We start from the raw sequence: 137,164 nt of genomic DNA on the forward strand, positions 1-137,164 counted from the left end.
CTACTTTATGATATGCATCAGTCTACAGATTGGCCAGTTGTCATTTATTGTGACAACATGAGTAGTATACACTTGGTAAATAACCCAATCTATCATGCTAGAACAAAGCACATTGAGGTGCATTATCACTATGTGCAGGCGAAGGTTCTAGTAGGTTTTATTGATCTAGTTTATGTCAACACAAAGGATCAAGTAGCTAACATATTCATGAAGGCATTGGGTGCACAGAAGCTATGCTAGTTCAGAGACCTGCTTGGTTGCAGCAATTGGGATTGAGCTCGAGGGGGAGTGTTGAGATATCGAGCTCCACTCGTGATATGCTAGGGTGACTGTTGTGCATTTATGTCATCAACTTGTTAGCTGCAGATGCGATTGGTACACCACCCATGAATAATAGCTAGATGACAGCTATCTTTATGTACTCTAGTTAGTGGCTCAATTAGTATGCCACCTTAGTTAGCTGAGTTTGGTTTGAGACCCACATATAGGGTTCACCTATTCTTTTGTACTTAGAGTTCTTTTGTCTTTCACAACTAAGAAGAGGAAAACTATTTTTAGCCTCCACCTTTGTGTATATTTCCCCATTGTATATGTGAGAAAGCTGCAAGTGAGACTCCTTCCTTCTCTCCCACTCTCTTCATAGACACAAGTCAGGCACACTGACCACCACCAATTGGTCGTGCCAAATATTTTATTATGGCTGGCAGAACCCCAGGTCACGAACTAGGCTAATTACTTATGTAATCAGATGAGGGAGACCTCAAAACACATGAAGAGGTCATCGGCAACCCGATGTTGTACATGCCAATTCTCTACCATATGCTGTAGCATCATCCGCCTATTGGCTATGGGTTGGCCGAAAAATTAGCCACAGGACTGGTACCAACATAGCAAGAAGAAGCCAAGTTCAAGCCAAAGTGAGCAAGAACAGAGCCCAACACCACTCTGGCTAGTCATCCCATGCCATTGGACCCAAGTCAGTTGCTCGCACAATATGAGGATCACCAGGTGCAGGCATTCCTATGCTATCAACTACGCCTCGAGCAATCGGATCCTTAGGACAAGGGAAAAGGTGTACAGCAAGAGCCCATCTTGGTGGACAACCTCCCAGGTGATGAGATAGTCACAATTGGCCTCCATCCAGAAGCCCAAGCTCTCCTGGCAACCCTCGCTATGCCCTAAGTCTCGGCCTCAGCAATGGCCCATCCTCATGAGACCACCTCCTCTATCACCAGCACCTCCTCCTCTCCATGGGCTAGCCTCACAGAGGCCCTACAATTTTGTAGCATGCCCCATTATCAGGCACAAGTGGCTATAGCCACATGATAGTAGAGCAGCTCTCCCGTGCTGACCAGATGGAGCATAATTTATTCAAAGGAATGGCACAACTCCCACAAGTGGCACGCACAATTCTCTAGAGCTGGCAAGAACAAGCCTCACAACTCTCAGCGACACTCCTCCAGGCACATCTCTTTGCACGCAACAGCCACACCCTGATGGTCGCCGCCCAAGCCACAGGGCAAATGGCCCTAGAGTAGAGGAGTACCAAACAAAAGTTGTAGAGCTAGAGCTGGCAATCACCAAGCTCAAGGATGAGCTCGCCACGAGCAAATCCTTGGTCCAAATGCTCATGGACCAGGCCGACAAAGCAAAGTCCGACCTCCGAACGGCAATAGAGCAAAAGGTGCAAGAAGAGGCACAGCACGCATGGAATCAGAAGGGATATGAATGCCAGATCTAGACATTGCAGGATCTCTTGGCACAGGAATGGGAAATGATGGTGTCTATGCAAGAGTAGAACGAGCAGCAACGTACCCCCTGCCACCCAGAAGACTCAGTGTTGGAAGACCATGAGTAGCAAGAATTTCGGATGTACATGGAGGTCTCTACATAATTATCCACATACACAATCGCCCCACGCACTATCCCCCAAACATTCCAAATGCACTTCGATGCACTCCATGCACAAAATCTTATTTTCCACCTCAATCTCATAGCCCCACTCCCTCCTAATGCCCTCCAAACCATCCTCCACTATAATCCCAATCACTGCTGCCCCATTCTCACCATGTCCTTTTTCTCATTAGATCTTTAACCATCTATCCTCTCTCTCCTTCACCCCTCTTACCTCCAAACTCTCGCCACCCATCCCATTTTGTTTAGTTTCCAAGCATGGTGCCATGTCATCTCATGGAGTCCACAAGTTATCCCGTGGACGATGAAGTGATGCAATTAGCAAAGCTCGAGGAGCTCAATCCATGGGTCTGCACCTCAGATAGTCTGCAAGCTGACATTAATTAGATCTAGCTCTATGGTTGAGCCTCTGTAATACAAATGCAAGGGCATCTCGTGGCTTACCAATCCATTGCCTACGATCCCCTCGGCATTATATCCTCTTTAACTGGGTGCTGCAAGCTCTCCACTGAGCAATTTTGAAACAATACATGTAGCATATCCCAAGGAAGTAGTCGAGGAGGAAGTCCAAGAAGCCATTACATTATTTAATTCTATTGCCCCCCTACTGAAATTCCACCACCACCTCCCTTGGATCTCGCCCAGCAACCCACCCACTAGCAAGCCACACAACCTACCCCACCCCCCCTTCCTCATGCCAATCTGCTCGAATATTCTTCCAACACCTCTAACAGCACCATCACATAGCACACGACCTCCTCGACCATCTCATCTATTGCTCCGATCGACCTCCCAAAAGAGGCCCTCAACATGCTACTTAAGGTAGCCAATTTTGTCCCAACACCTGCCAATACAACGCTTACAGAGAAAACGGAATGCCAATGGAAGATGATGAGGTTCCTCAAGCTCCTCCCTCCTCCAGGCCCAAAAATGTATAGTCGTGACCCGACCTGTAGTCATTCCAAGAACTACTGGATGGTGCACTCATGCACCATTGGAAGCAGCAACTCGAAGGCTCCCACCTCCAGCTCTACAAAATCTTGGAGGTGCACCCACTCATGCAATTCATCACCTAGTTCTTCAATGACTGGAGACATGCCCATCCAAAATGCACAAGAGGAGGTTACCACCTCATCCGTGATGCTCTAGTTCCCTTGCCCAATGCCGACGTCGGTCAACAGCCTTGTTGGCACATCCCCTTCCTCAAAAAGGAGCAATTTTGGTTGTACTACCGCAATGCCCATGTCGATCGCTGGATCTACCCTTGTACATGCCAAGGGAATGACAATGGACTTGAGCTGAATTCCACCAGCTCTAGCAATGGGACCCTAACATGTTGTACAATTTCCCTAAGTACAACCTCTCGAAGAGATGACTCAGCAGGGATTTTTCTTTCACCCCCAATCATTCAACGACACGTACGGCTTGGTACCCAATACAGCTATCATTGCAGTGGTCCACTTCAACCACCTCCTCCTACTACTCCTCTGCAATCTCCTCTTAGTACTTTTTGCATTAGCTCTACATTGTGTGGTTCTCTACCTTCAACCCTACTGCAATGGAGGAGCAAGAAAGTTTCAATTACATGGATGATAGGAATAGACACCTACTTTAAGAAAGTGGAATTGCACAACAATAAGCTTTTGCTCAGTCAATATGCCTTTTGCCTCCATCCTATAAGTTTATCTCTCTTAAAGTTGTTATTCAAGTGGGTTAGGAGTACATGGAGGTAACAACCCCTTATGAGTGGGACATTGATCGACCATAAGCACTATATGTTGGACTCTACACTTTCTAAAAAGTACATTATGGAACATTCTAGTGCTTTGATGTACATTTCAAATAGTGAAGAGGATCCAAGTGATGGCAAGATTGATGAGGCCACGGGAGACAAAGTTTCAATTACATGGATGATAGGAACAGACACCTACTTTAAGAAAGTGGAATTGCACAACGATAAGCTTTTGCTCAATCTATATGCCTTTTGCCTCCATCCTATAAGGTTATGTCTCTTAAAGTTGTTATTCAAGTGGGTTAGGAGTACATGGAGGTAACAACCCCTTATGAGTGGGACATTGATCGACCATAAGCACTATATGTTAGACTCTACACTTTCTAAAAAGTACATTATGGAACATTCTAGTGCTTTGATGTACATTCCAGATAGTGAAGAGGATCCAAGTGATGGCAAGATTGATGAGGCCATGGGAGACACTAGGCATGGGTGACTTGCATATGTCAACTACACTTGTATTCTCAAATCCATCCTCATAGAATATTGAATAGGTTGTTAATTTAGATTTGAGTGAGGAAGAAAAAGAGAATAAGACATCACAGTCTATCTTAACATGGATTTTGGAGAACCAAAGATGCTCTCGACTGAAGAATATGATACAAAATTCAAAGGATATTAGACATGTGAAAGAGATACCACAGCTATATGATGGTGATATTGAATTTGAACTACCTCCAACCTTTGATGGAACTAAGAGAATGGAGAGAACGGAGCAAAGATTTGATGGCCATATTTGGACAAGTCCGCATAAAACTAACCTGTCAATAGATTGCACAATGCGGCTTAGTTACTATTTGGGCTCACTAATCTGCCACATAATTACATGTCCTTATTTTGTGACCAAAAAAAAGTCTAATGTTTCCTTCTTTCATGGCTACTTGGATAATCAAGTGAGCAAGGGATTACTTTGCAAAGATGGGAGAAGTGGCATTACATGTCACTATCGTGAAAAGAGAGTTTTTTGCAATGAACCTTGTTGCTACAAGGTTTACTACATTTTACTTGCAGACTCAGGAATGACCATAATGATGGTGCACATTGGTCATCATTTGCATGAGGTTCAATCGGGAACAACTAGGGCTGAAATTGAAAGAATAAGAAAAATGGTTGCAACAACATTGAGAGTGGATAGAAACAATGATCCAAGAAGAGTTCAAATGATTGTTGTGAGACAATTGTGGCCAAAAGGATGTGGAGATGGGCGAGACAGAGCTTTCTAATATATTGGAGGAGATGATACCTCTTGTGCAAAATCAGAGGTGTGTTGCTTAATTTAACATTATTTAAAAATTGATGTCTATTACTTTTGCTATGTGTTAACTTGTTCACTGCTTTTAGGTTCGAAACAATAGTTGCTATTGAAAAGAGATTAAATGCCTTTGTTACTAGTGATGGATTTGATCATATATTGAAACTAAAACTGAAGTGCCTTTTTTCTTTCTTCCATGGAAGCCACTTTTCAAATCACAGCTGATCTGATTGGAGGAAGACCAAATTCAAAGTTAGTATACGGTACAGGTCATTGAGGAACGGAGAAGGGCATGGGTGAACCGTATTATCAAATTTAAGATTTTTAAGGTGGCTGATCTAGTGTTGGTGTATAACTCCAAGTTAGGCAGGTTTCCAAGCAATCTAAACCTGTGATATCAGGGATCATACTGTATTGTAGAAGATCTAAAACAAGGAACATTTTGGAACGAACTCGCATGGCAACATATTCCCAACACCACTGAATGGATTTTGCATGAAGCCTTTTATAGGTTTAAGGAACTGATGACCCAGTTGGATGATCTGGAGTCAATTTCTAATCAGGGCCGAGGGCCGAATCTTGTAATCTCACTACCCACAACTTATCACAAGACAATTAGTCCAAAAGAATGCTTTACCTATAAGCCAATCTCATAGATTCATGTTCTAGCTCTAATGATTTGTTGTAACTAGCTTTACAAGCATTCTTTTGTGTAAATAAGTTTGTGAATAAGAAAGGCCTTGCCTTCATCTTAATATTCTAAATGTACGGGTGAGTTAGGCACCTCCAAAGGTACAAAGGCTCCAACTGCACAAGGCAACACTATTTGCTACCCACCATGCAAGATAGAAGTCTAAGTCTTAATGCATTCAAACATGATCAAAATAAAATCCAAGCACCTGAATACTAGTCATAGAAAGGCAACGAGTGTAAGAATGACTTAAGTAAACAAGGCCTTGTCACCACCACACAAAATCCCATATTACATCTTAAGAATCCATATAAACGCTAACCACACTACTTAGATGCTATATAAATGGCTATTAAATAGAAAGCATTCAAAGTAATGTAGCTATCTATGTGTTCTTATGTATTTTTAAGCACGAAAGTTTGCCTTAGTGATTTTCCAAGAGAGAGGCTACAACGTTCCCAAAAGGATAGTCAAAGCAACAATAGATGATCATAGATCTCCTTGTTGCTGGCTCCATGTCTCTCTTACATTGCCTTCCCTGCCCATTCCCTTTGGTTTTGCTCCTTCCAACTTTGATCTCACCTATCCTCTCCTTCCTTTTACAACTCTATTCATCCATATGTATTCATATACATATCTATACATGCACATATATATATATATATATATATATATATATATCAAGAATGTTTTTATCGAAGCTATGCTTATATATTAATATAAAATCTTGGCGAAAGTTTTCAAGCTCATTTTTTTAGTTTCATAATATTGGTAGAATGTAGTACTTTTTTATATTTTTCCTTTTGAATTTTGAAGGAATAATATCTATCCTTCATATAGTAGTGGCTAGCCGCTAGGCACCATGGCGGCTCCCTTTGCCATGGACGGCACCAAACACTCACAACAGGTCAACCATAATGTTGAATTTTCTTACACACTTCCCCGGTCAAAAGAATTGATGTCCTCATCAATTATAGGGGAAGCACTGACATAGACTATACACAAAAGCCTAGCCACTCGAGAGAACCTAGGAGTGGTTGGGATTACCAAGACTACCCCCCGTAGATCACATTGCCTCTCTCTAGCAGGTTGCGATACTCTAAAGATCCTTTCTAGCAAGCTACACCTCGTTTGGCGCGAGCTCGGGCTTGTATTGTGTAGCTCGTTTTGCTAGGCTTCCAAGTTTTGGGAGCTACGTTGCAATTCATACTATCCACAAGTGCCACCTATTCTTTGTGTACTTGTGATCAAGCTTTTCGCATAGCATTAAAGCTCCATCGGATACAACAACCTCAATTATGTTACATGATGGGGTTCCCAAACTCAAATTGGTGGTAGAGAGTCTAGAGTCTCTCCGAGAGGAGATTTACCTTGAGACTCTAGACGAGGGAGAGCTCTGCCAGAGGATTGAGGTGTTTGGATTACTAGATTGATGTAGACATGGGCCACCTAGCACGTGGTCACCCTAGATGATAGATGTGTGTCCCCCCCACCCCGGACTTATAAGGGTAGCAAAGGGAGACCTACTTGGGTGTAGCCTTCAGAGGTGAAGTGAACTAAGATGGGGAGGAAGAAGTCGAGTAAGAAGGCCACAAAGGACCAAAGGTGGCATGCCAGGTTGCTTTTTATTCCTTGGGGGAGCAGTCGCAGTGTGTCCCCTCCTTAGGAAGTCCCCAACTTTGGAGGATGAGACTCTCTTTGACCTGCCTATGGATCCCTTGGATAGTGGCACACACCACTCAGGCTTCCTCATAGCAGGAGCAAGCCATAAGAGAGCCAGTCCACACTCCTCCCCATTGAATATCCCCTTCTCTTCACAACATGCTCTAACTGAACCCATTCCTCCCCCTTTGTTCACCCCTCTTGAGACAACTATTCTCATGACTCCCCTCTCCCCCGTCTCTCACCCCCCCGCCTCCCGGCTTCCTCTGCAATAGTCCCACTTTCTTCTTCATCTTCAAGTCCCCCTTTGATGGAGCCTCAGCCCCCGAGCAAGGGTAGTAGGTGGCTTCTTCCTCTTAGTTACAGTTGAGCGCTCATCCAACACATGATGTAGCTACCGAGGAGCAATCAAAGGCTAATGCCTTTTTCTCTCGACTACATGACCCAACCCCCCCAAAGTAGCCCTTACTGAGGGAGAGCTTGTTTATTGGAACCAACCTTGGCATTTTATTACCATGTGTCTTTGTGAAACGTTGTCTAGTTAAAATATTAACTTCTTAGTGGCAATGTGAAATTGTAAGTACATTCATTTCTATCATTGATGTCTACCTTGTGCATCCTTGTTTGTGGCCCTTTTTAAGAAGTTAAATTTTCAAGTCCATGTTGTAGAGAAACAACCACGATACAGAATGTCTTACTACCTTCCACGCTTGTAGCATTTTACTTTTCTCAACTTCAAAGGACTAGGTACATCAAGAATGGAAGATTCTAGACTAGAAACTAAGTCCAAGATTATGCCTATGATTTCTTTTCTTGGGCTCAAAAGACTAGCTACATTAAGAATGGAAGAGCCATGCAATGGGGTACAAATTCTATTTTGTACTTAATGTTGTGGAAATAGCATCTTGGGATGAGACCACATTCAATTATGGTATGGGAGTGTCTTCTAATAGCCTTTCTTACTCAAATTGGTTTGTGGTGATGGCACCTTTATTGGGTAATGACAATATTTGATGATGTTTGTTATGCTTGGCATGACTACAATATTTATTAAAGGGTTCTTGATAATGATATGCAAGGTGTGTATATTTATCCATTGATGTTGAGCTAGTGCAATACTTGCCAATGCAAGATCAAAGTGTGTATGTCCTACTCTACTTCTCTAAGGTCCTAAACTCAGATGCAGTTGACATGTACACCTTACAATATATATACTAAGCCTCTTAATTTGTCTTTGTAGCTCTCTTCCATGCTATACAACAATCCCTTTATTGGGTATGACAATATTTGATCATGTTTGTTTTGCTTGGCATGACTACAATATTTATAAAAGGGTTCTTGATAATGATATGCAAGGTGTGTATGCTTATCCATTGATGTTGAGCTTGTACAATACTTGCCAATGCAAGATCAAAGTGTGTATGTCCTACTCTACTTCTCTAAGGTCCTAACTCAAATGCAATTGACATGTACGCCATACAATATATGTACTAAGCCTCTTAATTTGTCTTTGTAGCTCTCTTCCCTGCTATACAACAATCCCTTAGAATCAGCTAGCGAGCCAAATCTTTATGGCCTTTCGAACATTTTCAATGCATAGATCTAATCTAACTTTCAAGTTGTGAGTTTTTGAGTCTTCAAGCAACTATATGCTATCAAGTTCTATCTCTAAGAAAATGTTTTGTCTTAAGTAATAATCTTTTCGACAGCCCAAGTATTTCAGAATAATCACAACCATGATACCTTTTGATATCTAAGTTCTTTGTGAACCTTCCTCTATACAGATGCTAGCCGACTGCTAGAATGAAAATTTGGATTTGCAAAAGCAACCAAAACATTGGGCACAAGCCTATCTAGGAACAAAGATTTAATAGGCAAGAAAGAAAGAAAGAAAGAAGTTTATTAAAGTCTTCGGAAGACCAATGGGTCTATGAGACTGTGAAAATCATGATACAAGCAGCTGTGGTAGCGGAGCTACTAAACGAGCATCCATACCAATGCAAAATGCAAAAATGCAGAATAACAATACTAAGTCATAAGTGCAACATAGTCATGTCCATGGTCGACTATATATCAATCTCAACATCGTAATCAATATCATCATCATCATCGACAGTAGCAAGATATCAGAATGGATGGGGTAGTGGAGGCATGAAGTCGACAATAGAGTGTTGTTAGCCACTCAGAGGTGTGGTCCTGGCACGTCTCGTCGTCGTAGCTCTGCGTCTGACCAAGGCTACTGTGAACCCCGTCAATCGGGCTCCGACTCTAAAGGAGGAGGGGATGTCCCTGAGTGTGATCTGTGTGTCGACCCGCTGTCTGAGCTGTCGAGTCACTGGCTCCGAGTCACGATCATGTCGAGGCCTCGTCTCATGGGAGTCCATGTGATCTAGCTGAAAGAACTCCATGATAGAGCTGTGAGAGGGATCAGTCGAGGAAGAAGTATGCTCCTATCTCCGTGCTCAAAGTATCCTCTTACGGTGTCTAAGTGCCTCATGAATGAAACCTGCAAAACACCGCTGGTCTGGGTAGGAGAGGAAACAGGCCAAAATCCCGTACCTATCCCTGAAGAGGCAATGGAAACGTCCTCGGATCTCATAGTACACAGGACACTTGAAGATGAAATGCTCCTCTGTCTCAACCTCCTGCATGTCACACAGTGTGCATATGCACCTCTCCTTGGGTAGTCGCTCTGCCCTCTCTCGATGTGGGGTCTATGTGAAGAGACCCAGAACTGCCCAACAGAGATCCTCAGCGAGTGGGGTAGGTGAATCTGTGTGTATCTTCGTGGGTCAATGAAATCCTCCGCTGTGATATGTAAGAAGTAATTTCTATAAAAGCTAAGCTTCACTAGGAGTTCACTCAGTCCCAACCAAGTCTGAAATGTGTGTAGCTATAGTAGATCCTCACAGAAAACCTGGTTGACCTCGTGTAATAAGAGGGGAGAAAACGGAGCATCCATATTATACTCGAAGGAAGGTAGTCTATCCATGTGGAGCCCCAATCGCTCAAACCATCTCTTTGTACGTGCATACCAGCACCTCTAGTCTCCTCCTACTGCAAGTGCCATAGAAGAGGATAGAGCTATCCATGGTAGCCTACTACGCCACAAGGTATAATCCCCATATTCCCTAACTCGATACAGATATGTGATGACCTGAAATGCAACATCTAGTTATAAAGAAGGTGACCCAAACTCAGCCTGAATGATCTGGTGAGGAACGGATGACTTACCACGAATCATCCATGATAACATGAGAACCTGTAGCCGCTCCACATGGACCCACTCTATATCCGACAAGTCTGACCCCCAACAAAGACTGTCGTACATCCCCGCTGAACGAACCAAGGAGTCAAAAAGCAACCCCTTGATGCATGGATCCTGAAAGTACGAGTGGAAGCACTGTCTCTCTAGAATGACCAATGAAGCGTACCCTCTACTCAAGCGTGCCTGCATCGCGGATCTCATAGTGAGACTGGATTCGAAGAAGATAATCCTAACAAGGACTGCCGTACATCCCCGCTGGACGAACCAAAGAGTCAAAAAGCAACCCCTTGGTGCGTGGATCCTGAAAGTGCGAGCGCAAGCACTGCCTCTCTAGTCTGGCCAATGAAGCGTACCCTCTACTCAAGCGTGCCTGCATCGCGGGTCTCATAATGAAGCTGGATTCGAAGAAAACCCCAAGATAAGTGTATGATGAAACTATCTCAACTGCTGACCCCGCAAATATAAACTGCTCCTAGCGCATGATGACTCGAGATGTATTGAAGATCATGACCTTGGTTTTACCCAGGTTAACCTTCAAATCATAAGACTCACAAAAGGACTGTAGTGCGTCTAGGTGTCTCTGAAGCCCCTCTGTTAAGGAAGACAAGAGAGCCACGTTATCTGCGTAGAGCAAAATCTAAATCAACGTGCCTGCAAGAGAGCAACCTACACCCCCTGTGTCTGCATCATTGTCTCAAGCGCGTCAATATAGAGACCAAACAAGATAGGCGACGGAACACCCTTGTTTGACCCCAATGGTGCTCATGATCTCGTATGTCTACTTGGATCATGTCCGAACTCTGCCAAAAACTCTCGTAAAGTGCCATGACAGCCCAAATGATCTCCTGGTCATAACCCAAGTCCTGTAAGAGAGCAAAATCTAAATCAACGTGCCTGCAAGAGAGCAACCTACACCCCCTCTGTCTGCATCACTGTCTTAAACTCGTCAATATAAAGACCAACCAAGGTAGGCGACAAAGAACACCCTTGTTTGATTCCGATGGTGCTCATGATCTCGTATGTCTACCTAGATCATGTCCGAACTTTGCCAAAAACTCTCGTAAAGTGCCATGACAGCCCAAATGATCTCCTGGTCATAACCCAAGTCCTGTAGGCGCCGTATGAGACGAGCTCTCGAGATTGTGTCAAATGCCTTTCGAAAATCCACAAAGCAACAATAAACCCTCTGTTTTTGTAACCTCGTCTCCTCGATGATACATCTGAGCGTGAGGATATGATCCATGGTTCCATGATCTCGCCAGAATCCAACCTGTCCTGCTGCTGTAAGTCCTCGACACTCTGCAAGTCTGCTAACATCGAAGTCAGGTACCGATGCATAAATCTTAAATATGACGTGTCCAATCATAATGGTCCTGTAGTTCTCCGAGCTCATGGGATCCCCTGCCTTGTCGATGGGTGAGATAGTGTTAATGGTCCAAGTGTGTGAAAATCCCAAACAAACCGCTTCATTAAAAAGCTTTACTAAGATCGAGACTAAGAGGTTAATCCCGTATGCAATAAACTCAATGCATAGCCCCTCATGATTCTTCGCTCGATCATTATGAAGTTTCATTACAGCATCCTTTACCTCTCCTTTAGTGAAAAGGATGCAGGATGTGAAACGAGGCATGTGTGAGGTTAGGAACTTGCTGATTTGGGATGTCAATGTGCGTGCATAATCAAACCAAATCTGAGTGTCAGTGACGGAGGGGACCGTCCTAGAAATCTCTACCAGAAGTCCTTAGAGTTGTTACTAAACAAAATCTTCAGGAGCTCCTCCTTGTTCTGACGAACGAAGCCTAGTTTCTTCCTCCGTACCAGTCTACGATATTCACGTAGCGTATCTGGTGTACTCGAAAGGCTTGCTGCAGTTTCCTTGTTAAGTATTTGTTTCAACTTTGTACTATTGAGGCGAGTGGACAGTTGGCAAGTCCGTTACCACAATGTCATCCGTCTTTTTGTAGACAACAAAATTTCCTCTATAATGCTTCAATAAATAACATGGAGAGTATTATGAGGTCTCTTGTTAACGAAAGGTGGCATCGCTTGCTTCTAAGAAATTTGGAATGGAGCATAAAAACAAGCAACTTTACATGCATTGAATTCACCAATATCCAAAAGCCTCTTCCCTATCCGTCACTACTATGATCGTCCTTGCAGGATATATTTTCTTACACTTTTATGAATCTAACAAACTAATCTACTATACAAAACATGATCGCTAGAAACTAGTAACTTTCATAATACATCATCTACATGAGTACTCTCACCTATGACTGAACAAACATATTGTTACAAGATAACATCATTGGGTAATATGTCTCCTAAGATATCCACAAATCACGAACAAGCTGCATAGTAGTGCCAACATCCATTTATTTACTTCCTCACTACAACCATGTTCTTTTGGATGAAAAGCTTATGTAGTCCCCAAATTATCAAACAAGACGCTCAAAACATTGGTCAAGAACATGTTGCAAAATAAAACAATTTCACTTGGATATCCCACAAAAGGTAGTTTAGTTCTAAGCAAATGAAAAAACAATCAAGAAGCTAAAGCTCAAGTTTATACGCAATGATAAAACAATTTCACTGGGATATCCCACAAAAGGCAGTTTAGTTCTAGGCAAATGAAAAAACAATCAAGCTAAAGCTCAAGTTTATATGCGATGACTCAAGACTTCCCTTATGAAACTTAAATACATATATCTAGATTATCAAGTAACAAATAAGGCGTGAGTTGTCGGTCTCGCTTTAAAGACATCTACTGTAGATCAAGAAACCTTGCTCAAACGCATCACAACAAAGCGCAACTAAATAGTACAGGTTTCACCCAAACAATCATCTCCATTACGTATTAGAAGTAGCTATGAACATATATACCTTTGTAAGACTAGAATAAGTCCAATCATACAAATTTAGATTTTTTGTTGTAGAAGTAGCTATGAACATAAGATTGAATTCGCTAGCCAAAAGACTTAAAAGATACTAGATTGTTTAATGACCTAACTCTAAAATCCTAATAAAATGAAAGATTTCAAGGTCCATATAAATGGCAGGTGCCAACTTATACATGCCCGATGCGTGTTAGTTGCGAGGCACTTGAAAATTAAGCTACAGGATCCCAAATTGCAGAGCAAATTGCAACCCTTTGATCCAGATAAATACACCGATTTATAGTCTAGGCTTTACCTCTCCATAAATGGCGTAATATTCAATCTTGAATTTCTCGAACCTAATCCAATTTTTCTCAAACATTGTGGACCTTGCAAGCACATTCAAATACTAGATCAACCATTACAGTAATATATCAAAGAATAGCAACAAGACTGACTCAATTGTATATAATTTCTACAACAATATAGTTTGTATGAAGGAATACGTTTTACCCCTGCATCAAATCTCCACCCCTGTATCTTTGCTTAAGCCCAGCTTGATGATATTATACACTCGTACTAGATTAAAGCTTCTAGATTCACAGGACCTGCTAGAAGTCCAAACAAAAGTGTAGCTACTTTTGGCACTGTGCACAATCTGCACAACCAACAGCTGTCTACATTAAGTAGAAATGCACGTTAACAGCCTGCCTGTCAAGAAAATTCTATTCATTAACACAATTTACTCTTACACTTTCCGATATAGACGACTGCCGAGCTCAAGTACACAAGTACTTGAGAGAACTCAACAAAGAATTTTGTACGAGGGTCTGCCCCCAACCTGTGTCAATTGAAAGCTGAGTAGTTCTGCTTTTTAGCAAGGAATTTAGAGGTTGTGTGAGCACCTTGCCTCATCTATAGTTAACAGGTTGCCTCCATTGAAAACATTTTGAAGCAGTTCTCAGACATCAGAGGGGTCCCTGTACAACGTGTTTAACCATCAAACTCGTCTCTTAAAAACTTATCTTCTGGGTAATATACAGCAATTACTGTGTTGCCCCCAAATTTCCTTCCATTCAGAAGAGATTTCGCCTTTGCTGCCTCCGTCACATCACTGTACTCCAGGAAAACCTAAGTTGTTCAAAGAAGCATAAACCATCCTTCAATTAAGTTTGAACTTTGTATATATCCAAAACACCTTACGGTCAACCATAATGATCCCCCATAGCATCAAATCTTATAAAACATCCTACATAAAGTGTGATATCTAACCATTGAAAATCAGATTATTATATTACACACCTTCCCAAGTCCAGGGACATCCTCTTGACCTGCTTTTGGTCGAGGAATTACAAGTTTGCTAAGTTTGCCTGCAATAATGCCTTCTGTTAGAAACAATAACTTGAAGACAGAACTGGAATAGATGAAACTCCTGACTCTCACCGTATTTGCCACATTCATCTTTCATATCATCATATATTTCCTCGAACAATTCGTCTTCCTTCAGCTCATCTGGCGTCACCACCTGTACAACAAATTTATGAGTGCGCACATCTACCACCCACGGCCGATAAACTATGCAAACAAGTAATTTTCCAAGCAATTTCAATTTCAATTCAAAACACAGCGAGAATTCGTGCCCTCCAAAATAAAAGATGGTACAAAGAAGAAGACAATGGATCCAGATAACAGGGAGTCCATTTGTCAGACGAGTATCAAGATCCTATTGAATGGATTAGATGTCACAGGCGCAAAAAATGCCAAAGGAGTCCAATGTGTCGGTCAATAATAAACAAAGTACCTCCTCAGAATAAATAACATTAAGGAATGGAGCAAGGGAAATATCCACGGTCAGACGCACTTGTAAGCCCGTCAATTCTTGAGACGGGGCTGCACGCTGACATATCCTAAAGAGAAAGATGGACTGAAGATTTGAACTGTGCTCTAACCTTGTGACTTTCTGTTCAAACCATTTGACCTACTGTATGGAAACTTGAAATTGATGTATCGCAAGCTGGATATTTTAAAAAGCTTGATGCTGCATGGATATGATCACAATTTTGACCCCGTCTTGTCCACCCCGAAACACAAGTTTAGCCACATGATGACATACAAAGTTATACACACATCTGTCTCATAGGCCAACACATCATCCTCGCGGGGTGGAGATTCTGATATCCATCATCCATCAAGCATTGCTAGCCTCATAGCAAGTTGGAAAGAGGTTAATAAGAAGCCTCAGGATATCATAAGAAGATGCAAGGCATACAACCATAATCAGATTCATGGACTGCTAAACCTCAGTCAGATTCTCAGCCTGGTTGATATGTTCTATGATAAAGCCAGAAAACATGCATGAACAATGTCAATGTATAGGCCCCAGCTCGGTACGTCTTGTTTTAGTTGGCATAATCCTTCTTTCATCATAGAAATGCATTGTGAGCCTAGAAATCCTTGTGGAAATGCATTTTCTTACAGATGTGATGAGCAATATCTGAACACAAACCTGAGTCAAACAAACAACCTTTGTCGGCACTTCAAGAGCTGCACCTGTCATGCCAGACATAATCCCCGGCATGAATCCTGTTGAGAGGCCTGACATCAAACCTGGAAAACCACCAAGAGCCACTCCACTATTTGCTTGCAAGGCGAGCTTCTGACGTCACGCATTGGAAAAAGCAATCAATGAGAGTGGAAACTGTGAAAAGAAAACCATGATAGGAGAACTCATGGAGTAGAAAAACTTCAGTAAAGAGAGTCTGTTTTACAACTGTAAAGATGTCCTAGCCAACCTGCATAGTAATTTGTTGCTGGGCTTCTGCAAGGACATTTGCCTGATCTGGTTTTGGCTGGCCACTGTGTCAAAACTTGATTTAGTAATGCATTAGAACTGGTTCTCAAAATGAAAGCCTACTGGAAATCAAAACCCATGTGGACAGTAGTGTCTATTCATACCTTGCCGTTGCCCTACGAACTGTTAACGTCTTATCACCCATTTTCAGACCATTCAATGCCGCACATGCCACATCAGTTACAGCAGAATCCTGACACATTGAAAGAATAGGACACAACTTACTACCTCAGAACGTGTGTTTCCTAAATAAAGACAGTAGGTCAGTTTAAATTAGCAGGCTATTCAATCCTGCTACTGATAAGTTTGTTTAAAGCACCTGATAGACACAAAAACCATAGCCTTTTGAGTTGCCCGTTTCTTGATCTTTCACTAGGTCGAATCCACGGAGTGGCCTGCACAGTGACGACGACATATAAGTAAACATGGAAATCATTAACTTTACATCCAACTTGAAAAGGCATCCCTGAGAGTGAAATAGCATTAAGCCAATGCTCATTCAGGCTCTACAAATGCGATATAGATGCCAGTACATGCTAAAGGCGAAACAATATATTGGCCCAAACCAGAAAGATCATTATTAGCTTGGAGATAGACGCACCAGTAGTTTGACATTGACAATTTGCACGGTCTGAAAATATTTTTGAAAGTTTATCATGTTCTTCTCTCCAAATTTTAAAGTGTCAATTGCAATCTTATTATAAAAATCAAATAGGGGAGAAAAAAAGTTAACATCTGAGAGAGAAAAACAAAGAGAAAAGAGGGAGAAAGAAAGAAAGTTCATTAACATCTACAAGACCAAAGGGTCTATAACACTGAAAAGACACCAGATACAATGAAACTTAAGGGTGACATCAAATGGGCACCCCTACCCAAGGCTGGTGCTTGTGACGAGAAATAAAGTAGTACATCGCCCTTTTGCTGCGAGAGAAACCGAGAATGGGGAAAGCAAACACCAGGGAGCATTCCCTTGTTATAAATCGCTCATCTGGCCCTGAGAGGCCAGACGTGTGTATGTTGTATGCCAGACTAACACGACTGAACGACTGAGGCGAACAATGAGCTCGTCTAACAGTGGCTCAGTATCTGGCGAGGGCTGGCATCGAGAGAGAAAATCAGTGATAGAATGCTATTGTCGCTCGTCCTATCTGTTGGGGTAAAGGCACATTGCCAACCCTTCATTAAAAGATAGGACACCTATGACTGTCTTAAGACAGTCATAGGGTAAACCTAATCCTAATAAAACATAAGTGAGTTTGTGGTGTGGCTCATCATTCTTCACACCCGCACTAGAGTGTCACTCTCTCTCTCACTCTCACTCCCTTGCTCTCTCTTCCACTACTCTCCCCCTCTCAACTGGTATCAGAGCCTACCTTAGCTTCCCTTGCCTACCTAGCCTCCTCTCCCTAGCCTCCTCTCCCTAGCCTATCCTTTCCGTACGGCCGTACGTCGTCCGTACAACCGTACGGACGGATCTGCGCAGGGCAACGAACGGGACGGCGGCGCATTCCGCCTGCAGGGTGACAGCGCGGGCACGGGCTGCAAGGTGAAGGCGCGGGCTGCAGGGCAACCGCGCAGGTGCGGGCTGCAGGGCGACGTCGCGGGCGCGGGCGTCGTCGGGTTGCAGCTGTACAGCAGCTGCTGTATGCAGCATTGCGACGCTGCATCAGGCAGCTGCATAGCTGCTCTGCGCAGCTACTCATACGGCAGCCGTACGGACTGCCGTACAACTGTGTACGGGCGTCTCCTTCACTCACCTGCAGGACTCGTTTGTTTTTGCTGCAAAGACTCGACTTTTTTGGGGGGAAGCGTGCCTGCTACAGGGACAAAGAGTACACAGGTACTCTGCAGGGACAGAAGTACAGCAGGTACTTTGCAGGTACTGAAAAGTACAGCAAACACACATTTTTTGTTGGAAGAGGAATAGTGCTGAAGCACTCTGTTTTGTACATGTACGCGCAGTACATGAAGCATTCCTGATGCATTCCTGAAGCATTTCAACTGTATACTGTGCATTTGTTGAGGTACAGCAGGTACTCTCGTGTCACTCACGCTTGAGGTGACTTGTGCCACAGTGGTGGTGTTTGCGCAGTTACTTGTCTTTCAGGAAGGTCAGATGCTTGTTTTGCAGAAGCTTCTATGCATTTACTGAGTGCAATTCTCAGTTTTGGGTGACCATTTCAAAGGGCTTTTGCCTGGATGTGTTTGCAGTATATGCCTTGAGGCAGTGTGTAGCCAGGGAGCACACATTTGCTTTGTTTCCGCAGTGCATTTGGTGACATTTGTTGCAGGTCACATTCTTTGTACGCACTTTGAAAATCTCAGTTGAGCCACGCTTGGTCAGGGCGCATCGAGTTTACTCGGTCCCTAACTGCCCATCGTTGACAGTGCTCAAAAGATTTTCTTCTTGGTGTTTGTACTTTGTGATTTGTGTTGTTACTGAGTACACAGGGGCAGTCTATGCATTGCACATTGTCAGGTACAACTGTCAGAGAGATTTCATATTGCATGCTACCTCAGTGTTGAGGTGTTCTCCACTTGATTCAGGTGTCAGATCAAGGGGCTTTTGCCCAGACTTTGTTTGATAGCACTTGGGTTACCGACAGAGATCTTCAGATGCATTTTCTCCCCTTGGTCTAAGGGTGATTGCTTGGGATTTATCCCAGTTACTGTTGCAGGTTTTGTGACAGGCTGAAGGGTCATTTACTGTTTTTGGGGTGTTTTGTCAAGTGGTTTCTGCAATTTAACTCAGTGCAATACCTCATCTGAGGTGGGAAAAGTGATCAGTACAGTCAGTACAGCAGTGTTTACAGCAGTGTTGGTGGTTTTGTCAGATGATTATGCACTGTTAAGCACTTGTTGAGCAGCAGCAGCAGTCTGAAATTACTGTTTTTATGCCTCTTTGAGCTCAGAACAGTTTGTCAGAAGGTACAGTATTTGCAGGGTCATTTACTGTTTTGCTGCAGATTTTACTGACAGTAAAAACAGCACCATTGAAAGTGCTTCTGGCTCTTGAATAGAGCAGGTTTTTTCTGAGAAATCAGAATTTTTATTCAGTCTTTTTACTTCCAGGGAGTCAGGTACTTTCCTCATCTGATATGGCATCAGGGGGAGGTGATTCTTCAATTCTGAACATAAAGAAACTGGAAGGAGCACACAACTATGCATTATGGGCAGAACAGTGCTTGAATGTACTTCTGTTAAAGAAGATTGCTAAGCCCATAAGGGTGAAGGGTGTCAAGCCATCTGATATGGCAGCTGATGACTCGGAAGAGCTTGATTTGTCCGCGAGGGCAGCTATCATGCTCACTATTTCAGACACTCTTGTGTTCAATGTACAGGCTGAAAAGACCTCTTATGGTCCATGGCAAAGACTAGAAGAATTGTATGCCCAAAAGAGCTCAGCCAGTAAGGTTTATTGGCTGAAGAAGCTGGTCGATCTTCGCATGAAGGAAGGTACAGCTATGACCTCACACTTGAGTGAGTTCAATGCTATCTTTACACAGCTGATTGCACAGGGGTTGAACCTTGATGAGGAGTTCAAGGCTACTTTCTTGCTGTGTACCCTCCCTGAGAGTTGGGACACTTTCAAGACCACCCTGTCAAACTCAAATGCCACTCTTATTTATGCTGATGTAGAGAGCTCTCTCCTTATGGAGGAGATGAGCAGGAAGAATAATGCGGGCAGCAAGTCTTCAAATGCTTTGCAGGTACAGGACAGAGGAAGGACTCAGCAGAAGGGGAGATCTGCTAGTAAGTCCAAATCCCGCAGTCAGTCCCGTGGCAAAAAGGACATTGAATGCTTTTATTGTGGCAAGAAGGGACATGTGAAGTCGAAGTGCTTCAAGTTCATACGGGATCAGAAAGCCAAGAAGGCTGAAACAAAGGATGCAGGAAATGCAAGCAAAGGCAAAGGCAAGGCCAAGGCAGATGACTTGGATGCAGTGAATGTTGCAGCAGAGGACAGTGACAGTGACATACATGATGTTTTATGCTCTTCTGCTGTAATAGCACATGCTTTGGTTATTGATGGCCATGACATGCACACCTGGCTCTTGGATTCAGGTGCCTCTTTTCATGTTACTCCTCATAGGGAGTGGTTTACTTCCTACACAGGTACTCATGGAGTTGTTCATCTTGGGAACAACTATGCATGTCAAATTGCAGGGATTGGCAGTATACAGATAGTATTTCCTGATGGACAGTCATTTATGCTTGATGGTGTTCGCCATGTGCCGCAAATCAAGAAAAATCTGATTAGCACTGGCTTATTGGATGACAGTGGTTACCACACCACATTTGGGGATTCCAAATGGGTGATTACTGATGGCCAGACTGTAGTGGCTGAGGGTTTTAAGAGTGATACCTTGTACCCTCTTTATGTTTCCAGTGTGGGTAATCATGTTGTTGCCATAACCGAGCTGCCAAAGGTTTCATTGTGGCATAGCCGGTTGGGACACATGTCTGTTAAAGGAATGCAAGAACTGTCACGTTTGGGTTATCTGCCGTCTCTCTTTTTCAGATTTGCCTACTTGTGATCATTGTATTTTTGGCAAGCACTCTGTCACTCCTCATAAGAGGAGAACTCCTCAAAATAGAGCACCACTTGATCTAGTTCACACTGATTTGTGTGAGATGCCACAGCTATCACTAGGGGGTGCAAAATATTTTATTACTTTCATTGATGATGCCACATGTAAGGTGTGGGTCTATTTCTTGAAGCATAAGGGAGATGCCTTAGATGCTTTCAAGAAGTTTGTCGCTCAGGTTGAGAATCGGACAGGTCGTAGGCTGAAATGCCTCAGATCCGATAATGGGGGTGAGTATGTGTCACATGCTTTTGTGCAGTTTTGCCAAGCTAAGGGCATCAAACAGGAACTCACAGCCCCTCATAATGCATCTCAAAATGGTGCAAGTGAGCGGATGAATCGAACTATTCAGGAGAAGGTTCGTGCAAACAGCAGTTCACATTATTAACAGGTCACCAAATAAGGCTTTGGAGTTGAAAGTGCCAGAGGAGGTGTGGTCTGGCAAGCCACCCTCATATAAGCACTTACGTGTATTTGGCTGCGAGTGCTTTGCTCATGTACGCAAAGATCTACGCACCAAACTGGATCCAAAGTCTATCAGATGCATCTTTATGGGTTATGGTGACGAAGGTGAAATGGGGTACAGGTTATGGGATCCCGTTAAACGGAAGATTATACGCAGCAATGATGTCATCTTTAAAGAAGATAGTGTACACAAGGAACCCGTGCAACCTGTGGAATACAGGAGGGTTATTTATGATGATGTAGGACAGCAAAGAATGCCCATTTATATGCAGCAGCAGGCTGCTGCAGATCACCCTGTTCAAGAGGGTATACAGGCTGAAAATCAGCCAGATAATTTTGCCAATGATGCACCACTGGATGTGCCAACAGATGGGGCTGTAGTACAGCAAGATATGGTGGTACAGCCACCCGTCATGCATGAAGAACAGGCTGGACAGCAGCCTAATCCGGAACATTTTGTTAGGAGGAGCACCCGTGCACAACGGCCTCCTGCCAGGTTTGTTCCAGGAGCCAATAATGTGGCTGATTTTATCATGCTGACAGATTGTGGTGAGCCTTCCAGCTTCAAGGAAGCTATGGGAAGAACAGAGAAAAAGAAGTGGGAGAAAGCCATGCAGTCAGAAATGGACTCCCTACTTCAGAATGATACATGGGACTTGGTGCAGTTACCTGCAGGCAGAAAGGTTTTGCCATGCAAGTGGGTTTACAAAGTCAAAGTGGATTCAAATGCTTTACCTCGGTATAAGGCCAGATTGGTTGCCGAGGGATTTAAGCAGGAAAAGGGCATTGACTTGATGAGATCTTTTCCCCTGTAGTCAAGATGACTACTTTGAGAGCAGTGTTAGCTCTTGTTGCTCATGACGACATGGATTTATGTCAGATGGATGTGAAGACAGCTTTTCTTCACGGAGATCTTCATGATGAGATCTATATGAGTCAGCCAGAGGGATATGCTGTTAAAGGGAAAGAACAGCTTGTGTGTAAGCTCAAGAGGAGCTTGTATGGACTCAAGCAGGCGCCAAGGGAATGGTACAAGAAGTTTGATGCCTTCATGCAGTCCCAAGGGTATCATCGGTGTGAGACCGATCATTGCTTGTACACCAAACGGGCAAAGGATGGCAGTTTGATGCTACTCATTCTATATGTGGATGACATGCTTATTGCCAGTAAATCTCAGCATGAGATTAGTGCTTTAAAGAAACAACTGCATAAGTCTTTTGACATGAAAGACTTGGGTGATGCAAATCATATTCTTGGCATGCGTATTACTCGTGACAGGTCCAAGGGACTTTTGTTTCTGTCACAGAAAGAGTATATTGACAAAGTACTGCAGAGGTTTAAAATGGAGGGGGGGAAGTCTATTAGTACCCCGTTGCCTCCACATTTAAAACTCAGCAGTAAGGACAGCCCCAGATCAGATGATGATAAGGCTGAAATGGCCAAGGTTCCGTATGCATCTGCAGTTGGATCTTTGATGTATGCCATGGTTGCCACTCGTCCGGATATTGCTTTTGCGGTGGGAGTCATCAGCAGGTATATGGCAAATCCAGGCAAGCGGCATTGGGAAGCAGTGAAAGGTGTCCTGAGGTATCTCAAAGGTACCAAAGACTTGTGCATATGCTATGGTAGGCAGGATGCATTGGTGCATGGTTTTACAGATTCAGACTATGCAGGGAATGCGGATAACCGGAAGTCTACTACCGGTTATATTTTCACATTTGCAGGAGGTGCTATATCATGGGTGTCTCGGTTGCAGAAATGCGTTGCACTGTCAACCACAGAAGCTGAATATGTTGCAGCCACTGAGGCTTGCAAGGAAGCAATATGGCTTACTCGGCTGGTGGGAGATTTGGGCATTACAGGAGATATGCCAGTTTTGCATTGTGATAGTCAGAGTGCTATCATGTTGGCAAAGAATCCGGTCTTTCATCAGAAGACCAAGCACATAGAAGTGAAATATCATTTCATCAGGGAGGTACTGGAAGACAAGCGACTTGAGCTTGTGAAAGTGCATACTGATGATAATCCTGCAGATTTGCTCACTAAGAGCTTGCCTACAGAGCGGTTTGCACATTGCCGCCACATCATGGGATTAGGATGAGACCATTCTTACTTTATGGTCTTGTATACAGTAACTGTACATTGCTGTAATTTTTTATTCTTTTCTCCCCTTTAGGCACATTGGCCTTTAGGTGGGAGGTTGTTGGGGTAAAGGCACATTGCCAACCCTTCATTAAAAGATAGGACACCTATGACTGTCTTAAGACAGTCATAGGGTAAACCTAATCCTAATAAAACATAAGTGAGTTTGTGGTGTGGCTCATCATTCTTCACACCCGCACTAGAGTGTCACTCTCTCTCTCACTCTCACTCCCTTGCTCTCTCTTCCACTACTGTCCCCCTCTCACTATCTTGGTCCATCTCTCCTCCTCTCTAGTCTTTGTGAAGTGGCCCACTGTCTGACAAGTGCTATCATCACTCCAATGGTCTCTCTGACCAAGTCAAAGAGACAGGAATGTCTGCGGCCCTCAAATGACTGTCCACTGGATCTGGCAAGACGTGTCCTCTAACTCTCTCTTGCATATTATCCCTGGCTCGGACCACCGAAGAAAATTCCACAATCGTGCACTGACTCGGACCAGCCAGTCCCTCATGTGCGTGCGTGTTTGAGCTGATCTCTTTGTCTCTGGGCCTCACGAAAGAAAATGGCCACCCGTCACTGATCTGGATGTACCAAGAACCCTTTGAGTGGGCCAAAACCAATATGGAATATCTATCAGCCAAGATTGTGAACTAATTGCAAATTTATTACGCATTCCAATACCCGCAGTATATTGACCTATCTACTCAACAAACCGGTTAATATTAAAACGATTCTCTCACCCAAATGTGTTATTGAACTAGATAGACTTTGGCTATAGATGATTTTGCGATGGAGAACTACTAAGTCTATAGAAACTATAGACCTTCAATCTCTTTTTTCAACTCTTCTATTTCAGTCCTGTTCATTCTATCAGACGCTCTACACCAATTTTTCTCCGTCTATACTCCACAATGAATATGTCTACTCTCTATTCAGTTCACACATCCATACACCAGTGTTGGCTGAATGGATAGCATTTACTCTTGGTTCTATGTTCACCGTAGAGTCTTGGGATGAGGCGGTAGAAGCCTCACCCTCCTGCTTGGATGCTTTGCCTTTCCCTTTTACAGAATTGGTTTTGGCAATTTTGGCTAATAGAGTAGGACATTTATGCCATGGATGCCCTGGCTTGTGTTTCTTACATCCGAAACATTTACCCTCCTTAATTAGCTTTTTCTTTTCATCATCAGTCACGGAAGAAAATGGTATCCATCCAAGACGTGATCTGTTAACATTTTGTACAATGGCTTTCTCCTTTCCTTTGTTGAAGGGTTTACGAGGATTCAATTTCCTCTCAGCAATCTCAGCCAATTTAGTGAGGTCTTTCAAGGTGGTTGGGTTGAACATTTCAACCTCATACCTCACTTTCGGGGTTAGGGCTGCTAAATACTTCTTCCTTTTATCATCCTCACTCTTCTCAGGTAACTCTAAAGAGAGTTTCCAGAACCCAGCTGTAAATTCAACGTTACTCTCGTTTTCGAATTGCCTCAACCTTTCCCAGCGGAAGGTCAATTCTTCTTCATGCCTCAGAGGCATGAAAGTGGCCTTAATCTGCTCTACAAATTTGGACCATTGAAAATAGGCTCTTTTCCCGTTTGTGATAAGGACCACCACATTAAAGCATCCTTTTGTAGATGCAATGTGGCAAGAGCAAGCTTCTCATGGTCGGTCTTATCTTGATGGGCAAAATATAGCTCAAGATGGCGAATCCAATTGAGGATTTTATCCGCCTCTCTTGCTCCATGATACTTTGGAAACTCCTTTCTCTCTCTTTCTCTCTCTCTCTCGCCCCGCTGACGCCCTCCCCGCCGCCCTCTCCCCCCGCCGACGCCCTCCCCGCTGCCCTCTCCCTCTGCTGCCCTCGACGCCCCCCCCGCTGCCCTCTCGCTGCCCCTCGACGCCCCCCGCTGACGCCTGCAGACGCCCTCCCCGTTGCCCCGCTGACGCCCCCCCCGCTGCCCCGCTGACGCCCTCCCCGCTGCCCTCTCCCCCCGCTGACGCCCTCCCCGCTGCCCTCTCGCTGCCCCTCAACGCCCCCCCGCTGCCCCCCGCGCTGCCCTCGACACCCCCCCCGCTACCCCTCTCGCCCCCCCCGCTGCCCTCGACGCCCCCCCCGCTGCCCCTCTCGCTGCCCTCGCCGCTCAGCCCCCTCCCCCTCGTCGCTCCGCCTCCCCCTCCCTCGTCGCTCGCCCCCTCCCTCGTCGCTCAGTCCCCCCCCCCTCTCGTGTAGCTCTACTCTGCCCCCCTCCCGTAGCTCCGCTCTGCCCCCTCCTCCCGTAGCTCCACTCTACTCCCCCCCCTCCCACAGCCTCTGCACCACCCCCCCCCTCCCGTAGCCTCTGCCCCACACCCTCCCGCAGCCTTCCCGTGGTCTGAGGGCCCTTGTCTGCTGCAAGCCTTGGCTTGCCACTGGCCTTGCGCAGGCCTGCGCACCCCTACAGCAATGCTGCACAAGATCTGCCTCCCCTGGAAATCGTGCACTTGAACAAGTTGAACAAGTCCTACAATGGCCCACAAACCCAAACAGTCTCCGAAGCCAATCGTGGGAGAGATCACAAAGCGCATCTCCAGGAGTGGATTAGCAATTGACAGCCAACCAGCCTTGAAAACATCGGGTGCAATGGACACCAATGCAGTTCTTTCTCCCATAGCCATCATCTCTACTCCAATCACTTTCCCCCCACCACTGTACCACTCAGCCTGCCCCCCACAGGAGAGGGTCACAGTCCCTCACCCCCCACACAGCTTCCTTCTGTCTCCACCACTCTTATGTCCCCCCTTCCCCTCACCCAGCAGCCTTTCTCCACTCCTCTGCCATATACAGCTAGCCTATCGCCCACGCCTCCACAGCCATACGCCATGTCCCAATTCGCACCCCCCCGGGTCCCACCTGAGACGATAGATTACATCTTTGCGGAGCTACATCGACTACGGGATCACACCGTAGCACAAGACCAGCTTATTCAGAGCATGCGCCAGGAGATCACTCACCTCCGTCAGAAGGTTCTCTCTCTCACTGCTACAGTCACAGCGGCCCCGCGCACTACACCAGAGGTAGAGGAGCGGATCGCTACTATCCAGACTGCTATTGCGGAGACTACCAGATGGGTGGACGTTGCGAGACGGGCACCCAAAGCAGCAGTCTCAGCCACCATCGCCGAGCGGGAACAGAGGGCCAGTAAGGCTCTCAACATCCGAGTACGAGGTATCCCCCGCGCAGATTCACTCACCCTCTTAGCGGACGCGACTGCTTTTGTGACCTCTACCCTCGGCCTCGTCGAGCATGGGATCGAGCATGCATGGCGCACAGGACGGGATCCCACGCGCCCACAACCACTCATCATCCGATTCAAGGATACTCAGGCTCGACTTGCAGCACTCAGGCAGCGTGCTACACTACGGGACCACCCTACTATCTTCATGGATGAGGATCTCACACCTATGCAGGTGGAAGAGCGGCGCACCATGCTTCAGCAGCGAGATGTAGCCCGTCAGGAGGGGAAGTGGGCTGTCGTCCGAGATGGCCGCTTGTTAGTTGGCCCCCGCCGCCGAGCCCCACCAGGTACTCCAGACATGGTAGCAGACTCCCCCCCCCAAAATGGGAAAACATGGTCTATGAGACTCAGACTCAGCACACAGTACCCTTGGCATGCACCGTATGGAACTGTAATGGTACCCTCTGGTCTGAACCTGGGAACTTCTCAGAGTCATACACTGGACGCGACATCGCTTTCTATACAGAGACACATGAGAGCCCCGAGCGCCCTCTCCCCTTGGTCAGTGGCTATACCTGGGAGTCAGTATTCCGTGAGGAGACCAGATATACTGGGGGGGTCCGAGGGTCAGGCGGAGTTGCAGTACTCCTTCGCTCAGCGCTCACGAGCTTGACATCCGTGGTTAGACGGGATGCCCATGCACGTTACCTATGGCTCCGATTCCGACGCCCCTCCACACGCGACCTCTTTATTGCAGTCTGCTATTTTCCTCCTGAGACGTCACATTTCGCACGGATGCTTCGCGAGGACACTGGGGTATCCCCCTATCTAGATCTCTACTCAGACATTGTGGAGTTCTCCAGACGCGGAGAGGTCCTCCTAGTTGGGGATTTCAACGCAAGGACAGGTGCACGTCAGACATCACTCCTGGATTTCCACTCAGATCCGGTCCTATTACCTGAGATGGACACAGAGGACTCGGGCTTCCCTCGCTCCTCGGCTGACAGTCGCGCTCCCGTTACTGGGTATGGGCAGGCTCTTTTGGACCTTGGACGTATACATGATCTGGTCATCTACAATGGACTAGATCGGTGGCCTGCCTCCTCTGGTTTCACATGTTTCCCACATGGCGGAGGAGCCAGTGTCGTCGACTATATTCTGGGATCTCCTGCTTTAGCCCCACAGATCACTGACTTCCGCACTGCACCCTTACCCCCAGGAGCCGATCACACTTACCTTTTCTTTCATATACTTGCGTCCCGAGCCCCTCCCAGCCACACCCCGCACTATACTACCTATCATGATATACACTTCGATCATAACCTCTCACCTGATTACTCAACCCACCTAGCCTCCCTCCTCAGACACATAGGCACCATACCCTCTCTAGATCACCGAGCCACCCTTATCACCCACTCCCTTCACAATGCAGCCCGCCACATCTTTCCTTCCACTGCCCGGTCCACCCGCCCTCCACCCGCTGACTCTACCCCTTGCAACAGATGGTATGCTGACGAGTGCAAAGCATTACGCCGCACACTCCGACTCACAACCCAGCGAAATGCTAGGGCCAACCCATGTCTCACCAGGGATTATCGTCGACTAGTCCGTCGCAAGAAGCTAGCCTTCCTGCGCCAGAATGAGGATACGCTACTGAACATTCTGTTTAGTAGCAACTCCAAGGATTTTCGGAGGAAATTCCTAGAACGCTGATCCCCCTCCTCCCTCACGGACACTTTCCTCTAGCACACCTACGCACGCACACTCTATGATATCCCTGATCAGCCCCCCCCGACCTCTCAGCCACCCCCCGCCCCGTTTCTTGTATCCTCTTCACAACCCAGGGAGTCACCCACGCAGCACATAAGCTTCATAATGGTCGAGCTAAGGATCATGAGGGCCTATGCACAGAGTTTGTTGCCTACGGCATCAAAACTCTAGCCCCCATCCTGGCAACGCTGTTCAATGAAGCTGTCTGTCACGGGTTCCCCAGAGCCTGGACCCTGAACACTATCACACCCATCCACAAAGCAGGAGATCCCATGGATCCAGGGAATTACAAGACCATCATGGTTGGACATGTTATGTCCAAGATCTATGCATCAGTGTTAGATGGCGAGGTCAGTGCTCGCGCAGAGATACAGGGGCTCAGGGCATCCGGACAGGCCGGCTTCAAGATGGATCACTCGACTTACGATCACATTTTTACACTTAGAGGAATCATTGAGGAGGCCAGACACAGGAGACAGAGAGTATATTGTTGCTTTGTGGATTTCCGCAAGGCATTCGACACCGTTCCCCGCGCCCGACTCATCAGACGTCTGCAGGAGTTAGGCTACGACTCGGCGATTATCTGGACAGTAGTAGCTCTCTATGAGCGGGTGACGGGGCAGGTCAGGATTGGCACCAGCTGGACCCCAGAGATCACGAGCACTATCGGAGTCAAACAAGGATGTCCCTTGTCACCGACTCTATTTGGCCTCTACATCGACGAGCTCGAGACCACCATCAGGACACTCGGAGGTGCAGGCTGCTCTCTTGCGGGGACTGCCATCCAGATTCTCCTATACGCAGACGATGTAGTACTACTATCCTCTTCTGCTACTGGTCTTCAGCGACACTTGGATGGACTTCAGGCCTTCTGTGATACACATGACTTGAAGGTCAACCTTATGAAAACCAAGGTGATGATCTTCAACACTTCCAGACCCGCTATGCACCGAGAGCAGTTCCTCTTCGCCGGCGACCCTATTGAGATAGTTGACTCCTACACATACTTGGGCGTTGTCTTCTCAGGCCCGATCTTCACGATGCGCCCGGCCATGCAGGCCAGGATCAGCCGGGGATACGCCGCTCTTGCCAGGCTGGAGCGACAGTGCTACCACTCCCACTTCCGGGACCCGCGGACCAAGTCTCTCATTTTTTATTCTTTGGTCCGCCCAGCAGGCATGTATGGTAGCCCTTGGTGGGGAGTCGACCTTTCAGACACAGAGTGGGCTCGAGTTGAGCGCCTGCAGATACTGATGTTTGCTCGGATGATCCGTAGCAAACCATCGGTACCACACCAGATCATTCTAGCAGAGTTCGGCGCCTCACCCCTACAGCTTGATGCGGCTTTTCAGGCTATCACCTACCTCCACAGAGTCAGGGATTTTGGCTCCTCCGCTGACGGTCGCCTCCGCCTACCTTGGTTAGCCCTATCCTCCTCTATGGCCTCATCCGTTGATGGGGACCAGCGATGCTAGTATAGTCGTCTTTCCAGTTATTTCACCCGACTGGGCCTCGACTTAGACAGGTTGCCTCCTTTTCAGTACAGCCTCGACGCTCCACCATCTCCTCTCTCCCCCACTGACCAGGAGGTCAACCGGCTCATTCGGGCGGATCTGCTCCAGCTCCACACCTGGCGGACATGGTTTCTTCACTCCGAGCTTCCTGTGAAGCTCGACTTCTACCGCCGACACTGCCTCCAGATCTCACAGGAGGGCTTCATCACACCTCCGGGTTACACCCAACTTCATCTACCACATGCGCTCCGGATCTCCCTCGGTCAGTTTAGGGTCTCGTCACACCGATTACCGATCGAGAGTGGACGCGCAGAGGGTATCCCACGAGAGGACCGCCTTTGCCCACTTTGCGACTTACAGGAGATCGAGTCGGAGGAGCATTTTGCTTTCAGATGTCCTATCTATTATGCCATTCGAGGCCGATACCACTGCCTCTTCCGCAACGGATTCGGCTCCCTCTCACACATGCTACAATTCCCGGATCAGCGGTGCCTTACCGCTTTCTTACATGAGATGACCCGCCACCGAGATACTTCTCTTCGAGCACGGCGACACAAGCAGCACACACAGCGTGAGGATATCCAACGGCCTATCACTGACTTCTTTCAGCCACAGGATACCTCTTCTCAGTCTAGCCGACGACGCGGACGTGAGCGAGAGCCAGAGTCACGACAGCTGCGTCAGCGGACAGATTCACACATCCAGGTCCATGACATCTCGTCTCTGCTCTCGGCCCGCCCCACTGGGGTTACCGTTGCCCTCATCCACAGGGCCACCCGCCGCCCCCGAGGACCGAGCTCGACTAGGCCGCGTGACGTCAGAGGCCAATCATCTATCGCAAGGTTTTTTCCGACTTTCCATTTGACGGCCCCTCTATGATTGGTCTCTGACAATCACCACCTGCACATGTATACTGTATCTCCCCCCTCTGCCCCACTTTTTTGTGCCCCCCCCTTCTTCTTCTTTGTATCATCTGGAGGTAGACACATATTTTTTGTATCAGGACTAGACACATAGTCCTTCATAACCTCTTTTTTTGTAGAAATGGTTGGTTGGCCCGTTTTGAGACCACCACCGTTATGCTCATTGTATCAGTTATCTTTAGTCTCATAGACCTTCACGGTCTCCCGAAGACTTTAATAAACTTTCTTTCTTTCTTTCTTTCTCGGGGTTGGAATTTAGCTCTCTTTAAGGGGGTACTTAAATTGTCATCCCCAAAATTCAGCACTCTCTTAGTTCCTAATTTTGTCATAATGGACTGTTCAATCATATGGCTAAGCTGAGAAACAAGCTTATCAACGGGAAACTCCTCTCTCCCTCTTGCACTTGGATTATAATTCAAGTGTATGGGATTTTGAGTTGAAGGCGTAAACTCAGCGCCTTGCTCTTGGATGAACTCGTTTCTCCCTTCATTTCTGAAGGAAAACTCCCTATCAAGACTTTCCGGACAGCAAGGTGGAAGGGATCTTCTGCTGTTTGTTAATTACACACATGTTATGAAGTTTGATTCTATAGTGAAACACTTCCACGCGTAATTCCAGGGCTCATCTATCAATCTTCCGCTGCTGCAGGATACCCTCTGTTGGGATTTCATTCTCTAACACAAGGAAGTTGAGGCCTGGGCTGTTTCTGACATGTCTGTACCAGGTTTGCCGCACTGGCTTGAGCCGATAAGGTTAGCATCTAACAAATAAAGCAAGGAAAAGTAGATTATTTTGGGAATCCCAATAAAGATGAATCGAATTTCCAATACTATCTTTAATATGCGTGCGTGCAGGTGTGCCTGTGTGTATACGTGTCTATATATATGTCTATATATATATATACATATATACGGGCATGCGTATGTATACGTTAATATGTGACACTCAAAGTCTGATAAATTATACCTTTGTAAGACTAGAATATATCCAATCATACAAATTTAGAATCTTTGTTGTTCTAAAGTCTGATAAAACCTCATCTTTTCCAAATACCATAGAAACAGTTCAGAATGTGCAGGAAAAGGATGTGCATATATATACAAAGACGTATAGACAGGCCTTCAACATTGGACTCTTAACTCTATTTAAACAATCCAGCCATGGTATATTAGGCATACCCAAAGGATTCTAACAATTCTTTGATCTGCACTTCCGTAAGATAATATGGAAGACCTCCAACAAAAACTCTGTCAGGTCCATCAGCACTTCCAATCGCACTGGCAGAGACAAACAATAAACAAAATGAAAATGAAAAGGCAACAAAAGGCACAAAAATTACTTGCACATAGCAAAATGACTGAATTTAAAGTTTAATAAGACAATAATCACCCAGGCGTGAGCCCCACGGCAGCAAGATTGAGATGAGGGCTTGGTTGACTTGGACCAAGAGTCGCAGCTACAGAAGGATTGTAATCAGTTGGCCGCCGGACTCTCACTGAAACACCCTGTCACAAGGGAAAAAATGGCATGAAAAAAACAAAATATACTAAGAATGCCTGTTGTAAAGTTCAAATTGCATGTTACCTCAAAAATAATGCCATCAAGGGCCATGGCATTGCTTGCTTCTTCGACAGTCCGCATCTCCACAAAAGCAAACTTCTTTTCATGATTGATATACACATTTACCACAGCATCACCTAAGCAGAAGAAGATGGAGTCTGACATAAGTTGGAGATAGCAACGCATATATCCAGTGCATTTATGTGAGACGGTCCCCAAGCCCCCAAGAAAAAGTAGTGAAACTTTATGAGTTGAAGAAAACTCAACCTGGCCCTGCCGTGTTGCCACCTATTGCTGCCATGACTTGGCTGAAGAAAGTGGCTATTGTCTAAACAACAAACATAGTGATTTCAGAAACGAAAAACTCCAAGCCTCCATAGAAGATCAGATAAAATTCAAGAAGACAAACAATCACCATTGCAATCAATAACACACACATCTTCAGATTAAGATGAAAATAACTAAAACTTCAAGAAGACAAACAATCACCATTGCAATCAATAACACACACATCTTCAGATTAAGATGAAAATAACTATGTAGCAAGCAAACTTATTCTTTTATTATATTTGTTTCACAGAGAATGTGTCCTTGTATGATCCTCTATGTTGGCAGAAATCCTCTCATGGGGGGATAATTGGCAGAGGTCCTTCATGAACCTTAAATCTCGAAGGATTGGCATGAGCTTAGACCTGTCAGTTGGCAGAGGGTACTTGGTTCGATTACATTGGTGTAGGCCATCTTCTCCCTGTTCTAGTGATGCCCTATGGGCCCTAGTATGTGCCTTGTAGGCATAGTTATAGGCACTTAGTGTTTTTTGTGCCTTTTATGCCACGTAGGACACTTAGTCCTATGTGACACCTAGGACACTTAGTCCTAGGGTCTAGGTACAAGTACTATGTACTTTTCTTTTCTTAATACACTAGTTGATGTAACACTGAAATCCATCGATTCTTGTACCTTGTACTCGCTCTCTCATTTATCGATCCTACAGTGGTATCAGAGCCAAGGTCTACACTTGTCTTCCAGCTCTCCTCAGCCCCTTGAGCCCTCCATTGCTCATTGGAAGTCTGCTCCTCTGCTGGTCGTCACTGCTCCAGCCTGTTCGAGGCTCTCTAGCTGCTGTCCAAAGCTTCCAAAGTCTTTTCGTCGCCACAAAGTGCCTCAGTGCTGTTTCCAAGCTGAGGCAACTGCTTCTAGGCCCCAGCTGCAGCATTTTCGAGGTCTTCTACAGTACCCGTGGCCATCTATCGCCACTTTTGTACTGCAGATCCAAGCGCCCAGCTCACGTGACCTCTCCAGAGTCATTTGCAAGGGGCGTCCTGCTATCGCGACCTATTCAGAGACCTCCACAAGAGACACCTGCAGCCACGCACTTATTTTGAGGTGCCTGAGGGCAGTTCCAGCTACGCTCCAGCCGTCTTTTGCACTTCTTTTGACAGTTTTCACTGTCAAACCCTAATTTCAAACAGAAAAATTTAGGGCTTTTGACATCTGGACCTTCAACCTGTCAATACAACACTTTGGACAAGGTTGACAACTGAAATCATTCCAAAAATTGAAGTTTTCAGTCAATTTCAGGTTCAAGACTGTCACATTGTCCCGCATCATCACTCAGGTCAACAAAATTTGGGGCTTTTGTGTTGGGAGCTCAATTTCAGCTGGTAACCCTGTTTCTATACCTTGCTGCACATATTTTCAGTCTATTTGCTCTTTCTATTTCATCATCTGAACAAGAAAAGGCACCGTATCGCCTTGAGGCCCATTTCAGCCTGTTAGCTCATAGGTGTTTGGGACAGTAAATCATATTTTTGCAGTTTAAAGCCTTGAGGCTATACTTTGGCCACTTTGTCAGTGCATTTCTATCAGTACTATTTACAATGGCTGGGAATAATCACGACTTATTTGGCATTCTTCGTGAAGATGATAAGTTGGATGGGACCAACTATCCGATGTGGTCTTATCTCATTAAACATATTCTTGTTGCAAGGCATTTTTGGAATATTGTTTCTGGGGTTGATCTGAGGCCAATCAATGCTACAGTGGTTGCCTCTACTGCTGGTCCCTCTGCAGAGGGTACTCCTCCTGATGCCTTATCTTCTAGCACCCCTGTTGCTGCTCCCCCAACTCAAGAACAATCAAGATGGGATGCAAGAGATGCAAATGCACATTCCTGTATTGCTTTATCATGCAAGAGAATCATTATTCCACACATCCGGTCTTGTAGGACAGCAAAGGATGCTTGGGACAAATTGGCTTCTCTTTATCAAATTCGCAATGAGGCACGTGTTGCATATTTAAGAAGGCAATTGCAGGAAGTCGGTATGAATGAAGGTGACTCTATGGATGCATACCTGACAAAGGTCAAGGACCTCATGGAACAACTTGCCAATATTGATGAGGTGGTGCCAAATTCTCGGCTTGTCAGTACCACATTGAATGGACTACCAGATACATATCAAGGGTTTGCTACAACCCTTCGATTAGTGGCCATGGGTAATCCAGACCACTACTCTTTTGATCAGCTAGTCACATTGCTTTTGCATGAAGAGCAAAGTCGAGCTAATAGACAAGCTATTATTCCTGATCATGCATTTGCTTCACAGCAGACAGGAAGAGGCAAGGCTTCCAAGCCTATGGGCAAGCCTAAATGTGCACATAGTAGTGGCAATTCCTCCAATGCATCTAAAAATACAGCAGATAAGTCAAAGAAGCAAAGATGCAACTATTGTCGCAAGCCTGGACATGACATTTCAGAATGCAAGAAGCGCATTGCTTCGGAGAAAAAGAAAGCAGGATTGACAGTTAATGCCTCACATGCAATTGAATCCCACGAGCCAGCAGATGCTTCACATGCACATGCTCTCCAGGATGATTGGCATGGGCTGTCCATTGCTCATTTGATCCCTCCAAAGTTGATGCACTCTTTACTGCTAAGATGCTCAGTCTTGGTATTTTGATAGTGGTGCTTCCAAGCACGTCACATCTTGCAGACAGTTGTTTCATTCCTTAGCTAATGCACCTCGTGGGGGAACTGTCACATGTGCTAATAATGCTTCAAATGCTGTAAAAGGAATTGGAGATCTGCAGCTCAAGTCCATTTCAAGCCATCCTGTCACTTTGACAAATGTTCTTTTTGTGCCTGGAATTGAAGTCAACTTGATTTCAATTTCAGTAATTGCCACTTCAAGTTTCAGAGTGATCTTTGATGGATACAGATGCCTAGTATATGATCTTCGTGATGACAATGCCATAGTTCTCACTGGCACTTTGAAAAAGGCGCTTTATCACCTTGATGATCACTCAGCTGCACTCTATATTGAAGCATTTGCTATTTCAGATTCACAACTTGCTGAAACTCATCTTTGGCATGAAAGAATGGGTCATCTCAATTATAGAGCTCTTGCCAAGCTACATTCACAGGACATGGCAAATGATGTACCTCAAACTCACACAGTTTCCAAACATGTGTGTAGGGTTGCATTGGTTTCCTTTCCAAAAGAATTGTCCAAAACTCTCACAAAGGAAATTGCAGCTAGTACACAGTGATGTCTGTGGCCCAATGAGGACAAATGTCATTGGGGGGTACAAATATTTCATGACTCTCATTGATGACTTCACAAGATATTGCTGGGTATATGCTTTAAAAGCTAAATCTGAAGTGTTCTCATGCTTTCAGAGGTGGCTGAATATGGTATCCAGATGCAAGCTTGTCACCCTCAACACAGATAGGGGGGGGGAGTATATGTCAAAGGAGTTTCATTTTTGTCTTCACGGGGCACTGTTCACTCATGCACTACTCCTTACACTCCTCAGCATAATCCTGTTCCTAAAAGGAAGAACAGGTCCACTATGGAGATGGCCAGATGCATGCTTAAGGCCAAGTCCTTGCCCAATAAATTTTGGTTTGATGCAGTGATGTGTGCCAACTATGTGCTGAATAGATCACCTACAAAGGCATTGAAGACTGTTACACCTTATGAAGCATGGAAAGGCAGGAAGCCTTCACTTTCACACATGAGAGTTTTTGGGTCTCTTGCATATGTTCATGTACCAGGGTCTCTTGCATATGTTCATGTACCATGTCAACTGAGACATAAGCTTGATGACAAGGCAATCAAATGCATATTTATTGGTTACAGCCAGGAGAGCAAAGAGTATAGGTTATACTAACCAAATACTGGGAAGATTATTGTCAGTAGAAATGTAATCTTTGCTGAACATTCGGCTTCTCCTCTTGTGGACTGCAAAGCTAAGCCAGAGGTTGACATGTTTGATGCCTTTGACTCTTGGTTACCTCTGCCTTCCTCAGAAGAGGACTTTGACCAACAAAATGAGCCTCCTGCACGCCCTCCAACAAGCAATGATCAGCCAGTACCCCATGTTGATTTGCAGGTTTCTCTTGGAGCACAAAATGATCCCACTATTCATGATGCAGTGATTGAAGAAAGAGTTGTCAACAGACTGTTGGGGATAAAGGCATAATGTGCTATCCCTTGTATAAGTGGTACTTATAATGCCACATCATCACCTTATCTATTCTTTGTATAAAAGGCAATAAGGGAAGTCACATCGAAGACTTTTGCTTCCCACAAAACGTGTGTTCTCTCTTTTTGCTCTCTCACCTTTCTCCATCTCCCTCTTGCTTCCGCTCCTTGCTCCCATCAATTGGTATCAGAGCCTCCCTACCCACCAGCTTCTCCTGGTTCCCTAGCCTCCCCTCGCACTGTGTGACCTTTCCATCGCAAGAACTCACTTGTTCTTGCTGCCCACGCAGTCCAGCCACTCTCCCTCGCTGCCCCCAGCTGTTTCGTGGAGTTTCATCATGGGAATCACTTCTATTCTCGTGCTCCTAGCTGGAGACATCTTTTGGGTGAGTGTACTTGCTGTTTTTCAGCATTTTTGACTGGTTTTTGGGCTGTAGCAAGCGAAATACAGTGAGAAAGTGGTCAAGGACACTTTCCAGTTGGAGCTTTTGGTATTGCTACACCTCCTACAGCAGGGCGACTTCATTTGGATCACATTTGGTCAGATCTGCGCGCAACAAACTCCAACCAAAGTCAAATAGATGCATCTTTATTGGATATGGTGACAGTGGTGAAATGGGGTATAGATTGTGGGATCCCGTTGGAAGGAAGATTATACGCAGCAATGATGTGATTTTTCATGAGGAAAGCATGCACAGGCAGCCCACTCAAAAATCAAAAAATAGGAAGGTTGTCTTTGAAGAAATCATTGTGAATAGACAGCAAAATATGCCCAATAATATGCAGCAAGGTGCTGCTGCAAATGTCCCTAATGCGCAGGGAATAGAGGCTGAGAATCAGCCCAATCAAATTGCCTTTGATATGCCACAAATAGAGCCACATTTGGGTGATGTAGGACAGCCAGAGGAGGTGGTACAGCCACATAATATGGCTGATATGCAGGCTGAACAGCCAGCCAATCAAGATAATTGGGTAAGAAGATCCACCAGAGTCTCCAAACCTCCTGATAGGTTTGTTCCAGGACAGAACTACGTGGCTGATTTTGTCGTGCTGACAGATTGTGGTGAGCCTTCATGCTATCAGGAAGCAATGAGAAGGCATGATAAGAGAAAGTGGGAGAAGGCCATGCATTCAGCAATGGATTCTCTTATCAAAAATAAAACATGGGATTTGGTGAAACTACCAACTGGAAAGAATGCCTTACCATGCAAATGGGTTTATAAGATCAAGATCACTCCTAATGCTGAGAACAAATACAAGGCAAGATTGGTTGCCAAAGGGTTCAAGCAACAGAAGGGCATTGACTTTGATGAAATTTTTTCTCTTGTGGTAAAAATGACAACATTGAGGGCTGTTTTGGCATTGGTTACACATGAGGATATGGACTTGTGTCAGATGGATGTCAAGACTGCATTTCTCCATGGTGATCTTCATGAGGAGATTTATATGGTACAGCCAGAAGGGTTTGTCAGTGAAGGCAAAGAAAAGTTGGTATGCAAGCTGAAAAAGAGCTTATATGGGTTGAAGTAGGCTCCAAGGGAGTGGTACTTCAAATTCCATACTTTCATGCAATCTTAGGGGTTTAGGAGAAGTGATGTTGATCACTGTCTCTATACCAAGAAAGCAAAGGATGGTAGTCTTATTTTGCTCATCATTTATGTTGATGACATGCTTATTGCAAGCAAATCTCGGTATGAGATCGATGCATTGAAGGGGACTGCATAAGACATTTGATATGAAGGATCTTGGTGATGCAAATCACATTTTAGGGCTGCGCATCATACGAGACAGAAATCAGAAATTGCTCTATTTGTCTCAGAAGGAATACCTTGGCAAGGTTTTGCAACGTTTCAATATGGAGGGAGGAAAAATTCTTGGTACTCCATTGCCTCCATATGTGAAACTCAGTCAGAAAGACAGCCCACAGTCAAATGATGAGAGGGCTGAAATGGCCAAGATTCCTTATGCATCCGCAGTTGGTAGTCTCATGTATGCAATGGTGGCTACACGTCCAGATATTGCCTTTGCAGTGGGAGTTGTCAGTAGATACATGGCAACACCTGGCAAGAAGCATTGGGAAGCCCTGAACGGTATCATGAGATATCTTAAGGGCACAATGCATGTGTGCATTTGCTTTGGGAAGAACTTTAAGGTTGTTAATTCTGAAAACAAGGTATGCCAGCTTAGAAAAGCTCTTTATGGTTTGAAGCAAGCACCCAAGGCATGGTATGCCAAAATTCATGCACACTTACTATCTCTTGGTTTTCAGAATAGCCCCACAGAACCCACTCTTTATGTCCGTGGGAGTGGATCTGATTTTTCAGTGCTGATTTTATATGTGGATGATATTCTCATCACGAGCCCAGATACTCAGCATATTGCAGCTTTCAAGGCTGATTTGCAGCAGGTTTTTGAAATGTCATTTGGGCATTCAGTTTGCTCATGTTGAGGGGGTATCATGATGTCACAGTCCAAGTATATTGGACAGCTCCTTGATCGTTTTCAGTTCGAGGATTGCAAGCCAATCTCTACTCCAGTGGACCCTGGCTTCGAATTTTCAGCTCATGATGGGAGCCCACCATGTGATATCACTCTTTCCCAACAGGCTATTGGATGTCTCATTTACTTATGTCACACCAGACCTGACTTACAGTATGTATGCAGTATCTCAGCTCAGCAGATTCATGCGCATGCCCAGTTCACAACATTGGCAAGCAGTGAAGAGAGTTTTCAAATATCTCAGAGGCACTCAAAATTTAGCTCTCTTCTATGGCAATCAGGGTTCACTTACCATGCATGCTTACATGGATAGTGACTGGGCAGGTTGTTCCGACACCAGAGCGTCACATGCCGACAATTGTTCTTTGCTTGGCAATTCATGTAACTCTTGGCTTAGCAAGAAGCAACCAACAGTTGCCACATCTAGCTGTGAGGCTGAGTACAGGGCAGCCTTCACCGCTACAGTAGAGTGTGTCTGGCTTCGACAGTTACTTACAGATCTTGGTATTCGCCAGACATCCTCTTGGTATTCGCCAGACATCCTCCACTATGGTCTACACTGACAGCGAGAGTACTTTGGCCATTGCACGTAACCCAGTGTTTCATGCGCGTACCAAGCATATTGAAGTTCACTATCATTATGTTCGAGAGCGGTTGTCAACAGGAAACATAGAGTTGTCCTATCTTCCCACAGAGGACAACATAGCAGATATGTTTACAAAGGCGCTTCCTCGTCCCAAGTTCGAAGTCTTCCAACAGGCTTTACACTTGGTTCCCTTTGTTGCATGATCTGACATACCTTGTACATTCATAGGTGGCTATAGTCCTATGTGGCACCTAGGACACTTAGTCCTAGGGTCTAGGTACAAGTACTATGTACTTTTCTTTTCTTAATACACTAGTTGACGTGACGGCTGAAATCCATTGATTCTTGTACCTTGTACTCGCTCTCTCGCTTATCGATCCTACAATAGGAGGAGTGATAGTTAGAAGTGTTATGATCGGCCCATGTATTGGAACGATCATGATTGGCTGGTGGAGGCGTTATCCAATGCATGGCTTACATGTGGCTGTTCTCGAGGCAAGGTGATGCATGGATTGTGCCAGAGGCGGTGCACGGCACCTACAAATCTATGTGACAGCGAAGAGTTCCCTCCTTTTGTCCAGGTCCCAAGAGCTTGTGTGAGCTACTCTTATGAAAGTCGGTCGAGAGGTTCTCTCTCTGGTCTGTAGTAGTTTATAATAGCAGCTGCTCTGAGCGTCTTAGGTTCTAGGGTGTCCTAGCGTTATGATCGGCCCATGTAATTGGAACGCTCGTGATTGGCTGGTGGAGGCGTTATCCAATGCATGGTTTACGTGTGGCAAGTATACATTAAGTTGATAGTGCTCAAAACAGCTCCAAAAAAAGGGGGGGAAGGGGGCAGGCATCTGGAGTTATCTTTCGACTTAAGGAATATTCAAATTGGCCAGAGGAAGTTATTTGTTTACGTGAGGTGAGGTCGAAACGTGTACAGATGTGCACTTGGGCAAGTCAGACAATCATGCAGAATTTTATGGTATATTAAAGAGATAAACTTGTACGTACTTGCTCGTTTGCCAATGGTGGTAATCCACCAACATAAACCCTCCGCGCGTGCCTTGTTGCCTGTGTCAAGTAGTGTCATATCAAGCACAATCAGAAAGTGAGCAAAGTTCTACACTGCATCAATAAAGAGGGAAGACTAATTACCAAAATTCACAAATCCAATGGTAGGTACCTACCTGTTGTGTCATGGATTGCATTGACATGGCTGCAATTCCTCCAAACTGAAGAGACAATAAGAATCAGAATTTCATGAAATCCCTTTAGTACTCGATGCTAAAGGTTTTTGTATGTTTTAATGCACCTACCACAGTCTGTTAACATTGAAGAGACACAAGTCCTAAAAATCATATAAGAACAAGACTCGCAATCTCCCCAGTAAATCATAACCCTGGAATCTGGAAGTAAGACTACTAAACAACCCAGAGATTCAAAACTCATAAGAAGGCCAAACATGTGGCCCGTAATAACAAAGACCGCTAAGTTCATCAGAACTACCAGCAAGATCGTCAACCTCCCAAAAGTTAAACAGACCTGAGACTACAAAGGCATATGTCCACACATCTATTTAGGAGAGTATACCTGGGCCCCAGCAAATGGAAGCATCCCTGGAAAGACTCCAGGAATTGCCTGAGGAAGACCTGCTAGTTGTCCTGCACTTGACAATCAACATTATCAGCTCACACTTTTAAGAAAAAACCTACAGTTAGATTCGCATTTGCACTGCTTCTGATAAGGGGAAGAGCATGGCAGAAGCCCTCAATCTGTGTTTAAGTTTAGACCAGATAGCTGTGCTTTTCCTGTTCTATTCCTGGTGGAAACTGAAAGACTTAAGTTGTATAACTGTACTACAATGATATGAGATTCTAAATTTGCCTTCTATTTTGTCTGATGCATTGATGATTACAATTTGGAATCTCTTGAGATGTTAATAAAGAAAAAGAAAAGGAGGAAGGAAGAAGAAGTTGCAGAGTATATATGATTAAGGATAAACTGACATGTGTTGCTTTTAATCCTCGTTGCAACATGAATCATGGTAGGAACACCGGTGTAGTGGCAGAAAAGGCCAGATGGCTCGTCATGCCTTCCGCACTTACAAAACAAGCAACAACCACAAGAGACGAAAAAACAACCAGACAACCACAAGCAAAGCAACAAATGATCTTCCTCAGTGCCCGTTCTTTAAGCTCAAAAAAGCAATCAGCAAAATCATCTTTGAAAACCCTATCATCTCAATTTACTCAACTAGCTGCCAGGTCAAACTGTGATACCTACATAAGAAGGGTTCACAAACTCAATTTTCTAATCTGGTGAATACCTGGCAATGTGGCACCAGGAATTGTCGCCGTTGGAGGAGCCATATCAAAACCACTTGGCCTTTTTGAGGATCTGCAAAGCCCCAGGTCAGAAAGCCAACCTTACAAACTATGGTGAAAATAATGCATGCAGAAACCTACTGGCATGAAACAACTCAAGAGAGTAGGATACACAAAAACTCACCTTGAAGCTTCAACTGAATTCGCACCTAATCAAGCAGAGTATGATATTTACACTAATCTTGTTGCAATGCTACAAAGCTATTCAGAAAATCATAGATCAATATGACATTCATAGGGCTTCATGATTGAGGGAAGGCATTGGAGGTGACAATCTCAACCTCATATGCTTCTATCCTGTAGCCTGAATGCTGCCCCATGGCGGCCTTTTGTTAGGACTACATATGGCTGTCCTATGTGAACATGTGCTTCAGCTATAACCCCACCAATCTAGGCATTCAACCTCTCTGAACACTCCTGTCTTGGTGGGGCCAGCAGGGGGCGAGGGCAGCAGTGAGGGAGGGGGAGGGCACAGCAGGAGGGACAAGGGGTGATGGGGAGCAAGATGCAGCTCCAAGCTCAATTGTGCTTCCTGCACCCCATTGATTCTTGCAACAAACTTTATTATTCTAGCCAGTTGTGCACACACAGCTGAGCCTGAGTATCTGAGCCTTCGAGACTTCTCTGTAAACCTCAGCAAGAGAGAGGAGATTCTGCAAAGCATTCGCTTATACAGAAGTTCAAAAAGACCTCTGGAGGACAATACATAGAGAAACCCGAGTCTGCTCAGCAAGCTTTTAGCATATTTTTGTTTGACTTACGAAAACGCCATTTCCGTGTTGCTATACTTCTATGCCCAAGAAGTAATTTGGACGCCCCAAACATGTCATTTCAAATTCTTTGCATTGTGTTGTTTTGACCTGCTCTATGAGTGTTATCATTGCCATAAAAACAGGATCATGCACATAGAGAATGATAATATGTATACACCTTCATAAGACTAGAATATATAGAGAATGATACGACGTACTCTTATTGAAGCCCTTTTCATGGAAATGTTCAACAAATTTTGAATACCAAGCATGAGGTGCTTGGTTCAAACCATACAAAGCTTTCCATAGTTTGTAGATCTTTTTCCCCTTGCCCTTAACCTCAAGCCCACATGGTTGGTCCAGGATCCAGCTAGACAATCTCTTTCAGATAACCGGTTTTGACATCCATCTAATAAAAAGGCCAGCCACAATGAGTGGCAAAAGCTACTATCAATCTGGTAGTATTAAATTTGGCTGCAAGCACAAGAGTCTCATCATAGTTAATGCCTTCTTTCTGTGCATATCTGTTAGAGCGAAAAACAATGCGCAGCGAAGCCTAATCTGAAAGGGAAGTTATGTGGCCCAGGAACTCACACAATGGTTTACCAGGAATCCGAAACTTCTTGTGTTTAGATACATGTGCAGCAACTAAGAGGACAATGCACAAGAGAAATGTAGAACAGCAAATATATATTTCCATCCGAGATAAACACAATCCAAAATAGATATGTTCAGTGTGCCACCCTCTACTAGAAGAGTGATGGCTAGATGTGGACTCCTAAAGACACAAAACACTGTTCCACCTCTTTTATGGCACTTCCAAAACACTTGGCCTGCATGCTCCCTGTGAGCTTATGTGGCCCTCGGCCCTCATCATCATGCCCCACAAACGCATCTCCAGTTGATCCTCCCAGATAGCCACAAGTAAGGTAGTGCTTGACCTGCTGCGAAATGCAACCAATGGTGAGGCGCAATCTCCCCTTTTGATCCATCTTCCTTGCTGCCCTAATAGAAAGCCAAGGGTGACAACTCTGTGAGCTCTTTGTCTGCTGCAGTCAGCCACCTTCTTTGCTCCTGAAGGTCCTTAGCTGGCTGTCTGCTGCTCCAATCTGCTCCCAAAATGGATCTACCCTTTCATACGCGCCAAAAGCCTCCTTAAAAATTGCCGACCAAACAGGCCGACCCCTCAGTCCATGGGGTCGACCCTGATCTCCTCCAACCCGACTCAAAGGGTGGGCTGGCTTTGACCAGCCCAACCTGACTTGCCTGGCCACATGGCATTTAGATACTGGCCCAGGCCCTGTACAGCCCTTTTGGGCAGATTCGATGCTTTGCATTTCTAAGGTGATGAGAGATTGGAAGGTGTATGCCTTCGTAGAAGCCAAAGGGGAAAGTCTTGGTGCTTTCTTGGAGGCTTGGAAGTAGGGGGTATCAGATGGTGAAGATGGTGGACTTGTTGAAACCTCAGCGGTGGAGACACGGACACTTACAGCAGGTCAGAGTGTTTTGAAATCAGTGAGGTACTTGTTCGAGAGTTCATTGGGAGCTCATGGTCTAGGTATTTTGGAATTCCACATGGAGTGGACTTGAGTACCGGGATGGTTCTTTTGTGGAGAGATGGACCTGAGCCATGGGTTGAAAGACCAAAAGACGACACCAACTCCGAGTTGATCCATAGGGCTTTGTCAGGGAAGCTGATGGAGTATCTACCTCGACAAGTCAGAATTGGCCCACAACGTGTCGGTGAAAGGGGGTGTTGGAAATTAGATGGTCGCCTCCCCAATTGTGAGCCCCCATATGAAGACCAGGGTAGGTTAGGAACTGACAAAGCTAGGCTGCCACATGGACAGCACATGGGATGCCATGTGGGCAATAAGCTCACAAAGTACAAACAAGAAATAGGGCTGCCACATGGGCAGCACATTCTGAACATATACCTGGCTGCTTGGGCATATAGATCTGCAACAGATTTGGAGATGCAGCAGCGCATGGGAAACTGCCTGGAACAGGTGTGATGGCACATGGCATGGTCTAGAAAATGTTCAGCCTTGGTAGGGCCTGGAACACACCCGGGATGCCTCTGACAGTCTGTGTGGACTCTCTGGAATGAGAAGGCCGTGCGAGATGACCAGAATCATGCTAAGACATGTGGTGCCTGCTATGCCATGCCTGCAGGTGGCTGTACAGAAGGCTGCAGCACGCTGTATGTTCATGGTCAAGTGGTGAAAAGTAAAGGGGCAGGAAGACGACGGTCTGGCAGAGTTTATGGCCAGGCTTGGGCTTGGGAAAATCCCCAACCAAAAATATAAAAATCATTCTTTTCTTTTGGCTTTCTATGCATGGAGGGATTGCAATGAACTAGTGGAGGTCCTCTACTTGCCCTCGTTGCCTCTCTGTTGGCGAGTGTATTCAGCATGGTTTATGGGACTGCAGACAAGCGAGGACCATCCAGAAGGGGATTGCTAAGAGCACTTTTGTTCCTTCTGCCTTCTTCATGACCTGGGACTCACTAGCTAGGCTCTCTCTTTTGGACCTCCGTTATTTTAGGAGAGGCATAACTCTTCTTCGGCCTTTACAGTTCGACATCATCTAGTTCAGTCATGCTTTCTAGATGATATTCGCAACTCTCCTTGCAGGCCTGTTTGGATGACTAGCCAATATTTGGACAGATATTGTATACACCTTGACGCATGCAGGGGTCTTCCTGGGAGGCCTCTACGATGAGGATTGTTTTTCTTAGGGAGTGGAGTGGCTCCCCGTTTTTCTCAAAGTCCTCCACAGAGTTGAGTGGCACTTTCAGCCCGCTCTCTTGCACGAGCACATTTTCTGCCCTCTTGGGGTATTTGACTTCTCATCCTTTGCAAGATGTATTTCTGCCATGAGCTTTGCTCTTCGAGTTTCTTTCGTACTTTATATAAGTCCATTCTGTAGAAAAAAAAGGAAAGATTTCTTCATTCGTTCCCTACAGTCCTGCTCTCCCTTCTCGGGTGGGGATTGGATGGATAGCACTAACTGGATCTTCACCTCAGTGCATCTTACAATTCCTTCCTCGCCTCTTATGGCTGCCATCCTGAAAGCCTAGGGCAGCTTCAGAATTGATCTTTAGAGAATTCTGCTTTCTCTTAAAGAATTTGATAGGCAGCCTATCATGTGGAACGACAGCATACTTGCAAACCTCTTGGTACTTTTGATTACATGCAATGGTCCAGGTGGGAAAGCGGGACCCCGCTTTCTTTGTTGGTTCTTGAAAGGAATACAAAAACCTTTTGGATGATTGTAGCTTTCAGGTGATACGTCACCTCAGAGGAAGTGAAAGAAGAATTGAGCATATCCATGCAGCCCTACCCTTAGATTGGGTTTTCACTTACCATCGCTCTACCTTTATGTAGTACTCCAGCAAGACCTTGTTCCTGAGAATTTTGTTTCTAGGTATGTATTCTATTGACCCAGATTCATCAAATAGGAGCCAACTCTGCGGAATTTTTGCTCCCACATGCCTCTTAAGAAGGGTTACATGGAAAACATCATGAATCTTCGTGGTAGCGGGCAGCTCCAACTTATAGGCTAGATCACCAACCCCTTTGAGAATTCTGTACGGACCATAGAATCGGTGGGCCAGTTTGGTGTTCGTGTCCCCCTTTAATGAAGCATATCTATGTGTATGCAGTCTAAGTTAGACCCACTCTCTCTGATCAACATATTCCTTCCTTCTAGATTGTGCCCTGAGGAGAATATCTTTGGCCAGCTGTAGAATGGCTTGCATTCTGTCCACTTCAGCCTGCGCATGCTGGATTTGGTCTCTAATTGTACTAGGGAATTGGACCTGGCACACTTTATTAAAGCCACCTATACCTCCTCACAAGTGGCCAATGAATTTGAGAAGAACATATTCAGGTTGTGTGGTCTCCCACAGGAGATGATGCAAAGTTTGAGTGGTTTTGGAAGGAGCTCTTCTCACGGATAGGGACAAATTGGCACCTAGCACAGCATACCATCCCCAATCAGATGGCCAAATGGAGAGAGTTAACAAGTGGGTGGAGGAGTATTTGAGGCACTTTTTCTTTGAGACGCAAAAGTCTTGGGATAGAGGCAGAATTTTGCTATAACTCTACAAAGCACACCTCTTTTGGCATGTCTCCATTTGAGGCACTCTATGGACCTGTTAGAAGGTCATTGCCCACCTGTGATCCCCCAATTTGAGGGGACAAGGGGGCAGAAGACCATAGGGGGTAGGGGAAGGAAAAAAGGCAGAACACCTACCTGGCAGGGAACCCGCGCAGCAGCATGTTGATGGCGCGGCATCCAATGCGCCTCTTGGACCAGCATACGGGTGGCATTGGGGACTGCAGCAGCAGCCCATGAGCAGGGCTCATGGGCCCTTATATAGGCCTGGCCCAAGCCGGCCAGATCAGCCAGCAAAGGCCGACCCAGCCTGGTCGGTTGGAGGGCTGGCAGGTCGGTGCATTGGGCAGGGAGCCGACTCCCTGGTTGGCTCGTTTGAGGGGGCCCAGCCCCTCCTATAAAAGGCCCCCATTCCCCCCTCATTCCTCATAACCTGCACAAACAGCCTATCACAAAGCCAAGGGCACAGAGGGAGAGGAAGAGTCTCAGTCATTGACAGCATCTCAGGCTGTTTGTACACGCTCATCCTTGAGCTTTTGTTTGCCCAGTTTTGTGGAGGAATATATCTGAGTTTCTGTCCTATCTCTCTTTCAGTTTATTCTGAGTGTTGTATGAGCTAGTCAGGGAGAGAGGTGTAAGTGATTCTATCCTCTATTTCCAACATGGTATCAGAGCTAGTTTCACAGCTCTAGATCGGAGTACCTCTGCAAGAAGGCGACTCCAATCGACACTCAGGTTTGCTGCATGGTCAAGTTCTCCGGTGTAAATTCAGTTTACTGTTCTTTATTACAGCAAGGATGGAGGACAAAGATTCTATTGTTGCCTCTTCAGCCCCTTCTCTTCCTTCCTCCTCCTCTAGATTCCTCTCATTTACAATCCTGAGCTTCGGAGAGTCAGGGAAGCTAGACAGGTCGAACTACCCAATCTAGAAGATGAAAATCCGAAGCCATCTTGTGGCCCGAAAGTTGTGGAAGCTAACAACGGGGGTGGAGGCAAAACTCGAAGACTTGTTGGACAAAGGGAAGATTCTCATTCCACTAAATGGTGAAGAGATTGAGAATTGGGAAGAGAGAGATGCCCACTCCCTAGCATTAATCATTGGGACCACTGCGGACTCTGTTCTTCCGCACATCCAGATAGCCGAGACGTCTGTAGAGGCATGGGCTATCCTGAAGGATTTGTATGAAACGGACAATACATCTCGAATTCTGATGCTCCAACACCAACTGTACAATCAGGACATGAATGAGGTAGACAATGTTCATGACCATTTAACAAAAGTCAAGATGGTAAGGGACCAGCTCGCAACAGTTGGTCAGAAGGTAGATTCAAGTCAACTGGCACTATTGATCTTACACAAGCTACCTCAAAGCTTTAAAAGTCTCGTGACTACGGTCATTGCAGGACAAAGGACCAAGCCTCTCACCTTCGAGGAGCTTGGACCTTTACTATTGCAAGAAGAGGCTGGGGGGAAATTGTTTACGCAATCGAACGAGAAGGCTCTCATGGCAAGGGACAAGCCCGGCAATTGTTGGTTTGTCTTGGCAATGTGTGTGGTCTATCCTGGCAACGGTGTGAAGGTTCTTTTAGCCTTGTGCTGTAAATTTCCGTCTCATTCCTTTCTGTCTCATTCCCATCCACCTTTGCTTACCTAAAACTGTTAGCCAAGAGTTACATTGTGCACGCCATGTTATTTGACAATAGAGATCACTCAAAGTTCCTCGTGTGCAGTTATCAGCATCTATTTGTAGGTAGTCTTCATAATTTTGATGGAAACCTCAAAATGCTTAGAATTCTTTTCATGCATGCAGATGTGTGAGACTGACAGATGACGGGTTGATAAGACTATTGAAGGCTTGTCCAAACATTGAAACATTGTATCTTTATGATGTCTCAAGGTGTGTACCATTTGCACCATATAGTATCTTGTCACTGGAGTTATGGTAGTCTGGTGGTTCAAAACCATGGAAGGTACGCATCCCAATTCCAAGGTCGTTGTTGGGGATAACCGGTCATGCCCTGTGAAGGGTGTCGGTAGTATTTCGTTCATTACAACTACAGGAAATGAGGAGTTGATTTCCGGTGTACTGTATGTACCGAATTTGTGCAAGAACTGAAACCGGCCTTCGATAAACAAAAGGGCAGTGATCTTCTTCTACTCACTCATAAACTTCATAAATAGCCACAATGCAAGCTTCAGTCACTTAAATCACTTAGCACAACTTAGAAACAAGCTTCAATAACAACAAAGGTGAGGCTAGAATGCCCCTGCTCAATGAAAATAGTACACAGTGCACCCACTGGCCCCAAATGCCTTGGCGCCCCTTACGGTATTTATTTAATGCTTCTAAATGGAAAGGCTTTACAAAAAGGGTTCAACCTTGCACTATTCCTCTCTGCAAATCCTCTACTTGTCTTCAAGGCATCTAATCCTAGTGCACCACTAGAATTCCCACTGGCAAGGCATACTCAGGCATTCACTTCTGATCTGACACAACTTAGAGGCGTTCAGGCATCCAAACCACTGGCAAACTGAGCTCAAGGCAGCCTCAAGGCTATCACATGCATCCACACTGTCCTTAGGCCTTCCACAGGATCACCCTGGCCTTTGGGTGCTTACTGGAACCTGTTGGAGTCCTGAAAGGACTGCACACAACACGCATGCGCTGCAAAAAGCTGCAAAGCAAGAAAGAACAAGGAAAAACCAAACCTGGAACCAATCCTGCTGTTTGTGGCAGAGGGGCGAGCTCCTTCCTTGCACCTATCCTCTATCCAAGCTCCCCGCAGGGTGCAAGTTTCTTCCAGCGGTTTCTTTTCAAAGAGTAGCCACTACATTTGCTAAGGTTTTTTGGAGACCTTATTTTATGACAACTAGCAAAGTGATTTTTATCCCTCTGTATCCTCTTCCACATTAACAAGTCAACCTTGAACTTGACTAAGTCATTAGCTTGATTGGCTACTTCAAAATCAAATAGCTTATGAGATTATTTTGGTAACATTTTGTTCATTCTTGCGGAGGGTGAACAAGAAAGAGCTGTAGAGGAAAGACGATTCACAGATCTGCCCCGAAATGATTGCCTCGGGATCTGTGCCTGAGTCCTCCTAGGAGAGAGATGGAAGGTGGGGGAAGGGCATGCATACACATGCTTGACAAATGGCACCTCCTCCTTGCCATTTGCCCCTTCATTAAAGTCCTAACCCCCATACCAAGGACAACGTTGGTTGTCCTTGGGCCCAACTTTTAGACCCCTCTTTTAAAGCCTTTGCCTTGCCCCTAGGACCTAGTGGTGCACCTAGACTTTGCCCTTAGGAACTTCTAGGAAGTGTGCACTTCCTCTAGCCAGTCCCTCACGGCCAAACCATTACAACAGTTAACCATCGTTAACCCTGGATTAAGCGTAGGTTGAGTTACGAAGATACTTTACATCACTTTTCACATCCTCTTTTCATGAAACGCGTCGAGGTAGAGCTGCAAAATCTTAGGTGAGTCTACTAGGTCACCCTCCTCTATCCACCTCGCATCCAGTGCAGGATAATTCCTAAACTTCACCAAATAGCGACGGGAAACTCTACCTTTTACTTTTCTTTCCATATGTGCCAAAATCTGTGGTCCATATCCCATGATGTCCAGATGGTGTACAAGGAAGATCAAAGATAAAATCCATGGCAATGCTCTGCCAAGGTCGATCGGGAATAGGTAGAGGCTGCAGCAGTCCAGCCGGCTTCTGCCTGTCATATTTCACCTTTTGGCAGGTGATGCATGTCCTGACATATGCCTCGACATCTTTCCTCAATGCCATATGGCCAAAAGAAATAGTGCTCCACAGCTTTGATGGTGGCATCAATGCCTCTGTGTCCTGCATAGGGTGGAGCATGACTCTCTGTCAACACTTTGGGCCTCAACTGTTTCATGACACACAATCTGCCATGCATCATCAGAAATCCGTCTTTGAGAGTATAGTGCTCATGCCTCTGTCCATCAACCAACTGATCATAAATCCGTGAAAAATCAGCATCATTGGCATATTGATCCTTCATGGCATCAAGCTCATCATGATATGCAATGGTCACTGCTGAAACTTGTGGCTTAACAGACACTGCATCTGGAGTGGGCTTGCGTGACAGTGCATTTGCAACAACATTCTTCTTCCCAGACACATGCACAATCTGAAAATGAAACAAAGAAATAAAATTTGCCCACCTCATATGCTTCTCAGACAACTTTCTCTGAGTGAGAAAGTACCGCAGTGATTGATGATCGCTCTGAACATAAAAATCAGCACCCAAAAGATAATGCTTCCAGGTCGAAAGAGCATGTATGACAGCCAACATCTCTTTCTCATAGATGCCAAAATTCATTTCAGCATCATGGAGCACTCTACTCTCGTATGCCACGACTCTTCCATCTTGCATAAGTACCCCTCCTACGCTGTTCCCACATGCATCTGCTTGGACAACGAACGGTTTGCGAAAATCTGGCAAAATAATCACAGGATCTGAGCAGAGTCGCTCCTTTAGTAGGTCAAAAGCTGCAATTTCTTTGGGACCCCATCTAAAAGTGGCCCCTTTCTTCTGTAAGGCATGTAAAGGAGATGCAATCTCTGCAAAATACTGAATAAACCTCCTGTAGTACGAGCAAAAGCCCAGAAAGCTATGTACTTCATGGATGTTCTTCAGGTATGGCCAATTCCTGATGGCCTCTACCTTGGCAGGGTCCATCCTAACTCCATCCTTGGAAACAATATGCCCGAGAAAATGGATCTCATGCTTCCTATGTTCAGCCTCATCTTGAGAGAACACGATGATATCATCGAAGAAAGTGCCAACAAAGGTTCGGTGCTCTCTAAAAATCCTGTCCATCATTCTGTTGAAGGTGGCAGGTGCATTAGTTAACCCAAATGGCATGACAAGAAACTCGTACAGACCAAATGTGGTACGAAATGCTGTTTTGTGAACATCCTCTGGCTGAATTCTGATCTGGTGATAACCACTCTTCATATCAATGCTGCTGAACATTCCAAACCCTTGTAACCTATCCAAAATATCATCTATCTAAGGTATAGGGAATCTGTTCTTAATGGTAATCTTATTGAGGGCTCTATAGTCAATGCACATCCGCCAGGATCCATCCTTCTTCTGGACCAAGAGCACCAGTGAGCAGTAAGGTGAAGAGCTGGGCTGAATCAGCCCCTTCTCCAGCAGGTCCTTGACCTGGTTCATAATTTCCTCTTGCTAGGCTGCACTGACCCTGTAAGGAGGTCGGTTAGGAGGACTGCTGGCCTTTCAAGGGGCAACTCCGGTGGAAGTGAGTCAGAAAAACAGTCCCTAAACTGAAAAAGAAAATCTGTCCGCTGTTTTTCCAGCTTAGAAAAATGAGAGTCTTCTTCTACTGACTTCTTTTCAGATGCAAACACTAAGCACGCTGAAAGATGCTTTTTCATTACATTGCCAATGGCAGAAGCAGATACAACAGGGATGGATTCTCCCTTCAATTTAGCATCTAGAACGTGGGTCTTGCCACGGTGAGTGATTGTGATTGTTTTATTCTTTGTATCCAAAACAGCCCCAACACGAAAGTGCCAAGATATCCCCAGTAACACATCACAAGGGCCTTGGCTCCCGGATCCAAAAACATCAGAGCTGTTTGGTCACTTATCTTGCCCCATGCCCAGCATAACTCTATTGCATATGTATTCTGAACAGCCCCAATCAAGTCTGGCAAAAGACCAGCAGTGGGCTTGGGCTTTTTATTCTTCTGATCAGTCCTCTTTTCCTCCTTGTACTCACTCTGCTCAAGAGGAGGGAACTTCCGCTACTTATGTGGGCATTCAAAAGCCCTGTGGCCTTCCTCCTTGCAAATATAACACTTGTTGGCATCATAGAGAATTTGCTTTTCCTCTTCCTCATCGGACATGCGGGTCGGTACTTGCCTCTGTCCTCCAACAAACTTTGCCTTCATGGGCTGCGAAAACTTTCTGAACTTCTTAGGGGATTCCGTCTTGCTGCCCTTTGGCCTTGATGTCTCCTGTGAGCTTCCTTTGAACCCAGAAACTTTCCCTTGCATTAGTGCATAAGCTGTAGTGGCATTCTCAACCAACTGAGACATATTGGAAACCCTTGTCTTCGTGCAATAGTCCCGAATCTCCTTTGGCAACCTGCAACAATATCTTTCAATTTGCTCGGACAGCGGCACATGTCTATAAGAATTCACTGGCAGTAGGGCTTCCCAAAACTTCTTATTGTCGTCCTCCAAATTTCTGCAATTTGCAGCATCCAACCTGTACCAAGCGGTCATGATATCCACCTCAAAAGTGGTAGTGAGCCATGCTGCTGAGAAGACCTGCTTGAATTCGACCCAAGTGGTAGGTGCTCTGCCTTGCAAGAGGAGGTTGGTCCACCATTGGAGCGCATTGCCCTTCAAAAATGTGGCTGCCTTTCGGACTTTGGAGGATTCTGTGAAGTGTCCACCTGAGTAGGCAGCATCAAACTGTTGCACGAATGTCAAAGCCTTCAATCTGTCCTGCATCCCATTGAAAGTCTCAAACTTGACAGTTGCCCCTCCCTCCTTGTAATCTTTCAATTTGCCTTTAGGGGTGACATTGTCATAAACGAGGGCCTGTAAAAACGGTGGGGGCATCACTGCTCCCGCATTCTGAGCCATTCCAACCGTACCCATGGTGGGGTTTGGCATTCCAAGTCCCACTTCCTGCATCTGTGGCATATTCCAAGTATTGCCCATTGTCCCAGGCATTCCTGTCTGCATCCCAATGTTTGAGTACATCATATTGGCATTTGCAAGGGGCATTCCACCCATCATAGGTTGCTGGAAATTCTGCATTCCCGGCTGCCTGCTGCCCATAAAGCTACCTGGCATTGGGTGCCTCTGCGGATGGTGCCCCCATTGCCTAAAAAAATGATCCCCCTCCGAAATATCCTAGATGCGTCGTGGGCTGAGGAAGGGCTTGCTGTCCCTGATTGACTGAATGGAAGTTTTTGGCATTACCCGCTACAGGGGTGATCGAGGGCATCTCTGACGGCTGTCCACTGAAAGAAACATGCCTAGGGGTCTTCTTATGCTTCTTATGTTTCTTTTGAGATGACTTTTTGCTTCCAGGGAAAGCAACCATAGGGGGAGGAGCTTGCATAATCTACGTGACAGCATGTTGCAACTGCGACAGGGCTCCCGCTACACTTTGCATTCGTAGCTGAAAAAGTGCATTGGGATCAAGCTCCTCTGCCTCATCTACCTCATCCTGTGAGTCCTCCGTGGCATGCTCAGGAGAGACTAGATGATGGTCAATGACCTCTCACGATGTGACATGCTTGCTAAGATTGATGGCTATAGCAACAATTGCACTGAAGGTGTCCTTCACCCAACACTACCAAGGCCCACCTCTGTAGGAAGATGGTGACGATCCCGACAATGGAACCACTGAAACCGGCCTTCAATAAACAAAAGGGCAGTGATCTTCTTCTACTCGGTCATAAACTTCATAAATAGCCACAATGCAAGCTTCAGTCACTTAAATCACTTAGCACAACTTAGAAACAAGCTTCAACAACAACAAAGGTGAGGCCAGAATGCCCCTGCTCAATGAAAATAGTACACAGTGCACCCACTGGCCCCAAATGCCTTGGCGCCCCTTACGGTATTTATTTAATGCTTCTGAATGGAAAGGCTTTACAACAAGGGTTCAACCTTGCACTGTTCCTCTCTGTAAATCCTCTACTTGTCTTCAAGGCATCTAATCCCAGTGCACCACTAGAATTCCCACTGGCAAGGCATACTCAGGCATTCACTTCTGATCTGACACAACTTAGAGGCGTTCAGGCATCCAAACCACTGGCAAACTGAGCTCAAGGCAGTCTCAAGGCTATCACATGCATCCACACTGTCCTTAGGCCTTCCACAGGATCACCCTGGCCTTGGGGTGCTTACTAGAACCTGTTGGAGTCCTGAAAGAACTACACACAACACGCATGCACTCCAAAAAGCTGCAAAGCAAGAAAGAACAAGAAAAAACCGAACCTGGAACCAACTCCCGCTGTTTCTGGCACAGGGGCGAGCTCCTTCCTCGCACCTATCCTCTGTCCAAGCTCCCCGCAGGGTGCAGGTGTCTTCCAGCAATCAGGAGAAGAGAGAAATGAAGGTAGAGAGCGGAGGGTGAACAAGAAAGAGCTGTAGAGGAAAGATACTTCACAGATCTGCCTCGCAATGATTGCCTCGGGATCTGTGCCTGAGTCCTCCTAAGAGAAGGTGCCAAAAGCAACAGGGAAAGTTCCTCCTGCAGCCTGCACTGCTCCAGAACAGCTCCAGAAGCCACCACGCAGCCAAAAACATGTGCACAAAGGTCCAGCACAGCAAAAGACAACTCCGGGCACCTGCTGGAGGCAACTGAACACGTCTGCACGGATTCCGTACAGGCGTACGGACGAAAATTTCCCGAAAGTTCAAAAATGAGTTCTGGCACTTCCTAGAAGTGCATACTAGCCTTGGAACAGTCAAAACAGTGTTAAAACGGCTGAAAACAGGCTTGAAACTGCTCAAACAGCTCAAAAACTGCACAAGAACAACTGAAAACGTCCCACACCTCTGGGAGAGGGGAGAGTGAGGGGAGAGAGATGGAAGGTGGGGGAAGGGCATGCATACACATGCTTGACAAATGGCACCTCCTCCTTGCCATTTGCCCCTTCATTAAAGTCCTAACCCCCATACCAAGGACAACGTTGGTTGTCCTTGGGCCCAACTTTTAGACCCCTCTTTTAAAGCCTTTGCCTTGCCCCTAGGACCTAGTGGTGCACCTAGACTTTGCCCTTAGGAACTTCTAGGAAGTGTGCACTTCCTCTAGCCAGTCCCTCACGGCCAAAACCATTACAACACTTAACCATGGTTAAACCCGGGTTAAGCATAGGTTGAGTTACGAAGATACTTTACATCACTTTTCACGTCCTCTTTTCACGTCCTCGTGACAAGAACCTATTGTCTGTCAATCAGATGGACAAGCACAATCTGTCGGTATTATTCGACAACGGCAAGGTCACTCTCACATCCAAGGCAAACGGACAGGTGGTGGCTCAAGGTGTCGAGGAGCATAAGCTATATCGGCTCAACGCTCTGTTGGTGCACGGGGACCATGGAAGATCCAGATTATTGCATGAGCGGGTCGGTCATGTCAACTATGGCACTCTCTCCCAGATGCAGAAGACAAAAATGATGGATGGACTTCCACTGATTGCAAGCAATGATCGTGTCTGCAGCGCTTGCGTGGAAGGCAAGCATCACAGGGACAAGTTCCCACGGGAGTCCTCATCATAGGCCAAGAAGCCGCTCGAGTTGGTTCACGCCAACATCCGCGGCCCAATGTCAACAAATTCATTCGCAGGTTCGCGGTATTCTCTCTTCCTTGTTGATGATTTCAATCACATGACATGGGTATTCTGCCTGGCCAAGAAGTTCAAAGACTGGAAGGCCCAGGTAGAGAAGAAGAGCAGGGAGGTAATCAAAGGCTTCCGCACCGACAAAGGGGGAGAGTTCACTTCTACCAAGTTCAATGGATTCTGCAAGAAGCAAGGGATTAAGAGACAGCTCACTACAGCTCGCACGCAGCACATCTCAGCAGAATGGAGTTGCTGAGAGGAAGCACAGGACCGTCACAGAGACAAGGTTGACCATTTTGCGAGGAAGAAGTCTCTCGAAAGCCTACTGGGGTGAAGCCGTGAACATTGCCGTTCACATCCTCAACAGAACCAAGAAGACCAAGGCTGTTGATGACAAGACTTCATACGAAGCTTATTATAGAGTTTTCAATTCTAAAGCATCTGTGCATGTACATAAAGATGAGCGGACAAAGTTAGATCCCCATAGCCGGAGCTGTACCTTTGTGGGATACAACGAAGAGTCCAAGGCCTACCACCTATTTGACCCGAACAAGAAGAAGATCCTTATCAACAGGGATGTGATCTTTGAAGAGACCGAGCCATAGCCTGCAGAAGAGGTTCCAAAACTTCTAGCGTTACCCCCACCCAAAGTCACCATCCGAGAGGTGGAGCCGACTGAAGACCCCGAGGAGGAGGAGGAGGAGCATGCCAGCTCCCAAGTCAACTCCATCAAAAGCACCTCCATCTGAGAAGAAGCTACCTCAATGGTATTTGAAGACATTAGCAGACTCACGGGTGACAAACATTCCCGAGAGCAGTTCTGAAGTACGGCGGTCTCAAAGAAACATGAAGACTCTCTCACTTCCTAACCTACCAGGAAGCGAAGGATATACCAAAATGGTTGGAAGCCATGAAGGCAGAGATGGATTCCATTTTGAAAAATGACACCTGGGATTTAGTGCCAAAACCAACCAAGCGGAAGGTCATTAAGACTAAATGGGTATACATGCTTAAGTTCAAGTCAAATGGGAGCTTGGACAAGTACAAAGCAAGATTGGTGGTGAAAGGCTATGCAAAGTCAGAAGGACTTGACTTTGACGAGACCTTCGCCCCCACAACTAGGATGGTGACTATTCGGATAGTGGCTGCTCATCACAGTTGGCCTATTTTTCAGATGGACGTCAAGTCTGCATTTTTGAATGGTACCCTGAAGGAGGAGGTATATGTGGCACAGCCACCAGGATTTCAGATTCCAAGATCCCCAACAAAAGTCTGCAAACTGAAGAAGACCTTATACATGCTGAAACAGGCCCCCATAGCTTGGTACCAGTGGATAGATGTTTTCTTTCAGAAGATCGTGCTTCAGCAGAGTCTATCAAAGGCAAATCTCTATCTCGACACAGGTGAAGCAGGAAAAGAGTAGTATCTTTATTTCACACGAGAAGTATTGCAAGGAACTACTCAAACGCTTTGAGATGAAAAATTGCAAAACAGCAGTAACTCCCATGGAAACTGGTCTGAAGCTGAGTGTGCGTGATCCATCTCAGTCGGTTGATTCATCACTATATCGACGCTTGGTGGGGAGTTTGCTTTACCTCACTAATACTCGACCAGACATTTCCTTCGCAGTTGGATTGCTCTGTCAGTTCTCCGCCACACCCAAGAAGGCTCATTGGGACGCAGGTATGAGGGTGCTAAGGTACTTGAAGGGTACCTGCACCTACAACATCACTTATACCAGAGGCATTGAGTTGGGATATTTATGTGATAGTGATTTAGGCAGGTGACATTGATACCCGCAGATCGACCTCTGGATATTGTTTCTTACTCTCATCAAGAGTTGTGTCATGGGTGAGTGAAAACAACCTACTGTCGCCCTTTCATCTACAGAGACGGAGTACAAGCAGCCCTGTACAGCGGCATGTGAAGCATTGTGGCTCAAGTGGATCTTGGAGGACATGAATGTGGCCCAAGAAGATGCGACTGTGGTTATGTGCAACAACCAAAGTTGCATAGCGATCGCCAACAACCCCATGTTTCACATACGGACGAAGCACGTCGAGGTCCATTACCACTTTGTTCAAGAACTCATAGACGAAGAAGTCATAGAGTTGATATGTTGTTCGACCAACATCATCTCAGATGTCTTCACGAAGGCGGTTCCCAGGGAGTAGATGGAACATCTCATTCGGCGCATGGGGATCGGCCCACAGTTGTGTCATTGAGAGGGGGTGTTAGAACGTCACTACCCCACCTATGAGCCCCCAATTTGAGGGGACAAGGGGATAGAAGACCATAGGGGGTAGGAGAAGGAAAAAAGGCAGCACACCTACCTGGCAGGGAACCCGCGCAACAGCATGTTGATGGCGCGGCATCCAATGTGCCTCCTGGACCAGCATACGGGCGGCGTTGGGGACTGCAACAGCAGCCCATGAGCAGGGCTCATGGCCCCTTATATAGGCCTGGCCCAAGCCGGCCAGATCAGCCAGCAAAGGCCGACCCAGCCTGGTCAGAGGTTGGAGGGCTGGCAGGTCGGTGCATTGGGCAGGGAGCCGACTCCCTAGTCGGCCAGTTTGAGGGGGCCTAGCACCTCTTATAAAAAGCCCCCATTCCCCCCTCATTCCTCATCACCTGCACAGACAGCCTTGCACACAGGCAACTGCGCAGAGGGAGAGGAAGAGTCTCAGTCATTGACAGCATCTCGGGATGTTTGTACACGCTCATCCTTGAGCTTTTGTTTGCCCAGTTTTGTGGAGGAATATATCTGAGTTTCTGTCCTATCTCTCTTCCACTTTATTCTGAGTGTTGTATGAGCTAATCAGGGAGAGAGGTGTGAGTGATTCTATCCTCTATTTCCGATAGGACCACCACAAAATCATGCTAACAACCACCACAAAAACTGTTCCATACCTTTGCTGTGGTGGGCAGACCAGTAATAAAGTCCATGCTAATATGTGTCCACTTAACCTCAGGAATATGTAAGGGATGTAAAAGACCTGCAGGAAGAGTGCTCTCAGTTCTGATTTGCTGGCAATGCTCACAGCTCTTGTCATAATTCATTACATCCTTCCACAACCCCTTCCAATAGAAGCCGTGTTTCACCTTGTCATAAGTCTTTCCCAGCCCAATGTGACCTGCCATAGGGGAACTATGCAGGAACGAGGGACCAAATAAACTCTATCGAAGTACCGTAAGAGTCCATGCATGAGGACCATGAAAAAAGCAGCAGATTCAGTAACTCCTAGATATCATCAATACAATCTTTGTAGGTAGTGGAGACTGCATGGCATTGACATGACCATAGCCTAGATAGAGCATCAGCTAACACATTCTCTTTCCCTCTTTTGCATTCAATGTCAAAGTCATAGCCTTGTACAAACTCCAACACATCTCCTTTGTCTAGGAGTGAGGGTGCTCTGAGATAGAAAATACCTCACTAACCTATGATCTGTCCTTACCTTAAAATGGCTACCATACAAGTATTGTTGCCATTTTTTGATAGCATGTATGATAGCAAGCATCTCCTTATCATGGGTGGGGAAGATACACTCCTTATCACTTCGTTTTCTACTTACATAAGCAATTATTCCCTGGCCTTCCTTGAGAACAGCTCCAATGCCTTCCCCACCTGCATCTGCCTCAATCAGAAATGGTCTTGAAAAATCTGGACATGTCAAGATTGGGGCTTGGTTGAGATCATTGAAGACTGATTAAGCAGAAGAATCCCATGTAAAAGGTCCCTTCTTGAGCAAATCAGCAAGCGGCAAGTGCTGCTACAGTGCCTTCTTCCGGTCACTACATAATGAACATTTAAAAGGATACACGATGAAAGCAGTGATGAAAATGGACACCGTGCCGGCAAATGTTAGAAGGAAACCAGCACAACGGTGCTAATTAAACACAAGAGGCAGTCATGTACCTAGATGAATCCAAGAACATTCCCAAACTCATCCTCGGAAAACACAACATAGTGCAGTTTTAATCTCATGATAGTCACTCATACGATTGAAAACCATAAACTCCATCACGCATAGCAGGGACTAGCTACTATGACATCCCCACTGACATCATCAGCGACCAACAGTGAGTGTAGACCATAGTATAAAAATATGCTCTCACACACACGAATCCACACACCGACACATACTTGAGCATCCATTTATACAAAGTCTTCGTACTGAGTTTCTATCGGCACTCCGGAGGTGAAGGGCAGTCATGTGGACGTTTGCGTGCATAAATCCACAAGTGGCACAATGTCACCTTCCCAAGATTATAATTTTGCAAGATCATAACTTTGTGTTTGCTTTACTCTTGTGCATTGTATGTGAAGAGCCAGACTTCTCGAGAATGCAAATGTGTGCAATGCATGCAGAATTTGAATGCCAATCAGCCCTCCAATGGGGATCATGAGAGTATATACCTTTGTAAGACTAGAATAAGTCCAATCATACAAATTTAGATTTTTTGTTGTTCTAAAGATCAAAAATCTACACGGAAAATAAAAGAGAAGAAAAAAGAGGTAAACAAAAACTTTTATGAAAAACAAAAGAAAGACATGCTTAGCAAGCAAAGCAACACTCATGTCGTCATCAGTGCCCAAGCATAAGCAACTATACTGGGTTTCTAAAGACCCGCGGAGTCTCTTGGGCAAACCCAGTGCTTGTTGGGTGTTGGAAGCAATGGAAGCTCAAAAATGGAAGCACAATGGAGAAAAATGAGATGCTGTAATAGATTGCTGCAAAACTGAAGTGTGGAGGCTCAAGGGAGAGCCAACATAACAAAACCCTAGGGCTAACTGTCCTAACTGGACTAAGTGTCCTAACTGACCTAGATGGTACATAAACTAACTGTACCAATAGTCCTAACTGACTATAACTAGGACTACAAGGCTCATACCAAGGTATAAGTGGCATCTATGGATAGCCCATGAGATAGCCTACAAACCCCCCTCCATGGTATGGGTTGAAGTATCCTGGACATGACTCAGGATACCTAAATATCTAGTGTCATGGTTGCACATGTTTGTCCCGTAGGATATAGCAACCTATGACTATACAGAGTACAACATATCAAGTTACAAAAGGTACTAAGTTTAAAGCTTGCCGAAATTTCCATATATTATTTTACCGCTCCTGCGAATGCTCCCACCCCTCCCCCGCTCCCGTCTACCCCCCCCCGCGCTGCGCGGCCCCGTCTCCCCTCCCCCTCCTCTCTCCACCGCCTCCCAGCTCGCAGCTGCCGCGCCTCCTCCGTCCCCCTCTCCTCCTTCTCCGCCCGCCATCCCCCCCCCTCTCCTTCCTTCTCCGCCCCTCCGTCCTCTCCTCGCCTCCCCCCCCTCACGTTGCGCTACCACCCTGCCGCCCCCTTCCTCCCCTTCCCCACCATTGCGCAACGCTGCCACCCCTCCCTCCTCTCCTTTCTTCCCCGCCCCCCCTCGCGCTGCGCTGCCACACCCTCCCCTCCCCTCCCCTCCCTCCTCTTCCCCGCCCTGCGCTGCGCTGCCCCCCCCCCTCCCTCCTCCTTTCCTTCCCCCCTTCGCCATTCGCTCCCCACTCCACCACCTCTCCTCCCCCCGCTTCCCCGTACTTCTCCATCCCTCCCTCTTTCCTCCCCCGCCTCCGTCCCACTCCCACTCCCCCTCCCTCGCCTATGCCATTTCCTTTCCCCCACCTTTTGGAGCTTTCGTAGTTTGTCGGTGCGGTATGGCGGCCGTGAGCCCGGAACCGGTGGCCCAGACGGACCCCCCCCCCTCCATCAGCCTACCGCATAACACTGACAGAGCATCAAGTCTCCTTGGTGAAGCAGGCCGCCACTGACTTCTCCCAGACGTCCGTTTATGGGAGAGTCATTGGCTACGCCCCTTCACGAGCAGACATCAAGGACTGGTTGCAGTCCACCCTCTAGCTTGAGGACAACCACATTGAGGAGGTCGCACTCATGGGACGTGGTATCTTCTGGCTCATTGCCATTTTACCACAGTAGTAGCATTCAACATTGATGTTTGCATTTTGGCCTCTCTACCATCCACCACGACCTCTTTGGCTCCTCCTGCCTCTAAAGTTACCACGTCCTCCTCCATAGGATTGGTTTTCTTGAATTTGCTGCATATTCGGATTTCTGCCACGGCCTCCACATTGGCCTGCTCTACCTCTGCCTCTACCTCTTCTAGCATTTGAGTAGAAGACAGTTTCTTTTGAAGTTCCTCCTGAAGAAGATGCACCACCATTATATGCTCTTCAGAAATTAGAACCTCAAACTAGGTGTTATTGAGTTGCATGAAAAATGGCATGTCCATCCGATAAGTACTTGATCGGATAACACACCTAGGAGCGTGTTTTTTTACGGATGTGCTTGACACTAAGGAAAAAATGGTATTTAATGCTCAATCGACCATGCAATGCATATCCGATGGACACAATACTTTACTTGCACCTCAACCTAGGTGGTATTGACTTGTTTGCAAAGAGGCACACCCATCCGATAAGTACTTGGTCCGATAACACACCTAAGAGCGTATTTTTTTACGGATGTGCATAACACTAGAGGAAAAACAGTGTGGAGAGTCAGGAGTGGTTCCAGGGACGACCCTCTCTGACCATGCCCCAATCATCCTAGTCCTGGACTCAGCCTCTCACTCCTTACCTCCACACTCGTGCCGGATCCCAGACTCCATCTACTCCAGAGCAGCGGTTCGCAGCAGGATAGTGGACCTGTGGGAGCAGGATTGGGACCCCATGGGGGATATGGCAGCTCAGGTAGCTCAGGTTCTTGCCGAGTCTAGTCTCATCTGTCAACAGGAGGCGATTCAAGTCAGGCAGCAGTGGTGGGCGAAGGAGAGGGGTCTCAGACGAGATCTTGCCTCGATACAGCGGATGCAGCAATCATCTCTAGGCTCTGAGGAGCTCAGACGACAGGAGGTTAGAGCCCGAGCCATGCTAGAGGAGATCACCCAGCGACGCTCAGAGTTCTCGTTTCATGCTTCCAAGTCCTTTTGGGCTAGGAAAGGCGACAAGATGTGCAGAGAGTTCTTCAGGACTCATGGCCAGAGGTCAGCAGGGGAACAGCTCCGATCTCTTAGAGCGCAGGATGGTAGTGTCAGGACAGATCCAGATGAGGTCCGGGACTTGGCGACAGATTTCTACAGATCCTTGTTACAGCAGGAGCCCCCAGACCCTCGTGCCCGCCGATGCAGGGAGGAGGTGTGAAGATATACACCGTCACTCGTGCAGCCTAGCATGACTGAAACCCTTCTCGCCCCTTTCACCGTGGCAGAGATGCAGGATGCGTTGAGCGCTATTGATGGGCAGAAATGCCCAGGTGAGGATGGGCTCTCTAGAGCTTTCTTCACTACCTTCTGGGAGCAAGTCCACCAGCCCTTGCTCGCAGCCTTCCAGCATATCTTCTCCAGCGGACCCTTCCAGCATATCTTCTCCAACGGACAGATGCCAGAGAGCCTTGCGACAGGCTTGATTTGCCTCATCCCCAAAGGGGGGGACCGTCAGGAGATCAGACAGTGGCGCCCTATCACCCTCCTCCCGACTGCCTATAAAATCCTCGCCAAGATGATCAGTAGCCGCATCCGCCCCTTGCTACATGACTTGATCCATGACACCCAGACTGGTTTTATCCAAGATCGCAGCATTTTGGACAACATTTTCACATTCTCTGAGGCGACGGAGTGGGCCCAGCACAGTGGCCAGCACCTTGCCATACTCCTTCTTGACTTTGAGAAGGCGTATGACAGGGTAGACTTAGACTGGTCCTTCTTGTACACTCTCTCGGTTCGGTTTCCCGGACGAGTGGATCAAAGGTATTGCTAGTCTCTACAGATCGGCCTCCAGCCGGGTTATTATCAGTGGCAGGACGGGGGAGAGATTCACCCTCGAGCGCTCGGTGCGTCAGGGCTGCCCGCTTGTGTCCTACCTCTTCCTATTTTTTGCGGAGGCCATGACCCACTTCCTACAAGCCCGTACCACTGGTCTTCTAGGGATGCGCCTCCCTATTCGGGACGATGCAGAACTTCTGGACTCCGAGTATGCAGACGACACGGCCCTATATGTGCAGGATGATATCGAGTCACTGGAACGAGTGAGACTGTCTTTAGAGGTTTTTTGCCTAGCCGCTGAGGCGAAAATCAACTGGCATAAGTCAGTTGGTTTTCTTACGGATCCGGGAGCCAGCTCACAATGGGGTATTTTCCTAGGGTTTCGCTGGATCCCTAGAGGACAGATGACACCTTACCTGGGATTCCAAGTAGGTCTGGATATCACGCCGGCTCAGCAGTTCTTACCGGTCCTAGTCTCCATACGATGGAAGCTAGCCTTCTAGAGCACGGCTCGGCTATCTTTGGCAGGCAGGGCCCTTGTGGTCAATCAGGTCCTTCTTGCCACTACTTGGTACGTGACATCTTGCTCGTGTTTCTCGAGATCGTGTGTAGCCCAGCTGAGCAGATTGGTGCGGAACTTTCTTTGGTCTGGCTCAGATGGTTCCGGCACCACCAGAGCCCGGGTCGCCTGGCAGACGGTCATTCTCCCCCAGACAGAGGGCAGTCTTGGCATCATAGATCCAGAACTGCAGGGTCAGGCATTACTTGGAAAGTTAGTCATCCGCGGTCTGACCCCAGGAGGGCAGACGTGGAAGCTCTTGCTTCAGCATGGTCTCAGCGGGTGTATCCCCCAGAGAGGGGGTGATTGGCAGCCGTCTATCCGGTGGATTTTCACTTCAGCCCCACTGACTCAGCCCCGTTTCCCCTTCCTCCGTGGCCTCGTCTCGGTCTAGAGGAAGTTCCGGCACAGCCTCTCTCAGGTTCCCCCCAGCTACCGAGAGGAGATAGACAGACAACCCCTGATCTGGAGCAGCCAGGTGACAGATGATACAGGTTGCCAGCTTGGAGAGAGATCCCATATCCCATGGGCACTCTGGGCACGTGGGCCTGCGCACTCGCTCCGGGTTTGGAGGGATGTCTATAGCCAATTGAGCCCAGGCGAGCTGGCAGCAACAGTAGGTACGGCACGTGGGATCCAGGCTCGACGAGCGGAGATCGATGCTGTCATTCCTGCAGGTTGGAGGATTCCCATGATCACCAGACAGCTCCTCCCGGGAGATGAGAGGTGGCTAGGGCAGTTCACACCCCGTGGCATTCCTTTGGTGGTTGCAGGCCTCTTCTCGGACTCCTCGATTCACTTCTTCTCCGTGCCGATGGTAGCCATCTCCAGAGCAGAGAGGCCGTGATCGACCCCCAGCTTCCTTGGCAGCGCCTTCGTATCATAGGGCTGCAAAGGAAAACGTGGCATATAGACCCCCTGATTATGCAGGACCAAGACTGGAGACTCCGGATTTGGGAGGGCCGCTCCTTGACAGAGGTGGAGTGGGACCCAGGGGAGTGGCGCTGGCCACCACTAGAGACCTCAGAGAACCCTACCCCCTTCTTCTCATACAGTGCGCGTACTGGTAGGCGTGCTCTTGGGACTCTCCAGCGCAGGCTACCCACACAGGCACATAGTTGGTATGCCCAAGGGATATCTCTAGTTTTTCTTCGCACATTCTGGAAGACTCTTTCGGCAAGCTGGCGGCCGAGGAAGATCTCTTACTTTCTTTGGATGGTGGCCCACAAGGGGGCCGGGGCTACCAGTTGGCAGATGGCTGAGGCAGATGGGGCAGGAGGGGCACTGCCAGATGTGTTTTCAGGAGGAGTCGTCCCTAAAGCACTGCCTTTGGAGCTGCTCGCATGCTCAGACAGTGTAGAAGGGAGTCATGGGGATCTTAGCAAGGGCTGCACCCGAGCTAGGACCGGTCACTTGGGGAGCCGTTTGCTGGTGCAGCACCGAGATGGGACATCACTTGGCTTATGAGTTCTCTAGGCAGGATCCAGTTTTCTTCATCACGCAGGCCACCTAGGCATACATGGACAGCTTCCCTTGGCATCTGACAAAGACAGATGCAGGAGCGATGACTCGGCACCCAGTTTGGGAGATCATAGGGGGTATTGTAGGCTGGTATATCTGGACTTCCAGATGCACGCAGACATTAGGAGATCAGGCTTCTTCTGCTACCCAGACCCTAGCGGACATTTGGAGCACGATCATTCACACGCTCAAGGGTCAGTGGGATCAGATTGAAGGGGAGTCCCGGGCACGGAAGGAGAAGAGACAGCGCTTCCTTCGCGACTGGGACCATCAAGAGCTGTTCTTCCAGCACTCTACTCAGAGTCTTCAGTGGCATTACTCCCCCCCACCGTGGCTGTTTGTCCACACTCCGATGATTATGCCCTGAGAGGCCTGTAATTATTATTTCGTTACCACGGGCTGTATCCGTTTTGTGATTACAGCCCGCTGACCTTTAGGCCCTCTTGTACTCTCGTTTTCAAGCAATATAACTAGCACTACTTTTTGCGTTTAAAAAAACAAAAAATAAAGCTTGCCGAAAAGCCTCAAACTTAGGTCGAGGTAGAGCCTTCGTAAAAATATCTGCCAAGTTGTCTTTAGTGGGAACATAAGACAACTCAATATCACCTACTGATAATCGCTCTCTGACATAGTGATAGTGAACCTCAATGTGCTTTGTCCGAGCATGGAAACTGGATTCCGTGTGACACCCAAAGCACTCTGACTATCAGTGAAGATGACGGTAGGAGCGGTGTGACATGCACAAAGATATGCAAGTAGCTCCCGAAGCCAAACACACTCCACTGTAGCTGTAAAAGCCACTCTCTACTCAACTTCACAGCTAGAAGTAGCAACTGTACTCTGCTTCTTGCTGAATCAAGAAACACATGAAGTACCAAGCATAAAACAGTTGCCACTATGTGACACACGAGTGTCAGAACTGTTGGGGTAAAGGCACATTGCCACCCCTTTATTAAAGTTATGACACCTATGACTGTCTTAAGACAGTCATAGGGGGAAAAACCTAATCCTAATAAAACTTAAGAGTTTGTGGTGTGGCTCATCACTTCACACCCGCACATTTGGAGTCTTCTCTCTCTCTCACTCTCTCCCTCTTGTACTTCTACCACTCACCTTCCCCCTTCAACTGGTATCAGAGCCTACCCCTCCCTCTCCACTCCGTCTACCCACTCCCTACCTCTTTGCCCTAGTGGCCAGCAGGGCTGCAGCGAGGCAGAGCGGACAGCAGCAGGGCGGCAGCGCCGCAGCAGCAGCGCAGCAGCAGAGCGGGCAGCAGCGCGGGCTGCAGCAGGCAGCGCGGGGGGCGCAGCAGCGCGCCATTTCACAAGCGGGCAGCAGAGCGGGCAGCAGGCGCACGCGTGGGCGTAGGCAGCGCGTCATTTCGAGCGCCGTACAGTACCGTACGGACGTACGGCCGTCCGTATGGACGTACGGACACCGTACAGGCGACCGTACCGTACGGACACCGCCGTACGGACTGTGACAGGGAGCTGTGTCAGGGATTGTCGAAAGGTGCTTTTTTGTTTTGGATCTGCGTCAGAGGAGTACATTTCGAAATTTCTCCTTGGATCTGTACCCTACACACGTACAGCAGGTACATTTGTACCCTGCACAGGTACACAGGTACGAAAGTACAGCAGGTACATCAGTTTTTTTTTTTCTTCTGGGGAAGAAAGAGAAGGAGAAAGAGCACTCTGCTCTTCATTCAGGATCAGTTTTCAGTTCTCAAAACTGTCTCTTTTTGAAAGTACAGCAAGTACCTTCATCTCCCTCGTGCTTGAGGTGACCAGAACCACAGTGTGTGGTTGATTGCACAGTTATTTTGTTTTGGGAAGGTAATGCCTTGATCTTGCAGAGGATATATGCTTTTACTGGGTTTGAATCTCAGTTTACGGGTGAGCAGATCATAGGGCTTTTGCCCAGCAGTTGATGCTTTGTATGCCTTGAGGTAGTGTGGTGCCAGAGTGCACACAGTTATTTTGTTTTGGGAAGGTAATGCCTTGATCTTGCAGAGGATATATGCTTTTACTGGGTTTGAATCTCAGTTTACGGGTGAGCAGATCATAGGGCTTTTGCCCAGCAGTTGATGCTTTGTATGCCTTGAGGTAGTGTGGTGCCAGAGTGCACACATTTGTCTCGATTTCCGCAGTGTGGATGTGACATTTTCTTGCAGGTCACATTTCTTGTGCAACACTCAAAGAACCTCAGTTGAGCCACGCTTGGCCAGGGCGCATCGAGTTTACTCGGTCCCTAACTGTCCATCGTTGACAGTGCTCAAAAGGTTCCTCATTGAGTGTTTGTACGTTGGGATCTGTGTATGTCATTTCTACACAGGGCAGTATTTGCATTACACTGTTAGTTGATTTTGTCAGAGAGATTTGCACATTGTATGCCTTAGCCCTCATTGTTGAGGTTGTTTTCACTTGGTACAAGTGTCAGATCAAGGGGCTTTTGCCCAGATTTTGCTTGAGAGCACTTGGGTTACTGTCAGAGATCTTCAGATGCATTTTATTCCCTTGGCAGAAGGGTAATTGCTTGGGATTTATCCCATTTTCTGTTGCAGGTTTTGTGACAGGCTGAAGTGTCTGGAGCTCTTTTTTTTTTTTTCGGTAATCAAAACAGTATATGCCAAGTGGTTTATGCATATTAAATCAGTGCAATACCTCATCTGAGGTGGGAGAAGTGATCAGGACAGCAGTGCAGCAGTGTTTACAGCAGTGTTTTGTGCTTTGTCAGCTCTTGATGCACTGTTAAAGCACTTGTGGAGCAGCTGCAGCATTCTGAAATTACTGTTTTTATGCCTATTTGAACTCGGTACAGTGTGTCAGAAGGTACAGTAACTGGAGAGAAATTTTCTGTTGTGCTGCAGATTTTCTGACAGTAAAAAAACAGCACTATTGTGAGTGCTCCTGGCTCTTGATAGAGCAGGTTTTTTCTGAGAAATCAGAATTTTATTCAGTCTTTCTTGACTTACAGGGAGTCAGGTACTTTCCTTATCTGATATGGCATCAGGGGGAAGTGAATCATCAATTCTGAACATAAAGAAGTTGGAAGGGGCACACAATTATGCATTATGGGCAGAACAGTGTTTGAATGTACTTCTGCTTAAGAAGATTTCTAAGCCCATAAGGGTAAAGGGTGTCAAGCCATCTGGGATGTCAAATGATGAATGGGAGGAGCTAGATCTGTCCGCGAGGGCTGCTATCATGCTTACTCTCTGTGATTCTCTTGTGTACAATGTTCAAGCTGAAAAGACCTCTTATGGTGTATGGCAGAGGCTAGCAGAGTTGTATGCCCAAAAGAGTTCAGCCAGTAAGGTGTATTAGTTGAAGAAGCTGGTTGATCTTCGCATGAAGGAAGGTACGGCTATGACCTCACACTTGAGTGAGTTCAATGCCATCTTTACACAGCCGATTGCACAGGGGTTGAACCTTGATGAGGAGTTCAAGGCTACTTTCTTGTTGTGTACCCTTCCTGAGAGTTGGGACACTTTCAAGACCACCTTGTCTAATTCGAATGTCACTCTTATATATGCTGATGTAGAGAGCTCTCTCCTTATGGAGGAGATGAGCAGGAAAAATAATGCGGGCAACAAGTCTTCAAATGCTTTGCAGGTACAGGAAAGAGGCAGGACTCAGCAGAAGGGGAGATCTGCTAGTAAGTCCAAATCCCGAAGTCAGTCCCGTGGTAAAAAGGACATTGAATGCTTTTATTGTGGCAAGAAGGGACATGTGAAGTCTAAGTGCTTCAAGTTTATACGGGATCAGAAAGCCAAGAAGGCTGAAACAAAGGATGCAGGCAGTGGAAGCAAAGGCAAAGGCAAGGCCAAGGTAGATGACTTGGATGCAGTGAATGTTGCAGCAGAGGACAGTGACAGTGACAGACATGAGGTATTATGTTCTTCTGCTGTAATTGCACACACATTGGTTATTGATGGCCATGACATGCACACCTGGCTCTTGGATTCAGGTGCTTCTTTTCATGTTACTCCTCATAGGGAGTGGTTTACCTCCTACACAGGTACTCATGGAGTTGTTCACCTTGGGAACAACTATGCATGTCAGATTGCAGGGATTGGCAGTATACAGATAGTGTTCCCTGATGGACGCACATTTATGCTTGATGGTGTTCGCCATGTGCCGCAAATCAAGAAAAATCTGATTAGCACTGGCTTGTTGGATGACAGTGGTTACCACACCACATTTGGGGATTCCAAATGGGTGATTACTGATGGCCAAGTTGTAGTGGCTGAGGGTTTTAAGAGTGATACCTTGTACCCTCTTTATGTTTCCAGTGTGGGTAATCATGTTGTTGCCATAACCGAGCTGCCAAAGGTTTCATTGTGGCATAGCCGGTTGGGACACATGTCTGTTAAAGGAATGCAAGAACTGTCACGTTTGGGTTATCTGCCGTCTCTTTCTTTTTCAGATTTGCCTACTTGTGATCATTGCATATTTGGCAAGCACTCTGTGACTCCTCATAAGAGGAGAACTCCCCAGAATAGAGCACCGCTTGATCTAGTGCACACTGATTTGTGTGAGATGCCACAGTGATCACTAGGGGGTGCAAAGTATTTCATTACTTTTATTGATGATGCCACACACAGAGTGTGGGTCTATTTCTTGAAGCATAAAAGCGATGCCTTAGATGCTTTCAAGAAGTTTGTCGCTCAGGTTGAGAATCGGACAGGTCGCAGGCTGAAATGCCTCAGATCCGATAATGGGGGTGAGTATGTGTCACATGCTTTTGTGCAGTTTTGCGAAGCTAAGGGCATCAAACAGGAACTCACAGCCCCTCATAATGCATCTCAAAATGGTGTAAGTGAGCGAATGAATCGAACTATTCAGAAGAAGGTTCGATGTATGTTGTCTTATGCTGCATTGCCCCATGGCTTTTGGGCAGAAGCCGTGCAAACAGCAGTTCACATTATTAACAGGTCGCCAAACAAGGCTTTGGAGTTGAAAGTGCCAGAGGAGGTGTGGCCTGGCAAGCCACCCTCATATAAGCACTTACGTGTATTTGGCTGCGAGTGCTTTGCTCATGTATGCAAAGAACTGCGCACCAAACTGGAGCCAAAGTCTTTCAGATGCATCTTTATGGGTTATGGTGACGAAGGTGAAATGGGGTACAGGTTATGGGATCCCGTTAAACGGAAGATTATACGCAGCAATGATGTCATCTTTAAAGAGGATAGTGTACACAAGGAACCCGTGCAACCTGTGGAATACAGGAGGGTTATTTATGATGATGTTGGACAGCAAAGAATGCCCTTTTATATGCAGCAGCAGGCTGCTGTAGATAACCCTGTTCAAGAGGGTATACAGGCTGGAAATCAGCCAGATAATTTTGCCAATGATGCACCACTGGATATGCCAGCAGATGGGGCTGTAGAACAGCCAGATATGGTGGTACAGCCACCCGTCATGCATGACGAACAGGCTGGACAGCAGCCTAATCCGGAACATTTTGTTAGGAGGAGCACCCGTGTACAACGGCCTCCTGACAGGTTTGTTCTAGGAGCCAACAATGTGGCTGATTTTATCATGCTGACAGATTGTGGTGAGCCTTCCAGCTTCAAGGAAGCTATGGGAAGAACAGAGAAAAGGAAGTGGGAGAAAGCCATGCAGTCAGAAATGGACTCCTTACTTCAAAATGATACATGGGACTTGGTGCAGCTACCTGCAGGCAGAAAGGTTTTGCCATGCAAGTGGGTTTACAAAGTCAAAGTGGATTCAAATGCTTTACCGAGGTATAAGGCCAGATTGGTTGCCAAGGGATTTAAGCAGGAGAAGGGCATTGACTTTGATGAGATCTTTTCCCCTGTAGTCAAGATGACTACTTTGAGAGCAGTGTTAGCTCTTGTTGCTCATGAGGACATGGATTTATGTCAGATGGATGTGAAGACTGCTTTTCTTCACGGAGATCTACATGATGAGATCTATATGAGTCAGCCAGAGGGATATGCTGTTAAAGGGAAAGAGCAGCTTGTGTGTAAGCTCAAGAGAAGCTTGTATGGACTCAAGCAGGCACCAAGAGAATAGTACAAGAAGTTTGATGCCTTCATGCAGTCCCAAGGGTATCATAGGTGTGAAACCGATCATTGCTTGTACACCAAACGGGCAAAGGATGGCAGTTTGATGCTACTCATTCTATATGTGGATGACATGCTGATTGCCAGTAAATCTCAGCATGAGATTAGTGCTTTAAAGAAACAACTGCATAAGTCTTTTGACATGAAAGACTTAGGTGATGCCAACCATATTCTTGGCATGCGGATTACTCGTGACAGGTCCAAGGGACTTTTGTTTCTGTCACAGAAGGAGTACATTGACAAAGTACTGCAGAGGTTTAAAATGGAGGGGGGGAAGTCTATTAGTACCCCGTTGCCTCCACATTTAAAACTCAGCAGTAAGGACAGCCCCAGATCAGATGATGATAAGGCTGAAATGGCCAAGGTTCCGTATGCATCTGCAGTTGGTTCTTTGATGTATGCCATGGTTGCCACTCGTCCGGATATTGCTTTTGCGGTGGGAGTCATCAGCAGGTATATGGCAAATCCAGGCAAGCGGCACTGGGAAGCAGTGAAAGGTGTCTTGAGATATCTCAAGGGTACCAAAAACTTGTGCATATGCTATGGTAGGCAGGATGCATTGGTGCATGGTTTTACAGATTCAGACTATGCAGGGAATGCAGATAACCGGAAGTCTACTACCGGTTATATTTTCACATTTGCAGGAGGTGCTATATCATGGGTGTCTCGAATGCAGAAATGCGTTGCACTATCAACTACTGAAGCTGAATATGTTGCAGCCACTAAGGCTTGCAAGGAAGCAATATGGCTTACTCGGCTGGTGGGAGATTTGGGCATTACAGGAGATATGCCAGTTTTGCATTGTGATAGTCAGAGTGCTATCATGTTGGCAAAGAATCCGGTCTTTCATCAGAAGACCAAGCACATAGATGTAAAATATCATTTCATCAGGGAGGTACTGGAAGACAAGCGACTTGAGCTTGTGAAGGTACATACTGATGATAATCCTGCAGATTTGCTCACTAAGAGCTTGCCTACAGAGCGGTTTGCACATTGCCGCCACATCATGGGATTAGGATGAGACCACTCTTATTTTATGGTCTTGTATACAGTAACTGTATATTGCTGTAATTTTTATTCTTTTCTCCCCTTTAGGCATATTGGCCTTTAGGTGGGAGGTTGTTGGGGTAAAGGCACATTGCCACCCCTTTATTAAAGTTATGACACCTATGACTGTCTTAAGACAGTCATAGGGGGGAAAACCTAATCCTAATAAAACTTAAGAGTTTGTGGTGTGGCTCATCACTTCACACCCGCACATTTGGAGTCTTCTCTCTCTCTCACTCTCTCCCTCATGTACTTCTACCACTCACCTTCCCCCTTCAAGAACAACCAGCCCAATCACTATTAGTGAACCCATGCATGACAAGTAAAGTATCAGCCCCATAAAGAAGGCCTAAATGCTGAGTGCCTTTAAGATATCTGAAAACACACTTCACGGCATGCAAATGGTACATAGATGGGCTGTGCATATATCTGCTCAATTGTGAGACAACATACTAGATCAGGTCTCGTATGGCATAGGTAAATCAAACAACCAACTGCCTACTGATAGAGAGTGACATCACATGTACCGCTGCCATCCTCAAAAGAGAAGTGAAAACCAATCTCTAATGGTGTGGATACTGGCTTGCAATCCTCAAACTGAAAATGCTCCAAAAGCTGTCCAATGTACTTGGATTGTGACATCAAAATGCCCCCCCCACTGCTAGCACATTGAATGCCCAGATAGTAGTGCAGAAGACCAAGATCAGACATAGCAAATGTCTGCTGCAAATCAACTTTAAAATCTGCAATTTGCTGAGCATGTGTCCCAGTTACAAGTATGTCATCCACATAAAGGACTAAAATCAGCAAATCTGTCCCATGCTTGCGGATGTAAAGGGTAGCCTCTATAGGACTGTTCTGAAAGCCACGTGTGAGCAAGTGAGAATGAATTCTCGAATACCAAGCCCGAGGTTCCGCTTCAATCGATAGAGGGCCTTATTCAAGCGGCATACCTTGCTTTCAGAACCTTCAACCTCAAAGCCAGGAGGTTGGGAAAAAATTGACCTCTTCCTGCAAATGCCCATGAAGGAAAGCTATCTTAATATCAAGCTGATGTATCTGCCAAAGAAAGTGGGCAGCAAAGGCAATAACAATGCGAATGGTAGTGATCCTGGAAGTGGGAGCAAAAGTCTCCTCAAAGTCAATGCCATGCTGCTGAGCATAGCCCTTAGCAACAAGACGGGCTTTGTAACGGTCCACTGAACCATCAGCTTTCCGTTTGATCTTGTAAACCCACTTAGTTCCAATGGCATTCTTGCCATAAGGCAAATCACACAACTCCCAAGTGTCATTCTGATGGATAGAATCCAATTCAGCTTGCATGGCCTTCATCCAACAATCATTCTGAAAGGCATCTTGATGACATAATGGCTCTTCATTGCATGCTGTAGCAACCAAAGCATAAGCAACAAAACTAGCATGCTCTTTCTGGATAGCTGCTCTCGTACGGGCTGGCAAAGGAGTGTCTTGTTTGCTGTCTTTTAATGTGTCAAGGAGCCAACGGGGTACCTTTTTAGGCTCCTGAAATTCTGCTCTTTCCTGGTCAAGAGCCCGGTGCAAATGATCCTGGTCAATGATAGGCATATCAGGCTGAATTTCTGCATGCACATGGGGCTGCAAATGACCAACAAATGGAGGAGGGACAACCTCAGATGGAACATCATCCCGAGCATCGGATGCAAACAAAGGCATCAAGCTGTCAAATATGTCTGGGGCAACAACGGGCTATTTCTGACAGTCCAGCAAAGGCATAGTGGAAGATTCATCAAACACAACATCCCGACTGACAAAACACTTGCCCATGCGGGGCTGATATAGCTTATAGCCCTTGCTCTCTCAACTATACCCAAGAAAAATGCATTTAACAGCCTTATAATCCAACTTAGTGCGTCTCTGTGAAGGCACACGAGCATAAGCTAAGCATCCAGGTGGGAAATGCAAGGCTTACGACCCGTCCAAGCCTCATAAGGTGTGTAGGACATCTATTCAAGATGTAATTTGCACACATGACCGCATCCAACCACAACTTATTAGGCAAATGTTTGCCTTTCAACATGCCTCTGGCCATTTCCATCGTTGATCTATTCTTCCGCTCAGCCACGGGATTCTGTTGAGGGGTATAAGGCACCGTGCATCGATGATTAATGCCACGGGAAGCCAAAAAAAACAGCAAACTCCTTCGACACGTAGTCACCCCCCTTGTCTGTATTAATGTGAGCAATGTTGGAATGGTCCTCTCCCCATCTGTAAGCCCCCAAATGAGGAGAGCGTGGGGGAGGGAGACCTAGGGCAGGATGTGCCCAAGAGGAAAAGAAGAGAGGGGGCTGCCACATGGGCAGCACCTCACATCAAAGAACATGGAAGGTACCCGGAGCTAGGATGGATCTGCATGGCGCTGACATCAGCAGTGTACGGAATTGTACGGCGCTGGAGAAGAGCCTGGCAGAGGGCAGAACCAGCAGGACAAACAGGCGCGGACATGGCAGGTCAGGAGCGCAGGTGTACAAGGCTGCATGGGGCCTGGTAGAGCAGCAAATGGGGCTGCCAGTGGGCAGTGGCATGCCTTATATAGGCTGGGCCCCTGCCTTGATTGGAGAGCCAAAAGCCCTAGAAGTGTGGGCCAAAGGGCCCTAGTTTTGTGAGCCCTTAAAGGGCTGTTTTGGGGCAGACTGATCGGCCCAAACAGACCAGCCAGTCGGCCCATTTAGGGCTGGCTGGTCAGTTAGTTCAAGGGGCCCTTGGGGTCGTTGGTCCTTACCCTAGAATTGGTCCTAGCTACAACCTTTTAGAAACACAACGGTCTTTATTCCTTTAAAAATTTTCAAAGATTTGACTTGAAAATTTGTTTTTCGAGGATTGTATTTTTATCCTCATCCACAGGAGAGCTCTCAAACATGGCTTTGAATTTATTTATGATGATTTTGGGCTGTCCCCAAAGCTTGTGGATGGATTGTTAAAAGTAACTCTGCATCCCTAGTGGAATTTAGGAGGGGTCTAGCTATGGGAGCGAATGCCCAAATGATGTCTCACACTCTATGAGAGTTATAGTGTTGGAAGCCTTGGGAGATCCTAGGCCAAGGCATCATGCTCAAGGAAGGGAATAGCTAGGACACAAGACCCCTAGCTCTCCCCTTTGTGGATTGTGCAGGTCTGAAACATAGAATCCACACCTATGAGGGATTTCAAAGGCAGCACAATGACGTATATTGGCTCTAATGGTTCAAGCTAAAGACTCCGCACAGCCCTCACTAGCATCCATACGAATGGAATGCAATCAAGCACAGACAAATTGGGACCGCATCACACTATTGGAGGAAAGTAGCAATCCCAATATCCATGTGCGAATCAGTAGGATGCGTACACAAGCCCCACCCTCTTGATGAAGAGGACTTTGCCATAAGATCAAGCTCGAGTCAACACCCGTAAAGGAGCCACTTACTCAAACAGCCCTATAGATTCAATCTAGGAGATTGAGCAATCCAAAGGCATGGCATGCATGGTGCTATATTTGAACGCATCTTGAAAGTTGATACATCAACAAAGAGTCATGGTGTCCTTTGAACTCATCATATTCTAGGACCACAACAGTTTACCACTTGATCGCCCTTCTCTTCTTCATGATCTAACCATTACGAGACAAGGTTCCTCATATTCTAGAGAAAGGTTTACCATATTTGAACCCATTCCCAAAATGCAGTAAGTCAAGCATTCATTCTCTCTTTTGAAAAGGACCGACAATGCCCACATAGGTACATCTCAAGCTAGTTTGTACACGTCCATAGTGTAACCCACGTCCATCACTAGTCAATGCAATGAGAAGGCTTCATCTTCATCAATCACCTCAAACCCAAAAAGATCGAGGACTCGTCCAAAATTTTGAAAACAAAATGGGCTAAATTGGCAACTGTAATGTCAAGCTTTGTAACCAATAGCATCCTTTCAATAAGGGTACCAAGAAAATAAAATTCACATCCAAAATAAAAGGAGCAAAACAATGGGACCTTAGATCAAGTCAAGCATAAAGAGCATTACCTCCTACTATCACGAGAGCGAGACCCAGAGTGTGAACGTGACTTTGAGCGTTCCCTTGACCTACCCCTTGACCAAGATGGAGATCTATGTCTATGCCGCCTCTCTCGATCACGATCGAATTCATAACTGCGCCTGCACCCAATGTGTGGTATGAGAGAAACAACTGCAATGTAGTAAGGAAGCATCAAATAATTTCAAAGAGCATGTGATTGCAACTAGTGCACACACTAAACAAGACAAAGATTGTGGCAAAGATAGAGGAGAAACACCACTAATCACACACTAAAATGGTCAACATGAAGTAAGATGACCCTAACATGCATCCATTTGTTGCCATTACCTGTCACGGTCACGTCCCCTTTCACGATCATGGCTTCTATGACCTTTGCGTTCACTGTCCCTGTCACTTCTTTCACTCTTGCCTCTATCATCTCCATGTCGATGATCTTTGTCACGTTCATGATCTCTCCTATGACTCTTTCCCCTGGACTCATGGGAGCCACGAGAACTATGCTGCATTTATAGACAAAAACTCAAACACAATCCCTAGTAGTCGAAAATAAATCATGTGCCCAAAAGAAGCCAAATATTTGATGGCATCAAGGAAGATGAGTCCTGAACTTTCTTATGCTTGCGTCCATCATGGTTATGAAACAATGGCTTTCACAATAGATCTTCACAACCAATTAAAGAGGCTATTACATCAAGTCCAACAAAGAGAATGTGGAAATATTGAATCTTGATTATCAGTGGAGATGAAATCCCAAAGTATATTAAGCATCATAAAAGCTCCTTATATCCATTAAGCATAGTAAAAGGTCCTTATATGTTAAAGTGAATTTGAATTCATGAAACCTTAACATAAACCATCTTGCCTTCAAGCTTCGAGTTCACTATCCAATACTTGAATCTAGCCACATATCTTTCACTACTAGTAAAACTATATACCTAGATGAATCCAAGAAGATTCCGAAACTCATCCTCTAAAAACACAACATAGTGCAGTCTCAATCTCACGATAATCACTCATAAGATTGAAACCATAAACTCCATCACGCACTAACATCATCAGCGCCCAACAATGGGGGTAGACCATAGTAGAAAAATATGCTCTCACACATACAAATCCACACACCCACACATACTTGAGCATTTATACAAAGTCTTGGTACTGAGTTTTTATCGGCACTCCACAGGTGAAGGGCAGACTCAACCATGACAAAGGCTAGCACTAAAGGAGAAGGCTAATCAAAAAGTAGTCCAAAATCTCTTCATTCAAGCTATGTCTAGTTCTTTAAATTCATCCTTAAAACAACATTCCATCAATCACAACAAAACATTTTGAGTCTTCTTTTTGCATCCCTCACCAAGAAAACCCTTACTCCATTGTGGCAAAAATTACAAAGTAATAACTTGTACCACCCTCGGACACAACTTATCACTAAGAACCAATAATCCATGTCAACTTTGGCAACTATGCTACATTAGTGATCCTTCCAAACCTTGCCACTAAGCAAATATCCACATATTTCAAAAGATCCTTTCTACTAGAAGCTCCCATCGAGTCTTCATGTGTGAAGCTTATACACAGATAGCTCGTGACATAGATCCTACAAGGATGAGTTGGAATTTTTGTAAGCCGACACTGGGGGCCCTTATGATAATCCTACAATGACACATCTACATGGCCCACTAGTGGGTTCATTGCCTTGATGTTTAATGTTCGTGGCACATTTTGCGACATGGTGTCAAATCATGTAAATGGCACTGGACTTTGTTGCAAAGAGGACATTTTGGGAGTCTGCACCTAACTCATATACAATTTGTACGAAGCTGCGTAAACAGGGTTTCTTTCTTATACTCACTTTGTCTGCGGGAGTGAGTCATTTAGGATGCCTAGTTGGTGACTATATACACCCTGTATGTCCATGTGTCCCAAACATAGGTTTGTTGCCTTCTTGCTTATTGTGTTCCTAGCACCTTTTCCAAAAAGCATGACACTAGAATGAGAGCATTGTAAAGCACAAGTTGTGTGCTGCTCCCTCAAGCCTCCCGCTCCTGCTAGCTCATCTAAATTTAACTCATATAAAATCTATACAAAGCTGTGTAAAACAAGGTTGCTCCTTTTTATTCACTCACATCACACTTTGTTTGTGGCAGTAAGCGATGGTGGGCGGCTAGTTGGTGGTTGTATACGACCCATATGTCCATCCTGTTAGAATTATAGATATAATTCAGCAGTGACCAATGTAATTTAATACTCATGATAGTCACTAATAAGGTTGAGAACCATAAACTCCATCACGCATAGAAGGGACTAGCTACTATGACATCCCCACTAGCATCATCAGCGCCCAACAATGGGTGTAGACCATAGTATAAACATATGCTCTCACACATACAAATCCACACACCCACACATACTTCAACATCCATTTATACAAAGTCTTCGTACAGAGTTTCTGTCGGTACGAGGTAAAGGGCAAACTCAGCATGACGAAGGCTATCGAGAAGGCTAATCAAAAAGTAGTCCAAAATATCTTCATTCAAGCTACAAGTCCTTGTGAAGAGTAAACGATTTCATTTTAGTCTCTCCCAGACAAGCATCTAAACCTAGTTGTATCTATGGTTAGTATACTATAGGCCAAACTTGTACTTTCATCATTATCCATTTCTTGCAAGTACTCTTTGAGCTTTCTCGTTCCATTGCACTCTTCATTTGCTCTACACTAGAGTACTCTTTGAGTTTTCTCATTCCATTGCACTACACTCCTTCACTCTAAAGTGGTATCAGAGATCTACCAAGTTGTCCTTCGTCGAAACATAGGACCATTGTATGTCTCTAGCTAACAGTTGCTCCATGACATGATGATAGTGAACCTCTATGTGCTTAGTACACATGAAAGATAGGATTGCATGCTATAGCCAAGGCAATCGGGCTATCAGTCTAGATGGTAGTAGAAGATGTTTGGCTAACATCAAGATCTGCAAGTAGTGTACGAAGCCAAACACACTACACAATAGCTGTAAAGGTTGCCATGTACTCACCCTCAAAACTAGAAGTAGCAACTGTAGGCTGCTGCTTGCTAACCAAAGATATACATGAAGTCCCAAGCATAACACATGCCACTGTGCGACACCCTCGAGTCGTAACTACCAACCCAGTCATTGTTCGTGAAGCATGCAGTGAAGACTTATCATCATAGAGAAGCCTCAAATGATGTGTGCCCTTCAAGTAATGGTGTTCACTGCTTGCAAATGTTGTACATCGGGTTTGTGCATAAACCTGCTTAACGGGAAATGGGATACTGTAGATTAGGCCGAGAGCGGAACAGATAAATCAGGCAACCAACAGCTTACTGACATAGATAGCATCAGATGGATCACTCCCATTCTTGGAGAAGAAATGGATGCCAGGCTCCAAAAGTGTCAAAACTCGCTTACAATCCTCAAAGTGAAACCAATGCAAGAGTGGTCCAATATGCTTAACTGGCTCATCATAATGCCCGCCTCAAAATGAGCAAACTTGATGCTGGGATAACAATGCCACTGACCCATATCTGTCATGGCAAAAGATTTCTGCAAATCCCAGTGATAAGCATGTCATCCAATAAAGAATCAAAATGAGCAAATCTGCTCCACACTTCCGGACACATAGTGTTGTTCTCCCACCCATCATTAGGACAAAAGATGAAATTTTAGCTACTGTTCAGTATGTCTGAGATCTGGAAACAACTTTTGAGCAAGTTCGGACCACAATTGTCCAAATCTCAGGAAAAACAAAAGAAAGCTGCAGATAAGCATCGGAGGCAACTAGACCTTGGGTGCTCCTCAAATTTGAGGCTTCGAAAGTCCCCAGAAGCAATTCGTTGCAGTTCCCTCTCAGAAGAAGTGATCAGATACATGCTTTCCCTGTTTTCCTCTGAAAGCCAAATCCTTTATTAGTGTGTGTCTGGTGTGAAATTCGAATTGAACCAGGCTGCTTCCCAGAGGAATTTGAATCCTTTACTGCTGTGTATCTGCTGCGAATTGAACCAGAATGCTTTCAGTTGTGCTCAGTTGCTACGATCTCCTCTCATCTGCTGCAAATTTAGAGCTCTGGTTGTGAATTCCTAGGAAGTGCTGCGTCAGGGTTTCCAGGCTGACTACAGATTCATTTTTAGGGTTTTCAGGCTGATTACAGATTCATTTTAGGGCTTCCAGGGGAGCATGGGAGACATGTACTTAGGGTTAATATAAGGGCTGCGACATGGGCAGCATAAAAAGGAATGTACCTGCCAGACAGAAGCTCTTCTAGAGACTAGATCTGGTACAGAATGGCCAGCTGGTTGTCAAAGGAAGGTTGGAGCAGATCTGTAGCAGATCTGTACCGAGATTCCAGCGTGGAAGGACACGTAGCAGCAAGGCTGCAGGCGGTGTACGGATGGCTGCACCATGGGCCTGTGCAGAGATCTGGAGCAGGGTACACGGAGCCAAACCAAGACAGGAGAGGTCCCTGAACAGGGGCAGAACAACAGGGCAGAGTTTGCGCCTGTTTTGGAGCATGTTACGGCCAGGAAAATGGCCTGGACCAGGTCGGGGCAGGGGCAGGAAAGCCTAGGTCAGCCACGTTACCAGGTGGGACCTGCAAAGGCCTCGAAAGGGCTCCCCCTCAATCAGCTTTAGAGAGTGGGGAAGGGGTTGGCTGGCTCAGTCAATCTAGACCCCCAGTCGGCCCGTCTTGGGGCATAAATCATCTTTTGCAGCAGCCTTCAAGAAGCAGACTGACGCAGCAGAACAGCAGATTTGGGCCTACGTTCAGGACGACCAGGATGGAGCTAGGTGCAGGAAGGGATTCACTCTTGGCTGTCTTTCAGGGCAGCAAGGTGCATGGATCAATACATGGTAACAGTCTCTACGGGAGCATGCCTTTGGATCTAGAAACAGAGGTAGGAGGACAACATTTTGGTTCGGACAGAGGACCATGCTCTGGATATCACAATCTTAGATCTAATTCTCTCATTCGTATCACGGGAGTAGCACCATGTCTATCCTCCCAGCCATCTCTCGTTGAGGCTCACAAGCAAGCAGAGATCTTCATTCCAAATTCCACCTGAATAATAATCTTCTCTTCTCTCTCTAGCATCAACAAGCCCCAATTCCCTAGATAGATCTAGATGCCACATGTCATCCATATAGGGCCTTGCTAATGTAACATTCCACCCCTCTTGGGATGCATTAATTCCTTTGCCCCTAGGCACAATCATTGCACTAGGCCCTTGGCCTTAGATCTACCTAGTCTGGTGCTATCAGCCCTCACCTAGGACCTTGACATTAAATCCCTCCCGATCATTTACATGAAGCGCATACACATATATTACAGAAATAGATCCTTTAAAGCGAAATGTCGACTGATTCTTCCGAGGTCATGGTACCTCGACTAGAGCGTAACAATCCTTCCCTCTTCAGACATCAGCGTCCTCGATGATAAAATCTGGGAACACTCTCCGCAACTGATATACGGATTCCCAGGTAGCTTCGGATAGAGGCTGACCATGCCATGCAACCAACACCGTGGGTATCTTCCAATTTCGTATTTGCATTGTTCCTCGGTCCAGGATTCTTGTTGGTTTGCGCCTTGCAATATCCTCTATCTCCTAAAACAAAACCACACCTTCGATTAGTGAGTCACCAATATGCAAAAATTTCTTTAAGCGCGAAACATGAAAAACCGGGTGCACCTTACACCCCTGTGGTAATTCTAATTTATAGGCTACACTGCCTATTCTCTTTAGAATTAACCACGGCCCACAGTATCGAGGTGATAACTTAGCACACTCTCCTGAAGTCAACGACTTTGAGTGCGAAGGAACTCTGAGAAAAACTTTTTCTCCTTCCTTAAATACTCTTATAGACCGGTTTTCATCCGCATACACCTTGGCTCTATCCATAGCCTGGCGGATATTAGCTCTCGCAAGTGCTAGCATCTCCCGCATCTGAACTACAAAGTTCGCGGCACTAGGCACTCTCTGAGGTACTCCAACTATAGTTGGATTTGCTGGTCTATAACCATAGTTCAGTTCAAACGGACTGAACCCGGTAGAGGAATGTTTTCTATCATTGTAGGCAAACTCCAACAATGGCAACCACTTGTCCCACGTATGTTGCCTCAATGACACCATATGCTCTCAGCATATCCTCTAAAGTTTGGTTGACTCTCTCCGTCTGACCATCCGTCTCAAGATGATCCCCACTACTCATTCCCAACTCAATCCTTAGTGTCTCAAATACCGCTGTCCAAAAATGACCGGTAAATCTATATCTCTGTCTGACACTATGAATCTAGGCAATCCATGCACACGAAATATATGTCTAATGAACAAATCCGCCACTTGCGGGGCACTAACAGACTCTCTAGTCGGAATGAAGTGAGCCATCTTGGTTAGACGATCAACCACCACAAGGATAGAATCATACCCTCCTTGTGTCGTAGGCAGCCCTACAATAAAGTCCATGGAAATGCTCTCCCACTTACTTAGTGGTATTTCCAAGGGCTGTAAAAGTCCAGGTGGCTTCACCCGCTCGGCCTTGCTTACCTGACACGAGAAACACCGTGTCACATATTCATGAATATGCTTTTTCATCTTTGGCCAAAAGAAATCTCGCTTCACGAGATCATATGTCTTCTCGACTCCTGGATGTCCCGCACACGGGCTATCATGGCACTGTCGAATGACTCTCTGCCTGAGATCATTCTTACTAGGTACTATAACCTTGCCATTTCTAACTAGCATACCATCCCTTATGGTATATCTTGCATAAGTTTGGCCTTTTCTGGATGCCAGGTCATCCTTTTCATTTTCCCCGGGTTTTAACACATGAGCTTTAGGCCATAAGCTCTGGACCAACTCGTCCACCTTTTGAGTTTCTCTAATCTCGGTCATTAGAGCACTCTCTAATACCGTGAAACTCAGGTTGTGCATAATGCGAGACAACGCATCAGCTACCTTATTATCCTTTCCTCTTCGGTACCGAATCGTTAAATTAAACTCCTGCATGAGCTCTGCCCACCTAGCTTGGCGGCCCCTCAAGTCAGGCTGTTTACAAAAATGTTTCAGAGTATCATGATCCACATCCACATAAAACTCTGAGCCATACAAATAATGCCTCCATGTTTTCAAAGCATGGATAACAGCATACAACTCCAATTCATGAGTTGGCCAATTCCTTTGAGAGGGAGAAAGCTTCTTGCTTTCAAAGGCTACTGGCCTTCCCTCTTGAAGCAGGACTGCTCCTACCGCAATGCCACTTGCATCGGTTTCTAGGAACAACGGTTTCTGGGGATCAACTATTTTTAACACCGGTCCTGTGACCACAGCTTGTTTTATGGTGTTAAAACTTTCTTGTTGATTCTGTCCCCAAATAAAAGGTACTTTATCTGAGGTCAGATCAGTCAATGGCGATACTATTTCGGAATATCCTTTGATATGCCTTCTATAAAACTGAACAAATCCCAAGAATGATCGCAACGCGGTCAGACTCTGAGGGATTGACGAATTCCCGCTCTTGCGCTCTACGACCTGCTGGTGTAGGCCCGCGCCAATCAATTTGACACTCACGTCCCTTGATCTCTCCACGAGCTCTGATACCAATTATCACAATCTTAGATCTAATTCTCTCATTCGTATCACGGGAGTAGCACCATGTCTATCCTCCCAGCCATCTCTCGTTGAGGCTCACAAGCAAGCAGAGATCTTCATTCCAAATTCCACGTGAATAATAATCTTCTCTTCTCTCTCTAGCCTCAACAAGCCCCAATTCCCTAGATAGATCTAGATGCCACATGTCATCCATATAGGGCCTTGTTAATGTAACATTCCACCCCTCTCTTGGGATGCATTAATTCCTTTGCCCCTAGGCACAATCATTGCACTAGGCCCTTGGCCTTAGATCTACCTAGTCTGGTGCTATCAGCCCTCACCTAGGACCTTGACATTAAATCCCTCCCGATCATTTACATGAAGCGCATACACATATATTACAGAAATAGATCCTTTAAAGGGAAATGTCGACTGATTCTTCCGAGGTCATGCTACCTCGACTAGAGCGTAACACTGGAGGGACTCTCGACTCATTTTGCATTGTGTTCATTGGATGGAAAAATATAAATATTTACTAGCTTGCACATTAATGTCGAGCACACTAAGTAGAGAAGTTTTGGATTCCCACCCTAGCACCACTTTGTGAGTTCCTGGGCTTTTCTATCCATCTTCCGCTGCGTACCCTCTGTTGTGGTTATGTCTAACAAATAATTGAGGCTGCAGTGCAGCAGCCCCAATGTATGGGAGAGACTGACCCTGCTGTGGGCCATTTATAGGCCAGCAACCAGGCTGGCCCGCAGACGCAGATCAGCAGAAGCAGGTCGGCCAACCCTAAATCTGAGTCGGCCTGCAGAAGGGCCAGTCAGCCAGTTATGGAAATAGAAGTCTCCACCCCAGCCTCTCCAAACACTTCTCCCTGCACTTTCAAGCTTGTTCCTACTCTCCCTGAGGTGCATGGAGCAAGAATTCTGGTGCTGCATTGGTCTCCTTCACATTGTTGGAACATCTTTGTTCACGGATTCACTATTTTGTTACTGCAATATATACATAGTTCAGTTCACTTTCACTAAGTCAATTGCTGAAAGTTGAACTTGCTGTGACCTTTCTATCCTGTGTAATTCTCTCTCTCTTTCTCTCTCTCCCTCTCTCTCTCTCTCTCTACTTGACTATGGCACCTGAAAAGGTCAATCTACAAGAATTCCAGTTGTCCCACCCTACAGGCCCAATGGTTGACAGCAGAAAACAAGACAAAGTTAGAATACTACCAAGATCAAATAAACCCCCTATGTTGGTCATCATTCATGACATCAGATGCCTCTGCTCAGCCATACATCAGCACTCCCATCCCTTTCTCTATCACAGGAATATTGCCAGATTCCGCACACGATCACACACCTTGGCAATAGAGAAAGGAGCTTGGCTGAATTTGCCACGACATGCCAGAGTTTGCAGATTCTGTGATTCACAGACAGTCGAGACAGAGGCATATGTAGCCCTACAATGCCCCAGATATACACATATCAGGGACGACTACCAGCAGATACTGGTAGATATATACCTAGATGAATCCAGGAACATTCCCAAACTCATCCTCTAATAACACAACATAGTGCAGTTTCAATCTCATGATAGCCACTCACAAGGTTGAAAACCATAAACTCCATCATGCATAGCAAGGACTAGCTACTATGACATCCCCACTGATGTCATCAGCGCCCAACAGTGGGCGTAGACCATAGTATAAAAATATGCTCTCACACATACAAATCCACACACCCACACATACTTGAGCATCCATTTATACAAAGTCTTCGTATTGAGTTTCTGTTGGCACTCCCGAGGTGAAGGGCAGACTCTATGCTCTCACACATACAAATCCACACACCCACACATACTTGAGCATCCATTTATACAAAGTCTTCGTACTGAGTTTCTGTCGGCACTCCGGAGGTGAAGGGCAGACTCAGCCATGATGAAGGCTAGCACTAAAGGAGAAGGCTAATCAAAAGGTAGTCCAAGATCTCTTCATTCAAGCTACAACTGCTTGTGAAGTCTAAACATTTTCATTTTAGTCTCTCCCCAACGAGCATCTAAATCTAAATCTAGTTGATAGGGCAACTCACCATTTAAGATAGAAAGAATTATCACAATACCAGCAGGCCGCAACTTGGACGAAAACTTCACAAGGTGAAATTTGCATGTCCGCTAATACGGCAGAAGCATATACCTAGATGAATCCAGGAACATTCTTAGGGATACCTCCTATAGAACAAGACCCTTCAAAACAGTTTGTACCAGATCATTTTCTGTGACTTTGTTCATTTTCAGCTTCATGCATATGTTTACTAATCACACGTGTGTGTTTTCTTCGAGTTCTTTTTACAGGAATTCACACGCCCGGCTGGCTATCTCATCTAATCAAACATGTTGGTCATCATCAACTGCAGTGATATCACTTTTCTATGGTTCATACATTACACCATCTTACTATGGTGGTGTCCATGCGCACAATTGATTGCACAAAAGGCTTAGAATAATTAATGTATCATGTATTAGCTCCCAACATCGACCTGTATGTAGCTGGCTGTACACTATATGAAGTGTCAGCTGTGACTACCTTTGCAAAAGATACCCGGACAAGTAGGCTCCAAACCATCTCATTTGTCAACTCCCTGGTGGATAGTTGATATTGTCAGAGAAACTAGGCATGCACCAATAAATGTCCAGACAACATGCCAAATAAAATAGTGAGCTTGCTTGCTACAACCAAATCCTCACAGCGGAAGACTTCCCACAACCACACATCTACTCCAATTTCCCGATACATTGGAGAGTACATTTTGTTGGCTGCACACTTTCATATCTGTGTTTGTGTCTTATGCCATCGTGTGCCCTAGCAGCAAATTGCTGCGCACACCACCTTTGCTGACTGGAACCGGTCCTTCTGCCACATGCCTTCAGTAAGCTTCAGTGCCTGCAGAGCTAGTTGAATGGAATGCCGAAATGGGGGCACAAGGCCCTTTTTATATGGTGATGGCTGGCCTCCCTCACCCCCTCTATGGTCCCCTTTTATATGGTGATGGCTGGCTGCCCTCACCTGTAGCTGCCTATCAAGCTGGCCGGTGAGGCCTACAAATGGCCCAGTCCCCCCATTCATGAGCGCCTGTTACAGCCATCAGGACTAGCCCTACCTGGCCTGGGCTGCAGCCCTATGGTACCTGCCCACAGGGCCATGCTACTGCAACATAAACCTGCCTCTGATCTGGCTCCATGACCTGCCCATGTGGTAGCATTCCTTGCTGCCCACATGGCAGCCACTTCTCACACCTCACACACAATTCAGCCCCCTGTGGCTCTTCCCACGTGGCTCCTCTCTAACCCTTCCCATGCTGCTGGTCATTCTCCCCCATCTCCTCCTTAGTGGGGAGGTATCCTAGATCCGAACAGATATTGTATGCATTTCAAAGCATAATATAGCAGGTCCTTTCTTATGGAAAAAGGAAAAAAAAAAGAATTGTGAAGTACAGCGACTACATAGGATGTTGAAATTACACTAGGGGATTAGCATCCAAAGCAAATATTAAGATGTCGGCTACTCCACTTTGCACGGAGTAATATTACAATCAATTATAGATCTGACACCGGACTAAACCTTTTGGCAACAGCACCAAAATTCACGCAACCGACGTAGCTTTTCTTGCAGCACTTGGCAAGATGTCCAGAAAGTCTATGTCAATGAAAATGAACACAGTCAGCTCAAAATTGAACTTATGCAAATAAACTGCCAAGAATGGTTGGCAGCCAAATCCATGAGGCGCAAAGCCCAGAAGAAAAAAAATTGTTCGGACTGCTGAAGCGTATGACATGAGTTGGTTTCAGGAAAACAACAATAGGAGAGCAAGAAAGGTTCCAAGCAAGCAGAACGGAGCCATATTTATGAAACCTAAGGTAGCAGTTATGTTCTTCTTCGATAGAGGAAGTCGAAACCTAAGCTAGCAGTTGCAGTTCTTCTTCAATTATGTCAGAGAAGTCGAAACCCCAGCAGAATCTGGAAAAATGACTTCAATAGTCTCCTTTCTTTGCTTGTCGACAAACAGTGCTTTTGTATTGGAGTCTCCATACACAAACTCAACACGCGTTTAATAAATTTTGGAGATTCTTTCGTGTGTCCAGTATACAGATTACAGAGAGTATAAGCGTAGCCAGGGGCTCCCACGAATCTAGTGACAGCACAGCTTAATTTTCATTTGACGCGTTACGACAGAGACTTCAACAGACGTGGCGCAAGATTTCCTACGGACATGCAACTTCCAGCCTGCAACATTGTCGCAACCCGAAGCCACAGACCACCCAGCATCTCAAAACCCACCTCGTGACGTCTGCCTCCATTCAATTGAGCCCCACGATCGCTGTGCTTTCTGGAAGGGGACTCCGCCTGATTATTATAGTAATCGCCGTTGTCCTCGTAATCCGCCATGAGGGACGATCCGCGAGGCTGCAAGGCCTAAAAGCTGCCAAAAATAGGTAGAAGCTGGAGCAATGGATGGGGATGGGGTCTGGGGTGGATCAAAAAACAAGGTGTGGCTAATGGGGGAGGCATGCTTGAGATGTCTTCATTGGATGGAGGGATTTCTGAGAAGGCAATTGGAAGCGAGGAGCACAGATCCCATCGATTTACAAAAACAGGTGATGAAGAAGAAGACCGCGTTTTGTTGATACATTACTGTTTCTCTCCTCGTCTTTATATACTCACCCACGTGCGCCCTTCCAATTTCGCCTTGGTTCGGTCTATGTCATTTAGGGTTTAAGAGGTTTTTATCTTGGGTTTTTGAGTTCACCTACTATCATACCTTGTGGTCCTTTGTGTTTATCGGGTGTGTGTCTGCGTGCGTTCAACCTTGGTTGTGGACCCCGTGCCCACTCGTCCAGTACAGTGTGCCCCTCAATAGGACCACGTCACCGATCACACCACTAGAAATAACATCACATCTTTGTGGTACACTCTTACAACCCGTTCGCGTCAAGCACCCATGTCTCGTTTCAAATCAAATTTGCCCACCACATCCCAGGTGGTTGTTCCTTTTCGCTTCACACACCAATGGTTTCTAAGCTGATTTTTTCATAGTGATACCAGTTGGAGGCAAACATTCATAGTGTATGGTGCAGAAATGACAGCACGTCAGTCCCCCGAGTGCATGCCAAAGCAATGATTGCTTTCGGTCTTTTCATGAGCGCCTCCTTAGAAGGAAGGGCTCGTCAAGTAACCAAATGCCATCATTGCAAATATGACCACTCACATGAATGCCTCAACTTGCAACTGATTTATGAAAGTTGCAAACTCGCATGAAGGGCACATCAAGCAATAGATGCATGTGTCCAACAATTCAAGCTTGCTTCCTATCCTGAACCCATAGAGAACACATGCTAATGTAAAATGGGAAATAGGATGGGAATGTATCCAACGTGTTTCCAATGTTTCAAGTTTGCTTCCTATCCAAAACCATCCTAAACCCAGAGGACATGTATCAACTTAAAATGGAAAAAGGATGGGAATAGCTACTTTTCTCTCCATATTACTTTTACAATTTTCGTTTCTTTCCCCTTTTTTCATTTTCCCCTTCCCATATCCTGTAAGCACCGACGCTCTATCTTAGGACTTGATTCAAGATGGGAAAAAGTGTGGATTATCCCACTCCTTTCCCATTCTAACAAGACAACAAGAATGGATTTAGAGTGGGATCTACAAACCCATCCCCTTACCATCCTAAACCAACCCATGTGCTACCAAAATGTCTTGAGTTGTGTGGTCTCCAATGGTGACTCAAATGTCATGGGGACCTAGCCATTGTGCCCCTGAGGTGGTCCCTCCAAACAACTATGGGTGAAGAGCAATGCATCCACATGTCGTCCACTAGTGTCACTCTAGCGACTCCCGACTTCTTGCAATCGTGAATCCATAAGAGAAGAAGGGGGAGGGAGAGGAGGAAGGGGAGAGGAGAAGGGATAGAGGGGATGCAAGGTGAAGGGAAGAGGAGAAGGGACAGAGGGGATGCAAGGTGAAGGGGAAAGGGGAAGAGAACACGGTATTCACGAAAGGCATGAAGAGGAAACAAGAGAAAACTTCAAGAGAAGAAAGAGAGCTTGTATTCCAATGTGAGCACAAAACAAGGGAAGACCAAAGTCAACTATTTGGCCTTTATACATGCCACCTTTTGTAGGGAGGGCTAGCCCTATTCTCTCTCTAGCATTCTTTTTCCTCCTTCTTTAGAATCATCTTGGGCCCATCTGGCTCCAAGGCACAATCCTAGCTCTATGGAGTTCTTACCATCCATCAAATGGCATTGCCAACCAATGTGGTTATGGATCGTGCAAGGGTCATGGTGTTGTCAATGAAGATCATTTATTTTTTACACTTGTTTGAATCTTCCTAGGTGCACCACTCCATAAGTCTTCAGTGGATCCTTGGTGGTGGAATTGTTGCTAGTACGATTGATATTGCGTATGATGACATGTTGCTTTCAGCACCATACCTCATGGCATGAGCAATTGCAATGGCTAGACATAGGGTGGATGGATTGGAGTTGAGTACTTTTGACCCTTCAAATAAAGAAGAAGAAGAAGAAAAATAAAAATGTACGATGTAAGTTAGTAGGAAGCAAGCGTTAGCAAGGGTTGTAAGATCCTAATGGTGTTAGTATTAGCGGAGTAAGTATCAGGTATTATCATGCTCCTCCTGATGTCCCATATTTGAGTTGAGTGGCACTGATATTCGATTCTCATCAGACTATATTGACATGCCATGTTTGTAAGTCCAAAGTTATGCATGACATTTTATCTTGCTTTTCTTCATAGGGGCTTCTTGTTGAACCTATTTTATGGATTACACTTCATTGAGGCTTCTTGCCTAGAAGTTTCCTTCAGCCTAATAAGGTTGTTGCGGAATCTGAAGCTCTAATTGTCTGAGTCATCAAATCTAGAGGACTCTGATAATACACCATACAAACTCCTACGGGCGAAGAGGTTTATAGCATTTGGAATTCTAGGAATGGCCTCTAGGTTAGAAGCGATGTTGTAATGGGAGGCTCAAATGGTTAAATAGGTACTAGTGTTAATCAGTAAGAAAAACAAAAATGAAAAAAAGAAGAAGATGTGGCATTAGCTAAGGAATGATAATGCTTCGAGGATCACTATAAGCATTTTGGTGTCATCAGATTCACCATGCAATCAAAGACATCCCTTGGAGTTGGTGGCACTTGTTGTTTCATTTATGGAAAAGTGCCTTGGGACACTAGTTGTTGATATAACTTTGACGGGTTGTAGATCTTGATGAAGTAATTAGGATACATTGTTGATAGCCATGAGGAGTATGAGTTGACTTGGTTATTTGGGTCTTCATCATAGTTCAGAGGTGTCCTCGATACATTGATGGGGACGCTTGTTGGTGACGAGTTCTCTTTTTAGATAGCAACCTTTCTTAAAGGCCTTTGATATCTTCCATTGCAATAGGTTATTATGGATCTACTCCATTTTAGGAGCAAGTTCTTATGTAACTACTGTCATTCTTTGTTGTTTGTGTTGTAGAAACAAAATTTTAGGTTCTTCACTCTCATTATTGTGGCTTTAGAAGGGTGACGTTGCCCTTGAGGCAAGCAAGAGAAGGTGGGTTGCTGTGTTGATGGTGTTCCAAGATCTGCATTTGAGTATTGCCATCATAACTTCCTTGAGCTTGCATTAGCTCCTTCCTAATCCCCACTTTCTTATGTATTTGCATCCTCTAGCATGCTTCGAATTCATTGTATCAGCATAATAAAGTGATATATGTTCTTTGTAGCAAATGTGAATACGACCGCAATGTCTCAGAGGTCTTTTGTTTGTGGTGAACCCAAGTTGCTTCTAAGAAAGTTGTCAACGAAGATAATTCCTCATTCACATTGGAAGATTCTTATGTGACTTCCACTCTGTTTGGCATGGTTGGTGTGACAAGTTCTTGTGTAGCTGCAATGAACCTTGATGCCAAATTTCTTACTAAGGAAGGTTCTTGTGGAGCTCCCAAAGTAGATTCCATTTTTGTCTTGGTAGGCGCTTGTGTTACTACATCTTTTTGGGAGATAGGTTCTTGTGACTACCATGAAACTTGATGTAGAATTTCTCACTGAGAAGGTTCTTGTGTAACTCCCAAATTAGATTCCAATTTTGTCTTGGCAGGTTCTTGTGTTATTTCCTCCTTTTTTGAGATAGGTTCTTGTGTAACTGTCATTTGCCTTGAAGATGATGCAATAAATTCAATGGTGTTTTACCTCTTAATAGTGTTGCGATGGGAAACTTTATCTTAGTGGATAGGAATAAGGCCAATCCGACAATGTCTTGGGGCCTAGTGACGACTAGTTCCAAGATGACTAATTATGGCTCTTCAGTCCATAGAAGGACATGTTGTCATCCTCCTTTAGTTGTTGCAAGGTGGGTCCCTCTTCAAACATATGTTGTGCTAATGTGGACCCCTTTGTTAAAGAGAGTGAGGTAATTTTCTATTCCACTCTTTCAAGCACTTGCAAGGATTTAGATGCTTTCTTGACTAGCCGGTGTCTCTGATAGATTGTAGCAGATCCCTTGCTTGCCTCGAGTCATTGCCAAAAATTTTATTGTTACTTGTGCGCCAAGTTTTGCACCACGACAAGGCGTTTGAGTATTCATTGTGAACCTTGGGCATTGTGGCTTTACCCTAGATAGGGGTTCTTAGCAATTCCTAGACTTCTTTGGGAGGAGGATTGTTCAAGCCTCCATTTGAGAAAGTTCCACTGGAAGAAGAATATGAGATTAGGGTGGCAGTGTCTTCATCATACCTATCCTAACTTGTACTCTTAGGTACATTAGCTGATACTCCTGATCTTCACATTGAGTAGTCCTTATAGGGATGATCCACCCCACTACCAGAGCATAATTGTGTAGGTGGTTGCAGTTGACATGGTTTGGTAACCCTTTTAAAGGGACATCCTTTAAGAAGTGAGTTCATTGGTATTTGAAACGTGAGACTGGCGGATTAGTCACTCCATTGTATGGACACACATTGGACCTACCATGAGGACCTTGACACATATGGCATTGAATTGGTGGTCTTGTTGTCAAAGTGTTCATATCTCTCACCTTCTAAGAGATAGGGGTTATCTAGTAAATTGGTATGTAGTGGTCATCTTGCATAATATAACAACATATGATGCAAAATTGACATGCTTTCTCATCATATTGGAACTAATTAATTCCACTGAGCTCATGCTTGTGGTCTTCCCAATCGTTGGGCACTAATACTTGATTCATGGGAGTGATTTGCGAAGGTGGGGGTTGAGATCCCAATACCGTGAGTGTAACGAAACATTCGTTCCCCTAAATTTCCCATGGATAGTAGGCATTGTACTGTGAATGGCCAGTTGCATTGCATTAGGTGGTGTAGGTAAGGCTACCTATGGCCTTGGTTGATACATGGGTTGAGGAATCACATTGCTTTGTATCATGATTTCTTCAATCCACACAATGGGCACAGTAGAGTATGGCCCTTGTCCTAAGGTGAGGGCATGAGAGTGCTCTCAACGGAAGCAAGAACGAAAGAGGGAGAGAGAGAAACAGAGAGCCACACAAGTTTTGGTGGGTGTAGAACACCCTAATCTTCTTTTTCAATCATTTATATATGTGTTTGAGTATTGTACATAACCAGGGTAAAGGCACAGTGACCTTTAACCCCCACAACCTCCCACTTAAAGGACAATGTGCCTTTAAGGGAGAACAACCAGTGAGCATACTATCCAATGCCCATCAATACACGACAATACTCAAACCGCTGACTAGGTAGACTCTTCGTCAGCATATCTACAGGGTTATCATCTGTATGAACCTTGACAAGCTCTATGCACTTGTCCTCAAGTACCTCCCTGATGAAATGGTACCTGACCTCAATGTGTTTGGTCTTTGCATGAAAGACTGGATTCCGTGCTAGCTGAATAGCACTCATGGAATCACTATGCAATGTCGGTACACCTGTATGAATCCCCAAATCTCCCACTAGTCGATCAAGCCATATAGCCTCCTTGCAACCCTCTGTGGCGACAACATACTCAGCCTCTGTGGTAGACAAAGCAACGCACTTCTGTGCGCGAGACATCCACGACACTGCACCACCTGCAAAGGTGAACACATAACCAGAAGTGGATCTCCTACTATCCACATGCCCTGCATAGTCTGAATCTGTGTACCCAAGTACATGCATGTCTCCTCTACCAAAGCAGATGCACATCTCCTTGGTATCCTTCATGTACCTCATGATGCACTTAACTGCCTCCCAATGCCTCTTTCCTGGATTAGCCATATACTGGCTAACAACTCCCACTACAAATGCAATGTCTGGTCTAGTAGCTATCATAGCATACATAAGACTCCCAACTGCTAATGCATAAGGAACCTTGGCCCTTTCCTCATCTGATTTGGGACTATCTGTATGACTCAGTTTCACATATGGAGGTAATGGAGTACTCACTGCCTTCCCCCCCTCCATATTGAAACGCTGCAATACTTTTGTAACATACTCTTTTTGTGAAAGCCAAAGTAGTTTCCTACTCCGATCACGCATGATGCGCATACCAAGAATATGACCTACAAGTCGCAAATCCTTCATATCAAAGGCCTCATGCAACTTGGCCTTTAATGCATCTAGCTCATAAGTATTCTTGCTAGCCAATAGCATATCATCCACATATAGTGTCAGGATTATCAGGCTATTATCCTTAGCCCTTTTAGTGTAGGGGCAGTGATCAATTTCACTCCTTCTAAAACCCAGGGACCGAATGAAAGCATCAAACTTTTGATACCATTGTCTAGGTGCTTGCTTAAGGCCATAGAGACTCTTCTTCAGCTTGCAAACTAAATGCTCTTTGCCCTTTTCTTCAAAGCCTTCCGGCTGCACCATGTAAATTTCCTCATGCAAATCCCCATGCAAGAAAACTGTCTTGACATCCATCTGCATAAGCTCCATATCCTCTGATGCCACTAGTCCAAGCATGCATCTAAGTGTGGTCATCTATACAACTGGAGAGAATATCTCATCAAAGTCCACACCCTTCTCTTGCTTGAACCCTTTAGTGACCAAACGAGCCTTGTACCTAGGCACATCATCACCTGTGACCTTCATTTTGTAGACACTCGGACTGCAAACTCAAGCCTCCACTATTCCATTTCCTTCACTATTTCATCTTCTATCCCTCTTGACTATTTATATCTCCCTTGCACTCTTCCTACAACTTCTATCCCCTCTCGTTATGAACCCTGCACAGTCCTGGAGCTCCTCACACAATCTTTCCTCCCCCTTTGCAGCACAGTGCGAGAGCCACTCCTCCCTGAACTTGAAATTGTGACATATGGGAGCTCCTCTCTCGCTCTTTAAAATACCAATTTAGGTGCTCTCAAAAACTTCACCAGGTTGGTACAGGAGGTGAAGGTGAAGGAGGGGCAACTAGTCTGTCAAGGCCAAAAGATTACCATCACTAAAAGTGTGATTGAAAATGCACTAGGCATTCTTGGAGGCAATTTGCAACCACACTTCTTCGAGAAGCAGTGGAAGAGACATGATATTCTCGATGTATACCCCAACGATCAGATTAGTAAAGATGGTGGAGTCAAGCTTTCTAGCTTGCCAATAGACCTCCAAGATGTGCCAAAGAAGACAATGCACTTCTTTCCTGATACGAGAGGAACTGTGAAGTTCTAGCAGGTTCAAGTAGTAGTAGAGTAATTGAAAGGACGTGATGTATCTTTCTCAAGGGAGATCTCCAAGAGTGTGATAACCAACCTGAAGAATTGCATGGATGGAAAATCCCAATTGTCATCTCAGTCCATTGGAGTTGCAATGGACCTGATGGCATCTACCCTCACGGGGATTTTTGAGCAATACGATAAGAAGATATCTTAGAAGGTGACTTTTCTATAAGAGAAAGACATCGATGCAGCAAAGGCAATGCAACTTGAGAAAATTCTCAAGGAGGGTGTAGAAGCCAAGGTAGAGGCACAAGCAAGGGCCTTGTAGGCATAAGAGCAAGCTGAGGAGGCTAAAAAAATGGTCGACATGGAAAGGCATAGAGAGAAGAAGCAGAGAAGCGGATCAAGGAGCTCCAAGATAGGCTTGAAGTGATGGGGACATCACGGGCAAGGAGCTAGCAATGATGCAAAAAGAGATTGAAGATTAGAGAGTAAAAAAGGAAGGTCTTTACAAACGGCTCTGCAACATGTAGAATGCATTGTACATTGAAAAAGACCAGATGATGGAGGAGCTGAAAAGGGAGAATGCAAAAACCAAAAAGGTGATGCAGGAACTATGAGAGAGCTTCAAGTCCAAGAATGATGGGGCAAAGAGCATCCGGGGTGGAGAAGACAATGAGGTAGCTCTCTAGGCTAGGAAGGATGTAGAGAGCAGCCACAGTGGAGCAAGTTGCAGTAGCCATGGTGAGTAAGCTATAAGACCCTGCAACAAGATTACAATAGGGTTGTGCACGAGCTTGCCGTGGATTTTGATAGTTTTGAAAAGCACTTCATCGTCCTGAGAGATTTCCAAACTAGAGTGAAAGTCTTGGATTTGGCCCATGTTGATGTTTTTGAGCAATTTAGGTAGCTTCAATAGATGTCAAGGGATTCAGATGAAGTTGTTGCACAGAGTGAGCAAAGAGTGGAGGAGATGAAGGAGAACATCTGTAGCCTTAGGATGAGGGAGGAAGAAGTCAAGAAGTAACTTTATCATGTACAGAGCAAGACTATGGTATTGATGGCTGCAATAGTTATATTGGATACCTATCCTACTATGCAGTAGGATCCAAAATGCATGGTTTGCCATACCCCCATTATAGATTTGCATGATCCAATGGCTTGCATGCTACCACCCTGTGCACGTTTTTTACTTTGGGGTGTTTGTGCATGCAAGATCGCTATGTAGAGAATGCCATTTGCCATTACCCAGGTCATGGATAGATCAAATGTGCCTACCTGCGATAGCCATCAACGAGAAAGTAGATGTTGTAGCTCAATTTGCCATTTGGACAAAAAATGCAAAAGATAAGGAGCTCAAATTGAATAAGGCCAAGATTGAGAGCTTGACTGCAAGGAAAAGGAGCATGAAGGAAGGAACTAGCCCCCTTCAGGAGGAAAGGAGCAAGAAGGGCCCAGTCTACAACCAAGAAGCTCAAATAAAGGAAAGAGGAAGTGACATGAAGGGAAAGATCGGGTCCTTGAAGGAAGTAGCCAGCCCCCTTTTGGAAAGGAGCAAGGAGGGTCGAGCTTGCAATCAGGGATCTCAAGAAGATGACTTGCTCAAGGCAATGTGGAACCAGCCCCCTGAAGGAAAGGAGTTCTTGAGATGTAATCTAAAGGAAATGAGTCTTTTAGAAGTAATCTATGTAGTATGTGTGTAGTTTATTGAATTATTAATCTTCTTCAGAGTTTACTTGGGCAATGTTTTCTTAGCTATGTGACTAGATAGTGTCCTTTGACATGCCAAGGACCATAATGTGAGATGAAAGATTTTGATTAGACAACTAATGTGAGACAAAAGATTTCAATTAGACAACTAATGTGAGATTGAAAGATTTTGATTAGACAACTAGTGAGATGAAAGATTTTGATTGGACAACTAATGTGAGATTGAAGAATGAGAAGGTCAGGCTCAATGAACTAAGTGCAGTGCATACATAATTAAGAGTCCATTATGAAATTTAGCCCCAAAACTCTGTACATTGATCCACCTATTGCAAATCTATGGCATACCCAAAAGACTTTGGAATGATTTTGTTCTATCTGAGAATGATGTTGGATGACCTCCTCGCAGAAACATTCTCGGAGAAGGAGGAAAATAGCTATAAGGAGGACATGCTTCGATGGTGGGTGTATTACTTGGAGTTGGCAAAGATGGTGAATATTAATTTCCCTGGCTATTGTTTTTCCTACTCCTTTAATGTACTTGTCAAGCTCATGATGTAGGTTTCTTTTGGTAGGATATGATGGAGGCAACAAGTTGTATAGAGTGCAAATACCAGGGTGAAGAGGACCCAAAGCAAAAGGAGGAGTTACTATGGGCATACAAGTCGACAGAGGCAAGCAAGCAGTTGGTGATCTAAGTGTGTGAAGAGGTCTGCTATAGTTCATCATACTAGCCTAAAGAGTTAGGAGATGCTTGCTATAGAGAGGCTGATAAGATAGTTGGGAGTTTGGAATTTCCTTGAGCCGTAAAATGTCATCGTATTTTTGAAAAAGTAATAATCTTGCAGGCATTTCTTAGACTTGTGGACTTTCTTGGCCTGCCTGATTCCATCATCTATCTTGCTCATAATACCTAATTTTGTGTTAGCCTGCTTCCATGTTAATACTTAAATATTTTATGTAGCCTAGTGGTTGAAATCTGACAGTTAAAGATAACTAGTCTAAAGGCGACAATTTTAGTATAGCATTGTCCTAGCACTGTGCAAAAATTTTTAGGATAGCATGGCAGTAGTGCAAGATAAGTGGTCACCAATGCAATGGTTGGTTGCACTAGGATATTAACATCCACCAGTGTAGTGGTTTGCCTCTATTATCATAAGATGAATGGATTTGTGGATGTGTGGATTCGTTATGGGATTTAATAAAGCTAGCGTGGTGGTTGTTTAAGATATACTAAAAACAAGCATGGGATTTATTGTTTGGGATTTACAAAAACAATTTAATAAAATGAGTGTGGTGGTTGTTTGGGATATACTAAAAACAAGTAACTATGGGATTTAGTAAAACCAGTGTGGTAATTGTTTGGGATATATTAAAAATAAGCATGGAATTTATTGTTTGGGATTTACAAAAACAATTTAATAAAACAGCACAATGGTTGTTTGGGATACTCTAAAAATAAACATGGGATTTATTGTTTGGGATTTACAAAAACAAGTGTGGTGGTTAGTTTGGGATTTACTAAAAGAAGTATAGTCTCAAATACATTTTCCATTTTCTAGGATAAGTGGAATATTGTTTCTTTGCAGTGAGACTACATTTTCTTAGTACTATCTCAGTTGTCCTCATCCACCACTCCAAGACACCCCAAGATGTGCTCATGCATTCTAAATCCAATTTGAAGACACTCTTGCCCTTCTTTCGTTTTAGCACAGGTTGCAAGCAGATTGGCATCAAGTGTAGAAGAGTCAAGCAAATGACTGTACGTGATATGCACAAGAATTGTTATCTACTTGTTGTACCAATGAGCACTTTGTATCTCATCTTGTTCTTGAAATGAATAATTTTCAGCAAAACATATGACAGATACAATAGTGTCATGGGGAAAATTGGCAAGGCACATCTTGAACTACTTATCCTACCAGCTAGCTAGGAAATTGTGCACCAATCGTGACACCATAGCTCATGTTCTTCGCTCTAATGGCAATGATCAAATGAATGCATATGCAACCATGACGAGCCATGATGAGCTACATGTTGCCATTGATGAGCTACATGTAAATAGTGTTGGATTTATTAAAAGATAAATACCTTATGCATTGTAAATAGTGTTGGATTTATAAAAAGTTCTTTGCACATGCACAAATTGCACTTTTCCAACTTCTTCCATTTTAGGGTGAATCTAGATAACAATACCAATAACTATCAATGTTTAAAGACCACCATGCAGTAGTCTCACTAGTTGGATTCCAAATTTTCAATCCATTGTGGTTTTCAACAAATCCAAAAAAACTTATGGAGCATGCCCTCAAATGGGTATGCATCACTTTAGCACAACATTGGAGGCCTGTTAATCCATGCCTAATGTTCTCATTTAGGTGTGTCCTTAGGTTGAAGAGAAACTCATGTAGTGTACTTTTGATTGATTACTTGGTTACATGTATGTATAGAACAAAATTTTGATGCTTTTGAATAAATTGCTATATCCTATAGTCTTTAGGATGCATGCTTCACATGCAACATAGCACTTGTAATGCCTTAGCAATCTCGTTGCAAATCCTTATTCCATAGTTTTTTGCTCTCATGTTCACGTTTGGAATGTGTACTACAACATGAAGATAAAGTTATCTGAATTTCGTTGAGCAATGCATAAGTTCTCGGTCATGCAAGATACCTATATACAGAAAATTCCTTGAACCTCACTAAAAATGGCTACACCTAAGCAAACAATGACCCTCAAATTGGATAAATTCTCTGAAAAATAACAAAACTTCTTCATAGGAGATCTGTATTCAAGTCTCCAAGTACTTTATATGCAATATTGTTGTGGGGAGCCTCTATGGAGCAGAGTCACAAATCATAACTTTTTTGTGATGACCATGTAGCCTGCCTATGGGCAGAGTACCTGTGTCACATTATTGCTCATTTTCTTGACTTTTCTAAATAGAATGAGAAAATTGGCACTAGATCTTTACAACTCTTTGGATTTTAGCTAAGGAATTCTCCAATAAGGTATCACGGAATAAATCATGAACATGTGATGCCATTTCACTTTTTCTTGACTTTAAGTCTTTGGCTTTTAGCTAAGGAATTCTACAATAATGTTTCATGATATAAATCATGGACATGTGACACCATTGCAAATTTTCTTGACTTTATTGCCTGGCATTGAAAATTTCGGCACTAGAGTTTGTCAAGTGATATTTGGTTTGTAGGTGATGAGGGCACCCTCTCACCTTACAATGACACGTCACACAAAAATATGATACGAAAAGTCGAGCACAATTTACAAAGGACTCTTTCTAATTTATCATGAAGCACCCATTCTTCCAAAATTTTATATTTAGGTCAAGAGATAAGGACTCTATATCTTTACATGAGAGATGAGGGCCATATTGAGAGATCATAAGAGGTCTAAAATGTTTCATCTTTGCCTCTTGACTTGAGGAAACATACTTTAGTGAAAGCAAGGTCAATTTTGACTAAAATGTTGATGTATGTGGAAACAATGTGGGTTGAGTGGTAAGAATTTGACTTCCCTCTCCATAAAATTAGACTTGTGGCCTTCCATGCAAAGAAAGTCACTCTCTAGTGTAGGTTCACGGACTCGGTGGAAGAGGCTACACTTGTAGTCTAAAAACAAACATGCTTTTGGCATATTATTGGATAGGTAACCTTACATATACCTTTCAAGGATAAAGTTGGCTAAGGCTTTGATATAGGGAGTGAGAACAAGGTATTTTAGAAATACGGGCTCATTGGATCCTGTGATGATTAAATCACTTTACATGTTCTAGGTCATCATTTCAATCCATCCAAAAACAAAACATTCTAGGTATTGTTTGATTTCTTTATCCAATAGGCCATTCATGAAAGCACTTTTCACATCCACTCGATGTTGTATAAGCCAATCAACATGTGATACTAGAGCAAGAAATGTTGTTATTTGGCCTGAATAGTCTACCTACTACACATTAGCAATAGTATCCCACCATAACTCCTACATTTTGTACTCCATCCCTTCAACCCCTACCTACTGCTTTGTCATCAGACCTTTGACTTCTCACTAGGACCAAATCAAGATACTTCCTACAATCCTAGATTTTCTTGATCTATGTAGCTACAACCCATGATAATATCTTAAACCACCTTGCAAAATTTCCTTTCAATACCACTAATAATATACCCTAGAGGCTATGTCATGTCAATTTCCTTATCCAAAAAATTGTTGAGGATGGCACTCTTCACATCCATTTATTGGACGGGCCAATCAAAGTGTGAAGAAAGTGCTATGGCTGTCTTAATGGTAGAGATATTTGCAGCTAGGAAAAATTACCTTTATAACCTGTTCCATATGTGCGCATATCCAACCAACCTATATTTGTATTTGTCGATTTCTCCATTTGAGTTTGAGATTGACTTTTTAAGTCTATTTGCAGCCTAAAATGGGTTTTTATCTATAAGTAATTTTGTTAAAGTCCAAGTCTAATTTTGAGAAGAGCATTGTACTTTTTACCCATCTCATGTTACCATTCTTGATTTTGCCCTATTCCTTGGAATGAGGTCAGTTTGTCAAATTCCATCACTTTGGCCATGAATGCAAAATTGCTATCATAGGTTCAAAATTTAGGTTCCCTTTGATCACAAGTAGATCTTCTAATATTTCTAGTGGAACTCTCTAAGATATTAGTGAGATGACCATGGTAGTGGCTATTTGCATTATATCAAAGACCCTTTGTTTGCCTTACTCTGCACTCTCCAAATTTATTTTTTATAGTAAAACCTAGATGCAAAAAATAACTTTTTGAAAAACATATTAAAACAAAAAATTAAGTTTTTTAAAGCTTTAAAATATTGAATTTATGCAATTTAACGTAAGATTACATCCAAAGTAGTGTTACATAAAAAAAACTTCTAAAATCTCAAGAAAGTTTGTGATGGTGTTAAAAAAACACCTTACAATAGGAAAAAAATAAAATTAAATCCATTGAAAAACTCTTCTTCTTCATTATAATTACAGGAAAATATGCATATTAGTGCTCTCTATCTAAGAAACAACTGAGTCTTATGCTTCGTACATCTCTTCATGAGTAATAAAATCACAATGCAAGGAAAGATGCAACCAATTTGAGATTTTTTCTTGAAAATTTCTTTGTCAGTTCCTTATGGATTGTTTTTCATATTGGGAAAATCACCCGTAATGAGCGTACGACAAGAAAGGTGAGCCAAATATGATACTAACACTTCTTTGGTTGATAATAAAGTTCTTATTTCTTGTCTTCCCATGCTAACTTTCTCCATCTCCTCATTCTCTTGGCTCTTCTAAAGAGAAAACTCGTTCTCATCTCTCAATGGCGCTCGTTCTCTTTTTCTCTCCAATTGATGTGCTTTGTTCTTAGCAATACAGGCCAAACTAGAACTTATTAGTTGCTCCATTGTACTTAGAACTTCAAAAAGATCCATGGGTATGCAGATAACTCAAAGACGAGAGTAGGAGAAGGCAAGATGGAAGAAGGTTTTGGTAAAAGGCAAGATCAAAGGTTGGACCTCAATAGAGTGTGCTCTAGGAACTCTCTGTCTTGTGTGTGGTCTTTGTGTCCCACTCTTGGCGACACCCTATTGGCTCTCTCTCCTAATCGAGGCTCCTCCTCCTCTACTCTAATGTGTCCTGGAGTTGACTCAAATGTATAAAAGTCTGTGACGAATTGTTGTGCCTAGTCAACCTGCCTAGTCAACCTCTATATCTCAGTCAAAGTCAACACTTTGTTGACAACTGAATTTCGTAGCGAATTGATTGCCCTGTTGCAGGAATTTTTCGATGTGTTCGCCTTGGACTATGTGGATATGAAGGGTTTGGATCCGAAGTTTTACCAACACCAGGTTAACTTCAAATTAGATGTCATTCTGATGAAGATACAACAGTATCGTATGAATCCGGACGTGGCCAAGCAACTGTGTGAAGAATTGGAGCGCTTGTTGTGGGTGGGATTCATTGCACCGATTGATAATCCAGAGTGGATTTCCTCGATTGTCATTGTGCCAAAGAAAAACAAGAAATTGCAAATTTGTGTCGACTATCGCAAGTTGAATGTGGCCATAGTTCCTGATTCATTTCCCTTGCCTTATATGGATTCACTACTCGATGAAGTGGCAGGGCACGAGGTGTACTCCTTCTTGGATGGATATAGCGGGTACAACCAAATCCAAATGGCTCTGGAAGACCAGCCCAAAACAACATTTATCACATCCTAGGGGGTCTATGTCTGCATAGTTGTGTGGTTTGGATTGCAGAATGCTCCCTCGACCTTTTAGAGGGCAATGCAGGAGATCTTCGAGTCCTATTTGACAGATTTCATGAGGATTTTCCTGGATGAGTACCTAGAGCACTTGCAGAAATGTTTCCAATGATGCAAGGAAGTCTCCTTCAATCTGAACCCTATGAAATGTGTATTCGCAGTCCGTAGCAGTGGACTCCTAGGGCATATATGATCTCGGCGGAAGGAATTGCGATGGATCTAGATAAAGTGGCCGTAATTATGCAAGCCCCAGCACCAATGATGCCTAAGGAATGCTTGCAGTTCTTGGGCAAAATTCGATGGCATGGTAGACATCTACGATTCCTAGCTCACATGGCGATTCCCTTGAATGCATTGGCTCATGTGGAACCGAAGGCATTTGTGTGGACCGCAGAGTGCGACCAAGCATATCGGCAGTTGAAGATTCAGCTTTCTAGAGCATGGTGCTGCTATCTTTGGATTAGGAGAAGAATTTTCATGTGTTCATGGATGCCTCAGATCGAGCCATTGGGAGCGCCTTGATGCAAGAAGATGCAAATAAGTGGTATCACCTAGTCTACTATGTGAGCCGACGACTCTCAATGACTGAAAAGAATTATTCTGTCACGGAGTGGGAAGGACTGGACATGATCTATTTTCTTAAGAAATTTTGGCATTATTTGTCGGGCCGACTGTTTATCTTCCATGTCAATCATTCCACATTATTATATTTGGTGAAGCAGCAAAGTATTATGGGCCAATCAGCACGATGGGTGTTGCTCTTGCAGGAATACGACTTTAATGTCATTCATCACCCAGGCTTGCAGCACGTGGTTGCAGATTACCTTTCCCAATTGGAGTCTGGGGAGCTGCCAACGGGAGTGGAGGATGAATTCCCTAATGTGGAGCTAGCAACGATTTTTCCAGCGGATCCGATCACGACAAAGGCTGAAGTCATCCCAGAAGGACCATGGTTGTGGTATGATGAGATGCTCTCATTCCTATCTACTGGCATCATGCCCAAATACATGAATTGGTATAAGAGGAAACATTTGGCATTGTGGAGCCATTCCTTTGAAGTAGTCTTGGGACAGTTGTACCGACGACATCTAATGGAGGTGCTATTGCGGTGTGTTCCACCTCATGAGTAGAAAGCAGTGTTAATGGAAGCCCATTGTGGGGTTTCGGGTGGCCATTTTGCGGGTGAAGTCACTACAAAGAAAGTTTTGTAGGCAAGGTTATGGTGGCCGACCATTCAGAAGGATGTTCGATGGTTTGCAAAAAGTTGGGACCTTTGCTAATGGTTGGGATAGCCCATTGATCAAGACCACATGCTACTTAATCCCATCTTGCCTCTAGAACCATTTCAAAAATGGGGCCTGGAATTCATGGGTCCATTCAAGCCCGTAGCTGCCCACACCCAGAATTACTACACTTTGGTAGCCACTGACTATTGCACCAAATTGGTGGAAGCTTGGGCCTTGTAGGCAACACTGCAAAATCGGTCGCAAAGTGTCTATACCACGATGTATTCACTTGGTTTGAGTGTCCAATTGAGATTGTCAGTGACAGGGGGACTCATTTTGTCAACAAAGTCATCAAGCGGATGAATGCTTTTTATATAGTGATTCATAAGAAGTCTTCTCCCTATTATCTGCAAGCAAATGGATTGGCTGAGTCTACCAATCATACGTTCAAGAGGATCATGTGGCTACTGGTGAATGAGCACCGCATGGATTGGGATGAAAACTTGCTGGCAGCACTATGGGCGTACCGCACTTCATTCAAGATGGCCACTAGGTTGACTCCTTTTAAATTGGCATTTGGGCTGGAAGCAATCACACCGATCAAGTCTGAGGATTGTGGTAGAGGACAGGCTCTTTCCACAAGACTCTATGGTATTTCGATTGGATGTTCTCGACCAATTGGATGATTTGCAGCTAGTGAGCTATTATCTCACCTTGGAGGTTCAAGCTAGGTGCAAGTGGAGGGTGGATTTGGCATCTAAGAAGAAATCTTTTGAGTGCAGGCAACTAGTTCTTCTGTTCAACACTCACCTTGGGAAAATGCCAGGAAATTGAAATTGCGATGGTCGGGTCCGTTTTGGGTTTTTCATTATTGCAGATCGACATCGTTTTATCTTGCAGATTTGCAAGGGCACGTTCTTCCACATCCAATTAATGGGTTTTGGCTTCGCCCATACCATCATGACGGTAGTATTTAATGCCCATTCTCCATCTTTAATGAGGCACATATTTCCTGGGTTGAGGTGGAAGTGGCCGAGCCATCGCATGAGGACATGTGGCAGAATGGTTCGTGGCGCACCACACTTTCTCTATGTAAGTAAACATAAAGAGTACTCAAGCAATTCCATCATTGTGATTGCAAGCCACTCCGAATGCCTATGGAAAGCAACCTGAAATTGTCAGCATTTGACAATTCTTTAGCTTTAAATCCTCCTAAGTATAGACAACTCATCTATAGGTCGATTTTTGGACTATACTAGGTTTTATATCTAGTTGGTGTGCTCATCAATTCATGTAGAGTCCCAAGAAGACTCACACCATTTCAGGACAGAGAGTACTTAAATACTTGCAAGGCACATGGGATTATGGATTGCATTATGTCAAATCATCCAACTTGCACTTCCATGGATTCATTGATGTTGATTGGGCAATAAGTGTAAATGATGTAAGATCCATCCATGGATATAACTTTAGTCTTGGCCCTGTAGCTTTGTCATGCCAAAGCAATAAGCAACCAATAGTGGCCTTCTCTTCTATTGAAGCAAAAATAGAGAGCATCCACCAATGCAGCATGTGAAGCAGTTTTGTTTAAAAGGCTTCTACTATAGTTTTTAGTGACCCTACAATACTCCATTCAACTAGGAAAATTCCTTGTGTTTCATTAGAGAACAAAACAAATTGAATTGCAATATCAATTCATTCATGAAAAAGTCCTCAATGAAGAGATAGACTTGGTTTACTATCCACCACAAGATTAGGTCGTAGACAAATTTGCACACTTTCAACATCATATTAGTCTTTGTTGATTGTAGATTAAGAGGGGAAAAGAAGGATAAGGTGAATGAGATGAATCCAATGTAGAGATTTCCACTATATAGCCAACATGTCCATTACATGTACTACTCTAATCTTTTCAATGATTTTTTATTATTTTCATTTTTGGTTGCTATCGTATGCAACAATATTTATACAAATAGATAATATGTACATAAATCCTCTACTTATGCAATGCAATTAAAGAGAGGGTGTTATGAATACTATAAATTGCACTATTTTAGAGAGGACTATAAAGGGCATAGGAAGAATCCATAACCCTAGCCCTAAGGGATAAAGTTGTGTATATTCTTCATCGTGCTCATAATTTGCATTTAGTATATAGTTACACATCATGTGCACTCGTCTCTCCCCTACTACCTTAAACATTGGGAAAAACTACCACATGGATTGGCTGACTCTAGATTGTGGATCTTGAGGATACTTTGCTATTCTTGATAGGCTTGTTGGTGCATGGTATTGGTTGGCTAAGTATAGCTATTATCTACTATAGTAGGTCTGGGTTACTACCATGAAAAGATTAGATTTGAGTTAGCCAATATAGTCACAATGAATTTTACAACAATTGCTCAAGTGTCACGAGGCTTAGAGTAGCATATGATGGAAGCTATGGTTTGATTAGCTAAGCGAGGTTCAAGATATTGTCATGGGTTGTAGCTACATAGATCAAGAAAATCTAGGATTGTAGGGATTTGGTCCTAGTGAGAAGCCAAAGGTCTGATGACAAAGCAGTAGGTAGGGGCTAAAGAGATGGAGTACAAAATGTAGGAGTTATTGTGGGCTACTATTGCTAATGTGTAGTAGATAGAATATTCAGGCCAAATAACAATGTTTATTGCTCTAGTATCACATGTTGATTAGCTTATACAACATCGAGTGGATGTGAAAAGTGCTTTCATGAATGGCATTTTGGATAAAGAAATCTTGAAAACAATACCTAGAATGTTTTGTCTTTGGATGGATTGAAACGATGACCTAGAACACGTAAAGTGATTTGATCATCACGAGATCCAATGGCACTCTCATTTTAGAAGTTAAAAGTTATCTCACACTAAAGTTTGACATGAAATACATAGGATGCCTTCATTGTTTTCTTGGCATAGAAATATGGAGAGATACGCATGGCATTATGTTGAGACAAGGCAAGCACTTCTAAAGCAATTTCACATCCATAATTGCAAACTCTTTCTTTCTCCCATGGGATCAAACATACATCTTTCATGATATGTCATCAATATAGATCCTCAAATATACAAACAACTTCCTAGAAGATTTATTTGACCATTTCTAAACTTGACATTTCATATTTAGTTGGTGTGTAGAGGTAGTCTATGTAGAATCCCAAGAAGTCTCATTTGGATGCAAGAACAAGAGTTCTCAACTATTTGTAAGGTACATGGAATTATGGTCTTAGAAATTATAGATCCATAGATTTAGACCTTCATGGTTTTACTAATGTATAAATTGGCTTGGTAGTTTAGATGAACAGAGGTGTAATAGTGGTTTCTCCTTCAACATTTGCTCAACAAATTTGTCATTGCATAGCAAGAAGTAACCAATAGTAGCGTTATCATCTAATGAAGTAGAATACAGAGGATCTACAAATGTTTCTTGTGAAGTAATTTTGTTAAGAAGGTTACTTTCCAATCTTGATATTTTATTAGGATGATCCCACTAGAGTCTATTTAGACAACATGGCTGGTGTCAATTGGCAAAGAATGGGCTGATTTATCATATGAGAACGAAATTAAAGTGCATTATCACTTCATCTCCTTAGTGGTTGGTGAGATAATCTTGTTGAGTTCCAATACAAGAACAATTGTAGATATCTTAACCAAACCAGTGTCCCTCAACAATTGTAGCTATTTTTAACATCAACTTGGTGTTGTCTAGAGTTAGGTATAAGTTAAGAGGGGCAAGTGATGATTAAGTGGTCCTTTATGTATACTTTCCTTGGCGTAGTCAAAGATATGGATGAACATTACATATACCTCGGTGTCTCAGGATTTTCTTCATCATTTTTTCATGGCAAGGGGCAAGTGATGATTATGTTGTACTTTATGTATATTTTCATCCACATAGTTAAAGATATGGATGCATATTATAACTACTCCAATTTAATATTTTTATTTATCATGTTTGTTGCCATCATATACAACATTTTTTATTTTAAAATCTAAAAATATTTTTGTAAAGCACCCGCAACTTATCCACAATGCAATATAAGAGGAGTGTAAGTTGTACTACAATAGTATGTGGGCCAAGTGGACCGTAAGAGGCTGAAGGGAATTTAAACCCTAAATGAGCATGTATAGAATGTATATTATGAAACAGCTAGTCATTTCATGCACTCTTCTCGCTCTCTCTCTCTCTCTCTCTCTCTCTCTCTCCCTCTCTCTCTCTCCCTTCTCCCTCTCTCCCTCTCTCTCTCTCTTTCTCTCTCTCTCTTCTCGATAACTCCCCCCCTCCCCCACACAGAGCTCTCTTCCACCCCCTTCCTCCTCTCCTACCCCCTCTCTCCCAACCCATCCCACCTTTGTGCTCCCATCCCTCCCCTACCTCTCTCCCGAATCCATTTTCTCCCACCTCCCTCCCAAATCTCTTTTCTCACACCTTCACTTCCTTTCTATCTCTTTACTCCCTCTCCCCTCTCTCTTTCCCCCCTATCCTATTGATTTCTCTTCCCTCCCCTCCTATTCTCTCTCTTTCTCCCTTTTTATTAATTAAACATTAGCACTAAGTCAATGAGAAGGGCAAGTATAATCATGGGATAGATTAGACTAAAAAAGGGTTCATGACAACATTACATACAAACAATAAAAGCGATCATCAATTCAAGTTGTGAATTGTGGACAAGAAATATTTATTGCAACAAGTGCTAGATGTAACAGGTTTTCCACATATATATCATGCCTTTAATCCTTTGTAATATATAGATCAGTAGTGCCAATTCAAGCAATGCAAAAGGCAAGAGAAGATTGAGAGTTTCTTTTTATATTTACATGGTTCATTTTAGCATTTGTCCAGCTAAAGGGGCTCCATAGAGCCCCTTTTTTCATTCAAGTACCCCCTTTTGATGGGAGACAAATGGAAGGAGGGGTAGGGAAGGGGATCCAAAGAGCCCCTATTTTTAAACCACCTTGTTCTCACTCCCTCACAAATTTATCATGGTGTCTTATATAATTGTGTGGCTTTTATTGGGGGGGGGGGGGGTTTGGCTGGCTTTTATGGCTAGGGAAAAAAAGTATGCATAAAAAATGCTTAAATTTAAAAGTAAATTTTGGAGCATTTTTGTAAAAAATAAGGTACCATTCATTTTACTTAATTCAAATAATTTTGTAATTTGAGCATTAGGAAACTTTATTCTTGAAAGATATATAACTTGTAGGTAAGGTTATCTATCAAAATATGCCAAAAGCATGTTTGTTTTTAGACTACGAGTGTAGCCTCTTCCACTGAGTTTGTGAACCTACACTAGAGAGTGACTTTCTTTGCATGGAAGGCCAAAGTCTAATTTTTATGCAGATGGAAGTCAAATTCTTACCACTCAACCCACATTGTTTCCACCTACATCAACATTTTAGTCAAAATTGGCCTTGCTTTAACTAAAGTATGTTTATTCAAGTCAAGAGGGAATGATGAAACATTTTTAACCTCCTAAGATCTCTTAATATGGCCCTCATCTCTCATGTAAAGATAGAGAATCCTTATCTCTTGACCTAAAGATAAAGTTTAGGAAGAATGGGTGCTTCATGCAAAATTAAAAAGAGTCCTCTGAGGCTTTTTAAAATTGTGTTTGACTTTCCTTATCATATTTTTGTGTGATGTGTCATTGTAGGGTGAGGGGGTGCTCTCATCACCTACAAACCAAATCTTACTTGACAAACTCTAGTGCCACAATTTTCAATGCCAGTCAATAAAGTCAAGAAAAATTGCAATGGTGTCACATGTTCATGATTCATATCGTGAAACATTATTGTAGAATTCCTTAGCTAAAAGCCAAAGACTTAAAGTCAAGAAAAAGTGAAATGGTGTCACATGTTCATGATTTATTCTGTGATACATTATTGGAGAATTCCTTAGCTAAAAGCCAAAGATTTAAAAAGATCTAGTGCCAATTTTCACATTCTAGTTAGAGAAGTCAAGAAAATGAGCAATAATGTGACATATGTACTATTTCTACATGCAATGCCCATAGGCGGGCTACATGGTTATCATAAAAAAGTTATGCTTTGTGACTCTTCTCCATAGATGCTCCCCACAAAAAAATTGCATATAAAGTACTTGGAGGGTTAAATACAGATCTCCCATGAAGAAGTTTTGTTATTTTTTCATAGAATTTATCCAATTTGATCTCTAGATATTAGACCGCCAACTTGGAGAAGCTTTTAGATTTACCATTGGGCAAATGTTGCCCTTAAAATTTATGTGGATAAACTGGTAACATTGTATGACGATGCGAACTAAATGGAATATTATTATTTTTCACTTAGAAAAAGAAGGTATGCAATTAGAGTTTCCATATTATTCATAAAGTTCAAAGTCTTTTGTAATTTGGATAAATTTTTTGATACACCATTGAAATTTTCTTTTTAAACATGCATAAAACCTTTTTACCAACTAAAAGAAATGCTTAAGATTAATTGAGCTCTAATTCAGAAATTCTTAAACAAAATTCAAATATTGAGTTCCATAATAGAACCTAAAATGTTTTTCCATGAGATTAACGGAAAACTTATTGAGGAGACGATGCGATTAGAATGATTGAGTGATTTATTATGCTTAGGGTTAAGGGATGAAGCTTTTAATGTTTGTTATGCTTAGGGTTAAGGGGTGAAGTTGTTTATACACATTTTAATTCTCGCACATTGACCTTCTATTTTGTGCGTGTATGTGCGTGCGTGCACACACACACACAATAAATTTGATCAGTAAATGTATCTCACACACACAAACACTTATTTCTTGACACACACACACATGCGCGCGCGCACACACACACACACACATGAATACATCCCTAACTATGAATTATTCTTTTATGTATCCCCGTGAAATCTTCTCTTTACACTTTCTTTTGAACCACCCCACATATCAAGCCCACTAATCGTCCCATACCTCCTCTAATCCCTTCTTAACCCATGCACTCATTCACTCCTTACTCCACTTGTGACTTAAACTTACACTTGTGGCTAACTTTTGTTTTTTTAATTATCTAAGAATCCATAGGGTTGTCTATATTCCTAGGTAAAGCGATAACAAGCCGAGGAAAACATGCATTACCTATCTCCCCAAATGTAACTATGATGTTCTAACACCTAGTTTGTTTGAATGGTGGTAGGTAAGTGGACCCCGACCTGAAAACCTAGATTGCTTGAGGATTTGATGTCTTTTTTCAATATTATGTTTGTCAAACTCAATATTATTAAAAAATTCTTAAGTTTGATCGAAATTTTTGCAAACTCTAGTTGCATTTTTCAACTTAGATGTCTCAAACATTTTTTCCTTATATGTTTCCCTTTTTTAACTTTTTATCCCATTGATGGAATTAATTGTATGGCTCAATTATTGATGGGACTTTTTAATGTAAACACACACACACACACACACACACACACACACACCCCTCTCTCTCTCTCTCTCTCTCTCTCTCTCTATGTATCTATCTATTTATCTATCTATCATATATATCTATCTATCTATCTATCTATCTATCTATCAATCATTTCTATCTATCTATTTGTCTATCATATCTATCTATCTATCTATCTATCTATCATATCTATCTATCTATCACATCTATCTATCTATCTATCTATCTCTCTATCTATCTATTTGTCTATTTGTCTATCTATCTATCTATCTGTTTGTTTGTCTATATATCTATCTATCTATATATGTGCATCCCATCCCTCCGCAAACCCTCTTAGCGGGCATTCTTCTACAACTGGTCTCCATCATGCAACATGTTCCAAGATGCAATATCAAAGCACGGGAGAAACCTTCTCAAAAACAAGAAATGATTCTCCCATAAAGCAAAATTGGACATGCTCACAAGTGAAATAAATGAATGACTTTGGTCATTCATAAGGCTTTCCCAAAACATAAAACAAAGGAGGTCGTGAATGGAGAGAGAGACGAAATGATAATAAAAACGAGGGGCCCTAATAATTCTTGCATGCTCACTCCCAAACTCATCTCAAAGCCATTTGTGCACTTCACTCCCACTTGACCGCAGCCAATCAAAGCATCACACCTATTTTAGAAGCAAATTAATCCTAAAAATTCCAAATTTTTGCTTTACAAAATGAGAATGATTGCTTAAGGCCTTATGTCCAAGGGAAAAACATCCAAAATAACCATCCTTAAGCCCTTATAACATGGTGGGAAAAAGGTTTTCGTGGGAAAAGTCAATTCCTCATGACGAATACCATATTGTTTGGTGGAAATGTGGAGTAGATGTCATTTTCAACCTTTAAAAGCTTCACTAATTCCCCTTTCCCATGAATCCCCTCACCTCAAGAGCTCCCAGGTTTTGTGGGGAAAAAATGGGGAAAAAAGGTGGGGGACCACATGCCACCTTGGCATTAAAGTTCCCATTTCCCACAAAACTCCCACCATGTCATAAGGCCTTTATTTCCCTCCTTTTTCCCCTCCATGAAATAAGCCCCTAAGGCTACCCAGAGGGTAAGCCAAAAAAGAGTCCACATGAGCATTGCTAGTATAGTGGTAAAGCAAGCGCTTTTGGATGCAAAACAGAAAAGAACATGACTTTTTAAAGAGTGTTGGGCTATTAAAAGGCATTTCTTGTAGGATGATCTGTATAAATGGCAATTTAAAACAAACAACTTAATTAAAATTTAAAAAAATTACATAGCATTCCCTCTAAAGAGGCATGTTAATAAAGGTAGGATTTGTGTTTCCAATGCCATCATAAAGGAAAGAAAACAAACAATGTGATCATATGCTCACAATTGATTGTGGATGTATCATTGTAGGGTGCTTGATCTTGTACGGCAAAGATTCAATGGATCTAGTGCCAATTTTCTAATGCTAGTCGTTAGAGGCAAGAAAACAAACACAATCTCTTTTCTGATGTATTATTGTAGGGTCTTGAGTACCATCATCACTATAGGCCGAAGACTTGACTTTCTCTAGTGCCAATTTTCTAATTCTAGTCAATAAAGGTAAGAAAATGGACATGCTCACTTGTATGTACAATAAGCACACAATAAGGCATGAAAAAGTAAGACTTGTGACTTTAGCCCACACATTACTATTGAATGTAAAATGGGTAACTTGCACACAAAGGACTCACACAAGCTAGATGGAATACTGCTTTCTAAAGTTAAAAATTTTGAGACTTTTTCTATCATTTAACATCATGATTCAATGGTAGGGGGAGTGTTGTGACATGGCTCTTATGGAGGTGTGGATTTTATGACCGGGATGGATTTTATGGTGTGCATTGGAAGAGGTAAGGGGGATAAAGGAGGTGCTCTTTGAAATCTCTATTTCTAAATGACCTTGTTCTCACTCCCTCACAAAGTTATCATGGTGTGTTATATGATTGTATGGCTTTTATTGGGGGGGGGGGCTTTTATGGCTAGGAAAAAAAGTATGCATAAAAAATCCTTAAATTTAAAAACTTGATTTTTGGAGCATTTTTGTAAAAAACAAGGTAAATTTTGGTTCCAAACACAATAGAGTGTCCATACATTTTTTCTTAAATCAAAGCCTTAGCCAACTTTATCCTTGAAAGATAGATGAACTTTCCAAATAAAGTTACCTATCAAAATAATCTACTAAAAGCATGTTTGTTTTTAGACTACAAGTTTAGCCTCTTCCATCGAGTCTATGAACCTACACTAGAGAGTGACTTTCTTTGCATGGGAGGCCACAAGTCTAATTTTTATGGAGAGGGAATTCAAATGCTTACCACTCAACCCACATTGTTTCCACATACATCAACATTTCCTTGCTTTCACTAAAGTATGTTTCTTCAAGTCAAGAGGCAAAGATGAAACATTTTCAACCTCTTAAGGGGAAGTAGCAAGCTAAGGGTGTCCACTTTTTGTTCACTCCCCAATCCTTAGGAGGTGGAAAAACAAGCTTTTTAGCACACAAAAATGCAAATCTCATGTACTTCCCTATGGATCTAGTCTTTGAAGTCTTCAGACACAACATCACACATGCTATTGTGCACACAATGGTATAGCCTGATTGAAAATTCGATGCACACACAAAAAATTTCTTTGTGTCACACGGCATGGTTCCAGGGCGGTCACACCTTTGTCACGAATAGAGTGTCATATTGAATTCTAAATTTCTCACTCATTTTAGATTAAATGTTAGTGAAACTTTGTAGGTGGTCTCTTTACATTATGTAGAGCTTAACTTGATTTATTGGTAATTATTTGAATGACTTATCTAATTATAAATAATTATTTATAATAAATAAAGTCATAAAATACATGCATTTTAGTAGCACACCAGATCTTTTAGTATTTTGAATAATTAAGCAAATCCAATTCGGTGGAAGGTTAGTGGGCACATAAGGGTAAGTGGTTCCATCATCAAATCCCAAATCCAACGGTTAGATTTAGGAAGATTGAAGTTTTATTTTTACTTTTACTCCTTAGAGGATCAACAAAGAATATTAAAAATAAATCTAGTAATTGTCAAACATGACCAAACATTTCAAAAATGTCAATATTTTTAGTCCTCCGCATGATGAATAAGAGGAAAAAATTTTGGTTAAATTTGAGTAAGGGAAACGTACAATATGGCCTCCAAGACTGAAATCTCCCTTTTGTGGGGGAAAAAGGGCCATCCAAGCCTAATACCAAGACAAGGTAGGCTTGGTATTAGGCTTGGTGAGGTAGGCTAGGAGCATCACCGACCCTAGTGGCAAGCCATTGGTGGAGTGTGCATCCTGCCCATGTGGAAGGCTGAGGAGACCGCATGGTGCCATGTCATCAAGGAGATGTGACATCACTCCTTGCCATGCCACCTTAGATTGCCACACGTGCTGCCACATCAGCCACATGTGCCACCTCAATCGCTCAAATGACCTCTGCCCAATCTTGAACTCTGGGTGCACCTCTACAAACTGAGTGTACAACTCAGTCTGGGTACACTCCAAAAAACATGCACCATGCTAAATGTACACACCGTGTGACACCCTCTTCCGTAATGCCTTCTTGAACACCGAGGATGCTCTACAATGCTCCTCCCAAAACTGTTCTATGAAGGACCTAGCAGAATCATCCAACAATCGATCGCTGCGAGGTGCATGACCACTCGAATCCCAAAGAGCATCAGTCTCACTATCCTCTAGACTCTGCCTCCTACTCATGCTTGCTCGCAATGCTTGCTCGCAATGTGTGCGGTGCAATCTGAAGAAGACGTGAAGCGGTACGCACATGGCCTATCATATGAGGTCTACTAATGGCAGCCACAATAGCACGACGTGCTACCAAGGCATCACTGGAGTTCCTATGCTTAATAGAAGCATAGGAACGTCAAACACTACTAAGGACCTCGCTACATACAACACTATCTCTACGTGCACCAAGACCCAATAAGCCTCCTACACTCTACTAAGTCAGGGTGATCAATCAGGGACGTGAGAAGAGCAAACTGCGAAGCTGGTGTGAGGTCACTAAAAAAAGACTGCACGATCTTGCTAGTACGACTACAGATAGTGGACTTTGGCAAGTCACGTCCTAAAGCAACACTGCTACTGCAAGGTGGGGCAAGGGGATCAATGGGAGATGGTAGGGTGGAGGGGGGAAGGGAGGCACCAAGGGGAAGGGGGGGAGGGGGAGGGGGAGGGGGATAGGGGAGGGTGGAGGGGGAAGAGGTAGATGTGGAGGGCAAAATGTAGGTGGCTAGGGGAAGGGCGGAGGCTGGAGGTAGGGGAGCAGATGAGGATGTGGAGGGGGGGACAATGGAGGTGGGGGTGGGGGTGGAGGTGGAGGTGGAGGTGGGATGTAGAGGTGGAGGTGGATCGGTGGTGGCACTGTGAGCTCTAGCTCTAGAGGCTCTCTTGCACTCACGTGCCTTCTACTTGCACTCCTCGTCAATGAGATTTGGGGGGGGGGGTTCCTACATCTTTCACGTCTACTAGCTCTATGGCTTTGAGAACCCATTCTCAATGAAAGTAGGATGGAAGGTGTGACAAAGTGATGGGGAGGCAAGAATGGCTAAGAATGGGTGAAATGAACCAAAACGTGGTGTCTTATAGAGAGCCTCAGCTCATCCACTAGATTGCTCTTGATTATTGTTGGTGGAGAAGGTGCTAAGATTGAAAATAATTGGCTACTAAATTACGTTGGATTTTGTTTTGAAACTAATTTTTGTGGTTACTCCAAATTCCTCGATCGTGGTCATAAACCTTGATCGAGGTATTCTATGCTTTGGTCAAAAACCTCGATCGAGTTATTCTATGCACACCATGGTCATATACCTCAATCGAGGTATTCTATGCCTCGATCATAAACCTCGATTGAGGTATTCTATGCCTCACGCACATCACGATCATAAACCTCGATCGAGGTATTCTTATCCCACGCACATCGTGGTCATAAACCTCGATCGAGGTATTCTATGCCTCACGTACTGAAATCACATGCATGTATAACTTACCATGCATGTTGATGATGTGGGTCACCATCATCATGATGTGTAAACATGTGACTGATGTGGCACCATGCATGGTGATGATGTGGCAATATGGTGTGGAATATATGAGTCTTTTCCATGATGTGGAAATGTGATGTGGCATGATAAGTTGGCATTCATGAGGTGGTAGATTGACATGGCAAATTGAGGTGGAGGGATTGGTGATGTGGCAATGTTGACGAGGTATGCCAAGGTGGCAAGGTGTGATGACATGGCTCCAAGAGTCCCTATGATGTGGTTTATAGAAGATTTATCTTGTGGTATGCCATGATAGCCAGATCACTTTAGAAATTATTAGTGGAATTCTTATGGACATAAGAGTGCGACCAAGCCTTTGAGCTTTTAAAGTGGTGCCTAATCACATCACCCATCCTTATATCTTCCAATTGGGATATTGATTTTCATGTTCATACTGATGGCTCCAAGTATGCAATTGGGAGTGTGTTTTGCCAACCTCGTGAACATAAGAAAGACTACCCATTCTACTTTGCTAGTTGACAACTCAATGATGCATAGATCAACTATACCACCATAGAAAGAGAAGCCCTCCCAATGGTGTATAGTGTTAACAAATTTTGACACTATCTATTGGCAAATGATTTTCTCTTCTACACCGACTATCAAGCATTGTTTTATCTTATGAACCGACCGTGTACAACAGGGAGAATAACTAGATGGCTCCTCTTGCTTCAAGAATTCAACTTCAAAATAGTGGTCCGCAAAGGTGCCCAACACTACATTGCCGATCACATGGCTCGTGTCAAGTCAGGAGAAGAAGCCATTGGAGTAGAGGATGACTTGCCAGATGCCACACTATTTTAGATAGATGTTGTTCCAGATTGGTGTGCATATATCATTGGGTACTTAATGGTAGGAAGACCTGTTGAGATATGGTGCCATGAGCACATAGATTAAAGGCTAAGGTATGGTATAGGAAAGAATTAAAGTAGCCACCCTAGGATGTGGACTACATGATGTGGAGATGTGGATCAAGGATATCCACAAGGACAGATGTGGATCAGAGGATCCCACAAGCGTTGACTATTCTAAGGGCACTCTCTATATAAGAGGCCTATCATGTATTGTTGAGTAGAGAAATGCACACTCACTCAAGATTCTGTTTATGAGTCCAAGCTAATCTATCTTGGAACCTAATTGACTTGAGATACATGTCATGAGCATTCTCTTCATCATGTCTCCACATAGGTTCCATCCACCTTAGAGCGCTCCATCGATCCTGAGGCACACATGTTTTCTCATGGTATCAGAGCTTAGGTCTCATCTCTTAGATCAGTTATAGGCTTGCCTTAGGAGTTCATGGGTTCTCCTAGGTTAGTTTTAGTTTAAGCTTTAGATCGAGAGCCTATGAGTGTTCTTAATCTTTGAGAGAGAGTGATTGTTTCTCATGTCTATCTTGAGTGAAGCTTTGATGATTTGAGAGGAGAGTCGGACAAACAGAGAAGAGACTTTCTCTTCCAATGCCACTGCAAAGGAGAAGGCAACAGCAACACCTACCTACTACAAGGCTAGCCTTGCACAATAGCAAAGCTAAGGGCTGCCCTAGCACATCTTCTACTTCTACGCCTCTCTAACAACCCTCCAGCCTCCCATGCCACCAATGACCATTACTCCACTAGCTCCTGTAATCAACACAGCAAACGGCTCCTGGCTTCTTTGACACCTTCCAATGACTTAGCTGTGACAAAGTGCCGATCGTACTAGCCTAATCTATCGCTTAATGAGCATAAAGATCATGGAGGATCAAACCAAATACGGAAAGCCATGGGGAGAGAGATAGGAAGTATGAAACACTCAATCTATTCCAGATGTGCTTGTACTCAACAATACATGATAGGCTTCTTTATATAGAGAGAGCCTTTAGAATAGTCAAACCATGTGGGATACTCTCATCCACATCTCTCCTTGTGGATATCCTCAATCCACATCTCCACATCTTGTAGTCCACATCCTAGGGTGGCTACTTTAATTCTTTCCTATACCATACCTTAGCCCTTTAATCTATGTGCTCATGGCACCATATCTCAACACCTCCCCTTGGTGCCATGATCCTTTGGCTACTACAAAGTGGTCAGATGTGAGTTACATTCCATCACCTCCCCTTAGTGCATGCATTGCTACTTAAGGTGGTCAAGTGTGGCTTTTACATGTCAATACCTCCCCTGGGTGCTTTCATAGCTACTCTCAGGTGGACAGGCTTGATTACAAACATATGGGCTATATGTGGAAAGGATGTTGCTTCTCAATGCTTGATGTCGATGGTGTTCGCTTCTTCTCTTGATGTAGCTTCATGCATGATGCTTTGTTCTTCCATGTGCCTTAATGCTTTATGTGTGGATGCTATGCTTTCTGCTATGGTCATCTCATACACTTGTGCATTTGGCATGCTTTTTGCATTCATGTGTTGCTTTTCCAGTTGTTGCAAAGGTCTTACCAATGAGATTTGTTTTGCTTCAATGGCAGTGTCTAATTGCTAACAATGATTCTGATTTGATAACCGCGTTGAGCTCGAAAAGATGATCACTTTCTCTTTTTGGAGCGTGTCCAAATACTTCCTGGCTTGGAAGTTACGGCTTGTCGAAGATTGTGTGAAGAAGAGGGGGGGCCTTGATGATGTGGCAGAGTCTATTCACATGCAGCTTACAAATTTATGCTTAGGTGGCACTTAACTAATCCTACCCCTAACCATGGTTATTTATTTTACCATTGACCAAGGTAAGGTTAAACTAACCTTAGTAGGACCATAGACTACTTCTAACTAACCTTGGTTATAACTACCACGTGTCGATTGTGGAACCTTCTGAAAAAGAAGGATAAGGTCAGTGATGCGAGTCGCGCGCTATGGACGAAAGCCAGCTTGCTACTTGATCTTGGACCGTGCTTCTACTGCTTCTTCACCCTCTGCATTGTTGCGTTCCTCATCTCGACCTTAAAACACACAAGTGCAATTTACTCTAGCATCACCTCTGCGATGAAGCATGGTTGCAAGCCAGTCGATGGAGCACTGGCAGGTTAGAGAGGTGTTGTGTGTGGTTGTAAGGTCATTGATACGGACTCAAGTCTACTGGGTGTGGAGCGATGTCCTATCCAAACTCTATACGACTGCGATTAATCATGCGAGGCAAGGCTGGCCGAAACTGTGTTAGTTATTTGCGTGTAGCCAAGAGCTTTATGTGCATAGAAGGTCGTTGGAGAAGCATTGCTCATGGACGCTGAAGCTATTGTGAGGTAGTTGATGGGCGTAGCTTCGTTGTTGGTCGTGGTGGAGATGGAGCCCATGGAGAAGCACTACCGATGGCTATTGAGGGCTGTGGACATTACGTACTGGCAGAAGGAGCCACTGCAGATCCAGGCTGGAGGTCGCTGGTAGAAGCTCCTTGAGTCAAGGCAGCGGGCTGGCTTGAGTTTGTAGAGGTTGCCCATCAAATTACAGCAAGACAATGAAGGCCTACCTGGGATGAATGGCACCGCCGATATTCATCAAGGAGGAGAGCTTGCATGCAATGAGCTACGGTTTGAGTCTGCGTGACAGCGTGAGGTTTGAGAGTCAAAGGGGGAGCGTGAGTACTCTCCTATCTACAAGAGGGGTTCCTTGCCTGAGTAGCTTGATTATGAATCCTGAATAAGAAGGCTGCAGGAGTGCTTCCGTTGGCTGTCGACGCAACCAGAAAGGAAATTGCAAGCTTGGCAACAGGCTATTGGCTGTGTGTAGCCAGTGAGCTTTAGGATAGGTCTCTTGATCTGAGATGCCTTAGGTAGAGTCGTATTGAGCTGAACTGCTTGTTCAGTTGAGGCTTTGAACTGTGGGAGGATTGCTCACGGGGCCGATCATAGACTAGGATAGAGAGATATAGTCTCTCTAGAACATTCCTCACACTCTCACTAATCTCCTTCTCCAAGATCTCTCAAGAAGAAGTGCAATGAACGGAATTCTCTCAAAAAGTTGGATTTCTCTCGCTCTTTCTCTCAATGAATTGTCACAAGAACTCTCGAGATCTAAAACTAATCTTACATTCTGAAACTAATCTAGGAATGGGAGCAATCCTAGTGAACTACTAATGATCTAAACTAGGAGAGCTAAACCTATGCTCTGATACCATGACAAAGTGCGGATCGTACTAGCCTAATCTATCACTTAATGAGCATAAAGATCACGGAGTATCAAACCAAATACGAAAAGCCATGGGGAGAGAGACGGGAAGTATGAAACACTCAATCTATTCCAAATGTGCTTGTACTCAACAATACATGATACGCTTCTTATATAGAGAGAGCCTTTAGAATAGTCAAACCATGTGGGATCCTCTCATCCACATCTCTCCTTGTGGATATCCTCAATCCACATCTCCACATCTTGTAGTCCACATCCTAGGGTGGCTACTTTAATTCTTTCCTATACCATACCTTAGCCCTTTAATCTATGTGCTCATGGCACCATATCCCAACAAGCTGTGGCAAACTCTAACTACTCAACAGCTCAACCTGAGTATCTCGACTGTGCACACAAGGTAAGCAAGCCTTCATCAACGAGCCCTTGATGAATATCGGCTTCAGCTAAGCCTTCACCAACAAGATGACCACGAGCCAGCCAACACCTCCATCAACGAAACCATCAATGGCTACCTCTTCAAGGGCGTTACCTTCTTCTAAACCATGCTCCATCAACACCGCATACAATGAGCACCGTGCTCCAGCCAACAGTGCTGGCTCTCCAACAACTGCCATCCAAGTCTCTCCAAGCCTCTCCATCAACTCCAACAACATCTATACAGCTCCACCTATAGCAACCTCAGTAGTGAATAGATGCTCGGCGGCTCCATAAGCCTCTCCATCGTCCCAGCGGCTCCATAGTTGATAGCAATGCACAGCAAATGGGCTCTCCAATAGTGCCTTCATAGTGGCCCATTCTCCTCGCCTTCAATGAGCCTCCATGGAGCAATGCGCACTCCACCCTATAGTAGACACTTCCAGCAACGATGTCCACTATTCGCGGCTCCTCAACATCATGATGACCTCTCCAAACCAGATGGAACAGAAGCCCCAGGCTCCCAACCAATGCTAATGACCATGCCTCCACCACACGATGAACGACGAACCCATGACTCCAGCAAAGCCACATGCAACCACTTGCAGTAGACTTCTACACTCCAGATCCATCAGTTATCAGAGAGCAAGGTGGGACAAAGTAGCGCAGCGATGACTAATTCAAAGAAGACTTCTGCATCACCCACCTCAGTGACAACAACGCTTCTCCACGGTCTCTATTTCTCAGCTTCTCCAAAGGTTCCCCACAATTGACACGTGGCAGATAGGAACCTACCTGCCAACTAACCTTGGGTTCACTGGGTGGTCTGTGTTTTGACACGTGGCACCTTGTGTAAAGGTAACCCAGGCAAAGTAAACCTCGGGTCAAATTTACCACGGGTTAATGAAGCTTGGTCAGTAGCTTGCCACGTGGCACATTGGACCCAACTCCATAATAACCATGGTTAGGTTCTGGGGTTAGTTAAAAGTGCCACATCACCAAGTGCCAACTAAGCACATAGAAGCCCTTTTTAAGCATAGTCCTACAAGCAGCATGTGAATAGCCAAGCCACATTATCAATTGCCCCTCTTCTTCACAGAAACTTCAACAAGGTGTAACTTGCAATCCAAGAGGAATTCGCACACGCTCCAAAAAGGAAAGGTGATCATCTTTTTGAGATCTATGTGCTTGTTAGATAAGAATCATTGTATGCAATTAAAAACTGTGGGGGTTAAAGGTCACTGTGCCTTAACCCCGGTTATGTACAATACTCAAACACACATATAAATGAATGAAAAAGAAGATTAGGGTGGTTTTGCACCCACCAAACTTGTGTGGCTCTCTGTCTCTCTCTCTCCCTCTTCCGTTCTTGCTTCCGTTGAGAGCACTCTCAACTGGTATCAGAGCCCGGGTGATCTAGCTGAGCGTGCGTGAATGCTTGAAGCTCAGCACCTCTGTGAGAGGAAGGAGAAGCTCTGTGGGAAGCTTTGTGGGCGACTTTACTTGCATCCGAGTGTGCAGAGACCTTGGAGGAACATTTGGAAAAGTCACTTTGGCTTTGCGAAGTGGTTTTGAGAGCCTGTTAAGAGCTTTCAAAGAAAAAGTCGTTTTTTGAGCTTTTCCCTGTTCCGTTCGATGACAGAGACTCCGTATTGACTTGTAGAGGCAACTATTGCTTGCTTTTGGTGTCCACATTACTTTAGGAGCCTGGAAACACCTTTATTCTTGAATCTGGGATCATTTCAGTGGATTTTTGACTCACTGTGTCAGTTCCTACGTTTTTTGCCCGGGTGTTGGAACTCAAGTTTGGAGCAACCATTTGCAGATCTGTCAGTTCCAGTGGACTCAGGAGGTCCTAAAACTTCTATGTTGCTCATCATTCGTACTCCGGTGGAGTTTACAGATAGCTCTGTTTCCAAAAACGTTTTTCAGTCCGTGTGTTGGACCCAGTGATTGAGACCACGGTTTCCAAAACCGTCTATCCCATTGCGTTCCGGATGCCCAAAAACCCCTTCCTGTCAGTTCTTGCGCGATTCGGTGGAGGATTTTCAGAGTTATAGATCTCTGTGTATTCGATTTCATCTCTCTGTTATGCATTTTTCATTCTAAGGTTTTGAAACCTTAGATTTATGCCACATGGCAGTGGATAAGTGTTGACTCCTATTTCTCACTCATCGGTTGGGATTTTGGAGTTCTGGCAGAAGAGAGATATTTGCAGATTTTCTTGCTGATTCCAATTATGCAATGGCGCCCATGTTTTGAGGCATCTCAGGTTCTATTTTTAGCAGCGCTCATTACCGTAGGACTATGATTTCTTGAGCATACCTTATGCAGATCACTCTGGTTGCAGTTTTGAGCAGTGTGCGCTCATTCGTGGTGTGCATTGGGTTGCAGTGGATGATTTATAGGCCATTTGGATGCATTGCGGTCCTTATTGGATGCGCTAATATGCCCAAATTGCCTTGTGGGATGCTATTTTTATGGACGCTTTGCACATGGATGCTATTTTAAGCTGAGGGACAGCTTTGACACATTGCAGGTGATGCACTGATAGTGCTATGCTCTCTTGGATGAGATATTATTGATGTATATGCCAGTGGACGGTGTTTATGCTTAGTCATTTGGCACTTATTCGCATTTCCTTTTGGGCCAGATTTGCTCATATGGATGCATAGTATATGCACATGAGTCAGATGCATCTTTTGATGCTTTGAGCTTTGAGTTTTGGTGATATTTCACTCTATTGTGGCATACACATTTGGGTGCACTTGGTATTTGGTGTGATTCTCTCTTGCAGGCACTAGTATTTGGGATTTGGCTTTATTTGCATCATGGCATCTTCTTCCATGCCTGAAAAGGAGTTTTTCAGCATTAAAAAGTTTGATGGGACAAACTTTTCTTTGTGGAAAGAACAGATAAGGGATGTGCTGATTCAAAAGAAGCAGATTAAACCCTTGGCAGGGATTGAAGCTAAGCCTGCAAATATGTCTGAGGATGATTGGAATGAGTTGGATGCATTAGCAAAGTCTACTATTAGACTTCATCTTGCAGAGTCAGTTTATTTCACAGTAGTAAATGAGCAGACTACGAAAGATTTGTGGAAGAAACTATGTGCCACTTATGAAAAGGAAACTGCCTCTAATAAAGTTTACCTCATGAAGAGGTTGTTTGAGCTGCAAATGAAGGAAGGGGTCTCCATTGCTTCTCACTTGAATGAATTCAATATTATTTTCAGCCAGCTTCAGGCTCAGAAAATGAATTTTGATGCGGAGACTAAGGCAATATTTCTCTTATGTTCATTGCCATCCTCATGGGATACCTTCCGTACAGCTGTTAGTAACTCTGCACCTGGTGGAGTGCTGAAATTTGATGATGTTGTGGGTAGCTTGTTGGCCGAGGAGATTAGACGGAAGTCTATGGATGGCAACAAGCAGGATGCAGCCTTAAATGTGCAAAGGGGTAGATCACAGTTCAGGGGGAAGTCCCAAGAAAGAGGGAAGTCTCGTAGCAAATCCAGGGCACGGAACATTGAGTGTTACCACTGTGGCAAGAAGGGCCATATGAAAAAGGATTGCTACAAGCTAAAAAGAGAGCAAAGGGATAAGAAAAAGAATGCAAATTGGGGTGCAAATCAAAAGGAAGAGAGTCCAAGGGAGGACAAAGGAAAAGTGAAGATCGAGGAGATCAATGCAGTCACACATGATAGTGACAATGACGTTCTCTTCATGTCTAGTTTATCTGCAGAGTTGCTTACCACTTCAGATGATGCATATTCCCAGGATTGGATTTTGAATTCTGGTGCTTCATTCCATGTTACTCCCCATAAGGAATGGTTCTCCACTTATGATAGTGGAAAGACAGGTTGTGTGCATCTTGGAAATGACTATGCATGTGACATAGTGGGAGCAGGTGACATAAAGTTTTCTTTTGCAAATGGGTCTGCATTTGTTTTGAAACATGTGAGACATGTGCCTAAGTTGACCAAGAGTCTTATTTCAGTGGGTCAGCTAGATGATGCTGGTTTTCACACCACTTTTGGCTTTCAAAGTTGGAAAATTCAAAAGGGCTCTATGCTTTTGGGTAGGGGTGCCAAGTGTGGGACTTTGTATCCCTTACATGTATCAGGGGTATTTGATCATGTTGTTGCAATAACCGAGCAGCCAAGCACTTCTTTGTGGCATTGCAGGTTGGGGCACATGAGCCAGAATGGAATGAAACTCTTATGCCGTTTGGGTTATGTACCGCATTTGAGTTTCTCTGATTTTGAATTCTGTGAGCACTGTCTCTATGGGAAGCAGACTAAATCAGCCCATAAAAGAAGGGGAAAGAAAGAGTTTGAAATGCTTGATTTGGTGCATTCAGACATATGTTGTCCCATGCCTACACGGTCATTGGGCGGGGCTGAATACTATGTGACATTCATTGATGATGCAACTAGGAAAGTGTGGGCTTATGCTATAGCTCGAAAGAGTGATGTGTTCCAAGTATTTCAGAAATGGCTGGCCTTGGTTGAGAATCAGTCAGGTAGAACGCTTAAATGCCTATGGACTGACAATGGTGGAGAGTATCTCTCTCATGACTTTCAGCATTTTTGTGATACACGTGGGATTAAGAGGGAGCTCACATCCCCTCGTACTCCAGAGCAAAATCCAGTTGCAAAAAAGATGAACCGTACCATTCAAGAAAGGTTGCAATGCATGCTTTCCAATGCAAGTCTTTCTGGTGGTTTTTGGGCTGAGGCAATGAAGACTGCAGTGCATGTGATCAATAGATCACCTAGTAAGAGTTTGGATGGTGGTATTCCTGAAGAGGCATGGACTGGCAAGAAGCCCTCTTACTCTCATTTGCGTATATTTGGGTGTGAGGCATATGCACATGTGCTAAAAGAGCTTCGAAAGAAGCTAGATCCTAAGTCTAGGAAATGCATCTTTCTGGGTTATGGTGAAAGTGGAGAGATGGGCTATCGTCTCTGGGATCCAGAAGCAAAGAAGATCATACGCAGCCATGATGTGGTCTTCAATGAGAAGAAGATGCATAAGGCACCCATGAGGGATGTGGAAATGAGGAGAATCACTTTCCAGGATGTGAATCCACCTGCATATGTTGATAGGCAGCAAGCTATCCATGCACCAAATGTGCAAGAAATGGTACAACCAAGTACTCCCACAGGTATACATTCAAGGGTAGATGATGGATCATCTATTGGTGGAAATGATGAGCCAAATGTGGCTGATATGCAAATGGGACAGCAAGCTGAAATGCCCTTGAGAAGATCATCTAGAGTGTCTAGACTGCCTGATAGGTTTGTTCCAGGGGTAGACTATGTGATGCTTACTGATTGCGGGGAGCCTTCTTGCTACAGAGAGGCTATGATGCGTGAGGATAAACGCAAGTGGGAGTATGCTATGCAATCAGAGATGAGTTCACTTATGAAGAATAAGACTTGGGACTTGGTTTCTTTGCCACATGGAAAGAAAGCATTGCCATGTAAATGGGTCTACAAAATGAAGGTCACAGGTGATGATGTGCCTAGGTACAAGGCCCGTTTGGTTGCTAAAGGGTTCAAGCAAGAGAAGGGTGTGGACTTTGATGAGATATTCTCTCCGGTTGTGAAGATGACCACACTTAGATGCATGCTTGGACTAGTGGCAGTAGAGGATATGGAGCTTATGCAAATGGATGTCAAGACAGCTTTCTTGCATGGGGATTTGCATGAGGAAATTTACATGGTGCAGCCGGAAGTCTTTGAAGAAAAGGGCAAAGAGCATTTAGTTTGCAAGCTAAAGAAGAGTCTCTATGGTCTTAGCCAAGCGCCTAGAGAATGGTATCAGAAGTTTGATGCTTTCATTCGGTCCCAGGGTTTTAGAAGGAGTGAAATTGATCACTGCCTCTACACTAAAAGAGCTAAGGATAATAGCTTGATAATCTTGGCACTATATGTGGATGATATGCTATTGGCTAGCAAGAATACTTATGAGCTAGATGCATTAAAGGCCAAGTTGCATGAGGACTTTGATATGAAGGATTTGGGATTTGCAGGTCATATTCTTGGTATGCGCATCACGCGTGATCGGAGTAGGAAACTCCTTTGGCTTTCACAAAAAGAGTATGTTACAAAAGTATTGCAGCGTTTCAATATGGAGGGGGGGAAGGTAGTGAGTACTCCATTGCCTCCATATGTGAAACTGAGTCATACAGATAGTCCCAAATCAGAAGAGGAGAGGGCCATGATGGCCAAGGTTCCTTATGCATCAGCAGTTGGGAGTCTTATGTATGCTATGATAGCTACTAGACCAAACATTGCATTTGCAGTGGGAGTTGTTAGCCGGTATATGGCTAATCCAGGAAAGAGGCATTGGGAGGCAGTTAAGTGCATCATGAGGTACATGAAGGGTACCAAGGAGATGTGCATCTGCTTTGGTAAAGGAGACATGCGTGTACTTGGGTACACAGATTCAGACTATGCAGGGCATGTGGATAGTAGGAGATCCACTTCTGGTTATGTGTTCACCTTTGCAGGTGGTGCAGTGTCGTGGATGTCTCGCGCACAGAAGTGCATTGCTTTCTCTACCACAGAGGCTGAGTATGTTGCAGCCACAGAAGGTTGCAAGGAGGCTATATGGCTTGATCGGCTAGTGGGAGATTTGGGGATTCATACAGGTGTACCGACATTGCAACTCCTACATGCAACACGCAACTCCTACATGCAACATCTATATGCAAGTTCTACATGTAGAGAGAGAATGTCTCACAATTCTTACATGCAGAGAGAAGCTCTCCAACTTGTATAAATACCCCATAATGGAATGAAGCCCAGACTCTTTGGGACAGTATGTTGAGTTCTACTTTGGTATTCCAAGCAATTGTCTTCAAGTGTCCATGCTTCCTTGCACTCCACGTCCAAAGGCATGTCCTAACCTTGCAACTCCTCCTCCCCTCTCCTCCAACCTTGCAACCTATACTCTCCCTCTCCTCCTCCCTCCTCCCTACTTTGGTATTCCAAGCAATTGTCTCCAAGTGTCCATGCTTCCTTGCACTCCACATCCAAAAACCTTGCAACTCCTCCTCCCCTCTCCTCCAACCTTGCAACCCATACTCTCCTCCTCCTCCTCCCTTCTCCTCCCTCCTCCTCCTCCCTTCTCCTCCCTCTTCCCTTCTCTTCCCTCCTCCTCCCTTCTCCACCCTCACTTGGGAAAAGGAGGCAATCAAAGAAGGGAGGGGTAACAACTCATAGAGACTAATCACTAAGCAAAGTGAATGACTAGGGGCACAATAATGTCATAGGGTGTCAAGGAGGGTAATGAATGGCAGGGAAAAGGTGGTTGGTCAGTGGGGTGGGAGGTACGTGGGGTAAATGGAAGAAGGATGGACATGGGTTAGAAGGGAGGGAGGGATTTCGAAGGGAGATAACATAGGCTGATGAGTGAGTCATTGGGGGGAGTTTTTTGAGATAGTTAGTATGTAGTGGCTGTGAGGTTGGCAACACAGTGTTTTCAATGAAAATCTAGGGAGGGATTGCCAAGGGGCCAAAAAATAGTTTGTTGACAGAATTCCAATGGGGAGTGGGAAGGCAAATGAGAGGGAGAGGGAATGCAAAGGGGAGGGGAAGAAGAGGGGATTGGAAGGGAAATGGAACGAGAGAGGGGGAAAGGGGGGGGGGGGAAAGAGGGATACTGACCAGGGAAATGGAACAAGGAGAAGAGGGACAAAAAAAAGTGTGGGGTGGGTGGCTTCCCTTCTAGTTCTTTAGCCCCAGCTTGGCTACGATTCATGTTTTCTCTTGCATGTAATGTATTTGGTTTGATTTGAGCTTTTTGGAAGCTTCTACTAGACCTTGGGATCTAATAAGTAAATTAGCCTTGATCGAGTCTTTTAATTTTTTAGGGATAGCTTGAAACAGAAATATGCGAGGTGTGGGAGAGAGTGGGGGAGGAGCAAAAAGGAAGAGGGGAGGAAATGAATGAAAGTGGGTGGGAGAATGGGAAAGTGAGGGGAGAGGAGAACTGAAAAAAGGAATGGAAAAGAGAGGGAGAGGGGAATGATCGGAGGTGCCCCCATAGTAATGCCTAGACCACTGCAAGAGTTTGAAATACAAGAAATTGACAGCATTGGAGAGACTCTAGTGTATAAAGGACCAGACAAAACTAGAACAATAACCTTGCCCTTGAAGGGAGAGGAAAATTTGGTATTCATTAGGGGACAATTCAACCAAGGAGAAAAAAAAAGGTCCAATCACTTGATCTTAAAAGTAAATGAAAGGACTTACACCAAAAGTTGTACCACACACCATACATTGTCCTATGTAGACCTTACAAAACAAACCAAAAAATATGGCACTAGGGTTTGTGAAGAAGTGGAGGAATTGTTAGATACAGGTTTCATTGATGGCATAGAGCACATGGATTGGGTTTCCCCCATCTTCATCATGCCTTAACGTAGCAAGGAACTATAGATATGCATGAATCTACTAGGGATCACTATCTCCTCCCTTTAACAAACACAATATTAGAAAGGGTGGTTAGATTGAGATATATAGCTTCTTGGATGGATTTAGTGTATAAAACTAAGTCCAAATTGCTTCTATAAATCAATGCAACAGTGGGAAATCTTTGCCTTACCATTTGGGCCATGCAATGCCTTTGCCACATTCCAAAAAGTCATGTTCACCACTTTCAAAGTCATTACTCAATAATTTTCTCCTATGGCATCTCTATAAATCCAACAACATGCCAATTAATGGTCAGTCACGGAGTTGTTTTGGGACACATTGTCCCTAAGCATGGGATTGCAATTGACATGGACAAAATCATATCTTCATGGAATTGCCACCATTAGAGAATTCCAAAGGACTGCAAATCTTTATGGCCGGAAACTGTAGAAGATTCATCTTATAGTATGCCATGATAGCTTGCCCTCTATACAAACTATTGGTGGGATTCTTTTGACAGAAGGGTATGACTAAGACTGTGAAGTTCTAATGTGGCATCTCATCACATCACCCATCTTAATAGCTCCGAATTGGGATATTGTTTTTCATCCCCATGTTGATGGTTCCAAGTATGCAATTGGGAGGTTGACAACTCAATGAGGCAAAAATCAACTACACCACCACAAAAAGAGAAACTCTTACTTATGCTTTATAGTGTCGAGAAGTTTTGATTCTATTTAAGGGAAGACTGTTTTGTCTTCTACACTGACCATAAAAGCATTTCTCTATCCTATAAAACATCCATGCATGACAAAAATAATAACCAGATGGCTCCTCTTGCTTCAAAATCAATTTCAAAATACTAATCCACAAAAGTGCTCAACACTACATTGTGATCACTTGTCTCATGTTAGGTTCAAAGAGAACACTCTCAAATCCATGATGACCTACCTAATGCATGCTAAAAGTTCCAAATAGAAGGTTATTGGTGTATAACATCATCGAATACTTAATGATGGGAAGACCTATTGGATGCCAAAAAACTTCTAACATCAAAGCTGCACCATATCAACTCATAACAAGCTAACTCTACAAAACTATAAGAGAATAGATCTTGCATAAATGCGTCATGCCACATGAAATCTCACGCATCCATGAAGCACATGAAGATATTGAAGGAGGACACTTTGTTGGAGAAGCCCTACTTGAAAATTTCATTTGGCTAGCTATTGGTGGCTTACATTGTCAAAAGATGCCTATAAATTTGTAAAACATACTGATATATGCCAATGAACTACCAAACCACAACACAAAGACTTCAATCCCCTAACAACAGTAATGGCACAACAATCCTTTAAAAAATGGGGAATTTATCTTGGCCCCACAGGAACTCAAGCTGAGTGCACAAATGTAGCCACAAATTATTTCACCAAATGGGCTGAGGCAAACCTGATGCTCAAAGTACCACCAGGTTCCTTTATGAAAATGTTATCATATGATATGGATGTCCCTTGGAAATAGTCTTTGATAGAGGCACACATTCCATCAATCAAGTGATCCAACTTCTTTAGGATTTATGGTCCTACATCAAACAAGTCTCCATAATGCCAAAGTCCACAAAGGCAAGTTAAAGTGCCAAGGCCAAGGGCCTTATAAGTCGAGAAGATCACCCAAATTGGCACCATGATACTAGAATGCTTGGATGGATTAGGGATGGATTACAGTGCACCTTAATGATTAACAACAACAAACTCAAGCCTTACCATAACAATTCGTGAATCGCAACTTGTTCATGATAACTTGCAACTCATCCATAACATATGGCAACTCATCTATGATAACCCTAAAGGTTTGGGGGACCAAATCTTTACAAGTTAGATATAGATTGTTCCATTAGCACTCACTTGCCTATGTATAGGTAGGTACAATAGGAGAACCGATCCATTTGAACCTAGGACCCTAGGTATTGGTACTATGTGTCCTACAAACTTCCAGCAATCAACAATATAGATAGTCCCTGCCTAGTTGATAGGTCACATGTCCTCACATGATTTATCATATGCACATAATAACTTGCATCAATAATACGCTTTGTAGCACTCTTTCAATTTTGCATCTCAAAGTATGAAATGAGTTTGCATGTTTTACACCATACATTATGCTCATGCACTATTGTCACACTTGCATGCAAATTGATTTGCAAATTCAATAACCAAGACAGTGTGTTTTCAACAATGGATGTTGGTCACACATGACTCCAAAGCTAACGAAGATTTGACTCAAGAGTCTGCAACCTTGTTATTGAGACCCCTCCTCAAATTTACATCAACCTCTTCTCAACCACATTGAGCCCAAGCATTTGTGGTGTACATTGATAGTTTTGTAAAAGAGTCAATGCATCCTTATTAAGATTACATGGAACCAGAAGCCATACCAATGTAACCCAAGGTTCATTCAAGTTACATGACCATTGATGCACCTAAGGCCCTGGTCTTTGTGGGGCCACCCCTCTCGACATATGCCCTTTTCAATCCTGCATAAGCTATTTTAGGACAAAGGGAACTAGGAACTTTGGTGGTCAAATAACTGCAGATTCTAAGGGAAACACCTACCTTGAAGGCATATATCCAAGAATTCCTCCACTCATAAGACTATAGGGATGAACAGGATGGAAATTATGGCACCATCACTATAAATCAGAAGCCGCTCAATATTATCTCAGCAATGTAGTGATCTAGGAGGCTTTTTCACTTCTAATTCAAGGACAAAAATATCCCTCAAGGCCTACTGATGCCAAGTTTCATGAAGATTAGCATAAACTTGGTCAAGGTAGGAGGAGGAGGTTGAAGGCCATAATGGTTGAAATAACAATCACCATGTTAGTTCGAGTGGTCGAATGTTTGAGTCTTCCTCAAGGCTTTGGTACCATGTTTGAAAAGCAAAGTGGAGGTTTTGTCTCTCCTACTACCTAGCCACATAGGGATGGGATCAAGCTTCATATAGCCTCACCTCATAGAAGCGACTAAATTTTTATTCATAGTCTTGGATGGCAAGAGTGTAACAATCCTCTCCCTTGTACTCCAAACATTTGTTCTACGAGAAGTTAAAACAAGTTTGGACCAAACATCTAGCCCTCTTGTTAATGAAGAAAGTATGCCCCTCACCTTGCCAAAAGCTCAATATTCCCTATGTTTTGGCAATGATCATCAATGCTACCAAGGTACAGAAGCAGAGAATGGGCACCTTAGGACTATCAGGCCTCTATCAAGACCCACTTGGAGAGTTGCAATAGACTCTGGTAGATCACACTTTGCATGTTGAGAAACTCACAAGGGAATGCCTCCTACTAAAGGAATAATCAACACAAATTTACAAGTTGCAATTTCTCAAGCCCAAGTCTGAGAGAAATGGTCAAGTACCCCTAAGCACATTCCTCTACAAGAATGGATTCGCCTGATGGAGTTGATGTAGCTAAAGAGGATCTATAGCTCCACCTACCATTAATATAAGAAGAGATGTATGGAGTTGTAATGCCAAAAAGCTACAATTTGAAAGTTGGAACTCCAATTGCTTGCCCAAAAAAATGAGGAAATGGATGAACTAATGGCCAAAGTCTTACAGCAGCATACAATTCTACTTTATCAAGAGTCTTAATTGCCAAAAATCATCTCAAAGGATGTGCACTATTCCAAATGTAGTAGCTCTAGCTTAAGCTCCTATCAGCTTAGCCAACCATGAGAATGCTCCATGGGGGAGAAATTATTGCACCACATCTATCATGACCTAATAGAAGATAAAAAGAATATATTATGTCTTTACATCCATGTAGAGATTATTTTAAGCAAGGTTGATGCTTTTGTTGCATATGTATACATCATGGGTAGTCTCCCCTCAAGGTCATCGGTGGTATGTTGCCCCTACTCCAAAAGCCATCACTCTTATCCACAAGGCATGATACCACCACCCACATCGCCACCTTGAAGCTATTGGTCCCGCATTGCTAAGGAAAAGACGTGTTGGAGGAATCCATGGCATACCTTACTTCTAACCTACCATAGAATACATGGCATACCTTACTTCTAGCCTACCCTAGAATACATGGCATACCTTACTTTTAACCTACCATATCTCACCACTTCCCATGCCAATCTCCTAACTTCACTCCCCCTTGTTGCTTCCACCCTTGTAACCTTTCCCAAGTTGCCACCCTCTTAACCCTCTCCATGTGCCAGTCTCTTAAGTTCACTCCCCCTTGTTGCTACTACCCTTTTAACCATTCCCAAGCTCCAATCAAATCCTTTTCCCTTCATTGCCTCTTTGCTCATGCCTCGTGCCACTTCCACCTCATCCAGCAATCTCAAAACTACTAGTCTCTCACTCCTAACTTCTTTCACAATATTGCTAATCCTACCACAAAAAATTACAAAGTTGCTCAATCCATTTTATCAATTCCCCTCCACTCCCCAATCATTTTATTGCTATAATATTTGTATTAATAACATAAGTATTGCATCATTAGGTACCTTGAAAAAGGTATCGTGGCAATTATTATGTTTGAATTCCATCTTCATCATCTTAAGTTTATGCTTATGTTACTACTATCAATTTTTGACACTAATCAAATGGCTTTAATCTAATGTTATTTTATGTTGTATAAATTATAGCTTTTGCACCCATTATAGTGAGGTGCTATTGAAAACTTACAAACATATACTATTGATTGACACCCATGGAATTTTAAAAGCCTCAAAAAACTTCTTGAATTTCAATACCTATAAAAGAGGCTAGCTTGGATAGAATACTTATTCAAACACCTTTTGTAATTTGATAGAACAAGTTGATGAAAAAATTGTCCTCAACAAATTTTTTACAAGAAATTTCTCATATTGTTGAATGGACTTTTTGTGCTCGCCTTAAACTTCAAAGAAGGCTACTCGCATTGGAAACTTTACCACACCTTTTTCTAGATTGATATGCCATCAAGATGTCGCATCATCGGTCTTCTCTTAAAGAAGTCTTCTTGGGTTAAATTGTGCTTATTGTGCTTGCCTATCATTTTCAAGGAGCACTTATATTAAAAGCCCACTCCTAACATTCTTCATAAGTTTCAATGTCTAATAAAATTAAATTGTTGAACCAAAGGTGTATTATTAATTACCTAGATTATGACGTGTTGAACCAAAGGAGGATTATTAATTGTTGACCATAGTGAGGATGTATTAATTGCTTGGGATATGTTTGCTTTAGCGTAAATAATATTCTTAAATTATGCATTTGTTTCTCACAAATCTTATGAAGACAACGAACAACATTTAATTAAGATGAAGCTGACAAGAAGGTCAAAGTGGACACATTAACATCATGAAAGGGGAC

The 137,164-nt window shown here is 44.3% G+C and overlaps 1 protein-coding gene across 3 annotated transcripts; it reads right to left on the reverse strand.

The window, feature by feature from the left end:
• Positions 1 to 13,741: 13,741 nt before the first annotated feature.
• On the reverse strand, positions 13,742 to 90,105 carry LOC147900481 (splicing factor U2af large subunit B-like). Of its 3 annotated transcripts, XR_015541270.1 has the most exons (19): positions 89,706 to 90,104; positions 78,097 to 78,269; positions 77,757 to 77,888; positions 42,372 to 42,442; positions 41,636 to 41,706; positions 41,233 to 41,277; positions 41,057 to 41,116; positions 32,753 to 32,813; positions 32,510 to 32,622; positions 32,315 to 32,430; positions 32,104 to 32,202; positions 16,626 to 16,701; positions 16,411 to 16,499; positions 16,248 to 16,311; positions 15,962 to 16,111; positions 14,899 to 14,980; positions 14,758 to 14,825; positions 14,208 to 14,586; positions 13,742 to 14,113 (listed from the first exon to the last, which is right to left on the reverse strand). XR_015541270.1 is itself a non-coding variant. In XM_087376528.1 (18 exons), exons 1-18 carry the CDS (start codon positions 89,811 to 89,813, stop codon positions 14,449 to 14,451), a joined length of 1,713 nt encoding a protein of 570 aa, XP_087232654.1. In that variant the 5' UTR covers positions 89,814 to 90,105; the 3' UTR covers positions 13,742 to 14,448. The 3 variants fall into 3 exon arrangements, 2 of the variants coding, with proteins under 2 accessions (XP_087232654.1, XP_087232653.1); XM_087376528.1 differs by having other exon boundaries at positions 13,742 to 14,586; positions 15,962 to 16,108; positions 89,706 to 90,105; XM_087376527.1 differs by having other exon boundaries at positions 13,742 to 14,586.
• Between the last annotated feature and the right edge of the window lie 47,059 nt (positions 90,106 to 137,164).

This window comes from Dipteris shenzhenensis, chromosome 7 (genome assembly GCF_047967505.1).
Source record: "Dipteris shenzhenensis isolate YYH24624 ecotype China chromosome 7, Dip_SZ_1.0, whole genome shotgun sequence".
NCBI classification, from domain to species: Eukaryota; Viridiplantae; Streptophyta; class Polypodiopsida; order Gleicheniales; family Dipteridaceae; genus Dipteris; species Dipteris shenzhenensis.

Bases quoted from the DNA above. Each gene is read 5' to 3' on its own strand.
- LOC147900481 (XM_087376527.1), bottom strand. From the start codon at position 89,813: ATGGCGGATTACGAGGACAACGGCGATTACTATAATAATCAGGCGGAG. The intron at 42,443-77,756 runs GTAATGCTCTTT...GGGGCTTTGCAG, and splicing joins CGCTCTCGTGATAGTAGGAG to ATCCTCAAAAAGGCCAAGTG. The intron at 16,500-16,625 runs GTGCTTTAAACA...TCAATGTGTCAG, and splicing joins ATGGTTTTTGTGTCTATCAG to GATTCTGCTGTAACTGATGT.